Genomic DNA, 108,628 nt, shown 5'->3' with positions numbered 1-108,628 from the left:
TGTTCGGTCAAACTATCCATTGTTGTACTACACCACACAAGGAAAGATTTAAAAAGAAGACAAACAAGGCAAGCGATAAAAAATGGATCCAACGCTCTATATGGTTGTTAGGTGAAACGTACTACACAATACAAAGAAAGACATAAAGAGAATACAAAGAAGGCAAGATATAAAATGAAATGAGCCAACTGCTCTATATGGTTGTTTGGTAAAACTATCCATTCGTGTACCACATCATACAAGAATAAATTTAAAGAAAAGCCAAACAAGGCAAGAGATAAAAGGAATGGAGCAAACCGGTCTATATGGCTATTGGGTCAAATTACATGTTGGTGTACTACACCATGCAAGGAAAGACTTAAAGAGAATACAAACAAGGCAAGAGTTGAAAGGAAAGGACCCAATCGATATAAATGGTTGTTGGGTCAAATTAGCCATTGGTGTACTACACCGTTCTCAGTTGTTGCTCGGGGCCGTGTTCCTATCTTAGAGGTGTTGACTGAGCTCTGGGCTGAGGAGACTCGTTTGCGTGGTGCTGGTCTGCTTGGGGTCCCCTCTATCATTGTTACTCGAGGTCCTAATGCACCAGTGCCAACTCCCTTCGGGGCTCCCCCTCTCTTACCCACACCACCTGGTCGTGGAGGTCGTCCTTTCCGTGGCCGGGGGCACCCTCGTTCTGGTCAGTTGTGTGGATATTGCCACATGCACGCACTACAAACAACTCGCAAGTCCATAATGATTTTAGTTCGTCAGCGAATGTGCCAAAACCATCACGGAGACCTCATATTGACGGTTTGGAAGGCCGTGGCGAACCTCGCGTCATAGATGGCTAGGCTGACAGTTAGATTTGGCTGTCACGGATCCATGACAGATTTGTGCTGGCCCAAAGCCCGGCCGACCCAAGTCGTTGTGACGCAAATAACCGTCATGCGCCGGTTCCCCTCATCGGCGACCACCATGTCAGGTGTGTCAGGCCAATGGTTACCATCTCGACACAATGATTTACTTGTTAGACCAATCATTAAGCTATCAGTTCGGTCGACTCTAATTAAGCTTTGTCGTCTAGCCTGACACTAGCATCGCCGTGGCATGGGTATCGTGGCGCATTACGAAGCCAACACGTGTCGGTTTGATGATGACATGCTTACCAATTGAAGCATGCCACGTGGACAAATGGAATAAGGACACGTTATCCAATAGCATCTCAATTTGTGGACAAATGGTAATAGGGCAAGAGGACCAATAGCATTTGAACACGTGTCAATTTATAGAATGACATATTTTATTTCCAATGGCACGTGGACATCCCCACGATGATTTTGATATATTATACGCTTTTTTCTGACATCGTATGCAAAAATTAATGCGGTTTTACCATTTTTCAAATTTTTTTTGCAAAAAAAGTCAAAATTCTAATTTCTTAATTTCACCGAATAGTAGGTTGCATAACATATAAGAATCTGAAAACATTTTATTTTTTGAATTTTCTATCATTTTCATTTGTATTTTACAAAGCAAAAAAAGGCGATCCACTAGGGGGGAGCAGGAAAACCTTTCGTACCAGTTCGTGACACGAACCGGTACTAAAGGTCTACCCTTTAGATTTTCCGGCTGACGCTAACCCTTTAGTACCGGTTCGTCACACGAACCGGTACTAAAGGTCCTTACGAACCGGTACTAAAGGCCTGGGCAGTGCAACCAGTAATAATGCACCCTTTAGTACCGGTTCGTAAGGAAACCGGTAATAAAGGCCTGGACGGAAGCCCCTTTTTCTGTGATTGCACTTTCCACCAGGTGGGCGAATAAGAAATAGCCACGTGTTCGAAGCCCGCAACGCGAGGCCCAGTTAAAAATATGGCACGGCCCTTTATGAGATGAAACATTTATATCTTCACGACCGGATTATATTCGACCTAGTTTGCGAGTTTAGTATATGACACGGCTCGCCCACGATCCATCATAGAAAGGATATTAGCCTGCAATGATAAATTAGAGATCCAGGAATAAGCATCGTACATTCGTACATGACATAAAACGGCTCAAGGGGCTTGCTTGCAGAAACCGAAGCCACGAAAGTAACATGAATAATTACAGACATATAATATGTACATTAAACTAGAATTATTACACGCATACACATATCACAGTTAAACGAGTACAGTTGTAGGAACATTAGTTTAATGTTGTCGGAGGGGATAACCCCTAGTAGGTTAGGATTGGGTGTAATTAGCCGGCATAAGATTATTATGCCGGATAACCGGGCTACGCTGGACTACGTCATGACGATAAGCTAAGTGTAGACCAAGGTAAGGGTCAACCGGCTTAAAGCTAAGGCACGAATCCGTACCTAGAGACATACACGATTGTTGCACTCCAGTCCATTCGTTTGTGTTTGATTGCTGCTAGCTGCCATGTGTTTTGTAACCGGTCCTCCCGCGGCATATGTTTGGCATGGAGGAGAGATGGACACAGATGTGGGCCACAAGGGGTCATCGGCGGCGGTGGACACCACCAAAGTCAACAGTGGCGCCGATCCCGCTGGGGCTGGAGGCGGCGATCGACATGATCATCGCGAGGTACAACCCTGAGACGTTGATGGCGTGTATTTCACACGTTCGTTGGGCAACCCCAAGAGGAAGGTATGATGCGCACAGCAGCAAGTTTTCCCTCAGAAAGAAACCAAGGTTTATCGAACCAGGAGGAGCCAAGAAGCACGTTGAAGGTTGATGGCGGCGGGATGTAGTGCGGCGCAACACCGGAGATTCCGGCGCCAACGTGGAACCTGCACAACACAACCAAAGTACTTTGCCCCAACGAAACGGTGAGGTTGTCAATCTCACCGGCTTGCTTGTAACAAAGGATTAACCGTATTGTGTGGAAGATGATTGTTTGCGAGAGAAAACGGTAAAACAAGTATTGCGGCAGATTTGTATTTCGGTATTAAAAGAATGGACCGGGGTCCACGGTTCACTAGAGGTGTCTCTCCCATAAGATAAAAGCATGTTGGGTGAACAAATTACGGTCGGGCAATTGACAAATAGAGAGGGCATAACAATGCACATACATGTCATGATAAGTATAGTGAGATTTAATTGGGCATTACGACAAAGTACATAGACCGCCATCCAACTGCATCTATGCCTAAAAAGTCCACCTTCGAGGTTATCGTCCGAACCCCTTCCGGTATTAAGTTGCAAAGCAACGAGACAATTGCATTAAGTATGGTGCGTAATGTAATCAACAACTACATCCTCGGACATAGCATCAATGTTTTATCCCTAGTGGCAACGGCACAACACAACCTTAGAACTTTACATCATCTGTCCCGGTGTCAATGCGGGCATGAACCCACTATCGAGCATAAATACTCCCTCTTGGAGTTAAGAGCAAAAACTTGGCCGAGCCTCTACTAATAACGGAGAGCATGCAAGATCATAAACAACACATATGTAATAACTTGATAATTAACATAACATGGTATTCTCTATCCATCGGATCCCGACAAACACAACATAGAGTATTACGGATAGATGATCTTGATCATGTTAGGCAGCTCACAAGATCCAACAATGAAGCACAATGAGGAGAAGACAACCATCTAGCTACTGCTATGGACCCATAGTCCGGGGGTGAACTACTCACTCATCACTCCGGAGGCGACCATGGCGGTGTAGAGTCCTCCGGGAGATGAATCCCCTCTCCGGCGGGGTGCCGGAGGAGATCTCCGAGAATCCCCGAGATGGGATTGGCGGCGGCGGCGTCTCGGAAGGTTTTCCGTATCGTGGTTTTTCGCATCGGGGGTTTCGCGACGGAGGCTTTAAGTAGGCGGAAGGGCGAGTCGGAGGGCCGACGAGGGGCCCACACCACAGGGCGGCGCGGGCCCCCCTTGGCCGCGCCGCCTTGTGGTGTCGGCCACCTCGTGGCCCCACTTCGTATGCTCTTCGGTCTTCGGAAGGTTCGTGGCAAAATAGGCCCATGGGTCTTCGATTTCGTCCAATTCGAGAATATTTCGTTACTAGGATTTACGAAACCAAAAACAGCGAGAAAACGACAGCGGCACTTCGGCATCTTGTTAATAGGTTAGTTCCGGAAAATGCACGAATATGACATAAAGTGTGCATAAAACATGTAGGTATCATCAATAATATGGCATAGAACATAAGAAATTATCGATACGTCGGAGACGTATCAAGCATCCCCAAGCTTAGTTACGCTCGTCCCGAGCGAGGTAAAACGATAACAAAGATAATTTACTGAAGTGACATGCCATCATAACCTTGATCATACTATTTGTAAACATATGTAGTGAATGCAGCGATCAAAACAATGGTAATGACATGAGTAAACAAGTGAATCATAAAGCAAAGACTTTTCATGAATAGTACTTCAAGACAAGCATCAATAAGTCTTGCATAAGAGTTAACTCATAAAGCAATAAATCAAAGTAAAGGTATTGAAGCAACACAAAGGAAGATTAAGTTTCAGCGGTTGCTTTCAACTTGTAACATGTATATCTCATGGATAATTGTCAACATAGAGTAATATAACAAGTACAATATGCAAGTATGTAGGAATCAATGCACAGTTCACACAAGTGTTTGCTTCTTGAGGTGGAGAGAGATAGGTGAGCTGACTCAACATAAAAGTAAAAAGAATGGTCCTTCAAAGAGGAAAGCATCGATTGCTATATTTGTGCTAGAGCTTTTATTTTGAAAACATGAAACAATTTTGTCAACGGTAGTAATAAAGCATATGAGTTATGTAAAGTTATATCTTACAAGTTGCAAGCCTCATGCATAGTATACTAATAGTGCCCGCACCTTGTCCTAATTAGCTTGGACTACCGGATCTTTGCAATGCACATGTTTTAACCAAGTGTCACAATGGGGTACCTCCATGCCGCTCTGTACAAAGGTCTAAGGAGAAAGCTCGCATTTTGGATTTCTCGCTTTTGATTATTCTCAACTTAGACATCCATACCGGGACAACATGGACAACAGATAATGGACTCCTCTTTAATGCATAAGCATGTGGCAACAATTATTATTCTCATATGAGATTGAGGATATATGTCCAAAGCTGAAACTTCCACCATGAATCATGGCTTTAGTTAGCGGCCCAATGTTCTTCTCTAACAATATGCATGCTCCAACCATTAAGGTGGTAGATCTCTCTTACTTCGGACAAGACGGACATGCATAGCAACTCACATGATATTCAACAAAGAATAGTTGATGGCGTCCCCGAAGCATGGTTATCGCACAACAAGCAACTTAATAAGAGATAAAGTGCATAAGTACATATTCAATACCACAATAGTTTTTAAGCTATTTGTCCCATGAGCTATATATTGCAAAGGTGAATGATGGAATTTTAAAGGTAGCACTCAAGCAATTTACTTTGGAATGGCGGATAAATACCATGTAGTAGGTAGGTATGGTGGACACAAATGGCATAGTGGTTGGCTCAAGTATTTTGGATGCATGAGAAGTATTCCCTCTCGATACAAGGTTTAGGCTAGCAAGGTTATTTGAAACAAACACAAGGATGAACGGTGCAGCAAAACTCACATAAAAGACATATTGTAAACATTATAAGACTCTACACCGTCTTCCTTGTTGTTCAAAACTCAATACTAGATGTTATCTAGACTCTAGAGAAACCAAATATGCAAACCAAATTAGCAAGCTCTAAGTGTTTCTTCATTAATGGGTGCAAAGTATATGATGCAAGAGCTTAAACATGAGCACAACAATTGCCAAGTATCAAATTATCCAAGACATTTTAGAGTTACTACATGTAGCATTTTCCAATTCCAACCATATAACAATTTAACGAAGAAGAAACTTCGCCATGAATACTATGAGTAGAGCCTAAGGACATACTTGTCCATATGCTACAGCGGAGCGTGTCTCTCTCCCATAAAGTGAATGCTAGGATCCATTTTATTCAAACAAAACAAAAAACAAAAACAAACCGACGCTCCAAGCAAAGTGCATAAGATGTGACGGAATAAAAATATAGTTTCGGGGGAGGAACACGATAATGTTGTCGATGAAGAAGGGGATGCCTTGGGCATCCCCAAGCTTAGACGCTTGAGTCTTCTTAGAATATGCAGGGGTGAACCACGGGGCATCCCCAAGCTTAGAGCTTTCACTCTCCTTGATCATATTGCATCATACTCCTCTCTTGATCCTTGAAAACTTCCTCCACACCAAACTCGAAACAACTCATTAGAGGGTTAGTGCATAATAAAAATTCACATGTTCAGAGGTGACACAATCATTCTTAACACTTCTGGACATTGCATAAAGCTACTTGGACATTAATGGATCAAAGAAATTCATCCAACATAGCAAAAGAGGCAATGCGAAATAAAAGGCAGAATCTGTCAAAACAGAACGGTCCGTAAAGATGGATTTTATTAGGCCACCAGACTTGCTCAAATGAAAATGCTCAAATTGAATGAAAGTTGCGTACATATCTGAGGATCATGCACGTAAATTGGCTTAATTTTCTGAGCTACCTACGGGGAGGTAGACCCAGATTCGTGACAGCAAAGAAATCTGGAACTGCGCAGTAATCCAAATCTAGTACTTACTTTACTATCAAAGACTTTACTTGGCACAACAATTCAACAAAACTAAGATAAGGAGAGGTTGCTACAGTAGTAAACAACTTCCAAGACTCAAATATAAAACAAAAATACTGTAGTAAAAACATGGGTTGTCTCCCATAAGCGCTTTTCTTTAACGCCTTTCAGCTAGGCGCGGAAAGTGTAAATCAAGTAACATCGAGAGATGAAGCATCAACATCATAATTTGTTCTAATAATAGAATCATAAGGTAACTTCATTCTCTTTCTAGGGAAGTGTTCCATACCTTTCTTGAGAGGAAATTGATATTTAATATTACCTTCCTTCATATCAATAGTAGCACCAACGGTTCGAAGAAAAGGTCTTCCCAATATAATGGGGCAAGATGCATTGCATTCAATATCCAAGACAACAAAATCAACGGGGACAAGGTTATTGTTAACCATAATATGAACATTATCAACTTTCCCCAAAGGTTTCTTTTTAGCATTATCGGCGAGATTAACATCCAAATAACAATTTTTCAATGGTGGCAAGTCAAGCATATCATAGACTTTCTTAGGCATAACGAAATACTTGCACCAAGATCACATAAAGCATTACAATCAAAATCTTTGACTCTCATTTTAATGATGGGCTCCCAACCATCCTCTAGCTTTCTAGGAATAGAAGTTTCAAGTTTTAGTTTCTCTTCTCTAGCTTTTATGAGAGCATTTGTAATATGTTTTGTGAAAGCCAAGTTTATAGCGCTAGCATTGGGACTCTTAGCAAGTTTTTGTAAGAACTTTATAACTTCAGAGATGTGGCAATCATCAAAATCTAAATCATTACAATCTAAAGCAATGGGATTATCATCCCCAAGGTTGGAAAAAATTTCAGCGGTTTTATCACGAGCGGTTTCGAGCGGTTTTAGCGGTTTCGGGTAATTTTGCGCGCTTTGCACTAGGAGTAGAAGCATTGCCAACACCAATTATTTTACCATTGATAGTAGGAGGTGCAGCAACATGTGAATCATTAGCATTGCTAGTGGTGGTAATAGTCCAAACTTTAGCTACATTTTCCTCTTTAGCTAGTTTTTCATTTTCTTCTCTATCCCACCTAGCACGCAGTTCAGCCATTAATCTTATATTCTCATTAATTCTAACTTGGATGGCATTTGCTGTAGTAACAATTTTATTTTCAATATCCCTATTAGGCATAACTTTCGATTTCAAAAGATCAACATCGGAGGCAAGACTATCAACTCTAGAAGCAAGAATATCAATTTTATTGAGCTTTTCCTCAACAGATTTGTTAAAGGCAGTTTGTGTACTAATAAATTCTTTAAGCATAGCTTCAAGTCCAGGGGGTGTATTCCTATTATTGTTGTAAGAATTCCCATAAGAATTAGCATAACCGTTACCATTATTATAAGGATATGGCCTATAGTTATTACTAGAATTGTTAGATAAGCATTGTTGTTGAAATTATTATTTTTAATGAAGTTTACATCAACATGTTCTTCTTGGGCAACCAATGAAGCTAATGGAACATTATTAGGATCAACATTAGTCCTATCATTCGCAAGCATAGACATAATAGCATCAACCTTATCATTCAAGGAAGAGGATTCTTCAACGGAATTTACCTTCTTACCTTGTGGAGCTCTTTCCGTGTGCCATTCAGAGTAATTAACCATCATATTATCAAGAAGCTTTGTTGCTTCACCAAGAGTGATGGACATAAAGGTACCTCCAGCAGCTGAATCCAATAAATTCCGCGAAGAAAAATTTAGTCTGCATAGAAGGTTTGGATGATCATCCAAGTAGTCGAGTCCATGGGTTGGGCAATTTTTAACCAGAGATTTCATTCTTTCCCAAGCTTGAGCAACATGTTCATTATCCAATTGTTTAAAATTCATTATGCTACTCCTCAAAGATATAATTTTAGCGGGGGGATAATATCTACCAATAAAAGCATCCTTGCATTTAGTCCAGGAATCAATACTATTCTTAGGCGAGAGATAGCAACCAATCTTTAGCTCTTCCTCTTAATGAGAAAGGAAACAATTTTAATTTTATAATGTCACCATCTACATCTTTATATTTTTGCATTTCACATAGTTCAACAAAATTATTGAGATGGGCAGCGGCATCATCGGAACTAACACCGAGAAAATTGCTCTCGCATAACAAGATTAAGTAAAGCGAGGTTTAATTTCAAAGAATTCTGCTGTAGTAGCGAGGTGGAGCAATAGGTGTGCATAGGAAATCATTATTATTTGTGCTAGTGAAGTCACACAACTTAGTATTTTCAGGGGTGGCCATTTTAGCAGTAGTAAATAAAGCAAACTAGATAAAGTAAATGCAAGTAAACTAATTTTTTTGTGTTTTTGATATAGCAAACAAGACGGTAAATAAAGTAAAGCTAGCAACTAATTTTTTTGTGTTTTGATATAATGCAGCAAACAAAGTAGTAAATAAAATAAAGCAAGACAAAAACAAAGTAAAGAGATTGAGAAGTGGAGACTCCCCTTGCGGCGTGTCTTGATCTCCCCGACAACGGCGCCGGAAAATATGCTTGATGGCGTGTATTTCACACGTTCGTTGGGCAACCCCAAGAGGAAGGTATGATGCGCACAGCGGCAAGTTTTCCCTCGGAAAGAAACCAAGGTTTATCGAACCAGGAGGAGCCAAGAAGCACGTTGAAGGTTGATGGCGGCGGGATGTAGTGCGGCGCAACACCGAGGATTCGGCGCCAACGTGGAACCTGCACAACACAACCAAAGTACTTTGCCCCAACGAAACGAGTGAGGTTGTCAATCTCACCGGCTTGCTGTAACAAAGGATTAACCGTATTGTGTGGAAGATGATTGTTTGCGAGAGAAAACAGTAAAACAAGTATTGCGGCAGATTTGTATTTCGGTATTAAAGAATGGACCGGGGTCCACGAGTTCACTAGAGGTGTCTCTCCCATAAGATAAAAGCATGTTGGGTGAACAAATTACGGTCGGGCAATTGACAAATAGAGAGGGCATAACAATGCACATACATGTCATGATAAGTATAGTGAGATTTAATTGGGCATTACGACAAAGTACATAGACCGCCATCCAAGCGCATCTATGCCTAAAAAGTCCACCTTCGGGTTATCGTCCGAACCCCTTCCGGTATTAAGTTGCAAAGCAACGGACAATTGCATTAAGTATGGTGCGTAATGTAATCAACAACTACATCCTCGGACATAGCATCAATGTTTTATCCCTAGTGGCAACGGCACAACACAACCTTAGAACTTTACGTCATCTGTCCCGGTGTCAATGCGGGCATGAACCCACTATCGAGCATAAATACTCCCTCTTGGAGTTAAGAGCAAAAACTTGGCCGAGCCTCTACTAATAACGGAGAGCATGCAAGATCATAAACAACACATATGTAATAACTTGATAATTAACATAACATGGTATTCTCTATCCATCGGATCCCGACAAACACAACATAGAGTATTACGGATAGATGATCTTGATCATGTTAGGCAGCTCACAAGATCCAACAATGAAGCACAATGAGGAGAAGACAACCATCTAGCTACTGCTATGGACCCATAGTCCGGGGGTGAACTACTCACTCATCACTCCGGAGGCGACCATGGCGGTGTAGAGTCCTCCGGGAGATGAATCCCCTCTCCCGGCGGGGTGCGGGAGGAGATCTCCAGAATCCCCCGAGATGGGATTGGCGGCGGCGGCGTCTCGGTAAGGTTTTCCGTATCGTGGTTTTTCGCATCGGGGGTTTCGCGACGGAGGCTTTAAGTAGGCGGAAGGGCGAGTCGGAGGGCCGACGAGGGGCCCACACCATAGGGCGGCGCGGGCCCCCCTTGGCCGCGCCGCCTTGTGGTGTCGGCCACCTCGTGGCCCCACTTCGTATGCTCTTCGGTCTTCGGAAGGTTCGTGGCAAAATAGGACCCTGGGTCTTTGATTTCGTCCAATTCCGAGAATATTTCGTTACTAGGATTTACGAAACCAAAAACAGCGAGAAAACGACAGCGGCACTTCGGCATCTTGTTAATAGGTTAGTTCCAGAAAATGCACGAATATGACATAAAGTGTGCATAAAACATGTAGGTATCATCAATAATATGGCATAGAACATAAGAAATTATCGATACGTCGGAGACGTATCAGACGTGCGGCGAGTTTGGCGGCCGAGTCATTACTAGGTTAGCCGATGTCAAAAATCACGGTCCACGAAGGCGTCTGCGGGCACTTTTTTTATGGCAAAGGTGAAGTCAAAGTACTTTGAGCCAGAAATCCAAATTTCGTTCCGGAATTAAAGTTTTGGTTGTTCCATTATTATGTCCAGGAATTGGCCGAAACCGGTGAATCTCGGCCATGCAATTTTGGTTGTTCCTTTGTTTTTCGGAATATAAAATGATGGTTTGATTGATTATTTAGCTCATCGATTGTATTTTTGGAACGAGTTTGCTCGGAAACTAAAGCCAAGACGCATGTACGTGAAGAAGAGAGAGATAAGAAGAAGATCCAGCTCCTCCCTTAGTTTGCTCGTGGGGTGGAGACGTAAGTGTGCGACGAGCCGACGACCAAGCTGGTGCGGGATTGATTTCCCGTAATACTAGTAGTTAGTAACATCCTCCTTGGTGAATAAACTCATTGGGACCTGATGTTGTAATATTCACCAGCAGTAGCTAATTAAGTTGAAGAGAGAACTTTTCCCCAAGATGATTTTGATATATTATTTTTTTTCCGATGTCGTATGCAAAAATTAATGCGGTTTTACCGTTTCTCAAACTTTTTTTGCAAAAAAAGTCAAAATTCGAATTTCTTAATTTCACCGAATAGTAGGTTGCATAACATATAAGAATGTGAAAACATTTTATTTTTTGAATTTTCTATCATTTTCATTTGTATTTTACAAAGCAAAAAAGGCGATCCATAGGGGGGAGGGGTCGAGGTGCGTGGGGAGCAGGTAAACCTTTAGTACAGGGTCATGTCACGAACCGGTACTAAAGGTTTTCCGGCTGAACCTAACCCTTTAATACCGGTTCGTGACACGAACCGGTACTAAATGTCCTTACGAACCGGTACTAAAGGCCTGGGCAGTGCAACCGGTACTAATGCACCCTTTAGTACCGGTTCGTAAGGAAACCGGTACTAAAGGCCTGGACGGAAGCCCTTTTTTGTACTAGTGATTGCACTTTCCACCAGGTGGGTGAATAAGAAATAGCCACGTGTTGGAAGCCCGCAACGCGAGGCCTGCTTATAGCTGGGCCGGATTTCTAGTTCGGCCAAGTTAAAAATAGGCCCGTTCGAAGCCCGCAACACGAGGCCTGTTATAGCTGGGCTGGATTTCTAGTTCGGCCCAGTTAAAAATATGGCATGACCCTTTATGAGATGAAACATTTATATCTTCACGACTGGATTATATTCGGCCTAGTTTGCCAGTTTAGTATATGACACGGCGTGCCCACGACCCATCATAGAAAGGATATTAGCCTGCTATGATAAATTAGAGATCCAGGAATAAGCATCGTACATTCGTACATGACATAAAATGGCTCAAGAGGCTTTCTTGCAGAAACCGAAGCCACGAAAGTAACATGAGTAATTACATGCATATAATATGTACATTAAACTAGAATTATTACACGCATACACATATCACAGTTAAACGAGTATAGTTACAGGAACATTAGTTTAATATTGTCGGAGGGGATAACCCCTAGTAGGTTAAGATTGGGTGTAATTAGCCGGCATAAGATTAATATGCCGGATAACCGGGATACGCTGGAATACGGCATGACGATAAGCTAAGTGTAGACCAAGGTAAGGGTCAACCGGCTTAAAGCTAAGGCACGAATCTGTACCTAGAGACATACACGATTGTTGCACTCCGGTCATTCCCTCCATCTACTACAACTATTATTGTACCTCTTGTTAATCTTGCCACCGCTGGCATCGGGACATCCAACCCATCACTAGCCACGATCGAGTTCCGTCATCGCCGTTGTTGCGTACTAGTTGGTAGCCGGATCAAATCCATCCGTTTGTGTTTGATTGCTGCTAGCTGCCATGTGTTTTGTAACCGGTCCTCCTGCGGCATATGTTTGGCATGGAGGAGAGATGGACGCGGATGTGGGCCACAAAGTGTCATAGTCGGCGGTGGACACCACCAAAGTCAACAGTGGCGCCGATCCCGCTAGGGCTGGAGGCGGCGATCGACATGATCATCGCGAGGTACAACCCCGAGACGTGCGGCGAGTTTGGCGGCCGAGTCATTACTAGGTTCGCCGATGTCAAAAATCACGGTCCACAAAGGCGTCAGCGGGCACTTTTTTTACGCCGAAGGTGAAGTCAAAGTACTTTGATCCGGAAATCCAAATTTTGTTCCGGAATTAAAGTTTTGGTTGTTCCATTATTATGTCCAAGAATTGACCGAAACCGGTGAATCTCGGCCATGCAATTTTGGTTGTTCCTTTGCTTTTCGGAATATAAATTTTGACCGAAATGTGTGAATATGTCGGGCATTCATTTGAAGCCCGGTAAAACCATATGTAGCACTAATTGCTTCGTCTCTAGTGGTGCCGAAATGATGGTTTGATTGATTATTTAGCTCATCAATTGTATTTTTGGAACGAGTTCGCTCAGAAACTAAAGCGAAGACGCGTGTACGTGAAGAAGAGAGAGATAAGAAGAAGATTCAGCTCCTCCCTTAATTTTCTCGTGGCATGGAGACGTAAGTGTGCGACGAGCCGACAATCAAGCTGGCGCGGGATTGATTTCCCGTAATACTAGTAGTAGTTAGTAACGTGCTCCTTGGTGAATAAACTCGTTGGGACCTGATGTTGTAATATTCACCAGCAGTAGCTAATTAAGTTGAAGAGAGAACAATAGAAGGATCGATCGATCTTGCGTATGTGCACGTGCATGTAGATGGAGGACGACTGTCGCGACTCAGGAAAACAATCGAGCGGTGAAACAAAGTGGTTGACCTGCTGCTGGAACGCGGGGCTGATTGATCGATTGATTAGGTGTGGTTCGATTAGGTGTCCTTCTTTCGACGCCGTACCATTCCTTCATGTCTGCGGAACAGCGCACCCAGGCGGAAGACACGAGGATCGAGTATACCTGGACCGAGTTACGTTCATGTGCACGCTGCGGAAGCCGCTGCTGATCCACGAGTTCGGCAAGTCGCACGCAGAGACTCTGGGTTCACCAGTGCGCAGCGGGACGCCCAGTTCGGCATGGTGTACGCCAAGATCTACCAGTCGACGCGGACGGGCGGGCTGGCCGTGGGCGGGCCTCTTTTGGCAGCTCATGGCTGACGGCATGGAATCCTACGGGAACGGCTACGACGTCATCTTCACCGAGGCGCCACCGTCCACCACCCTCATCGTCACGTCGCAGAGCTGGAAGCTCAAGCTGCTTGGCAAGGCATTGGCCCGAGTAGAGGGCAGCAATGGCGGCAACTAGCCAATTCGTTAAAGTGATCAACAGCACGCCATCACAGAGTAAGAATGTGCGTGTGTGTTTTACATGTGCGAGTTAAGCTCTTCTCGAGAGGATTCGGAATCACGAGATAGCTATCATGTGGCAAAGTTTATGACGAAAGTCTGCTTGCATTGCAGCAGTGCCTTGGACATATGATAATGTACAGGTTTATTATCTTGGACCACACTGGCATTATTAGTAGCACGCAAATATGCACATTCATGTTTTTTTGCCGATCGGACATCAGACCGGCAGGAAGAGCTCATGAACAACACTTATGCTGTCTCGGCGAACCCAATCTTCATATTTCCATAGTCAAAGACCGTGTGATAGGCTTCCATGAATATATCACCCAAGATCCTGCGACACCAATTTCTCATTGTTAGAACCGAGGACAGCAAGTTCATGGAGCGTTTGCTTTCAGTTTTGAAGATGCAAACATCTTTCTCTTTTTTCTTTTCTTTTTAACGCCTAATAATTTCTAAAACTCTGAAACTAAGAAACATTATATTTTTTCTGGAGAAGTGGTATCACAAACAACTTTTATATTGATTCCAAGAAAGCTGTGAGATCATAACACGTGTATAACTTTACCAGAGATGGCCACCGGAAGGAGGAGCGTCCATAGCTGAGAATCCACTCATGCACCGGGTATCATCACCCTCACCAATCTTCACTTTGTACTGGACAACAGAAACACAAGTCAAACCAAATCAGCACTAACCGATAATAAAGCTTGTGTGGCTCTTCAATTTTATATGCACGTAAGATTTTATAATTGATAACTGATATAGTAAGGACCGAATCTTCAAAAAATCTGCGGGAACAACATATGGAATCTTAGTACAAAAATGATACTTGCTAAAACTGATAGATAATCTGGACGCGCATAAAATACGAGAGGTAATAACCCGGGACAAGAAGCAATACTTGTTCGGGTTTGAGCACAAACTGTTTGGTCCCGATGGAGAAGGCGATGTCAGGCATGAATTTAAGTTCTCCACAATCCACGAATGATTCTCCCGCAGGGATAGGAATATGGTCACACATCTGCAAAGTTGAATAAGTTAGATTTTTTTTCGGGTTCAACTGTGTTACAGTGTGATTCTTCCATTGGTATTACAAGGTAGGAAACATGCCTCGTTAATGGTATGCAATATAGAATCCTCAGTCTGATTATCTGCAATATGCTTCACCGCCCATTGAACAATCCATTCACAAGCTTTGCACACAATAAAACCATTTGATGTCCTAACTTCATCTTCTAAACTTTGAATACCGGCGTTGTCGTCACTATGTACATTGGAAGGAACGTAACAATGTCAACCATCGGGACATAAGGAAAACAATGTGAATGGTCAAAAGGAGACCAAACCTACTTCTGTATGCACTTCCACTCTTCATCTATTGAATTCTAAATTCCTTCAGTGCCGGCTAGGGAAAATTATTCCAAGCAAATCAAAGAATTTCGGTACGTTGAGAAATATGACAATTAACACTACTGCATAGATGATCCTTTTTTGTTGGTACTACAAAATATGGCAATTAACACTACTACATAAATTATCCTCGGGGTATCAATACATATATTTAACTACACGCCTTGGAAATGACTACAAAAGATTGTTGTCATGGCTCTGCCGATGTATGTTGTATACGTCGCCCTGTATGCGGTTGTAAATAAGAGACATAACAAATGAAGGTATTTTCAAAGTGTTGTAAACAGAATGCGCGAGCAATATTCTGACATATAAATCATATGTATTAATGAGTTCATATCATCTGTATTTATGAATACATATTATATACACTATAATTGCCCACACACTAATTATCCTCTTACTTGCACAATATCAATGTTTCATGTTTTAATGCATATTTCACAGCATATATGTTGTGCAGAACATCCATAACTACAAAAGGTACAAGGGAGACTCAACTCTTACCTTACACCATGAGGTCCAACAAATAAACATAAACGAAGTATGTCACATATCCTTCTTAGCAATATCTGCATCATAGTCCCGGAAAAGAAGATTTTATAAGCCTTATGCATCACTGATCAAGCTAGAAAGCAACTTTTGGAAATGAGCAAACCCGCTTTAGCAGCAAATCCAGGATCTGCCGCCCAAACTTTGAAACAACGTTCTTGCACGCTTTGCTCACTCTCCTAGGTATACCAATTCTCCAATTTATTTCAGTAATTATCGCCTGTATATATTTCAGTACTGATTCAGCAAACACATAGAGACTAAAGGAAAAGAATGGAAAATGAACCCACTGGAGATGACTCTATGAGCTGTCGACAAAGATGTTATACCTAATATGCTTCAAAACGTGTCATGCTGGCCTATTAGGTTTTATTTTGATGATCTTCACATTATGTAATATTACTAGTTCTGCTTCTAAGGAGATGGTAATTGCAAAAATTATATATTTAAAGTTTTTTATTGAGCTTTTCCTTCTACTGTAACTACCATAATTCAATCAAAAGAAACATCTACAATGGATCTAACCATACATTTTATCTTCACAATGGACATTTCCTCCACTAAAACGTAAAATTCAAGGCAAAAGCATATGGGTTATGGCCTAAATAGCGAAGGAATGTCTCGTTTAGGTTACTAGAAATGTTGATTGTGAGGTTTTATCGATAAATCAAGGTTAGATGCATTAACTAAAGCCTCTTTCCTTACTTATGGGAATAAACATGAATAGATCTCAAACACATACCGTGGGGCCAGTAAGAAATGAAGTTCCCGAGTCTACTATTGCTGCACAACCAGATTTACATAATCCTAATAGAAATAGGGGTATAAGAGAATGATTAAAAACATTTTGTATTTATATACGAGCATATACTGTGTACGATTTATCATGACAAAATGACATGTTAGTACCTGTGGAGTTTCCTCCAATCAAGACGTCACCCATGTCAAACTGAAGCAAGTGGGGCAAAATATATGAGCACAAACTAGTTATTCCATCTTGAATTTCAAGATTACTCAACTAAACGAAATGGTTTCACCTTCCAGTATCCCTTCTTAGTAACAGAGACATATGTATGTCTTCCCTTGTAATGATTAGGATCAACTCCTCCAAAAACTATTTCTCCTCCCTTCACTTGACCAGCATGTCGATTGAACCAGAGTGAGAAAACGGGGCTACCAACCAGACCTTGGCTAACCATGTTATACCTATAATTTCGCTTGTGATGTCAGGAATAAGAAATCTTGTTATATGATACACATTTGGTGATACGATATGCCAGTAAATTAGAAGAACCCACAGTGCACCATTTAGATATTAATATAATACATAAAACAATACACATAAATTAAAATAGTCATGTCTAGTGTTGATAGTGTTAATAAATAGGAAAAACAGACAAATTCAGTCAGGCAACATTTCTCACCAAATAGGTTCGGCACCCCCGAATGACATTTCTTTAAACCCAAGACCAACAATGCCATCAAATTTTCCAAGCATGAAAGTAATACTTGGTTCCAACGAAGCTTCAATAAAATTCTAATAGGGCAGCAATAATAAAATTAGTATAATCTGAAATAGGATGCACATCACATTGCATAATATAAATGTGTCCTTCTGGTGCAGCGCGTAAACCTGATATTTCACAACTAGACCACCAACTTGCACATTGTCTTGGCTAATATAACCAGCAATTGCACCAGTTTTGTAGTGAATTGATACCCTTTTTCCTGCCAAGATTGGAAATGAAATATTATATTCATGGAAAACATCATTTTCCTGGTTACTAGAGTTTAATCTAAACCATCTGATTAATGCCTAGGAGAAGAAAATACGTGGACAATGTGTTAGGATATCATCATCTCATAGTGCATACATGACCAGTAGGAAAATAGGCTATCGAGGACGTTAGAGATGAGGACTCCTTCACCGGCGATGGCAGATTCGAGCAGCAGGCATGTAGACAGGTTGTAGGTCGTAGGCATAAGCGGACCCAAGAAAATTTTGAAGTCTGGCCAAAATAGGATTAGTGTGCTAATTTTGTATCAAATATATATAAAGTAGTGGAAAAATAAGCATGCCGGCTGGCCGGAAGCCCGGGCGGCTGCCGGGCAAGAGGGATGCTAGGTCCACCCTTTGTTGTAGGAGCAGGGCATGAGGAGGGAGGTGGTCCGGGGTTAGTGGTGCGGTGCGTTAGGCTTGTGGGGTCTTCGGTGGTCGGGACTAGGTGGCGTTGCGCACTGTGGTGTCATGGTGATGTGTGGGACGAGGGAGAGAGATGAGCCAAGGGGAGAGAGAAGAGATATGTGGACGAGAGGGGAGGAGTTTTTGCGGCGGGCCGGAGGTAGAAGGAAAAAAATATCAGGGGGTCATAGGGCACCGAAGTGGGCTTACTCGCAAGGTAAAGGTCACACTTCGGTGGGCTTCAAGGCAGCAAGTAATAGCAGCGTGCAAAATTTCCCAAGCCCAGGTGATAACAGAGTGACACGCATCCCGTTGCAACGAGCGCGTGGTGTATTTGCAGCGTGTGATACTGTCTCACACGACCACCGGCAGTTGAGAACATATCCACATTTGGTGGCGTGCTATTTGGCTAGTATGCCACCAATAACCTGTTTATTAGCGGTGTACCACTATATAAGACGTCAGCAATATTTCGGCCCAAAGATCCGCGACAGTATACCTTAGTGGTGCATCAGCTCGTTAGTACTTTCGCCATCTATAAATAGATTTCTGAGGTTTGTGTAAATCTAGATGTATCTAGACACTAAATAACATCTAGATACATCTAAATTTTGATAAATTTTAATATCTATTTATAGAGTAATGCAGTACTTTCTTCCCTATAAGCTATTTACTACATGTGCATGGACAATATGTTAGATTAACAAACCTTTCTTCGTGTACTAGATTGCAGTTCATAGATGATAAGTTTTTCTAAAGTATTCTACCTGGGGCAGAGAGAGAGAACTCACTGAACAACAGTGGTAGGGAAGGAACAGAGTGCCCGGTGAACTTGCGAAGTGTGCAACATTGCATCATCTTGGGTCAATTTATAAACTTTGCCGGTGGACATTGCAAAGCTACATGATCATTCCACCGTTGGATCATCCAATGCCCTTTTGTGAGCCGTCAGATTAGGATGGGGTGATCATGTCACGCGGTGGATTTTGTTGGGTTCACCGCGGGATCACAAAGTTGTTGCAAGCTAGTGTCTCCGGTGGTCATGTACGATTGCCTGAAGAGGCAAAACTAGATTGCTTGTCGGTGGTGAATAACTAGTGTGCAACACGGCTTGTTAATCGCGAAGCATGAGAAGAATTGGAAGATGACACCATTATAACAAGCCAGTTTTTTGTGCTCATGCATGGTTACAAAAGAGGAAACATCCAGCTGTTGGCGGAAACGCTGATCTCTATCTTATCTCGGTTGCATATTAAATATGAGGTAAAAAAAGCCCCATGTGAAACACATACAAGGAAAGACTTAGAGAGAATACAAACAAGGCAAGAGATAAAAGAAAAGGAGACAGCCGCTCTATATGGTTGTTAGAACAAACTATCCATTGTTGTACTACACCACAGAAGGAAAGATTTAAAAAGAAGACAAACAAGGCAAGCGATAAAAAGTGGATCCAATGTTGTATATGGTTGTTAGGTGAAACGTACTACACAATACAAATAAAGACATAAAGAGAATACAAAGAAGGAAAGAGATAAAATGAAATGAGCCAACTCCTCTATATGGTTGTTTTGTAAAACTAGCCATTCGTGTACCACATCAGACAAGGATAAATTAAAAGAAAAGACAAACAAGGCAAGAGATAAAAGGAATGGATCAAACCGGTCTATATGGCTATTGAGTCAAATTACCTGTTGGTGTACTACACCATGCAAGGAAAGACCTAAAGAGAATACAAACAAGGCAAGAGATGAAAGGAAAGGAACTAATCGATATAAATGGTTGTTGGATCAAATTAGCCATTGGTGTACTACACCGTTCTCAGCTGTTTGCTCGGGGCCGTGTTTCTATCTTAGAGGTGTTGACTGAGCTCTGGGCTGAGGAGACTCGTTTGCGTGGTGCTGGTCTGCTTGGGGCCCCCTCTGTCCTTGCTACTCGATGTCCTACTGCACCAGTGCCAACTCCCTTCGGGGCTCCTCCGCTCTTGCCCACGCCACCTGGTCATGGAGGTCGGCCTTTCCGTGGCCGGGGGCACCCTCGTTCTGGTCAGGTGTGTGGATATTGCCACATGCACACACTAAAAACAACTCGCAAGTCCATAATGATTTTAGTTCGTCAGCGAATGTGCCAAAACCATCACAGAGACCTCATACTGACGGTTTGGAAGGCCGTGGCGAACCTCGCGTCACAGATGGTTGGGCTGACAGTTAGATTTGGCTGTCACGGATCCATGACAGATTTGTGCTGGCCCGAGCCCGCCCGACCCAAGTCGTTGTGACGCAAATAACCGTCATGCGCCGGTTCCCCTCATCGGCGACCACCGTGTCAGGTGTGTCAGGCCAATGGTTACCATCTCGACACAATGATTTACTTGTTAGACCAATCATTAAGCTGTCAGTTTGGTCGACTCTAATTAAGCTTTGCCGTCTAGCATGACATTAGCATCGTCGTGGCATGGGTAACGTGGCGCATTACGAAGCCAACACGTGTCGGTCTGATGACGACATGCTTACCAATTGAACCATGCCACGTGGACAAATGGAATAAGGACACGTTATCCAATAGCATCTCAATTTGTGGACAAATGGTAATAGGGCAAGAGTACCAATAGCATTTCGACACGTGTCAATTTATAGAATGACATATTTTATTTCCAATGGCACGTGGACATCCCCGTGACTGACACGTGTTAGTACTGATATTGCGCTTTCCACTAGGTGGGCAAATAAGAAATATCCACGTGTTCGAAGCCCGCAACACAAGGCCTGCTTGTAGCTGGGCCAGATTTCTAGTTTGGGCCAGTTAAAAATTGGCCCATTCGAAGCCCGCAACACGAGGCCTGCTTATAGCTGGGCTGGATTTCTAGTTCGGCCCAGTTAAAAATATGACACGGCCCTTTATGAGATGAAACATTTATATGTTCACGACTGGATTATATTCGGCCCAGTTTACCTGTTTAGTATATGACACGGCGTGCCCACGACCCATCATATAAAGGATATCAGCTTGCTGTGATAAATTAGAGATCCAGGAATAAGCATCGTACATTTATACATGACATAAAACGGCTCAAGGGACTTGTTTGCAGAAACCGAAGCCACGAAAGTAACATGAAGAATTACAAGCATATAATATGTACATTAAACTAGAATTATTACATGCATACATAGATCAGAGTTAAACGAGTACAATTACAGGAACATTAGTTTATGTTGTCGGGGGGATTACCCCTAGTAGGTTAAGATTGGGTGTAATTAGCCGGCATAATATTATTATGCCGGATAACCGGGCTACGCTGGAATACGGCATGACAATAAGCTAAGTGTAGACCAAGGTAAGGGTCAACCGGCTTAAAGCTAAGGCCAAAACTAAGATAACCGAATTAACCTGGTTGAAAGAGCAAGATCTCTCCATTGTGTTTTGTGTGTTTGGTAACAACACTCGAATGAATTTCACCGTGTGCATAGTTCCTTTGAAAGATTTGCATGTGAACGATGCCCTCGCTGAACACCTCAGGATCAGAAGACTCAATAGTAGTTGATAGATTTTCGCGAGGCGACATGGTTGGGGAGAAAAGAGAAGAAAGCACTTCCAGCAGGCCCAGTAGTACCGGTACCAAAAGCGGTTGTACCGCTATAGCTATTGGTACCGGTCACAAGTACCGCTGCTGCCATCGCACGAGGGAAAAGATTGAAGTAGGCCTACCGGTACCTTGACCAGTAGTACCACTCCAAGCGGTACTTCCGACCAGGTACCGGTTTGGTACCGGTCATGCCAAACGCGCAGAACTTCCGCCTTGGTACCACAATGGTACCGGGCAGGAGTCCGGGGCTCCTAGAGACCCTGCCGGTACCTGCAGCGGTAGTACAGGTTGAGCCCCACGTGTCAGCACTGCAGGCTGTTCCCAGACCCAGAGCGGTAGTACCGGTCATGCGGGAACTAGGTGTAACGGTTGGATTCGGAGGCCCCTATAAAAGGGGGCCTTCTTCCCCAGCTTGACCCAAGTCTTCTCTCTCTCTCCTCCATTGTTGTTGAGCTCAAAACCTTGAGGATCTCCCTCCCCATCCAACCAATCATGCCTAAACTTTGAGGATTGGTGGAGGAGACTGACATAGGCATCCCCAATGGGCCTGCCGAAGATAGGACCCGGGGTTTATTGAAAGCTCATGACTCGAAGAATAAGAAGATCCGGAAGCCCAAGTTGCTATTAAGGAAAGCTAGAGTTGTCTTAGGAAATAGTGCTTGTAATCTTGTGGGACGGGTTAGAAACCCTCTCGGACTCTGTAACTTGTGTATTATGAATCCCTCGACTCCACCTCCTATATAAGGGGGAGTCGAGGGACAAAGATAGCATCGGTTCATTATTTCACGCAACCCTAGTTTCCACATCGTCGAGCACTTTTCGGCTGAAACCTTCGAGATCTACTTGCCCTCTACTTCCGACTAAAACCCTAGTCTACAATCTGTAGGCATTGATAAGTTAATCCCTTGTCAATTGGCGCCGTCTGTGGGGATTAGAGGTGTCAAGGAGCTGATCTCGATGGCACGTTCAAGATCGTCGACTTGATCAACTCGAAGCAACGCAATGGACAGAGGTAAACAGATCGAAACTTGTCTAGTTGATTTTGTTCCTCACCCGCCCTCCCGTTTGGATGCATATGCGTATCTAGAGGAGCCCATGGAGATGACGTTTGGAAAGTTCCACCTCCGCGTCGAGAAAGAAGGAGCGTATCGTCTCGAAATTCCGATCTCGTCGGGATTATCAGCGGTCGATCCCGATTTTTCAAGTTCAGCATCATCAATCGACTCAGGTGATGAGAAAACTTCATCGCCATGCTTCATCAGCTCAAGGGCAAGTGAAAAACTCGCCAAGATCTTTAGCGACATGTCTTTCGAGTCATCTGCGGACTCCTATATAAGCGATGACTCGAATGACATCGACAGCTTCAACTTCATCGACAGATCCATCACTGTTGGAAAAGGTCTTCACCAGTCTCTATGATGGTGTCACCAAACCCGACAAAGTTCAGAATCCAAAATATCATCAAATCTACGCAATTGGAGAACCAAGCCGGCCAGAACCTGCGACGTCAGAGGCTTTCGACGATGCGGGAAATCCGTACGTCGATCCCGCAGATCTCGCGCGAGGTTTGGGAACAAAATATTTCGGACCAGGAACACGAGAGATGGTGCGATTTCCGCAGGTGGTATGGGATCGAGTCGCAAGAGCTATCGATGGTACAGAACCAATGACTATTACGGCAACACCCGAGGAGTCACAAGCGTATCAATATAGGCTTGCACGTATCAGGAGGGAGCTCGAGAAATAGAAAATCGAGTTGGACAGGAGGCAGGAAGCAGCCTCCGCATCGAGCAGGCGAAGTGCAGAGCTAAGCCGACATTCAGGAACTTCGGGAGATAGTCATAGGGAAGCTTGAAGGAGGGCGAGATCTCGCCTGCAAAATATACCTGAAGCAGAGAGAGAAAATTTAGTTCAAAACCTCGACATGTCTTTTATGTCAATCGACACGAGGGGGAATATTATTCCCAAAACACCGGAAGCTGGGTATATGGCGACGCAAGCCTTTATCCTCGCATCCAAGCCACCTCCCGGAGATCCAAGAGAAGCATTGTACAATATGGCCATGGCAGGAGTTGGAGCCATGGGGACGGCGTTCGTAACTCCGCCTCCCGAAGGATCAGCAAGGCAAAATAGTCCACAACCTGCTGCAGCAGCACCAGGTCCTGAGAAAACAAGTGGAGCACGAGACACAGCAGCACAAGCACGGGTGGACAGAGCACGACAAAATAGAAGGGAACATCAGCGCTCCCTAGAGATAGATGACGAGGATATGTGTGGACTGCCGTGCTTTACAAGGAGAGTCCGGAAAACTCGAGTTCCTTCAGGGTTTAAACTACCCGATGACTTCAAAAAATTCGACGGCCTGCAAGATCCAGAGGATTGGCTAGTTGATTATCTCAAAACGGTGAAGCTGATAGGAGGAACCAGAGCAACAGCCATGCAGAGCATCCAAGTACATCTGAGTGGAGCCGCAAGGTCTTGGATAAAGAAGCTTCCCCCAGGTTCCATCGACAGCTGGGACAGTTTTGAGGATGTGTTCGTCAAAAATTTCCGATCCACCTGTAAAAAACCTGAATCGCTAGAAGAGTTGAGATCATGTCGACAAAAGCATGATGAGTCAATGAGGAAATACATCCAGAGGTGGAACATTATCAAAAACTCGGCAGAGAACATATCTGACGAGAGGGCAATAGATGCGTTCGTAGCAGGAATTCGACGAGGATATTTCGTTGAAGACTTGGGGAGAACTAACCCAAGGACAGTGTCAGCATTGATGGAGATAGCAAACAGATGGGCAGATGGAGAAGATGCTGTTCACAATAAGCGACACAGGTCGCCAGAGGAGGACCGTAGTCGAAATTTCCAAAATAGACGACGTTTCTCACGACAGTTCTCGAATTACGATGCTCCTGGTCAAATATCGGCTGGGTTTAGGGCCAGTGCTGGAGGAAACAATGGAGATGGATATCAAAGGAGTAACGAGCAGCGAGGCGACAATAGAGATGATTCTCGAAATAACAGGCAAAATAGTGGGCCAAGGTTCCAGAGACCTTTCGTGTCCCCCGAGGACATGATGAATGGGCCGTGTCAGATGCACTTTTATCTCGGCAACAATGGAAAGAGACAGTCAGGACATTTGCAGAAGGACTGTCGAAATTTTCAAGCAATGTTAAGGTTCGCGGGGCAAACTAATGCTCAAGCAGCAAATAGAAATCCTCAAGGGCCCAGGAGTGAGATCCACTTACCACCTCCTCCCGCAATTACAGACGAAAATCGACACCAGCTCAGAATAGCGGCAGCACCACAACCACCTCCATACATTGACCCCAATTCCAACGGTGCGGTCTCGATGATTTAGAAGGGTAGGCTGTCCAATAGAGCTCAGAAAGTAATCTCGCGACAAGTATTTATGGCAGAAAAGATGCCTCCGCCAACGATTGAGTACCTAAATTGGTCAGGGCAGGACATTGGCTTCACAATTGCGGATCACCCGCAGCAAGTTCCTCGACCAGGGCAGTCAGCACTTATCTTACCAGCAGTAATTGGAGGATTCGATGTATCTCGAGTATTCATAGATGGAGGCAGTAGTCTAAATCTTATGTACGCAGATACACTAAGGAAGATGAACATATCTCTCGCAAATCTGAAACCAACCGACACACGTTTTCATGGTATCATGCCAGAGAAGCCGAGCTATCCGTTGGGGAAGATCAATCTCGATGTTCAGTTTGGGACCCGAGAAAATTACAGGATAGAAAGGCTGGAGTTTGAAGTCGTGGATTTCCCATCGCAATATCATGCCTTGTTAGGACGAACAGCATATGCCAGGTTTATGGCGGTACCGCATTACACGTACCTGTTGTGGAGGATGCCTGGACCTAAAGGATTGATACGTCTCCGACGTATCGATAATTTCTTATGTTCCATGCCACATTATTGATGATATCTACATGTTTTATACACATTATATGTCGTATTTATGCATTTTTCGGCACTAACCTATTAACGAGATGCCGAAGAGCCGATTCGTTGTTTTCGCTGTTTTTGGTTTCGGAAATCCTACAAAGGAAATATTCTCGGAATTGGACGAAATCAACGCCCGGGGTCCTATTTTTGCACGAAACTTCCGGAAGACCGAGGGGAAAGGAAGTGGGGCCACGAGGCGCCGCCACAACAGGGCGGCGCGGCCTGGACCCCGGCCGCGCGGCCCCGGTGTGTGGGGCCCTCGTGTGGCCCCCGCGTTGCCGTTCCGCCTACTTAAAGCTTTCGTCGCGAAACCCCCGATACCGAGAGCCACGATACGGAAAACCTTGCGAGACGCCGCCGCCGGCAATCCCATCTCGGGGGATTCTGGAGATCGCCTCCGGCACCCTGCCGGAGAGGGGAATCATCTCCTGGAGGACTCTTCACCGCCATGGTCGCCTCCGGAGTGATGAGTGAGTAGTTCACCCCTGGACTATGTGTCCATAGCAGTAGCTAGATGGTTGTCTTCTCCTCATGTGCTTCATTGTCGGATCTTGTGAGCTGCCTAACATGATCAAGATCATCTATCTGTAATTCTATATGTTGTGTTTGTCGGGATCCGATGGATAGAGAATACTATGTTATGTTGATTATCAATCTATTACCTATGTGTTGTTTATGATCTTGCATGCTCTCCGTTATTAGTAGAGGCTCTGGCCAAGTTTTTGCTCTTAACTCCAAGAGAGAGTATTTATGCTCGATAGTGGGTTCATGCCTCCATTAAATCTGGGACAGTGACAGAAAGTTCTAAGGTTGTGGATGTGCTGTTGCCACTGATGCGTGTAGTTGACACGTCCGTTGGGAACCCCAAGAGGAAGGTGTGATGCGCACAGCGGCAAGTTTCCTCGCTAAGAAACCAAGGTTTAATCGAACCGAGAGGAGTCAAGAAGCACGTTGAAGGTTGATGGCGGCGGGATGTAGTGCGGCGCAACACCGGAGATTCCGGCGCCAACGTGGAACCCGCACAACACAACCAAAGTACTTTGCCCCAACGAAACAGAGTGAGGTTGTCAATCTCACCGGCTTGCCGTAACAAAGGATTAACCGTATTGTGTGGAAGTTGATTGTTTGCAGAGAAAACAAGTAAAACAAGTATTGCAGCAGATTTGTATTTCAGTATTAAAAGAATGGACCGGGGTCCACAGCTCACTAGAGGTGTCTCTCCCATAAGATAAAAGCATGTTGGGTGAACAAATTACAGTCGGGCAATTGACAAATAGAGAGGGCATAACAATGCACATACATGACATGATAAGTATAGTGAGATTTAATTGGGCATTACGACAAAGTACATAGACCGCCATCCAACCGCATCTATGCCTAAAAAGTCCACCTTCAAGGTTATCATCCGAACCCCCTCCAGTATTAAGTTGCAAAGCAACGGACAATTGCATTAAGTATGGTGCGTAATGTAATCAACAACTACATCCTCGGACATAGCGCCAATGTTTTATCCCTAGTGGCAACAAGCACAACACAACCTTAGAACTTTCTCGTCACCGTCCTGGTGTCAATGCGGCATGAACCCACTATCGAGCATAAATACTCCCTCTTTGAGTTAAAAGTAAAAACTTGGCCAGAGCCTCTACTAGAAACGGAGAGCATGCAAGATCATAAACAACACATGTATAATAACTTGATAATTAACATGACATGGTATTCTCTATCCATCGGATCCCGACAAACACAACATATAGAATTACAGATAGATGATCTTGATCATGTTAGGCAGCTCACAAGATCCAACAATGAAGCACAATGAGGAGAACACAACCATCTAGCTACTGCTATGGACCCATAGTCCAGGGGTGAACTACTCACTCATCACTCCGGAGGCGACCATGGCGGTGTAGAGTCCTCCGGGAGATGAATCCCCTCTCCGGCAGGGTGCCGGAGGAGATCTCCGTAATCCCCCGAGATGGGATCGGCGGCGGCGGCGTCTCGCAAGGTTTTCCGTATCGTGGTTTTTCGCATCGGGGGTTTCGCGACGGAGGCTTTAAGTAGGCGGAAGGGCAGAGTCGGGGGCCGGACGAGGGGCCACACCATAGGGCGGCGCGGGCCCCCTGGGCCGCGCCGCCTTGTGGTGTCGCCACCTCGTGGCCCCACTTCGTGTGTTCTTCGGTCTTCCGGAAGCTCCGTGGAAAAATAGGCCCCCGGGTCTTCGTTTCGTCCAATTCCGAGAATATTTCGTTACTAGGATTTCGAAACCAAAATCAGCGAGAAAACGAGAACCGGCACTTCGGCATCTTGTTAATAGGTTAGTTCCGGAAAATGCACGAATATGACATAAAGTGTGCATAAAACATGTAGGTATCATCAATAATATGGCATAGAACATAAGAAATTATCGATACGTCGGAGACGTATCAAGCATCCCCAAGCTTAGTTCTGCTCGTCCCGAGCAGGTAAAACGATAACAAAGATAATTTCTGAAGTGATATGCCATCATAACCTTGATCATACTATTTGTAAACATATGTAGTGGATGCAGCGATCAAAACAATAATAATGACATGAGTAAACAAGTGAATCATAAAGCAAAGACTTTTCATGAATAGTACTTCAAGACAAGTATTAATAAGTCTTGCATAAGAGTAATCTCATAAAGCAATAAATCAAAGTAAAGGTGTTGAAGCAACACAAAGGAAGATTAAGTTTCAGCGGTTGCTTTCAACTTGTAACATGTATATCTCATGGATAATTGTCAACATAGAGTAATATAACAAGTACAATATGCAAGTATGTAGGAATCAATGCACAGTTCACACAAGTGTTTGCTTCTTGAGGTGGAGAGAGATAGGTGAACCGACTCAACATAAAAGTAAAAAGAATGGTCCTTCAAAGAGGAAAGCATCGATTGCTATATTTGTGCTAGAGCTTTTATTTTGAAAACATGAAACAATTTTGTCAACGGTAGTAATAAAGCATATGAGTTATGTACATTATATCTTACAAGTTGCAAGTCTCATGCATAGTATACTAATAGTGCCCGCACCTTGTCCTAATTAGCTTGGACTACCGGATCTTTGCAATGCACATGTTTTGACCAAGTGTCACAATGGGGTACCTCCATGCCGCCTGTACAAAGGTCTAAGGAGAAAGCTCGCATTTTGGATTTCTCGCTTGTGATTATTCTCAACTTAGACATCCATACCGGGACACCATGGACAACAGATAATGGACTCCTCTTTAATGCATAAGCATGTGGCAACAATTATTATTCTCATATGAGATTGAGGATATATGTCCAAACTGAAACTTCCACCATGAATCATGGCTTTAGTTAGCGGCCCAAAGTTCTTCTCTAACAATATGCATGCTCCAACCATGAAGGTGGTAGATCTCTCTTGCTTCGGACAAGACGGACATGCATAGCAACTCACATGATATCCAACAAAGAATAGTTGATGGCGTCCCCGTAAACATGGTTATCGCTCAACAAGCAACTTAATAAGAGATAAAGTGCATAAGTACATATTCAATACCACAATAGTTTTTAAGCTATTTGTCCCATGAGCTATATATTGCAAAGGTGAATGATGGAATTTTAAAGGTAGCACTCAAGCAATTTACTTTGGAATGGCGGATAAATACCATGTAGTAGGTAGGTATGGTGGACACAAATGGCATAGTGGTTGGCTCAAGTATTTTGGATGCATGAGAAGTATTCCCTCTCGATACAAGGTTTAGGCTAGCAAGGTTATTTGAAACAAACACAAGGATGAACGGTACAGCAAAACTCACATAAAAGACATATGGTAAACATTATAAGACTCCATACCGTCCTCCTTGTTGTTCAAAACTCAATACTAGATGTTATCTAGACTCTAGAGAAACCAAATATGCAAACCAAATTAGCAAGCTCTAAGTATTTCTTTATTAATGGGTGCAAAGTATATGATGCAAGAGCTTAAACATGAGCACAACAATTGCCAAGTATCAAATTATCCAAGACATTTTAGAGTTACTACATGTATCATTTTCCAATTCCAACCATATAACAATTTAACGAAGATGAAACTTCGCCATGAATACTATGAGTAGAGACTAAGGACATATTTGTCCATATGCAACAGCGGAGCGTGTCTCTCTCCCATAAAGTGAATGCTAGGATCCATTTTATTCAAACAAAACAAAAAACAAAAACAAACCGACGCTCCAAGCAAAGTACATAAGATGTGATGGAATAAAAATATAGTTTCAGGGGAGGAACCTGATAATGTTGTCGATGAAGAAGGGGATGCCTTGGGCATCCCCAAGCTTAGACACTTGAGTCTTCTTAATATATGCAGGGGTGAACCACCGGGGCATCCCCAAGCTTAGAGCTTTCACTCTCCTTGATCATATTGCATCATACTCCTCTCTTGATCCTTGAAAACTTCCTCCACACCAAACTCGAAACAACTCATTAGAGGGTTAGTGCATAATAAAAATTCACATGTTCAGAGGTGACACAATCATTCTTAACACTTCTGGACATTGCATAAAGCTACTGGACATTAGTGGATCAAAGAAATTCATCGAACATAGCAAAAGAGGCAATGCGAAATAAAAGACAGAATCTGTCAAAACAGAACAGTCCGTAAAGATGGATTTTATTAGGCCACCAGACTTGCTCAAACGAAAATGCTCAAATTGAATGAAAGTTGCATACATATCTGAGGATCATGCTCGTAAATTGGCGTAATTTTATGAGCTACCTACAGGGAGATAGACCCAGATTCGTGACAGCAAAGAAATCTGGAACTGCGCAGTAATCCAAATCTAGTACTTACTTTTCTATCAAAGACTTTACTTGGCACAACAAAACTTAAAACTAAGATAAGGAGAGGTTGCTACAGTAGTAAACAACTTCCAAGACACAAATATAAAACAAAAATACTGTAGTAAAAACATGGGTTGTCTCCCATAAGCGCTTTTCTTTAACGCCTTTCAGCCTAGGCGCGTAAAGTGTATCTCAAGTAACATCGAAAGATGAAGCATCAATATCATAACTTTTTCTAATAATAGAATCATAAGGTAACTTCATTCTCTTTCTAGGGAAGTGTTCCATACCTTTCTTGAGAGGAAATTGATATTTAATATTACCTTCCTTCATATCAATAGTAGCACCAACGGTTCGAAGAAAAGGTCTTCCCAATATAATGGGGCAAGATGCATTGCATTCAATATCCAAGACAACAAAATCAACGGGGACAAGGTTATTGTTAACCATAATATGAACATTATCAACTTTCCCCAAAGGTTTCTTTTTAGCATTATCAGCGAGATTAACATCCAAATAACAATTTTTCAATGGTGGCAAGTCAAGCATATCATAGACTTTTTTAGGCATAACAGAAATACTTGCACCAAGATCACATAAGGCATTACAATCAAAATCTTTGACTCTCATTTTAATGATGGGCTCCCAACCATCCTCTAGCTTTCTAGAAATAGAAGTTTCAAGTTTTAGTTTCTCTTCTCTAGCTTTTATGAGAGCATTTGTAATATGTTTTGTGAAAACCAAATTTATAGCGCTAGCATTGGGACTCTTAGCAAGTTTTTGCAAGAACTTTATAACTTCAGAGATATGGCAATCATCAAAATCTAAATCATTACAATCTAAAGCAATGGGATTATCATCCCCAAGGTTGGAAAAAATTTCAGCAGCTTTATCACAAGCAGCTTCAAGTAGCTTTAGCAGCTTCGTGTAATTTTGCGCGCTTTGCACTAGGAGTAGAAGCATTGCTAACACCAATTCTTTTACCATTGATAGTAGGAGGTGCAGCAACATATGAATCATTAGCATTGCTAGTGGTGGTAATAGTCCAAACTTTAGCTACATTTTCCTTTTTAGCTAGTTTTTCATTTTCTTCTCTATCCCACCTAGCACGCAGTTCAGCCATTAATCTTATATTCTCATTAATTCTAACTTGGATAGCATTTGCTGTAGTGACAATTTTATTTTCAATATCATCAGGTTTAGCAGCCATTTTATTAATTAAAGAAGATTGTGACGCGTACATGTATGAGATTCGGTCTTCAGCATTTGCAAGTTTAGTTTGCAACCCGTAAATCTCCATATTCAGATTTTCAAGTTGATTTCCTATTTTCTTCAACAAGGTAGATTGCTCATTCATAGTTTTAGTAAACAATTTATTTTGCTCATACTGTGATTGCATAAAGCTCTTGGTGGACCTTTCAATTTCTAACATCTTTTCCTCATTAGGTGAAACATATCTACCATAAGAATTACCATTAGCAGGATGTGGTCTAGAATTTTGAGCAACCAATGAAGCTAACGGAACATTATTAGGATCAACATTAGTCCTACCATTAACAAGCATAGACATAATAGCATCAATCTTATCACTCAAGGAAGAGGATTCTTCAATAGAATTTACCTTCTTACCTTGTGGAGCTCTTTCCGTGTGCCATTCAGAGTAATTAACCATCATATTATCAAGAAGCTTTGTTGCTTCACCAAGAGTGATGGACATAAAGGTACCTCCAGCAGCTGAATCCAATAAATTCCGCGAAGAAAAATTTAGTCCTCGCATAGAAGGTTTGGATGATCATCCAAGTAGTCATCCATGGGTTGGGCAATTTTTAACCAGAGATTTCATTCTTTCCCAAGCTTGAGCAACATGTTCATTATCTAATTGTTTAAAATTCATTATGCTACTCCTCAAAGATATAATTTTAGCAGGGGGATAATATCTACCAATAAAAGCATCCTTGCATTTAGTCCATGAATCAATACTATTCTTAGGCAGAGATAGCAACCAATCTTTAGCTCTTCCTCTTAATGAGAAAGGAAACAATTTTAATTTTATAATGTCACCATCTACATCTTTATATTTTTGAATTTCACATAGTTCAACAAAATTATTGAGATGAGCAGCAAGCATCATCGTAACTAACACCGTAAAATTGCTCTCTCATGACAAGATTAAGTAAAGCAGGTTTAATTTCAAAAAATTCTGCCGTAGTAGCAGGTGGAGCAATAGGTGTGCATAAGAAATCATTATTATTTGTGCTAGTGAAGTCACACAACTTAGTATTTTCAGGGTTGGCCATTTTAGCAGTAGTAAATAAAGCAAACTAGATAAAGTAAATGCAAGTAAACTAATTTTTTTGTGTTTTTGATATGGCAAACAAGACAACAAATAAAGTAAAGCTAGCAACTAATTTTTTTTGTGTTTTGATATAATGCAGCAAACAAAGTAGTAAATAAAATAAAGCAAGACAAAAACAAAGTAAAGAGATTGAGAAGTGGAGACTCCCCTTGCAGCGTGTCTTGATCTCCCCGAGCAACGGCGCCGTAAATTTGCTTGATGCGTGTAGTTGACACGTCCGTTGGGAACCCCAAGAGGAAGGTGTGATGCGCACAGCGGCAAGTTTCCCTCGGCTAGAAACCAAGGTTTAATCGAACCAAGAGGAGTCAAGAAGCACGTTGAAGGTTGATGGCGGCGGGATGTAGTGCGGCGCAACACCGGAGATTTCGGCGCCAACGTGGAACCCGCACAACACAACCAAAGTACTTTGCCCCAACGAAACAGATGAGGTTGTCAATCTCACCGGCTTGCCGTAACAAAGGATTAACCGTATTGTGTGGAAGATGATTGTTTGCAGAGAAAACAAGTAAAACAAGTATTGCAAGCAGATTTGTATTTCAAGTATTAAAAGAATGGACCGGGGTCCACAGCTCACTAGAGGTGTCTCTCCCATAAGATAAAAGCATGTTGGGTGAACAAATTACAGTCGGGCAATTGACAAATAGAGAGGGCATAACAATGCACATACATGACATGATAAGTATAGTGAGATTTAATTGGGCATTACGACAAAGTACATAGACCGCCATCCAACCGCATCTATGCCTAAAAAGTCCACCTTCAGAGTTATCATCCGAACCCCCTCCAGTATTAAGTTGCAAAGCAACATGACAATTGCATTAAGTATGGTGCGTAATGTAATCAACAACTACATCCTCTGACATAGCGCCAATGTTTTATCCCTAGTGGCAACAAGACAACACAACCTTAGAACTTTCTCGTCACCGTCCTGGTGTCAATGCAGGCATGAACCCACTATCGAGTATAAATACTCCCTCTTGGAGTTAAAAGTAAAAACTTGGCCAGAGCCTCTACTAGAAACGGAGAGCATGCAAGATCATAAACAACACATGTATAATAACTTTATAATTAACATGACATGGTATTCTGTATCCATCGGATCCCGACAAACACAACATATAGAATTACAGATAGATGATCTTGATCATGTTAGGCAGCTCACAAGATCCAACAATGAAGCACAATGAGGAGAAGACAACCATCTAGCTACTGCTATGGACCCATAGTCCAGGGGTGAACTACTCACTCATCACTCCGGAGGCGACCATGGCGGTGTAGAGTCCTCCGGGAGATGAATCCCCTCTCCGGCAGGGTGCCGGAGGAGATCTCCGGAATCCCCCGAGATGGGATCGGCGGCGGCGGCGTCTCGCAAGGTTTTCCGTATCGTGGTTTTTCGCATCGGGGGTTTCGCGACGGAGGCTTTAAGTAGGCGGAAGGGCGAGTCGGGGGCCGGACGAGGGGGCCACACCATAGGGCGGTGCGGGCCCCCCCGGGCCGCGCCGCCTTGTGGTGTCGCCACCTCGTGGCCCCACTTCGTGTGTTCTTCGGTCTTCCGGAAGCTCCGTGGAAAAATAGGCCCCCGGGTCTTCGTTTCGTCCAATTCCGAGAATATTTCGTTACTAGGATTTCTGAAACCAAAAACAGCAGAAAACGAGAACCGGCACTTCGGCATCTTGTTAATAGGTTAGTTCCAGAAAATGCACGAATATGACATAAAGTGTGCATAAAACATGTAGGTATCATCAATAATATGGCATAGAACATAAGAAATTATCGATACGTCGGAGACGTATCAGCCACTAGGGATAAAACATTGATGCTATGTCCGAGGATGTAGTTGTTGATTACATTACGCACCATACTTAATGCAATTGTCTATTGTTTTGCAACTTAATACTGGAAGGGGTTCGGATGATAACCTCGAAGGTGGACTTTTTAGGCATAGATGCATGCTAGATAGCGGTCTATGTACTTTGTCGTAATGCCCAATTAAATCTCACAATACTCATCATATCATGTATGTGCATGGTCATGCCCTCTCTATTTGTCAATTGCCCGACTGTAATTTGTTCACCCAACATGCTATTAATCTTATGGGAGAGACACCTCTAGTGAACTGTGGACCCCGGTCCATTCTTTACATCTGAAATACAAATCTGCTGCTATTGTTCTTTACTGTTCTTTGCAAACAATCATCATCCACACTATACATCTAATCCTTTGTTACAGCAAGCCGGTGAGATTGACAAACTCACTGTTTCGTTGGGGCAAAGTACTTTGGTTGTGTTGTGCAGGTTCCACGTTGGCGCCGAAATCCCTGTTGTTGCGCCGCACTACATCTCGCCGCCATCAACCTTCAACGTGCTTCTTGGCTCCTCCTGTTCGATAGACCTTGGTTTCTTTCTGAGGGAAAACTTGCCGCTGTGCGCATCACACCTTCCTCTTGGGGTTCCCAACGGACGGGTGCTGTACGCGTATCAAGCATATTTTCTGGCGCCGTTGCCGGGGAACTGAAGAAAGGATACACCACAAAGATTTCTAACTCCCACGTCAACTACACGCCAGCAGCATATTTTCTGGCGCCGTTGCCGGGGAGATCAAGACACGCTGCAAGGGGAGTCTCCACAATCCAATCTCTTTACTTTGTTTTTGTCTTGCTTTATTTTATTTACTTTCTTGTTTGCTGCATTATATCAAAATACAAAAAAATTAGTTGCTAGCTTTACTTTATTTACTGTCTTGCACTCTATATCAAAAACACAAAAAAATTAGTTACTTGCATTTATTTTATCTAGTTTGCTTTATTTACTACTGCTAAAATGGCTACCCCTGAAAATACTAAGTTGTGTGACTTCACAACCACAAATAATAATGATTTCTTATGCACACCTATTGCTCCACCTGCTACTACAGCAGAATTCTTTGAAATTAAACCTCGCTTTACTCGAATCTTGTTATGCGAGAGCAATTTTCTCGGTGTTAGTTCCGATGATGCTGCTGCCCATCTCAATAATTTTGTTGAATTGTGTGAAATGCAAAAGTATAAAGATGTAGATGGTGACATTACAAAATTAAAATTGTTTCCTTTCTCTTTAAGAGGAAGAGCTAAAGATTGGTTGCTATCTCTGCCTAAGAATAGTATTGATTCATGGACTAAATGCAAGGATGCTTTTATTGGTAGATATTATCCCCCTGCTAAAATTATATCTTTGAGGAGTATCATAATCAATTTTAAACAATTGGATAATGAGCATGTTGCACAAGCTTGGGAAATAATGAAATCTTTGGTAAAAAATTGCCCAACCCATGGACTGACTACTTGGATGATCATCCAAACCTTTTATGCAGATCGAACTTTTCTTCGCGGAACCTATTGGATTCAGTCGCTGGAGGTACCTTTATGTCCATCACTCTTGGTGAGGCAACAAAGCTCCTTGATAATATGATGATTAATTACTCCGAATGGCACACGGAAAGAGCTCCACAAGGTAAGAAGGTAAATTCGTCGAAGAAACCTCTTCCTTGAGTGATAAGATTGATGCTATTATGTCTATGCTTGTGAATGATAGGACTAATGTTGATCCTAATAATGTTCCGTTAGCTTCATTGGTTGCCCAAGAAGAACATGTTGATGTAAACTTCATTAAAAATAATAATTTCAACAACAATGCTTATCGGAACAATTCTAGTAATAACTATAGGCCATATCCTTATAATAATGGGAACGGTTATGGTAATTCTTATGGGAATTCTTACAACAATAATAAGAACACACCCCCCTGGACTTGAAGCTATGCTTAAAGAATTTATTAGTACACAAACTGTTTTTAACAAATCTGTTGAGGAAAAGCTCAATAAAATTGATATTCTCGCTTCTAAGGTTGATAGTCTTGCCTCTGATGTTGATCTTTTGAAATCAAAAGTTATGCCTAATAAGGATATTGAAAATAAAATTGTTACTACAGCAAATGCCATCCAAGTTAGAATTAATGAGAATATAAGATTGATGGCCGAATTGCGTGCTAGGTGGGAAAGAGAAGAAAATGAAAAACTAGCTAAAGAAAACAATGTAGCTAAAGTTTGGACTATTACCACCACTAGCAATGTTAATGATTCACATGTTGCTGCACCTCCTACTATCAATGGTAAAATAATTTGTGTTGGCAATGTTTCCACTTCTAGTGCAAAGCCTGCACAATTGCCTGAAACTGCTAAAACTGCTGAAACTGCCTGTGATAAAACTGCTGAATTTTTTTCCAACATTGGGGATGATGATCCCATTGCTTTAGATTATAATGGTTTGGATTTTGATGATTTCCACATCTCTGAAGTTATAAAGTTCTTACAAAAACTTGCTAAGAGTCCTAATGCTAGTGCTATAAACTTGGCTTTCACAAAACATATTACAAATGCTCTCATAAAAGCTAGAGAAGAGAAACTAGAACGTGAAGCTTCTATTCCTAGAAAGCTAGAGGATGGTTGGGAGCCCATCATTAAGATGAAGGTCAATGACTTTGATTGTAATGCTTTATGTGATCTTGGTGCAAGTATTTCCGTTATGCCTAAGAAGATTTATAATATGCTTGACTTGCCACCATTGAAAAATTGTTATTTGGATGTTAATCTTGTTGATAATGCTATAAAGAAACCTTTGGGGAGAGTTGATAATGTTCGCATTACCGTTAACAATAACCTTGTCGCCGTTGATTTTGTTGTCTTGGATATTGAATGCAATGCATCTTGCCCCATGATATTGGGAAGACCTTTTCTTCGAACTGTTGGAGCTATCATTGATATGAAGGAAGGTAATATTAAATATCAATTTCCTCTCAAGAAAGGTATGGAACACTTCCCTAGAAAGAGAATGAAGTTACCTTTTAATTCTATTATTAGAACAAGTTATGATGTTGATACTTCGTCTCTTGATAATACTTGATATACACTTTCGCGCCTAGCCGAAAGGCGTTAAAGAAAAGCGCTTATGGGAGACAACCCATGTTTTTACTACAGTACTTTTATTTTATATTTGAGTCTTGGAAGTTGTTTACTACTGTAGCAACCTCTCCTTATCTTAGTTTTGTGCATTGTTGTGCCAAGTAAAGTCGTTGATAGTAAGGTTCATACTAGATTTGGATTATCGCAGTAGACATGCATTTCTTTGCCGTCACGAATTTCGACCTGCATCTCTCGTAGGTAGCTCGAAAAATATGCCAATTTACGTGCGTGATCCTCAGATATGTACGCAACTTTCATTCAATTTGGGAATTTTCATTTGAGCAAGTCTGGTGCCTCAATAAAATCCATCTTTACGGACTGTTCTGTTTTGACAGATTCTGCTTTTTATTTCGCATTGCCTCTTTTGCTATGGTGGATGAATTTATTTGTTCCATTAATGTCCAGTAGCTTTATGCAATGTACATAAGTATTAAGAATGATTATGTCACCTCTGAACATGTTAATTTTTATTGTGCACTAACCCTCTAATGAGTTGTTTCGAGTTTGGTGTGGAGGAAGTTTTCAAGGATCAAGAGAGGAGGATGATACAATATGATCAAGGAGAGTGAAAGCTCTAAGCTTGGGGATGCCCGGTGGTTCACCCCTGCATATTCTAAGAAGACTCAAGCGTCTAAGCTTGGGGATGCCCAAGGCATCCCGTTCTTCATCGACAACATTATCAGGTTCCTCCCCTGAAACTATATTTTTATTCCATCACATCTTATGTGCTTTGCTTGGAGCGTCGGTTTGTTTTTGTTTTTGTTTTTGTTTGAATAAAATGGATCCTAGAATTCATTGTGTGGGAGAGAGACACGCTCCGCTGTTGCATATGGACAAATATGTCCTTAGGGTTTACTCATAGTATTCATGGCGAAGGTTGAATCTTCTTCGTTAAATTGTTATATGGTTGGAATTGGGAAATGCTACATGTAGTAATTCTAAAATGTCTTGAATAATTTGATACTTGGCAATTGTTGTGCTCATGTTTAAGCTCTTGCATCATATACTTTGCACCTATTAATGAAGAAATACATAGAGCTTGCTAAATTTGGTTTGCATATTTGGTCTCTCTAAAGTCTAGATAATTTCTAGTATTGAGTTTTGAACAACAAGGAAGACGGTGTAGAGTCCTATAATGTTTACAATATGTCTTTTATGTAAGTTTTGCTGCACCGGTTCATCCTTGTGTTTGTTTCAAATAACTTTGCTAGCCTAAACCTTGTATCGAGAGGGAATACTTCTCATGCATCCAAAATCCTTGAGCCAACCACTATGCCATTTGTGTCCACCATACCTACCTACTACATGGTATTTCTCCGCCATTCCAAAGTAAGTTTCTTGAGTGTGATACGTCTCCGACGTATCGATAATTTCTTATGTTCCATGTCACATTATTGATGATATCTACATGTTTTATGCACATTATATGCCATATTTATGCGTTTTCCTGAACTAACCTATTGACGAGATGCCGAAGGGCCGCTCTCGTTTTCTCGCTGTTTTTGGTTCCGTAAATCCTAGTAAGGAAATATTCTCGAATCGGATGAAATCAAGACCCAGCATCCTATTTTGCCCGGAAGCATCCAGAACACCCGAGAACCGCCAGAGAGGGGGCACAGGCCCACGGGACCATAGGCCGGCGCGGCCTGGGTGTGGCCCGTGCCACCCTATGGTGTCGCCGCCTCTTCGACCCTCTGACGCCGCCTCTTCGCCTATAAAAAGGTCCCAGACCTAAAACACGATACGGAAAAGCCACGGTACGAGAAACCTTCCAGAGCCGCCGCCATCGCGAAGCCAAGATCTGGGGGACAGGAGTCTCTGTTCCGGCACCCTGCCGGAACGGGGAAGTGCCCCCGGAAGGCTCCTCCATCGACACCACCGCCATCGTCATCAACGCTGCTGTCTCCCATGAGGAGGGAGTAGTTCTCCATAGAGGCTCGGTGCTGTACCGGTAGCTATGTGGTTCATCTCTCTCCTATGTGCTTCAATACAATAATCTCATGAGCTGCCTTACATGATTGAGATTCATATGATGATGCTTGTAATCTAGATGTCGTTATGCTAGTCAAGTGAATTTTACTTATGTGATCTCCGGAGACTCCTTGTCCCACGTGTGTAAAGGTGACGAGTGTGTGCACCGTGTGGGTCTCTTAGGCTATATTTCACAGAATACTTATTCACTATTATGAATGGCGTAGTGAAGTGCTTAATTATATCTCTTTATGATTGCAATGTGTTTTGTATCACAATTTATCTATGTGCTACTCTAGTGATGTTATTAAAGTAGTTTATTCCTCCTGCACGGTGTAATGGTGACAAGTGTGTGCATCCGTGTTAGTACTTGGCGTATGCTATGATCATGATCTCTTGTAGATTGTGAAGTTAACTATTGCTATGATAGTATTGATGTGATCTATTCCTCCTACATAGTGTGAAGGTGACAAGTGTGCATGCCGTGTTAGTACTTGGTTTAGTCATGTTGATCTTTCATGCACTCTAAGGTTATTTAAATATGAACATTGAATTGTGGAGCTTGTTAACTCCGGCATTGAGGGTTCGTGTAATCCTACGCAATGTGTTCATCATCCAACAAGAGAGTGTAGAGTATGCATTTATCTATTCTCGTTATGTGATCAAAGTTGAGAGTGTCCACTAGTGAAAGTCTAATCCCTAGGCCTTATTCCTAAATATCGCTATCGCCGCTTGTTTACTCGTTTTATCGCGTTACTATCGCTACCATATTACCACCATCAACTACACGCCAGCAAGCTATTTTCTGGCGCCGTTACTACTGCTCATATATATTCATACCACCTGTATTTCACTATCTCTTCGCCGAACTAGTGCACCCATTAGGTGTGTTGGGGACACAAGAGACTTCTTTCTTTGTGGTTGCAGGGTTGCATGAGAGGGATATCTTTGACCTCTTCCTCCCTGAGTTCGATAAACCTTGGGTGATCCACTTAAGGGAAACTTGCCGCTGTTCTACAAACCTCTCGCTCTTGGAGGCCCAACACCGTCTACAAGAATAGAAGCTCCCGTAGACATCAAGCTATTTTCCGGCGCCGTTGCCGGGGAGGAAAGGTAAAAGGTACTCACACTCCGGATCTCGGCTACTAAGCTATTTTCGCCGTTGTAAGTACTCGAAGCTATTTCCTTTAGATCCTGCAATTGCATCTTTTTGTTTCTTGTTTTACACTAGTTAGGCATAATGGACAACAATGAGCTTCTTACTTTATTTCCTGATTTAAGACATGGATGGGTTGATCCGAAAATTAAAAAACCCATGGAACATATTAGCATGAATACTTTGAATACCATTGTTGCTAACGATATGGAAAATTGTAAGCTTGGGGAAGCTGGTTTTGATGAGCATGATATTTTTAGTCCCCCAAGCATTGAGGAGAAAATTTACTTTGATGATACTTTGCCTCCTATTTATGATGATATTGGTCTTTTAGTACCACCTGTTATGGAGGATAAATTTGATTATGATTACAATATACCTCCTATATTTTATGATGAGAATAATAATGATAGCTACTTTGTTGAATTTGCTCCCACTATTACTAATAAAATTGATTATGCTTATGTTGGGAGTAGTAATAATTTTATGCATGAGACTCATGATAAGAATGCTTTATGTGATAGTTATATTGTTGAGTTTGCTCATGATGCTACTGAAAGTTATTATGAGAGAGGAAAATATGGTTGTAGAAATTTTCATGTTACTAAAATGCCTCTCTATGTGCTGAAATTTTTGAAGCTACACTTGTTTTATCTTCCTATGCTTGTTACTTTGCTCTTCATGAACTTGTTTATTTACAAGATTCCTATGCATAGGAAGCATGTTAGACTTAAATGTGTTTTGAATTTGCCTCTTGATGCTCTCTTTTGCTTCAACTACTATTTCTTGCGAGTGCATCATTAAAACTGCTGAGCCCATCTTAACGGCTATAAAGAAAGAACTTCTTGGGAGATAACCCATGTGTTATTTTGCTACAGTACTTTGTTTTATATTTGTGTCTTGGAAGTTGTTTACTACTGTAGCAACCTCTCGTTATCTTAGTTTTGTGTTTTGTTGTGCCAAGTAAAGTCTTTGATAGTAAAGTGAATACTAGATTTGGATTACTGCGCAGTTACAGATTTCTTTGCTGTCAAGAATTTCGACCTGCCTCCCTGTAGGTAGCTCAGAAAATTAAGCCAATTTACGTGCGTGATCCTCCGATATGTACGCAACTTTCATTCAATTTGGGCATTTTCATTTGAGCAAGTCTGGTGCCTCAATAAAATCCATCTTTACGGACTGTTCTGTTTTGACAGATTCTACCTTTTATTTCGCATTGCCTCTTTTGCTATGTTGGATGAATTTCTTTGATCCAATAATGTCCAGTAGCTTTATGCAATGTCAGAAGTGTTAAGAATGATTGTGTCACCTCTGAACATGTTAATTTTTATTGTCCACTAACCCTCTAATGAGTTGTTTCGAGTTTGGTGTGGAGGAAGTTTTCAAGGGTCAAGAGAGGAGTATGATACAATATGATCAAGGAGAGTGAAAGCTCTAAGCTTGGGGATGCCCCGTGGTTCACCCCTGCATATTCTAAGAAGACTCAAGCGTCTAAGCTTGGGGATGCCCAAGGCATCCCCTTCTTCATCGACAACATTATCAAGTTCCTCCCCCGAAACTATATTTTTATTCCGTCACATCTTATGCAATTTGCTTGGAGCGTCGGTTTGTTTTTGTTTTTGTTTTGTTTGAATAAAATGGATCCTAGCATTCACTTTGTGGGAGAGAGACACGCTCCGCTGTAGCATATGGACAAGTACGTATGTCCTTAGGCTCTACTCATAGTATTCATGGCGAAGTTTCTTCTTCGTTAAATTGTTATATGGTTGGAATTGGAAAATACTACATGTAGTAACTCTAAAATGTCTTGGATAATTTGATACTTGGCAATTGTTGTGCTCATGTTTAAGCTCTTGCATCATATACTTTTCACCCATTAATGAAGAAACACTTAGAGCTTGCTAATTTGGTTTGCATATTTGGTTTCTCTAGAGTCTAGATAATATCTAGTATTGAGTTTTGAACAACAAGGAAGACGGTGTAGAGTCTTATAATGTTTACAATATGTCTTTTATGTGAGTTTTGCTGCACCGTTCATCCTTGTGTTTGTTTCAAATAACCTTGCTAGCCTAAACCTTGTATCGAGAGGGAATACATCTCATGCATCCAAAATACTTGAGCCAACCACTATGCCATTTGTGTCCACCATACCTACCTACTACATGGTATTTATCCGCCATTCCAAAGTAAATTGCTTGAGTGCTACCTCTAAAATTCCATCATTCACGTTTGCAATATATAGCTCATGGGACAAATAGCTTAAAAACTATTGTGGTATTGAATATGTACTTATGCACTTTATCTCTTATTAAGTTGCTTGTTGTGCGATAACCATGTTTTCCGGGGACGCCATCAACTATTCTTTGTTGAATATCATGTGAGTTGCTATGCATGTCCGTCTTGTCTGAAGTAAGAGAGATCTACCACCTTTATGGTTGGAGCATACATATTGTTAGAGAAGAGCATTGGGCCGCTAACTAAAGCCATGATTCATAATGGAAGTTTCAGTTTTGGACATATATCCTCAATCTCATATGAGAATAAAAATTGTTGCTACATGCTTATGCATTAAAGAGGAGTCCATTATCTGTTGTCCATGTTGTCCCGGTATGGATGTCTAAGTTGAGAATAATCAAAAGCGAGAAATCCAAAATGCGAGCTTTCTCCTTAGACCTTTGTACAGTGCGGCATGGAGGTACCCCATTGGGACACTTGGTTAAAACATGTGTATTGCGATGATCCGGTAGTCCAAGCTAATTAGGACAAGGTGCGGGCACTATTATTATACTATGCATGAGGCTTGCAACTTGTAAGATATAATTTACATAACTCATATGCTTTATTACTACCGTTGACAAAATTGTTTCATGTTTTCAAAATAAAAGCTCTAGCACAAATATAGCAATCGATGCTTTCCTCTTTGAAGGACCATTCTTTTATTTTTATGTTGAGTCAGCTCACCTATCTCTCTCCACCTCAAGAAGCAAACACTTGTGTGAACTGTGCATTGATTCCTACATACTTGCATATTGCACTTGTTATATTACTCTATGTTGACAATTATCTATGAGATATACATGTTACAAGTTGAAAGCAACCGCTGAAACTTAATCTTCCTTTGTGTTGCTTCAATACCTTTACTTTGATTTATTGCTTTATGAGTTAACTCTTATGCAAGACTTATTGATGCTTGTCTTGAAGTACTATTCATGAAAAGTCTTTGCTTTATGATTCACTTGTTTACTCATGTCATTACCATTGTTTTGATCGCTGCATTCATTACATATATTTACAATATGATCAAGTTTATGATGGCATGTCACTCCAGAAATTATCTTTGTTTATCGTTTTACCTGCTCGGGACGAGCAGAACTAAGCTTGGGGATGCTGATACGTCTCCGACGTATCGATAATTTCTTATGTTCCATGTCACATTATTGATGATATCTACATGTTTTATGCACATTATATGTCATATTTATGCGTTTTCCTGAACTAACCTATTGACGAGATGCCGAAGGGCCAGCTCTCGTTTTCTCGCTGTTTTTGGTTCCGTAAATCCTAGTAAGGAAATATTCTCTGAATCGGACGAAATCAAGACCCAGCATCCTATTTTGCCCGGAAGCATCCAGAACACCCGAGAACCGCCAGAGAGGGGGCACAGGCCCACGGGACCATAGGCCGGTGCGGCCTGGGTGTGGCCCGCGCCACCCTATGGTTTCGCCGCCTCTTCGACCCTCTGACGCCGCCTCTTCGCCTATAAAAAGGTCCCAGACCTAAAACACGATACGGAAAAGCCACGGTACGAGAAACCTTCCAGAGCCGCCGCCATCGCGAAGCCAAGATCCGGGGACAGGAGTCTCCGTTCCGGCACCCCGCCGGAACGGGAAGTGCCCCCGGAAGGCTCCTCCATCGACACCACCGCCATCTTCATCAACGCTGCTGTCTCCCATGAGGAGGGAGTAGTTCTCCATAGAGGCTCGGGGCTGTACCGGTAGCTATGTGGTTCATCTCTCTCCTATGTGCTTCAATACAATAATCTCATGAGCTGCCTTACATGATTGAGATTCATATGATGATGCTTGTAATCTAGATGTCGTTATGCTAGTCAAGTGAATTTTACTTATGTGATCTCCGGAGACTCCTTGTCCCACGTGTGTAAAGGTGACAAGTGTGTGCACCGTGTGGGTCTCTTAGGCTATATTTCACGTAATACTTATTCACCGTTATGAATGGCGTAGTGAAGTGCTTAATTATATCTCTTTATGATTGCAATGTGTTTTGTATCACAATTTATCTATGTGCTACTCTAGTGATGTTATTAAAGTAGTTTATTCCTCCCGCACGGTGTAATGGTGACAAGTGTGTGCATCCGTGTTAGTACTTGGCGTATGCTATGATCATGATCTCTTGTAGATTGTGAAGTTAACTATTGCTATGATAGTATTGATGTGATCTATTCCTCCTACATAGTGTGAAGGTGACAGAGTGCGCATGCCGTGTTAGTACTTGGTTTAGTCATGTTGATCTTTCATGCACTCTAAGGTTATTTAAATATGAACATTGAATTGTGGAGCTTGTTAACTCCGGCATTGAGGGTTCGTGTAATCCTACGCAATGTGTTCATCATCCAACAAGAGAGTGTAGAGTATGCATTTATCTATTCTCGTTATGTGATCAAAGTTGAGAGTGTCCACTAGTGAAAGTCTAATCCCTAGGCCTTGTTCCTAAATATCGCTATCGCTGCTTGTTTACTCGTTTCTATCGCGTTACTATCGCTACCATATTACCACCATCAACTACACGCCGAGCAAGCTATTTTCCGGCGCCGTTACTACTCGCTCATATATATTCATACCACCTCGTATTTCACTATCTCTTCGCCGAACTAGTGCACCTATTAGGTGTGTTGGGAACACAAGAGACTTCTTTCTTTGTGGTTGCAGGGTTGCATGAGAGGGATATCTTTGACCTCTTCCTCCCTGAGTTCGATAAACCTTGGGTGATCCACTTAAGGGAAACTTGCTGCTGTTCTACAAAACTCTGCTCTTGGAGGCCCAACACTGTCTACAAGAATAGAAGCTCCCGTAGACATCAGAGTGCTACCTTTAAAATTTCCATTCTTTACCTTTGCAATATATAGCTCATGGGACAAATAGCTTAAAAACTATCGTGGTATTGAATATGTACTTATGCACTTTATCTCTTATTAAGTTGCTTGTTGTGCGGTAACCATGTTTTCTGGGGACGCCATCAACTACTCTTTGTTGAATATCATGTGAGTTGCTATGCATGTCCGTCTTGTCTGAAGTAAGGGAGATTTACCACTTTATTGGTTAGAGCATGCATATTGTTAGAGAAGAACATGGTGGAAGTTTCAGTTTTGGACATATATCCTCAATCTCATATGAGAACATTAATTGTTGCTACATGCTTATGCATTAAAGAGGAGTCCATTATCTATTGTCTATGTTGTCCCGGTATGGATGTCTAAGTTGAGAATAATCAAAAGCGAGAAATCCAAATGCGAGCTTTCTCCTTAGACCTTTGTACAGAGCGGCATAGAGGTACCCCTTTGTGACACTTGGTTAAAACATGTGTATTGCGATGATCCCGGTAATCCGAGCTAATTAGGACAAGGTGCGGGCGCTATTAGTATACTATGCATGAGGCTTGCAACTTGTAAGATATAATTTACAGGATACATATGCTTTATTACTACCGTTGACAAAATTGTTTCATGTTTTCAAAATAAAAGCTCTAGCACAAATATAGCAATCGATGCTTTCCTCTTTGAAGGACCTTTCTTTTACTTTTATTGTTGAGTCAGTTCACCTATCTCTCTCCACCTCAAGAAGCAAACACTTGTGTGAACTGTGCATTGATTCATACATACTTGCATATTGCACTTGTTATATTACTTTACATTGACAATATCCATGAGATATACATGTTATAAGTTGAAAGCAACCGCTGAAACTTAATCTTCCTTTGTGTTGCTTCAATACCTTTACTTTAATTTATTGCTTTATGAGTTAACTCTTATGCAAGACTTATTGATGCTTGTCTTGAAGTACTATTCATGAAAAGTCTTTGCTTTATGATTCAGTTGTTTACTCATGTCATTACCATTGTTTTGATCGCTGCATTCATTACATATGCTTACAATAGTATGATCAAGGTTATGATGGCATGTCACTCCAGAAATTATCTTTGTTATCGTTTACCTGCTCGGGACTAGCAGGAACTAAGCTTGGGGATGCTGATACGTCTCCGACGTATCGATAATTTCTTATGTTCCATGCCACATTATTGATGATATCTACATGTTTTATACACATTATATGTCGTATTTATGCATTTTCCAGCACTAACCTATTAACGAGATGCCGAAGAGCCGCTTGCTCGTTTTCTGCTGTTTTTGGTTTCAGAAATCCTACAAAGGAAATATTCTCGGAATTGGACGAAATCAACGCCCAGGGTCCTATTTTTGCACGAAGCTTCCAGAAGACCGAGGGGGAATGGAAGTGGGGCCACGAGGCGCCGCCACAACAGGGCGGCGCGGCCTGGACCCTGGCCGCGCGGCCCTGGTGTGTGGGGCCCTCAAGTGGCCCCTCGCGTTGCCCTTCCGCCTACTTAAAGCCTTCGTCGCGAAACCCCCAGTACCGAGAGCCACGATACGGAAAACCTTACTGAGACGCCGCCGCCGCCAATCCCATCTCGGGGGATTCTGGAGATCGCCTCCGGCACCCCGCCGGAGAGGGGAATCATCTCCCGGAGGACTCTTCACCGCCATGGTCGCCTCCGGAGTGATGAGTGAGTAGTTCACCCCCGGACTATGGGTCCATAGCAGTAGCTAGATGGTTGTCTTCTCCTCATGTGCTTCATTGTCGGATCTTGTGAGCTGCCTAACATGATCAAGATCATCTATCCGTAATTCTATATGTTGTGTTTGTCGGGATCCGATGGATAGAGAATACTATGTTATGTTGATTATCAATCTATTACCTATGTGTTGTTTATGATCTTGCATGCTCTCCGTTATTAGTAGAGGCTCTGGCCAAGTTTTTTCTCTTAACTCCAAGAGGGAGTATTTATGCTCGATAGTGGGTTCATGCCTCCATTAAATCTGGGACAGTGACAGAAAGTTCTAAGGTTGTGGATGTGATGTTGCCACTAGGGATAAAACATTGATGCTATGTCCGAGGATGTAGTTATTGATTACATTACGCACCATACTTAATGCAATTGTCCGTTGTTTTGCAACTTAATACCGGAAGGGGTTCGGATGATAACCTCGAAGGTGGACTTTTTAGGCATAGATGCATGCTGGATAGCGGTCTATGTACTTTGTCGTAATGCCCAATTAAATCTCACAATACTCATCATATCATGTATGTGCATGGTCATGCCCTCTCTATTTGTCAATTGCCCGACCGTAATTTGTTCACCCAACATGCTATTTATCTTATGGGAGAGACACCTCTAGTGAACTGTGGACCCCGGTCCATTCTTTACATCTGAAATACAAATCTGCTGCTATTGTTCTTTACTGTTCTTTGCAAACAATCATCATCCACACTATACATCTAATCCTTTGTTACAGCAAGCCGGTGAGATTGGGCAAAGTACTTTGGTTGTGTTGTGCAGGTTCCACGTTGGCGCCGAAATCCCTGGTGTTGCGCCGCACTACATCTCGCCGCCATCAACCTTCAACGTGCTTCTTGGCTCCTCCTGGTTCGATAAACCTTGGTTTCTTTCTGAGGGAAAACTTGCCGCTGTGCGCATCACACCTTCCTCTTGGGGTTCCCAACGGACGCGTGTTGTACGCGTATCAAGGACCAATTACAGTCAAAGGAAGTTTTGCATTTGCCGATAAATGCGACAAGGATTTTCATCGACTATCAGAAACTTTCGGGATGCAAGCAGAATATATGGCGTCAAGGCTAACAACTGATTATGATGTGTTGCCAGATGTAGGAATGCCTCTCAGGGAGCCAACCTTCAACACTACGAAAGATTCCAAGGAGGTACAGATTCACCCGACAGATCCAAAAAAGACGACATCCATCGCGACAGACATGGACCTCGCATAGGAAAGCGCGCTCGTCGAGTTCCTCCGTGAGAACTGGAAAATCTTCGCATGGTGTCCAGCTGACATGCCAGGAGTACCCAGGGAACTTGCCGAGCACCACTTGAACTTGGATCCATTAGCGAGACCAATCAAACAACCTTTGCGGCGTTTTTCAGAACCAAACCGCAAAGCCATGCTGTCAGAGATAGATCGACTCAGAGAAGCTGGTTTTATCAAAGAGCTACATACAGAGGCCACGTGGGTAGCTAACCCAGTTTTGGTCCCAAAGAAAAACACGAAGTCCTTCGCATGTGTGTCGACTTTACGTGTCTCAATAAACACTATCCAAAGGATCACTTTCCCCTCCCAAGGATCGATCAAATAATCGACTCCACGGCAGGATGTGAACGTCTTTCCTTCCTGGACGCATATTCTGGTTATAACCAGATCAGGTTGAAAGAAGAGGATGAGGTCAAGACAGCGTTTATAACACCTTATGGCGTGTTTTGCTACAGAACAATGTCTTTTGGTCTCAAAAACGCGGGAGCAACATATCAGCGGATGATGCAGAAATGCTTAGCAACACAGATTGGAAAAAACGTACAAGTGTACATTGATGATGTCGTCATAACATCAAAAAAGGGGACAACATTGATCGAGGACTTAAAGGAAACTTTTGACAACCTTCACAAGTTCTGTCTCAAGCTGGACCCGACGAAGTGTTCTTTCGGCGTCCCTGCAGGAGAACTTCTCGGGTTCCTAGTTTCAGCGAGAGGAATCGAGGCCAATCCAGAAAAAATACAAGCTATTGTAACAATGAGGAAGCCGACAAAGTTAAAGGAAATACAGCAGCTTACTGGGCGAGTCGCAGCTTTAAGCAGATTCGTCGCCAGGCTGGGAGAAAAAGCGTTGCCTTTCTACGCTTTGATCAAGCAAGTAGAAAAGTTCCAGTGGAACGAAGAGGCAGATAGAGCTTTCGAGGATCTCAAACGCACAATTTTGACACCATGATACGTCTCCAACGTATCGATAATTTCTTGTGTTCCATGCCACATTATTGATGTTATCTACATGTTTTATGCACACTTTATGTCATATTCGTGCATTTTCTGGAACTAACCTATTAACAAGATGCCGAAGTGCCGCTTGTCGTTTTCTCGCTGTTTTTGGTTTCAGTAAATCCTAGTAAAGAAATATTCTCGGAATTGGACGAAATAAAAGCCCGGAGGCCTATTTTCTCACGAAGCTTCCGGAAGACCGAAGACGAGACGAAGAGGGGCCACGGGGGAGCCAAACCCTAGGCGGCGCGGCCCCCCCTTGGCCGCGCGGCCCCGTGGTGTGGGCCCCCGTGCCGCCTCTTGACTTGCCCTTCCGCCTACAAATAGCCTCCGTGACGAAACCCCCGGCACCGAGAGCCACGATACGGAAAACATTACCGAGACGCCGTCGCCGCCGATCCCATCTCGGGGATCCCGGAGATCGCCTCCGGCACCCTCGCCGGAGAGGGGAATCATCTCCCGGAGGACTCTACACCGCCATGGTCGCCTCCGGAGTGATGAGTGAGTAGTCTACCCCTGGACTATGGGTCCATAGCAGTAGCTAGATGGTTGTCTTCTCCCCATTGTGCTATCATTGTCGAATCTTGTGAGCTGCCTAACATGATCAAGATCATCTATCTGTAATTCTATATGTTGCGTTTGTTGGGATCCGATGAATAGAGAATACTTGTTATGTTGATTATCAAAGTTATGCTTATGTGTTGTTTATGATCTTGCATGCTCTCCGTTATTAGTAGATGCTCCGGCCAAGTAGATGCTTTTAACTCCAAGAGGGAGTACTTATGCTCGATAGTGGGTTCATGCCCGCATTGACACCGGGACAGATGATGTAAAGTTCTAAGGTTGTGTTGTGTTGTTGCCACTAGGGATAAAACATTGATGCTATGTCTAAGGATATAGTTGTTGATTACATTACGCACCATACTTAATGAAATTGTCTCGTTGCTTTGCAACTTAATACCGGAGGGGGTTCGGATGATAACCTGAAGGTGGACTTTTTAGGCATAGATGCAGTTGGATGGCGGTCTATGTACTTTGTCGTAATGCCCAATTAAATCTCACTATACTCATCATGATATGTATGTGCATGGTCATGCTCTCTTTATTTTTCAATTGCCCAACTGTAATTTGTTCACCCAACATGCTGTTCGTCTTATGGGAGAGACACCTCTAGTGAACTGTGGACCCCGGTCCAATTCTCTTTACTGAAATACAATCTACTCGCAATACTTGTTTCTACCGTTTTCTCTGCAAACAATCATCTTCCACACAATACGGTTAATCCTTTGTTACAAGCAAGCCGGTGAGATTGACAACCTCACTGTTTCGTTGGGGCAAAGTAGCTTGGTTGTGTTGTGCAGGTTCCACGTTGGCGCCGGAATCTCCGGTGTTGCGCCGCACTACATCCCGCCGCCATCAACCTTCAACGTGCTTCTTGGCTCCTCCTGGTTCGATAAACCTTGGTTTCTTTCTGAGGGAAAACTTGCCGCTGTGCGCATCATACCTTCCTCTTGGGGTTGCCCAACGAACGTGTGAAATACACGCCATCAAGCTCTTTTTCTGGCGCCGTTGCCGGGGAGATCAAGACACGCCGCAAGGGGAGTCTCCACTTCTCAATCTCTTTACTTTGTTTTTGTCTTGCTTTATTTTATTTACTACTTTGTTTGCTGCACTAAATCAAAATACAAAAAAATTAGTTGCTAGTTTTACTTTATTTACTGTCTTGCACTTTATATCAAAAACACAAAAAAATTAGTTACTAGCATTTACTTTACTTATTTCATCATGTTTCCTTTTAATTTTACCACAAAGAACATACCGGTAGGACGTGGGTCTATAGTTGGGAGAAATAATATAGAAGAATTCTTCAACCATGTTAGTACTATTGATGATTTTGAGGATAGACACTTGGTAGACCTTGCGCCTACTTATGAAATTGCTGCCGCGCATTTAGTTCGCTTGTTGGAAACCAAATTTGTTAATATCAATCCTATAATCCAACATATGTTTTTCACACTTGGTGATATGGAAGAAGGGGAAAAGAAAGATTTTGTTTTAGAAACCCTTCTTAGAGAATTTGGTGGTCTAGCAAGAGAAGCTAGAAAGGTCTTTGCTAAATTTAATATGCTTGGTTCTCCTACTAATTTTGCTAGTCTCCTTGAAAAGATGGATATGGATAGAATAAGATATACTAATAATATTGATGATGGTGAGGAGATCAAAGCACCAATACCATGCAAGCTCCTAGCTATGAATGATGCACTAGAAAATAATTATGCTTGGCTTGTTCCTGAAAATTTGTTTGATGAGAGTAGCACACCTAAGACTAATGAAAAGGGAGATGCTAAAACTTATGTATCTAATATAATATGCCTAGTTGAGAAAACTCCACACCTCGCTGAGAATGCACCACCCTTCGATAATACTTGATACACACTTTCTGCGCCTAGCCGAAAGGCGTTAAAGAAAAGCGCTTATGGGAGACAACCCATGTTTTTACCTACAGTACTTTGTTTTTATTTTGTGTCTTGGAAGTTGTTTACTACTGTAGCAACCTCTCCTTATCTTAGTTTTGAGTTTTGTTGTGCCAAGTTAAGCCGTTGATAGAAAAGTAAGTACTAGATTTGGATTACTGCGCAGTTCCAGATTTCTTTTCTGTCACGAATCTGAGCCCACTGCCCTGCAGGAAGCTCAGAAAATTATGCCAATTTACGTGCATGATCCTCAGATATGTACGCAACTTTCATTAAATTTGAGCATTTTCATTTGAGCAAGTCTGGTGCCATTTTAAAATTCGTCAATACGAACTGTTCTGTTTTGACAGATTCTGCCTTTTATTTCGCATTGCCTCTTTCGCTATGTTGGATGAATTTCTTTGATCCACTAATGTCCAGTAGCATTATGCAATGTCCAGAAGTGTTAAGAATGATTGTGTCACCTCTGAATATGTCAATTTATATTGTGCACTAACCCTCTAATGAGTTGTTTCGAGTTTGGTGTGGAGGAAGTTTTCAAGGATCGAGAGAGGAGTATGATGCAACATGATCAAGGAGAGTGAAAGCTCTAAGCTTGGGGATGCACCCGGTGGTTCACCCCTGCATATATCAAGAAGACTCAAGCGTCTAAGCTTGGGGATGCCCAAGGCATCCCCTTCTTCATCAACAAATTATCAGGTTCCTCCCCCGAAACTACATTTTTATTCGGCCACATCTTATGTGCTTTTTCTTGGAGCGTCGGTTTGTTTTTGTTTTTGTTTTGTTTGAATAAAATGGATCCTAGCATTCACTTTATGGGAGAGATACACACTCCGCTGTAGCATATGGACAAATATGTCCTTGGTTTCTACTCATAGTATTCATGGCGAAGTTTCTCCTTCGTTAAATTGTTATATGGTTGGAATTGGAAAATGATACATGTAGTAATTGCTATAAATGTTTTGGGTAATGTGATACTTGGCAATTGTTGTGCTCATGTTTAAGCTCTTGCATCATATACTTTGCACCCATTAATGAAGAAATACATAGAGCATGCTAAAATTTGGTTTGCATATTTGGTTTCTCTAAGGTCTAGATAATTTCTAGTTTTGAGTTTGAACAACAAGGAAGACGGTGTAGAGTCTTATAATGCTTTCAATATGTCTTTTATGTGAGTTTTGCTGCACCGGTTCATCCTTGTGTTTGTTTCAAATAAGCCTTGCTAGCCTAAACCTTGTATCGAGAGGGAATACTTCTCATGCATCCAAAATACTTGAGCCAACCACTATGCCATTTGTGTCCACCATACCTACCTATACTACATGGTATTTTCCCGCCATTCCAAAGTAAATTGCTTGAGTGCTACCTTTAAAATTCCATCATTCACCTTTGCAATATATAGCTCATGGGACAAATAGCTTAAAAACTATTGTGGTATTGAATATGTAATTATGCACTTTATCTCTTATTAAGTTGCTTGTTGTGCGATAACCATGTTTACTGGGGAACGCCATCAACTCTTTGTTGAATTTCATGTAAGTTGCTATGCATGTTCGTCTTGTCCGAAGTAAGCGCGATCTACACTGAGTTCAATGGTTTGAGCATGCATATTGTGAGAGAAGAACATTGGGCCGCTAACTAAAGCCATGATTCATGGTGGAAGTTTCAGTTTTGGACAAATATCCTCAAATCTCTAATGAGAAAAGAATTAATTGTTGTCAAATGCTTAAAGCATTAAAAGAGGAGTCCATTATCTCGTTGTCTATGTTGTCCCGGTATGGATGTCTAAGTTGAGAATAATCAAAAGCGAGAAATCCAAATGCGAGCTTTCTCCTTAGACCTTTGTACAGGCGGCATAGAGGTACCCCTTTGTGAAACTTGGTTAAAGCATATGTATTGCGGTGATAATCCAGGTAGTCCAAGCTAATTAGGACAAGGTGCGAGCACTATTAGTACACTATGCATGAGGCTTGCAACTTATAAGATATAATTTACATGATGCATATGCTTTATTACTACCGTTGACAAAATTGTTTCATGTTTTCAAAATCAAAGCTCTAGCACAAATATAGCAATCGATGCTTTTCCTCTATGAGGACCATTCTTTTACTTTCAATGTTGAGTCAGTTCACCTATTTCTCTCCACCTCAAGAAGCAAACACTTGTGTGAACTCGTGCATTGATTCTTACATACTTGCTTATTGCACTTATTATATTACTCTATGTTGACAATATCCATGAGATATACATGTTACAAGTTGAAAGCAACCGCTGAAACTTAATCTTCTTTTGTGTTGCTTCAATACCTTTACTTTGAATTATTGCTTTATGAGTTAACTCTTATGCAAGACTTATTGATGCTTGTCTTGAAGTACTATTCATGAAAAGTCTTTACTTTATGATTCACTTGTTTACTCATGTCATACACATTGTTTTGATCGCCGCATTCACTACATATGCTTTACAAATAGTACGATCAAGTTTATGATGGCATGTCACTCCAGAAATTATCTTTGTTATCGTTTTACCTCGCTCGGGACGAGCGTAACTAAGCTTGGGGATGCTGATACGTCTCCAACGTATCGATAATTTCTTGTGTTCCATGCCACATTATTGATGTTATCTACATGTTTTATGCACACTTTATGTCATATTCGTGCATTTTCTCGGAACTAACCTATTAACAAGATGCCGAAGTGCCGCTGTCGTTTTCGCTCGTTTTTGGTTTCAGAAATCCTAGTAAAGAAATATTCTCGAATTGGACGAAATAAAAGCCCGGAGGCCTATTTTCTCACGAAGCTTCCGAAGACCGAAGACGAGACGAAGAGGGGCCACGGGGAGCCAAACCCTAGGCGGCGCGGCCCCCCTTGGCCGCGCGGCCCCGTGGTGTGGGCCCCCGTGCCGCCTCTTGACTTGCCCTTCCGCCTACAAATAGCCTCCGTGACGAAACCCCCGCACCGAGAGCCACGATACGGAAAACATTACCGAGACGCCGTCGCCGCCGATCCCATCTCGGGGATCCCGGAGATCGCTCTCCGGCACCCCGCCGGAGAGGGGAATCATCTCCCGGAGGACTCTACACCGCCATGGTCGCCTCCGGAGTGATGAGTGAGTAGTCGACCCCCGGACTATGGGTCCATAGCAGTAGCTAGATGGTTGTCTTCTCCCCATTGTGCTATCATTGTCGGATCTTGTGAGCTGCCTAACATGATCAAGATCATCTATCTGTAATTCTATATGTTGCGTTTGTTGGGATCCGATGAATAGAGAATACTTGTTATGTTGATTATCAAAGTTATGCTTATGTGTTGTTTATGATCTTGCATGCTCTCCGTTATTAGTAGATGCTCGGCCAAGTAGATGCTTTTAACTCCAAGAGGGAGTACTTATGCTCGATAGTGGGTTCATGCCTCGCATTGACACCTGGGACAATGGATGTAAAGTTCTAAGGTTGTGTTGTGCTGTTGCCACTAGGGATAAAACATTGATGCTATGTCTAAGGATGTAGTTGTTGATTACATTACGCACCATACTTAATGCAATTGTCTCGTTGCTTTGCAACTTAATACCGGAGGGGGTTCGGATGATAACCCGAAGGTGGACTTTTTAGGCATAGATGCAGTTGGATGGCGGTCTATGTACTTTGTCGTAATGCCCAATTAAATCTCACTATACTCATCATGATATGTATGTGCATGGTCATGCTCTCTTTATTTGTCAATTGCCCAACTCGTAATTTGTTCACCCAACATGCTGTTCGTCTTATGGGAGAGACACCTCTAGTGAACTGTGGACCCCGGTCCAATTCTCTTTATCGAAATACAATCTACCGCAATACTTGTTTCTACCGTTTTCTCCGCAAACAATCATCTTCCACACAATACGGTTAATCCTTTGTTACAAAGCAAGCCGGTGAGATTGACAACCTCACCGTTTCGTTGGGGCAAAGTCGCTTGGTTGTGTTGTGCAGGTTCCACGTTGGCGCCGGAATCTCCGGTGTTGCGCCGCACTACATCCCGCCGCCATCAACCTTCAACGTGCTTCTTGGCTCCTCCTGGTTCGATAAACCTTGGTTTCTTTCTGAGGGAAAACTTGCTGCTGTGCGCATCATACCTTCCTCTTGGGGTTGCCCAACGAACGTGTGAAATACACGCCATCACACCACCAATCTTGGTGGCGCCTAAAGAGAAGGAACCCCTCCTGTTATATATTGCAGCCACACCTCAGGTGGTCAGCACGACACTTGTTGTCGAAAGAGAAGAAGAAGGAAAACTCCATGGAGTGCAGAGGCCGGTATATTTCATCAGTGAAGTTTTATCGCCTTCAAAACAGCGGTACCCGCAGTACCAGAAGCTAGCATATGGAGTGTTTACAACCGCAAGAAAATTGCGGCACTATTTTTTGGCGCATCCGATAATAGTGGTGAACGAGGCGCCTTTATCCAACATACTAAACAATCCAGAAGCTACGGGGCGTGTCTCCCTTTGGGGAATACAAATGTCTCCTCGGGACATCACGTACCAAAAAAGAAAAGCAATAAAGTCGCAAATTCTACAAGACTTCATCGCAGAGTGGATGGAGTTACAAAATACGGGACCCCCGGATTTATCGAGAACCTGGACTATGAACTTTGATGGGTCCAAGAGGTTAGAGGGAGCTGGAGCAGGCGTGATATTGATATCACCTGAAGGCGACAAATTAAAGTACGTCTTACGGATGACGTTTCCAAACGCGTCTAACAATGAGGCAGAATATGAAGCTCTTATACACAGGATGAAGATGGCGAAGTCTTGTGGTGCAACTCGACTAAAAATATTTGGCAATTCACAATTGGTGGCTCAGCAAGTCATGAACCAATGTGATGCAGTCAATGATTGTATGGTAGCATACAAAGAACGAGCTAGATAAGCTATTTGATGGATGCGAAGTAAATCACATCAGCAGGCTGAGCAATGATGAAGCCGATATTCTTGCAAACATCGGGTCGCAGTGCCTCGCAATTCCACCAGGCGTGTTTTGGGAAGAGATAGCCGAGAGATCTACAAAGCCGAAGAAAGTACAGAAGAAGCAGAAGGATGAGAAACCCTCGGGGGCTCCTAAAGAGACACTAGAAGAAGAAGAGGAACAGGAACTAGTGATGATGGTGCAGGTTCCATGGATGCAAGCGTACATATCATACATCCTAAGGAAAGAAATACCCGACGACCCAGTGGAAGCAAGGCGAGTTATTAGACGATCCAAAGATTTTACGGTGGTTAAAGGGGAGCTGTACAAGCGAAGTATTTCGGTTGTGTTACAAAGGTGCGTCACACCCGAAGAAGGAAGGATGATTCTGAAGGATGTACACGAAGGAATATGTGGTCATCATGCAAGCAGTCGAGCTATCGCAGCCAAGGTTTTCTGAGCAGGATTTTATTGGTTGACAGCAATCGAGGATGCGAAGGAGATAGTGCGAACTTGTGACGCGTGCCAGAGATTTGCCGCAAAACCTCATTGTCCGGCAGCAGAGTTGATGCCAATACCATTGTCTTGGCCCTTTGCTCAGTGGGGCCTTGATATGGTGGGAAAATTACATAAAGCATCGCCAGGAGGATACGATTATATGCTCGTCGCTGTCGACAAATTCACCAAATGGATAGAAGAAAAGCCGATAAATTCACCAGACGCAGCATCGGTAATCAAGTTCATAAAAGCATCGTTTTTCGGTTTGGAGTACCTCATAGCATCGTCACGGACAATGGCAATAATTTTACATCCAAGGAATTCAAGGCATACTGTGCAGAAGTAGGCATCAAATTGCACTTCGCGTCAGTTGGGCACCCACAGACCAACGGTCAAGTCGAGAAAGCCAATGGTATCATCTGCAATGGCATCAAGAAGCGCTTGTTAGGACCATTGGAAAAAGCTCGACATACTTGGCCAGAAGAGTTGCCGAGTGTATTATGGAGTATTCGAACAACACCAAATACAGCGACACAGGAAACTCCGTTTTTTCTGGTCCATGGAGCCGAGGCAGTACTGCCGATAGAAATAGAGCATGATTCTCCCAGAGTCACGGAGTACGATGAAGAGACTTCCAGAAAAGCATTAGAAGACGATGTAGATGCGCTTGACAAAGCTCGAGACGAAGTATTATCACAGGTCACTAAGTACCAGCAAGACTTGAAAAACTACCACAGTCGACGTTTGCGACCAAGATCCTTTCAGGTTGGAGACTTAGTTCTACGACTCAATCAAAAAGGTACTGAAAAACTCGAGTCGCCGTGGCTTGGCCCTTACATCGTCACAGAAGTAATCGAAGGAGGAGCATACAGGATAAAGGACAAGAAGACAGGGGTCCCTGAGCAAAATCCCTGGAACGTGGCGCAGCTAAGGCGTTTTTACGCCTAGAGTCGAAATATATCCTCCTTGTAAAAATACAATGTACTGAAACGCCCGCAAGTTTTCAGACGCACTCTTTTCCTTTCAGGGCACCGAGTGGGGCTGAAAGGTTTTTAATGAGGCGGGCTCACGGTGCTGCAATATAGTAAAAGATATTGGTGATATACATCTTTCTTCATCGACAGGCTCGGGGGCTCATAACCCGTGGCAACAAAATATATATACTCTCGCAAAATAGTAAATTCATCGAGACGCAAAATAGCTTGAGCTCCGGCCAAAGGCTCGGGGGCTTTACAATATAGATTATACATTACAATATAGACAAACTTCATTATCAAGAAAATTCGACACAAAAAATATATGAATTCCCGCAATATAGTACAACTCAGTTACTACCTAATATATCATCTATGGTTACACCTGTGTTGTTTGCAGCACCAGTCGTATGCTCAGCATAGCTACCTTTTACAAAGAATTCTGAGTCCATCCGAAGAAGTTCATCCATCATTTCTTCGGCTACAGGAGTTACAGTGTCGTTGATTTTATCGATGTTCCTCTTTCGCTTCGACTGCTTGGCCAGACACTTGGTGACAATCTTCGTCAGATCTAATTTCGGGTAGCAGATCTGAATCATAATCATGGCGAATCTTGCCCCAGCAGATAGTTGAGCCCGCACAAAATTATGGATACGAGGGGCATCCCGGAACTTCTCCATCAGAGCAGGAAGAGTGTCTAGTATTTTGTTCCGAGGAAACATGGTACTATAAAATAGAGACAAGGTTCTCATACAGAAATCGAGGAACTCACGAACTTGACAAGCGCGGTCATGGAATCTGACAATTTGTCGGGTGCGTTCTGGAGTAGCCCAGAAAAGAGAACCATGGTCAAGTGAAAGATTAGCAAGGAGATTTGTCCTTGTGTCTACCCGTTGGTCCTCGGCAGCAGTGTCTAGAAAAGAACCTATTTCATGACAGCACAAGAATTTCAATAGTGGAAACAGGGAAAAAACAGAGGAAGTTTTGGTTGGCAAAACATACCTGTCATATCCAAACTAGCTTCAGTCATCAACTCGAGCATAAAATTCTCTCGGGTGGTAGCCTGTGTAGCTTCAGCAATAGCTGATTCTTTGGCAACTATGGCCTCTTGAGCCTGTCGTAGCGCAACTTTTTCCTTCTCCGATGATTTTCGAGATTGCTCCATTATTATAAGTGCCTGCTTCTTCATAGATTGAAGCTGTTGACGAAGTTCTCCCAAGTCTTGTGTAGAATCTCTACTCGAGGAATCTTCGACAAATTCATCATCGACAAGTACTTTCTTCGAGTAGGATGAAGTGGGAAAAGCGTCGGCAGGACGAGGAGTTGAAGTGTAGTTGTCAAATACCAACTGGAAATAAAAGTTTCGACATCAATCATCAAGAAAAATAGATTTCATTGACGTTCAAAGTATTTACATGGCTATTACAAAAGGATGGTTCCTAATGAACCAATGGGACGATTGTCGCCAAAGCTACTATGGCGACAGATTCAAAAGAAGAAAGCAGCACAAAAGAAAAGACAAGGTGGTCTACTTGACCTCCGGCTTCGATGAGCTGGGAGCAGGAGTTGGCTTGCATCCTAGGTAGGCAAGGATTTTCTTCGCATTTGGCCTGGCAGCCTTAATCAACGATTGCCACCTCTTCGTCTCCATCTCCTTCACGTCGCCAACTCTAGTCCAGTCGACATCTTGTTGGCTGTCAGCGACCAAGGCAATAGTGCCTTCAACGCCAACTTTCAAACCTTCTTGACGAAGTTTGAGCCCAAGGTCTTCTTGAGACTTGAAGCATTTGGCGAGAGCAGCAAAAGTGTTGGGCTCTTCCTTCTTCGGGAAGAAGTAGGGAAAAAGCTGCGACAGACCTACTCTGGCATCGGTAAGGCCTTTGCGCGCCTCATCCCCATGGATCTCAAGGAGAGAAAGCGCGTCGAGAAGGCAATCACCTTCAGGATTATCTAGCTCATAGTCCTGCTGCGTCCTCCCTAAATGGATAACAAGAAGCGTGTCAAGAAAAAGCAAGCAAGGACAAAGATGAGGACCCGAAGAATTAGCAAGGATCTAAGTACTTACTAACAAAACGTCGACTCTGCGACTCCAGGCGAGTAAGGATTTCTTTCTCGCGAGCAGCCTGCTGAGCCATGTTGTCGCTCAATGAAGTTTCCGCGTCATGAAGTCTTTTTCGAAGATCTTCGACAGCGGCGGCATCTTCTTCAGCCTTTTTGGGAGCTTTTTCGCTTTGCTCTAACGTGGTAGTAACAGCGTCAGCGCGATTGTTAGCTTCAGCAAGGGACGCTGGCAAAATAAACAACAGTAAAATATCATGACAAAAGAAATGAAGGAGCGCGATCGACAGAAGAAGAAGAGAAAAAACAAAAAAAAAAGCACCTTCAAGCTTGGTGGCATAATCACGATACCCGATAAATTGGGTACCGAGGCGGATAAATTCCTTCATGGAAGGCTGACGAGAAAACTACAGAAAAAAGAAATCAACATAGGAAGCAAAAGCTCGACAGCACAGAGCAAAGATCAGGAAGGAGTCCAAAGCAATGCAATGGTCAAAGTATATAAAAAGAGAGAAAGAAGAGATAACTTACATCATCCATCAAAGGAGTCAGCAAGGAAGGCTCTTTGCCTGGCTCGACCCTAGCCCTTTTTGGAGAAGGAGCACGGGGGCTTGGAACTGGAGTTGGATGCTCGATGTTTTGCTGAGGAGGCGAGGTTTCCTCCACGTCAGGTTGATCATCCGAAACAACTAAAGTACGCGACGTACTCGTTCGAGCAGCCGCGTCAGTAGGTGGATCTTCATCCTCGTCACCACTATAATAAAACGTCGACAATATAAGAAAACAACACAGACAAAATATCGAGAGCAAACAAAAAAGAGTGGCAAGGACTTACGAGCTGACAAGGGCATCCAAGTAAGGATTGAAAGTTGTCCTTTCTTCAGTAGGAGCAACTTCTTCGGCAGGAGGTGTGCCGGCGTTGGAGGTGCCAGAATCGGCAACTTCGTCCCGTTTTCTCTTGTTCCTTGGAGAAACAGCGGAGGGAAGGGAGTGTGCCGATTCGGTAGCCTCAGAATCAACTTCTTTTTCAGAGGAAGCCGCAGATTTTTTAGAACCCGCGACTTCACTCTCAGGGCGAGAAGTACCCTGGTTGTCGTCAGTGACAACAGTCCGTTCTTCGACTTCTCCACCTTCAGGAAGAGGAGGAAGAGAAGCTAGAACTGAGTGGCTCTACAAAAACAATAAGTGTCGATAAAAAGTTATGCAATGGACGCCAGCAAGATAGTAGTCGACAAATATTAAAAACTCGAGAGGACAAGATTGTAGTCGAGGGAAAAAATACCTTGGGGAGGGGGTTGGTGCTACTATATGGCTTCACGCGGCAAGAGGATGGAATAGTATCCTTCTTGCTAAGCGATGAAATTTTTCGGATTAGCTTCTCCAAGTCCTTCACAGGAAGATCTTTGGAGAGTCATCAGCGCCTCTGTCGCCGATTTCTCTTCTTCGCTGGCTTCAGCGTCCCAGGATCGGCGACGAAGAATCTTGGCTCCTCCATCAAAAGGAGCAATGTTGTAATCCACCGAGTCGGAGCTTTCTTCATGTACATAGAGTGTGACTCCCCGGAACCGGTATCCTGAGGATTCCAGCGATCCCGCCGAAATCCGCATGATATCGATTCTGAGACGCCCTCCGACACGACGTGCGCGACAAATCACACACGTGATGCCAGAGGAATTAACACGAGCGTAAACATTACAACAGGATTACAATAGAGCCCACAAGATACATATATTACAACAACGACTCCAACGAGTCAAGATACAAATATACAATACAAAGATCCAAATCATACAGAAGATCGAACACGTCCGAGTACGAACAAGATACAAATTGGACTAGGAGTCCTGAAGATAACCAGTGGCGTCCATAACCCTGCCCAGGCCAAGCCGGAAGGGTAACCTTGCTAACGTCATCATCTCGTACCTGCCAAAGTCGGGCCATCGGTTGCCGACAAAAGGGAGGAAGCAAAAGAGAAAGAGGAAAGGCGAGAGTAAGTACCAAGGAACGAACTCCGGCACGTACTTAGCGAGACTAGAAATGGCTATGCTCGCCGAGCGAGTATATATATATATCGCCTGGGGCTATATGGTAGGTTTAGCGGCAGCAAAACTATAACCATTAGAGACACGCTACAACATCCGTCTAATCAGAGAAGATAAGAGAGCGCACAAGGTAACAGATAAATACTACACAAACATAACCCAACCAAATACACATATCCCCTTCAACAATTGCGAAGAGGCAATGTAAAAGGCACTCAACGGTGGACAAGTTTTATTAGGTAGCCGTTATAGTAATGCTATATTACTACGCAAGTTATTAGCAGATTATTAGCAACAAGATAACGGTGTAAGTTGTTCTATGATCAAGTCATACAGCTCCAAGTCGTCCATAACCGCGGACACGGCTTATCGATAAGATGTACACCCTGCAGGGTTGCCCAAATGTAACCATACGCATGCTCGACCCACTTACGACAGGTGGATGTCTCACAACAAGACCGTTCCCAGTTCAACAAGAAAGTCTAGGGGGCCACCCAACTAAGCTACCCGTAACGAAGTCCGGCCGTACTCCGAAGCGGACTCAGGGTTTGCGACGGCGGCTAGGCGTGCGAACCACACGCTTTTGCTAAACGTCCCGCGGGGTACAGTACAGAATATAAACACCCGAAGGCAACAGGAAGTAAACACCCGAAGGCAACAAGAAGTAAAGCATGGCATACATGGCATAGGCAAATAAAACCAAGGTTGTGGCCCCCTTTTCAACTGACTTGGGAAAAGGTAATGGGTGAGGGGGGGTCCCAATAATCGTCCCCACGCATGGGTAGAGCGCTCAATCTCGGAACAGATAACAAGAACTCGGGTCCTAGGGGACATTAGCGAGTCAAAGTTCCGATGCTTTCGCAAAGGGGCTCACAGATGCCTCTGCTTACAATTTTAGTTGTTAACAAATAAGTAAAGCATGTGTATCTCCAAGAACTGTTATAGCATGTGATAACCTCCCAACAACCCAACATATCCCGATAACAGATCGAGATAAACAACAGAACCTAAACACGCCTACGACTCGCAAGGCTCAAACATCAAGCAACGGCTATGGGTAAGGAATGATACATATAGGATTATTATGGTAAACAAGTGGAATAGGATACGTGACTCGATAAATAATCGCTACATAAGGATAGCAGTGCGAGGGAGAGAGTAAATAGGTGAAGAGGGAGGGCTCGCTCGTGAAAAGTCGCGAAGCACTTGTCGGAGAACTCGTCATATCTCACAACACCACTTCGCGATCCTATCCGAGAAGAAGCAAATGCTGGAACAAACAACGTATGCAAGTCTTACTACTACGGATAAAGAAGATCCAGCATGATCAAGATGGTATGCATGACATGGCAACAATGGTGCAATGCAACTTATCCATATTAATCGGAATCGGAGTCCCGGACAAACAAAATAGAGTTGGAGTTGCATTTCTACCGACAAATTTAAGGGTGAGTTAGCATAGCAAACATGGCAGGGGTGAGCTACTTCAATACTAAACGGAGCGGGGAAAACCAAATCGGTGTTCCGAAATACTCCGCATGTTATGTCAGGTGAATATGCACGAACTATCAACGAGCGACATGATGCGAGATGCAAACAGATGAATGGATGGCATATTAATGTTCAGCATATTTTTCTGATCAATTTTCATATATAACACTTTATATTTCGAATTACGGTTTACAAGATATGAATTTCACAAGATTTAAACATTTTCTCGCAAAATAAAGAAGAGAGGAAAGGCAGGGGGCGAATCGGGCCGAACTCGCGCAGGGACGGCGGCGGATAGAGGCCTCGCTGCGCGCGTGCGCGATGGGCTGAGGGCGAGAGGGAGATTGGGCCGACCATGGGGCGCCGGATCTGATCACCGAAGGGCAAAAAGGTTGGATTAAATTCTCCGAGTGGGGATTGGATCCAGGGACTCGAGGTGTAAGGGACCAATGGGTTTACCACTAAGCTGTTGATTGCTTTGTGATTACCGAGAAGGCGTGCGAAAAATAAAACAACCGGACGCGGAGCTCGGGCAGAAAACCATGGCTGGAGATCAAACCGGAGATCGATCCGGCGACTCGGGGCTAACCGAGGAGGGGGAGTTGGCGTCGGGGTGCGGCTCCACGCGGGGAAGATGATGGGGGCGGGGCGGAGTCCGGGGATCACCGGAGGGACGCCGCCGGCGAGGACCTGCGGGCAAAACGATGGCCACCACGGTGAGAGGCAGCGAACGGAAGCAAACGAGAGGGGAAAGGCGTCTAGGGGAGGCGCGAGCTCACCACGAAGACGTTGGTGTGGTCGGGGCCGTCGGAGCGGAACCACGGCGGCCGGAATCGTCGCCGGAAGACGACGGCCGAGCGGAGAATCCGCGAATTTGGCGGCGATTGAAGGACTCCCGGGTCGATTCCTTGCACGTAGATGAAGAGGACGACGAGGCGCATCCGTCGGTGGTCTCGCTCGGCGAGGGGAGGTCCGTAGCTCCGGCGCCATGGTGAGGTGGAGACGTTACTCGTGGAGTTTTTCTCCTTCGTTGTTCACGGAGAGAAGAGATAGGTGAGGAGAGAAGAAGGAAAAGGCGGCGGCAGGTGGGAGAGGAGGAAAGCTAGGGTTCGGCTCGGCTTGTGTGGGGATTAAAGGAGGTGAAGAAAGGATGGGGCACTGTGGTTGTGGTGGTGGAGGACCACAGGGTCACGTTGCTCTCGTGCTCGCTTCGGGAGATGACGACAAGAGAAAAACGAAGGGTTACGGGCCAAGGGGAAGAGAGATGGGCCGACTCGGGCCTGCGGTGGAAGGAAGAGAGATGGCTAGCAGAGGGGGGAAAGGAAGAAAAAGATAACTGGGCTAGAGAGAGAGTGGCCCAAAGAGAGAGGTTTGGGGTTTTATTAAAAGAAAAGGAAGAGGAGGTTTGATATAGAAACCATATGAAAATCATATGTGAGGGAAAACAAAATAATTTGGGTTTATAAAATAATTTTTTTTGATAAAAATATGGATGATATGATGCATGATGCATGATGATGCACAAAATAAAAAGAACAAACAAATCTATTAGGGGTACTACCCGGGGCCGTTACAATCGACACCACTAACAAGGGATCGCGCCCCGAGATCCCACGTCCAGGTACGGGGAAGAGAGGTGAACTATCGGATCTTCAGGCGACGTGTCGAACTCCTCGACACCACTAACAAGAATTGTTGCGCCATGCTGATCGGTCGACACCACTAACTAGAAGTCGTTGTTCCGCTGTTGATGATGCGCTTCCGTCGAGATCCTCCGAGATCGGACCTATTAGGATAAAGGCAAAGATCGTCCAACCCACGTCGGAACCTAAGACTCAGAAAAGCAGATAAGAGAGAATACTCTAAAACTCGCAAAGGTAAGAGGAGAAAGATTATAGGTAAGGAGAAAAATCAGAGCTAATCAGAACTATCCAACGAATTTTAGAAAATAGGTTTTGACAATCTAAACTCAACGACCGTTGGCAAGGCTATCCTACAGGCTGGACTAGTGGGGTACCGTCAACCTGAGCTCTGATACCAACTTGTGACGCCCCGGAACCGGTATCCTGAGGATTCCAGCGATCCCGCCGAAATCCGCATGATATCGATTCTGAGACGCCCTCCGACACGACGTGCGCGACAAATCACACACGTGCTGCCAGAGGAATTAACACGAGCGGTAACATTACAACAGGATTACAATAGAGCCCACAAGATACATATATTACAACAACGACTCCAACGAGTCAAGATACAAATATACAATACAAAGATCCAAATCATACAGAAGATAACAACTTGTGACGCCCCGGAACCGGTATCCTGAGGATTCCAGCGATCCCGCCGAAATACGCATGATATCGATTCTGAGACGCCCTCCGACACGACGTGCACGACAAATCACACACGTGATGCCAGAGGAATTAACACGAGCGGTAACATTACAACAGGATTACAATAGAGCCCACAAGATACATATATTACAACAACGACTCCAACGAGTCAAGATACAAATATACAATACAAAGATCCAAATCATACAGAAGATCGAACACGTCCGAGTACGGACAAGATACAAATTGGACTAGGAGTCCTGAAGATAACCGAGTGGCGTCCATAACCCTGCCTGGCCAAGCCGGAAGGGTAACCTTGCTAACGTCATCATCTCGTACCTGCCAAAGTCGGGCCATCGGTTGCCGACAAAAGGGAGGAAGCAAAAGAGAAAGAGGAAAGGCGAGAGTAAGTACCAAGGAACGAACTCCGGCACGTACTTAGCGAGACTAGAAATGGCTATGCTCGCCGAGCGAGTATATATATATATCGCTCGGGGCTATATGGTAGGTTTAGCGGCAGCAAAACTATAACCATTAGAGACACGCTACAACATCCGTCTAATCGGAGAAGATAAGAGAGCGCACAAGGTAACAGTATAAATACTACACAAACATAACCCGACCAAATACACATATCCCCTTCAACAATTGCGAAGAGGCAATGTAAAAGGCACTCAACGGTGGACAAGTTTTATTAGGTAGCCGTTATAGTAATGCTATATTACTACGCAAGTTATTAGCAGATTATTAGCAACAAGATAACGGTGTAAGTTGTTCTATGATCAAGTCATACAGCTCCAAGTCGTCCATAACCGCGGACACGGCTTATCGATAAGATGTACACCCTGCAGGGGTTGCCCAAATGTAACCATACGCATGCTCGACCCACTTACGACAGGTGGATGTCTCACAACAAGACCGTTCCCAGTTCAACAAGAAAGTCTAGGGGGGCACCCAACTAAGCTACCCGTATCGAAGTTCAGCCGCACTCCGAAGCGGACTCAGGGTTTGCGACGGCGGCTAGGCGTGCGAACCACACGCTTTCGCTAAACGTCCCGCGGGGTACGGTACAGAATATAAACACCCGAAGGCAACGGAAGTAAACACCCGAAGGCAACAAGAAGTAAAGCATGGCATACATGGCATAGGCAAATAAAACCAAGGTTGTGGCCCCCTTTTCAACTGACTTGAGAAAAGGTAATGGGTGAGGGGGTCCCAATAATCGTCCCCACGCATGGGTAGAGCGCTCAATCTCGGAACGGATAACAAGAACTCGGGTCCTAGGGGACATTAGCGAGTCAAAGTTCCGATGCTTTCGCAAAGGGGCTCACGAGATGCCTCTCGCTTACAATTTTAGTTGTTAACAAATAAGTAAAGCATGTGTATCTCCAAGAACTGTTATAGCATGTGATAACCTCCCAACAACCCAACATATCCCGATAACAGATCGAGATAAACAACAGAACCTAAACACGCCTACGACTCGCAAGGCTCAAACATCAAGCAACGGCTATGGGTAAGGAATGATACATATAGGATTATTATGGTAAACAAGTGGAATAGGATACGTGACTCGATAAAGAATCGCTACATAAGGATAGCAGTGCGAGGGAGAGAGTAAATAGGTGAAGAGGGAGGGCTCGCCTGTGAAAAGCTGCAGAAGCACTTGTCGGAGAACTCGTCATATCTCACAACACCACTTCGCGATCCTATCCGAGAAGAAGCAAATGCTGGAACAAACAACGTATGCAAGTCTTACTACTACGGATAAAGAAGATCCAGCATGATCAAGATGGTATGCATGACATGGCAACAATGGTGCAATGCAACTTATCCATATTAATCGGAATCGGAGTCCCGGACAAACAAAATAGAGTTGGAGTTGCATTTCTACCGACAAATTTAAGGGTGAGTTAGCATAGCAAACATGGCAGGGGTGAGCTACTTCAATATTAAACGGAGCGGGGAAAACCAAATCGGTGTTCCGAAATACTCCGCATGTTATGTGAGGTGAATATGCACGAACTATCAACGAGCGACATGATGCGAGATGCAAACAGATGAATGGATGGCATATTAATGTTCAGCATATTTTTCTGATCAATTTTCATATATAACACTTTGTATTTCGAATTACGGTTTACAAGATATGAATTTCACAAGATTTAAACATTTTCTGCAAAATAAAGAAGAGAGGAAAGGCAGGGGGCGAACTGGGCCGAACCTGCGCAGGGACGGCGGCGGATAGAGGCCTGCTGCGCGCGTGCGCGATGGGCTGGGGGCGAGAGGGAGATTGGGCCGACCATGGGGCGCCAGATCTGATCACTGAAGGGCAAAAAGGTTGGATTAAATTCTCCAGAGTGGGGATTGGATCCAGGGACGTGAGGTGTAAGGGACCAACGGGTTTACCACTAAGCTGTTGATTGCTTTGTGATTACTGAGAAGGCGTGCGACAAATAAAACAACCAGACGCGGAGCTCGGGCAGAAAACCATGGCTGGAGATCAAACCGGAGATCGATCCGGCGACTCAGGGCTAACCGAGGCGGGGGGAGTTGGCGTCGGGGGTGCGGCTCCACGCGGGGAAGATGATGGGGGCGGGGCGGAGTCCAGGGGATCACCGGAGGGACGCCGCCGGCGAGGACCTGCGGGCAAAACGATGGCCACCACGGTGAGAGGCAGCGAACGGAAGCAAACGAGAGGGGAAAGGCGTCTAGGGGAGGCGCGAGCTCACCACGAAGACGTTGGTGTGGTCGGGGCCGTCGGAGCGGAACCACGGCGGCCGGAATCGTCGCCGGAAGACGACGGCCGAAGCAGAGAATCCGCGAATTTGGCGGCGATTGAAGGACTCCCAGGTCGATTCCTTGCACGTAGATGAAGAGGACGACGAGGCGCATCCGTCGGTGGTCTCAGCTCGGCGAGGGGAGGTCTGTAGCTCCGGCGCCATGGTGAGGTGGAGACGTTACTGTGGAGTTTTTCTCCTTCGTTGTTCACAGAGAGAAGAGATAGGTGAGGAGAGAAGAAGGAAAAGGCGGCGGCAGGTGGGAGAGGAGGAAAGCTAGGGTTCGGCTCGGCTTGTGTGGGGATTAAAGGAGGTGAAGAAAGGATGGGGCACGGTGGTTGTGGTGGTGGAGGACCACAGGGTCACGTTGCTCTCGTGCTCGCTTCGGGAGATGACGGCAAGAGAAAAACGAAGGGGTACGGGCCAAGGGGAAGAGAGATGGGCCGACTCGGGCCTGCGGTGGAAGGAAGAGAGATGGCTGGCAGAGGGGGGAAACCGGGAAAGGAAGAAAAAGATAACTGGGATAGAGAGAGAGTGGCCCAAAGAGAGAGGTTTGGGGTTTTATTAAAAGAAAAGGAAGAGGAGGTTTGATATAGAAACCATATGAAAATCATATGTGAGGAAAAACAAAATAATTTGGGTTTATAAAATAATTTGTTTGATAAAAATATGGATGATATGATGCATGATGCATGATGATGCACAAAATAAAAAGAACAAACAAATCTATTAGGGGTACTACCCGGGGCAGTTACATAGAGCCACTTTTTGCGCCACCCCTGGACGGAGTCGGGGAATTGGACGTCGAAGTACTCGACATCAGGACGAACGCAAATGACAACGCCGCCTATGTTGTAGGCGACGTTGTGGGAGTCATTGCGGTGGCAGTAGAAGATGCGCTTCCACAGAGCCCAATTGGGATGGACTCCAAGGAAGCATTCACAGAGGGTGATGAAAATAGAGATGTGGAGGATGGAGTTGGGCGTCTGCTGATGCAGCTGTAGCCCGTAAACTAAGAGGAGACCACGGAGGAATTCATGGATAGGGGGAGAAAGACCGCGAATAAGGTGGTCGACGAAACTGACCCGATATTCGATTGGCGGTGATGGATAGCTTTCTTCCTTGGGGAAGCGCATCGCGTTCTCTTTCTTCGTGAACTCGAGCTTCTTCAGCAGGTTCATATCTTGATTGGAGATTTTGGATCTCTCCCACTCCAGATCTTCAGCGGCCATCTTCGACTCCGGAGTGCTGTGCCTAGTTAGACGCGCGCGCGGTGGCATCAACAATGGCGTAGGAGCAAGGCGCGAGTGTGGCTGAGCTTAGGAAGTGTTGGGCGCAATGGGGATTTTTGCAGAGGAGAGCAGAGATGCGGCGCAGGCGAAAGTATGAACGGAGGAAGAAGAAGACTTTATATAGAGAAGTGGCGAAGCGACGCACCGTTGGATGGAGTAATTTTGCGGTGGATGTTGTACACGTGGTAGAGGGGTAAAAGAGTATTTTGACTGTGAAGGAACGGAACAGGTTCCACAGTGCGTGCGCCAGGGAAAGCGGAGGACGTGTGTCCCCCACTTGCACGACGTGTCAAATTGACGAGGACTTTGGGCCCGCAAGTCAGAGAGAGAGTGTTACTCGCACCTTCCCGATACAATGGTCGTGGCTATCGTCAGCACTGACGTCACTTTATCGATGGAAGAATATTGGCTTTGGTAAATTGGAAAATTGGTGACAACGAGTGATGAATGATAATCTCGAGAGCCTTTGATCAAATACAAGTTTTTGCCCAAATGCTCGGGGGCTACTTTGGAAAAAAGAAAAAAAGTTCGAGTATGACAACATAGGAATGGCGAGAGCCTATGATCAAATGCAAACATTTGTTCATAGCCTCGGGGTCTACTCCCATCGGGAGCGCTGGTCGCGCACCCGATAGATATGAAAAAATCGAGAAAGAATGACAATATAGGGAAATGAGGCATTAAAGTGTTGAGCCTACAACCAAGCACTAGTCCTTGGCTGTAGCCTCGGGGGCTACTCCCATCGGGAACGCTGTTCGCGTGCCCGATGAAATCATAAAAGAAGAAAGAAAGAGAAGAAAAAAAGAAGTGAGTATATTTCGAGTTATACAAATAACTCCGCATATACTCCCATCGGGAAGGCAAGATAAGTCATCCATTGACTCAGTAAAATGTGCTATTCCAGCAGCCGAAAAAGCACTCGACAATATATTCTCAGAGCGCCAAAGTCGCGAATAATCTCTGAATGCCGCAAAACTTTGCGAAGGTAAGACCCCAGATCCGTTCTGAGCGGCGTGGCTCCGTCTCTGACGTCGGTTTGCTACCTTTTTCCGTATCAACAGATACGAAGAAAAATCCTAACGGACGCGTTAGGTACCCGATAAAATATGACTGGGAACTCGACGGAATGGTAAGACCTTAAGCGGCACCTGTCGAAGTTTACACCAGTATCCCGAGATCATGTCCAGGGACGTGATCTTGAAGTAGGTTTTTGCGGATTCCCACTAGAGTAGTTAACTAGTACCTGATCCGTCAGATGAACTAGCCCCAACTACCGTTATCCCTGTACAATATATAATTGCGTATCAAAAGATATGTGATAAATTCGACAGAATTATTGAATGATTAAAGTTGGAGATTTTCCTTGATTCTTCGATTCAAGCAAAATCTCGGGGGCTACTGACATAGGCATCCCCAATGGGCCTGCCGAAGATAGTACCCGGGGTTTATTGAAAGCCCATGACTCGAAGAATAAGAAGATCCGGAAGCCCAAGTTGCTATTAAGGAAAACTAGAGTTGTATTAGGAAATAGTGCTTGTAATCTTGTGGGACGGGTTAGAAACCCTCTCGTACTCTGTAACTTGTGTGTTATGAATCCCTCGACTCCACCTCCTATATAAGGGGGAGTCGAGGGACAAAGATAGCATCGGTTCATTATTTCACGCAACCCTAGTTTCCACATCGTCGAGCACTTTTCGGCTGAAACCTTCGAGATCTACTTGCCCTCTACTTCCGACTAAAACCCTAGTATACAATCTGTAGGCATTGATAAGTTAATCCCTTTTCAGAGACCCCGATCTATAGTTCCACCAACACCACCTAGTCCTTAGTGGATCTTGTTGTTAGGGTTCCTATTGTGGGATCTGTTGGAGATGAGCTCCTATGGAGGCTAGCTTGGAGTTGTGCTATCCCCATAGGTTATTGGGAGCCTCCGGTGTTGTGGAGCTCGCCTAACCTTGTGAAGGAACCGCCGCCTCGACTGGATTCTTAGTGGAGAAAGGAAAGATCCTTCATGGGGTTTTCTCGAGGAAGAAGGTGAGGTTGTGTGGCCGTTGGACCCTTGTGGTCCACACCTCCTCAACACAGGCGTACTCCATTTTGTGGGAAGAACTGCGGGGAAACACTTCGTGCCTCCTCTCCGCTACCCCGGTTGTCCCGCTCCCTCTCTCTTTACCCGTTTGTCGGCTCCTTTACTTGTTGCATCGCATAGCGTCACACTAGGTTCACCGTAGTTGCTAAAGTTTCCACCTTTACTTCCGCATCGCGCTTAAAACTGAAAAGACATAAAAATTGAGTAGCGACCATTCACCCCCTCTAGTCGCCCCACCGATCCGTTCAAGTGGTATCAGAGCAAGGTTTTGTTGCTCGGGCTTTACCGCCTAAGAAATGGCCAAACAAGAGGTGCTTGGGGATATGACCCTTCCTGGTGGGCAACCACGTCCTCCAACAAACACCTCTACCACAACGGGTACGTTGGATGACCTCAAGAAATTAGAGTCATCCATCTTAAGCCAAATGAAAGCAATGTTGGTGGAGTTGGTTGCTCATAAACCAAACCCCGCCATAGATCCTAAGGCAAGTGTCGAAGTTAATCAATTCCTTCTTGTTGACTTTGTCCCCTCAAAGGCCAAAGTGCCTCAAGAGGAGGAGCATGGGGAAATCAGCACTTCATCAAAAGGGAAGGAAGATCCACCGGTTGAGGAACGTTTAGGGGGTAATCATGCGGTGCCACCACCAAGTGATTACGCCATAAATGTTCCAATTGCTATGCCTCATATAGTGTCTCATGGTGCACCACCGCTACTTGAATCTAATAGTTTTGAAAATTGGCAATTCTTAATGTGTTCTCATGTGCGCAGCGCTTCCACCGAGCTATGGCGCATCATTGAGGAAGGTTACTCACCACGAGATCCAAGAAACTTGACAAGAAGGGATGTGGTCGATGACCAACTCAACGCCACCGCTATCCACATGATCCACATGGCCGTCACACCCAAGGACCACGCTCACATCCGTTACCTCAAGACCGCCAAAGAAGCATGGGACAAACTTGACAAGCTCTTCCTCGGAAATGAGAGCATCCAAAGCTCTCGTTTCGATGAAGTCAACAACATGGCCGACAACTTCTTAATGATTGAAGGAGAATCTCCCGAAGAGATGTACCATCACCTCACCGCTCTTGCCGTGCAAATGCAAGATCTTGGAGCGACTTTTGTGGATGACCATTGGATCAAGAGAAAATTCTACAACGATCTCCTCCCTTATGAGGAAGTCAAGTTGACGGCCATCCGCTCCATGACATCCAATGAGGTCCTTAGCAAAGTCATTGCTTTGTATATATCAAATAAGAATGCGGAGGATCTCGTTGCATGTGCTCACAATGTCTGCAAGCCCAACCTTGCGTTGAGGATCAAGGAGCATGAAGCAAGTGAAAGTGATGAGGATCCCATTGAGTGGGGTCCGGATGATCTCAATACCAACTACCATGAGTACATGGTGCTCTCCGCCAAGAACTTATGGGATGGGAACAATACTAGAAGCTCAAGGCCAAGAGGAAGCTCAAGATACTCACCTCACCTCGTGACTCTCGAAGAAGTTTTTTCAAGAGCCCAAGGGAAGGGTAAACGGGGAGGACTTGCTACAATTGCGGCGATAGAAGTCACTTCTTCGCGGAATGTCCCTTTGAGAAGAGGGAAGACAATGGTGGGAGGCTCGTCCGCAAGGACATGTCTAAAACCTTCTCCAAGGGATTCTCCAAGTTCTCCTCCAAGCCTAGTGACACCAAGGTCTCCTTCACCAAGAAGCCTAAAGAATTCATCATTCGTGAGGAGTATTCCTCCGATGAAGGTGGAGAACATGATGATAAGATCTCGAACAAGGAGGACGAGGGAGTGGCTGCCATCGCCATTTCCACTTCCTCCAACTCCCTCTTCGAATCTCCAAACGAGAACCTCGTCACCAACCACTCTCGTTGCCTTATGGAAAAGGTATCATCGGACGTAGCATCCCCTTCCAAACCTACATCTTCATCTAATGCTTTAACTATTGATGATGCTTATAGCCTTTCTATTAAGCGTGAGGTTGTGGCTTTGGATGCTTTTCTCAATAACATGCAAGGGGATACCAAGACACATGTTGAGGCTTTCATGGCTCAACTTGGTGCGGCTCAAGATCTTCTAGAGGAGAAGGAGAGGCTTGAGAGAGAGGCGGAATATGAGATTGTCTCTATCACTCAAGCTCATGAGGAGGAGCAAAATCTACGGATGTCTCTTGAAGCAAGTGTTATCAATCTTGAAAGTCTCTAACAATGCTATTATCTCCCAACTCACCAAGGATAGAGATAATTCTCTCGCCTTGGTGGGCATTCTCAAAAGGAGAAGCTTTCTCTTGATGTTGACCAAACCAAGTTACTTGAGGATTTGGAACACTCGCCAAGGACTACAAATCCTTGGAGAGTAAGTTTGCAATTATCTCTAAGTCAAGTGATCAACCTCAAGGGGAAGCTCACAAGGAGAAAGAAGTTGAAGTGCCTAACTCTTGTTGTCACGAGCTTGTAGATGAAGTTGCCTCCTTCAGAAGACATAATGCAATGCTCTTGGAGGTTAATTCCCTCCAAGAAGAAGCCTTGGATGAGTACTATCGGTTGAGCAAGGAGAAGATTCCATGTTTCAATCATGATGAAGAGATCACAACTCTAGAGAAGACCAAGGCCAAGCTCTTGGAGTTGAATGGCATGTAAAATGAGTCCTTGATGGAGTGCATCCGCATGAGCAAAGAGAAGGTTACTTGTTGTGATCATGAGGATGAGATTGTCACCTTGAAGAGGAGCAAGGCCAAGCTCATGGAGATCAATGCCATGCAAGAGGAAGCCTTGAAGGAGTACTTCCCCTTGAGCAAGGACCGAGCTTGTTGCAATCATGAAGTTGATATCGCCACATTGGAGAGGCACAAGCGCTTTCTCTTGAAGATGAAGTCTCTCCAAGAAGATTCATTGAAAGAGCATTTCTGGGTGAACAAGGAGAAGGAGGTCGAAGTGTTTGATATCACTCATCCTTTCCGGGAGCATGAAGATGAAGTCAATTGTTTGAAGGCCAAGATTGAGAGGCTCCAAATCCAAGCTACTTACTTGGAAGGAGTCCTACAAGCAAAAGATGGAGCCAAGGAGGGCTCTAGTAATGAAGGAGGTGTGGCTACCAAGCCAAAGAGAAAGAGAACAATAAGAACAAGAAGGGCATGGTATCGCCCGTGAGGAAGGTGACTCTTTCCTGAGGAGGGGTGGAGTCCCCGACCCCACCACAAGGGGCTACACCGGTGCTAACAACCCATCTCATGTTATTTTTGTTGATTACTATGGTCGTGTTCGTGCTTGTTTTGTTGGTCCTTATGAGGAGAATATTGATTGGACTATTTGGGTTCCCAAACCCCTGTTAATAACATGTTAGTACCCATTGAGATATGGGTACCTAAATCCAAGACTTTATTCCTTGTAGGACTATGCTTCCGGTGGTGCTAAATGGGTGGTTGATAGTGGAGCCACTAGTCGTATGACCAGAAGCAAGGACATTGTTGTCGACCTCGAGCCATCACATTCTACTGGATCTTGGCAAGGTGGTGGTAACACCCGACATCTCAATTGTGAATATCCTCCTTGCCGAGACCGTTGGTTACAATTTATTTTCCGTTCATCAAATTGTACGCATGGGTATTTGTACATTTTTTGATGAACATATGGTGCTCCTCTTGTGGAGAAAGACATTCCGTGTAGCCTTTGTCGGATTTAACTTTTCCCCACGATGATTTTGATATATTATACGCTTTTTTCCGACGTCATATGCGAAAATTAATGCAGTTTTAGCATTTTTCAAACTTTTTTTGCAAAAAAAAGTCAAAAATCGAATTTCTTAATTTCACCGAATAGTAGGTTGCATAACATATAAGAATCTGATAACATTTTATTTTTTGAATTTTCTATCATTTTCATTTGTATTTTACAAAGCAAAAAAAGGCGATCCACGGGGGGTGGGGGGTGGAGGTGCGTGGGGAGCAGGAAAACCTTTAGTACCGGTTCGTGACACGAACCGGTACTAAAGGTCTACCCTTTAGTACCGGTTCGTGTCACGAACCGGTACTAATGTTTTTCCGGCTGACGCTAACCCTTTAGTACCGGTTCGTGACACGAACAGGTACTAATGGTCCTTACGAACCGGTACTAAAGGCCTGGGTAGTGCAACCGGTACTAATGCACCCTTTAGTACCGGTTCGTAAGGAAACCGGTACTAAAGGCCTGGACGGAAGCCCCTTTTTCTACTAGTGATTGCACTTTCCACCAGGTGGGCGAATAAGAAATAGCCACGTGTTGGAAGCCCGCAACACGAGGCCTGCTTATAGCTGGGGCGGATTTCTAGTTCGGCCGAGTTAAAAATAGGACCGTTCGAAGCCCGCAACACGAGGCCTGCTTATAGCTGGGCTGGATTTCTAGTTCGGCCTAGTTAAAAATATGGCACGATCCTTGATGAGATGAAACATTTATATCTTCACGACTGGATTATATTCGGCCTAGTTTGCCAGTTTAGTATATGACACGGCGTGCCCACGACCCATCATAGAAAGGATACTAGCCTGCTACGATAAATTAGAGATCCAGAAATAAGCATCGTACATTCCTACATGACATAAAACTGCTCTAGGGGCTTGCTTGCAGAAACCGAAGCCACGAAAGTAACATGAATAATTACAGGCATATAATATGTACATTAAACTAGAATTATTACACGCATACACATATGAAAGTACAGTTACAGGAACATTAGTTTAATGTTGTCGGAGGGGATAACCCCTAGTAGGTTAAGATTGGGTGTAATTAGCCGGCATAAGATTAATATGCCAGATAACCGGGCTACGTTGGAATACGTCATGACGATAAGCTAAGTGTAGACCAAGGTAAGGGTCAAACGGCTTAAAGCTAAGGCACGAATCCGTACCTACAGACATACATGATTGTTGCACTCCGGTCATTCCCTCCATCTACTACAACTATTATTGTACCTCTTATTAATCTTGCCACCGCCGGCATCGGGACATCCAACCCATCACCGGCCACGATCGAGTTCCGTCATCGCCGTTTTTGCGTACTAGTTGGTAGCCAGATCAAATCCATTCGTTTGTGTTTGATTGCTGCTTGCTGCCATGTGTTTTGTAACCGGTCCTCCCGCGGCATATGTTTGGCATGGAGGAGAGATGGACGCGGATGTGGGCCACAAAGGGTCATCGGCGGCGGTGGACACCACCAAAGTCAACAGATGGCGCCGATCCCGCCGAGGGCTGGAGGCGGCGATCGACATGATCATCGCGAGGTACAACCCCGAGACGTGCGGCGAGTTTGGCGGCCGAGTCATTACTAGGTTCGCCGATGTCAAAAATCACGGTCCACGAAGGCGTCTGCGGGCACTTTTTTATGGCAAAGGTGAAGTCAAAGTACTTTGAGCCGGAAATCCAAATTTCTTTCCGGAATTAAAGTTTTGGTTGTTCCATTATTATGTCCAAGAATTGGCCGAAACCGGTGTATCTCGGCCATGCAGTTTTGGTTATTCCTTTGTTTTTGGGAATATAAATTTTGACCAATGTGTGAATATGTCGGGCATTCAGTTGAAGCCCGGTAAAACCATATGTAGCACTAATTGCTTCATCTCTAGTGGTACCGAAACGATGGTTTAATTGATTATTTAGCTCATCGATTGTATTTTTGGAACGAGTTTGCTCAGAAACTAAAGCGAAGACGCGTGTACGTGAAGAAGAGAGAGATAAGAAGAAGATTCAGCTCCTCCCTTAATTTGCTCGTGGCGTGGAGACGTAAGTGTGCGACGAGTCGACGACCAAGCTGGCGTGGGATTGATTTCCCGTAATACTAGTAGTTAGTAACGTGCACCTTGGTGAATAAACTCGTTGGGAACTGATGTTGTAATATTCACCAGCAGTAGCTAATTAAGTTGAAGAGAGAACACTAGAAGGATCGATCGATCTTGCGTATGTGCACGTGCATGTAGATGGAGGACGACTGTCGCGACTCAGGAAAACAATCGAGCGGTGAAACAAAATGGTAGACCTGCTACTGGAACGCGGGGCTGATTGATCGATCGATTAGGTGTGGTTCGATTAGATGATGCATGCTTAACATAACAGGGTCCTTCTTTCGACGCCAGGCCATTCCTTCGTGTCTGCGGAACAGCGCACCCAGGCGGAAGACACGAGGAGCGAGTATACCTGGACCGAGTTACGTTGATGTGCACGCTGCGAAAGCCGCTGCTGATCCACGAGTTCGGCAAGTCGCACGCAGAGACTCTGGGTTCACCAGTGCGCAGCAGGACGCCCAGTTCGGCGTGTACGCCAAGATCTACCATTCGACGCGGACGGGCGGGCTGGCCGTGGGCGGGGCTCTTTTGGCAGCTTATGGCCGACGGCATGGAATCCTACGGGAACGGCTACGATGTCATCTTCGCCGAGGCGCCGCCGTCCACCACCGTCATCGTCACGTCGCAGAGCTGGAAGCTCAAGCTGCTTGGCAAGGCATTGGCCCGAGTAGCGTGAAGCAATGGCGGCAACTAGCCAATTCGTTAAAGTGATCATCAGCACGCCATCACAGAGTAAGAATGTGCGCGTGTGTTTTACATGTGTGAGTTAAGCTCTCCTCGAGATGATTCTGAATCACGAGATAGCTATCATGTGGCAAAGTTTATGATGAAAGTCTGCTTGCATTGCAGCAGTGCCTTGGACATATGATAATGTACAGGTTTATTATTAGTAGCACGCAAATATGCACATTCATGTTTCTTTGCCGATCGGATATCAGACCGGCAGGAAGAGCTCATGAACAACACCTATGCTGTCTCGGCGAACCCAATCTTCATATTTCCATAGTCAAAGACCGTGTGATAGGCTTCCATGAATATATCACCCAAGATCCTGCGACACCAATTTCTCATTGTCAGAACCGAGGACAGCAAGTTCATGGAGTGTTTGATTTCAATTTTGAAGATGCAAACATCTTTCTCTTTTTTCTTTTCTTTTTAACGCCTAATAATTCCTAAAACTCTTAAACTAACAAACATTGTATTTTTTTCTGGAGAAGAGGTATCACAAACAACTTTTATTTTGATTCCAAGAAAGCTGTGAGATCATAACACGTGTATAACTTTACCAGAGATGGCCACCGGAAGGAGGAGCGTCCATAGCTGAGAATCCACTCATGCACCGGGTATCATCACCCTCACCAATCTTCACTATGTACTGGACAACAGAAATGACAAGTCAAACCAAATCAGCACTAACAGGTAATAAAGCTTGTGTGGCTCTTCAATTTTATATGCACGTAAGATTTTATAATTGATAACTGATATAGTAAGGACCGAATCTTCAAAAAATCCGCGGAAACAACATATGGAATCTTACTAAAAAAATGATACTTGCTAAAACTGATAGATAATCTGGACACGCATAAAATACGAGAGGTAATAACCAGGGACAAGAAGAAATACTTGTTCGGGTTTGAGCACAAACTGTTTGGTCCCGATGGAGAAGGCGACGTCAGGCATGAATTTAAGTTCTCCACAATCCACGAATGATTCTCCCGCAGGGATAGGAATATGGTCACACATCCGCAAAGTTGAATAAGTTAGATTTTGTTTCCGGTTCAAGCTGTGTTACAGTGTGATTCTTCCATTGGTATTACAAGGTAGGAAACATGCCTCGTTAATGGTATGCAATATAGAATCCTCAGTCTGATTATCTGCAACATGCTTCACCGCCCATTGAAGAATCCATTCACAAGCTTTGCACACAATAAAACCATTTGAGGTCCTAACTTCATCTTCTAAACTTTGAATACCGGTGTTGTCGTCACTATGTACATAGGAAGGAACGTAACAATGTCAACCATCGGGACATAAGGAAAACAATGTGAATGGTCAAAAGGAGACCAAACCTACTTCTGTATGCACTTTCACTCTTCATCTATTGAATTCTAAATTCCTTCACTGTCGGCTAGGGAAAATTATTCCAAGCAAATCAAAGAATTTCGGTACGTTGAGAAATATGGCAATTAACACTACTGCATAAATGATCTTTTTTTGTTGGTACTACGAAATATGGCAATTAACACTACTGCATAAATTATCCTCAGGGTATAAATACATATATTTAACTACACGCTTTGGAAATGACTACACAAGATTGTTGTCATGGCTCTGCCGCTGTATGTTGTATACGTCGCCCTATATGCGGTTGTAAGTAAGAGACATAACAAATGAAGGTATTTTCAAAGTGTTGTAAACAGAATGCGCGAGCAATATTCTGACATATAAATCATATGTATTAATGAATTCATATCATCTGTATTAATGAATACATATTATATACACTATAATTTCCCACACACTAATTATCCTCTTACTTGCACAATATCTATGTTTCATGTTTTAATGCATATTTCACAACATATATATTGTGCAGAACATCCATAACTACAAAAGGTACAAGCGAGACTCAACTCTTACCTTACACCATGAGGTCCAACAAAGAAACATAAACGAAGTATGTCACATATCCTTCTTGGCAATATCTGCATCATAGTCCCGGAAAAGAAGATTTTACAAGCCTTATGCATCACTGATCAAGCTAGAAAGCAACTTTTGGAAATGAGCAAACCCGCTTTAGCAGCAAATCCAGGATCTGCCGCCCAAACTTTGAAACAACGTTCTTGCACGCTTTGCTCACTCTCCTAGGTATACCAATTCTCCAATTTATTTGAATTATCGCTGTATATATTTCATCGATTCGCAAACACATAGAGACTAAAGGAAAAGAATGGAAAATGAACCCACCGGAGATGACTCTATGAGTTGTCGACAAAGATGTTATACCTAATATGCTTCAAAACCTGTCATGCTGGTCTATTAGGTTTTATTTTGATGATCTTCACATTATGTAATATTACTAGTTCTGCTTCTAAGGATATGGTAATTGCAAAAAAAAAAATATTTAAAGTTTTTTATTGAACTTTTCCTTCTACTGTAACTACCATAATTCAATCAAAAGAAACATCTACAATGGATCTAACCATTCATTTTATCTTCACAATGGACATTTCCTCCACTAAAAGGTAAAATTCAAGGAAAAAGCATATGGGTTATGGCCTAAATAGCGAAGGAATGTCTCGTTTAGGTTACTAGAAATGTTGATTGTGAGGTTTTATCGATAAATCAAGGTTAGATGCATTAACTAAAGCCCCTTTCCTTACTTATGGGAATAAACATGAATAGATCTCAAACACATACCGTGGGGCCAGTAAGAAATGAAGTTCCCGAGTCTACTATTGCTGCACAACCAGATTTACATAATCCTAATAGAAATAGGGGTATAAGAAAATGATTAACAACATTTTGTATTTATATACGAGCATATACTGTGTACGATTTATCATGACAAAATGACATGTTAGTACCTGTGGAGTTTCCTCCAATCAAGACGTCGCCCATGTCAAACTGAAGCAAGTGGGGCAAAATTTATGAGCACAAACTAGTTATTCCATCTTGAATTTCACGATTACTCAACTAAACGAAATGGTTTCACCTTCCAGTATCCCTTCTTAGTAACGGGGACATAAGTATGTCTTCCCTTGTAATGATTAGGATCAACTCCTCCAAAAACTATTTCTCCTCCCTTCACTTGAACAGCATGTCGATTGAACCAGAATGAGAAAACGGGGCTACCAACCAGACCTTGGCTAACCATGTTATACCTATAATTTCTCTTGTGATGTCAGGGATAAGAAATCTTGTTATATGATACACATTTGGTGATACGATATGCCAGTAAATTAGAAGAACCCACAGTGCACCATTTAGATATTAATATAATACATAAAACAATACACATAAATTAAAATAGTCATGTCTAGTGTTGATAGTGTTAATAAATAGGAAAAACAGACAAATTCAGTCAGGCAACATTTCTCACCAAACAGGTTCGGCACCCCCGAATGACATTTCTTTAAACCCAAGACCAACAATGCCATCAAATTTTCCAAGCATGAAAGTAATACTTGGTTCCAACGAAGCTTCAATAAAATTCTAATAGGGCAACATAATAAAATTAGTATAATCTGAAATAGGATGCACATCACATTGCATAATATAAATGTGTCCTTCTGGTGCAGCGCGTAAACCTGATTTTTCACAACTAGACCACCAACTTGCACATTGTCTTGGCTAATATAACCAGCAATTGCACCATTTTTGTAGTGAATTGATACCCTTTTTCCTGCCAAGATTGGAAATGAAATATTATATTCATGGAAAACATCATTTTCCTGGTTACTAGAGTTTAATCTAAACCATGTGATTAATGCCTAGGTGAAGAAAATACATGGACAATGTGTTAGGATATCATCATCTCATAGTGCATACATGACCAGTAGGAAAATAGGCTATCGAGGACGTTAGAGATGAGGACTCCTTCACCGGCGATGGCAGATTCGAGCAGCAGGCATGGAGACCGGTTGTAGGTCGTAGGCATAAGCGGACCCAGGAAAATTTTGTAGTCTGGCCAAAATAGGCTTAGTGTGCTAATTTTGTATCAAATAGATATAAAGTAGGGGAAAAATAAGCATGCCAGCTGGCTGCCCGACAAGAGGGATGCTAGGTCCACCCTTTGTTGTAGGAGCAGGGCATGAGGAGGGAGGTGGTCCGGGGTTAGTGGTGCGGTGCGTTAGTCTTGTGGGGTCTTCGGTGGTCGGGACTAGGTGGCGTTGCGCACTGTGGTGTCATGGTGATGTGTGGGACGAGGGAGAGAGATGAGCCAAGGCGAGAGAGAAGAGATATGTGGACGAGAGGGGAGGAGTGTTTGCGGCGGGCCGGAGGTAGAAGGAAAAAAATATCAGGGGGTCATCGGGCACCGAAGTGGGCTTACTCTCAAGGTAAAGGTCACGCTTCGGTGGGCTTCAAGGCAGCAAGTAATAGCAGCGTGCAAAATTGCCCAAGCCCAGGTGATAACAGAGTGACACGCATCCCCATGCAACGAGCGCGTGGTGTATTTGTAGCGTGTGATACTGTCTCACACGACCACCGGCAGTTGAGAACATGTCCACATTTGGTGGCGTGCTATTTGGCTAGTATGCCACCAATAACCTGTTTATTAGCGGTGTACCACTATATAAGACGTCAGCAATAATTCGGCCCAAAGATTCGCGACAGTATACCTTAGTGGTGCATCAACTCGTTAGTACTTTCGCCGTCTATAAATAGATTTCTGAGGTTTGTGTAAATCTAGATGTATCTAGACACTAAATAACATCTAGATACATCTAAATTTTGATAAATTTTAATATCTATTTATAGACTAATGCAGTATTTTCTTCCCTATAAGCTATTTACTACATGTGCATGGACAATATGTTAGATTAACAAACCTTTCTTCGTGTACGTGCTTGACCGGCTGGCTTTGTAACTCTTGTGCAAGTGGTATGCAGTCTGCAGCAAAAGTTCCCAAAACATACACCCCATATTAGTGCTATCATAAATAATAACCAAACTGTTAAAGACTTGACGAGATGAGGGCACATACCGAAGAGTAGCACTCGGAGGAGGGCACCCAGAGGTTGGAGCTGCCTGTGTCGAAGATGACGGTGAAGTTCTGTGGTGGCATTCCGATGCCGACCTCACCGTAGTACTGAGCGTTCTGGTAGTTCTTTAGTATTACGATATCTCTCTTTGGCAGTGGCTGGGGCTCCTCGTTATGGACGAGGCCGTGGTGCTGTGCGAGGAAGGTCTGAGCGTCCTCTCTAGCGACGAGGAGGTTCTGGCCGACCGGTAGCTTCTTCAGCGCGATGCGGACCAGGCCCTCCACGGGCGTGCCGAGGAGGAGCACGGCGGAAAGGATGAGTAGGTGTTGGAGCGTGACGTGGCCGGTTCCCATGGCTGCGCTATGAGCTGCAAATTTAGGAGAGAAATTCCCCATCGCAATTACAAGATTTTTTTTTTGAAAAATCAGATCACAGAGTACTAATAATAAGATGAAACATGATAAAATCGGCGAGCCATGGAAGTAGACCAAAATCAAAATAAAACATTGGCTCGATCTGATCACCATCAAATCGAAAACCGGTTGAAACTTATCAGTTGTTCAGAAAACACACAAACAAGAGATGTGCTAGATTGCAGTTCATAGATGATAAGTTTCTCTAAATTATTCTACCTGGAGAAGAGAAACAGAACTCACCGAACAACAGTGGTAGGGAAGGAGCAGAGTGCCCGGTGAACTTGCGAAGTGTGCAACATTGCATCATCTTGGGTCAATTTATAAACTTTGGCCGGTGGACATTGCAAAGCTACATGATCATTCCACCGTTGGATCATCCAATGCCCTTCTGTGAGCCGTCAGATTAGGATGGGGTGATCATGTCACGCGGTGGATTTTCTTGGGTTCACCGCGGGATCACAAAGTTGTTGCAAGCTAGTGTCTCCGGTGGTCATGTACGATTGCCTGAAGAGGCAAAAATAGATTGCTTGTCGGTGGTGAATAACTAGTGTGCAACACGGCCTGTTAATCGCGAAGCATGAGAAGAAATGGAAGATGACACCATTATAACAAGCCAGTTTTTTGTGCTCATGCATGGTTGCAAAATAGGAAACATCCAGCTGTTGGCGGAAACGCTGATCTCTATCTTATCTCGGTTGCATATCAAATATGAGGTAAAAAAAAGCCCCATGTGGAACACATACAAGGAAAGACTTACAGAGAATACAAACAAGGCAAGAGATAAAAGAAAAGGAGCCAGCCGCTGTAAGCTCCAGGAGTAGGAAAACCCAGAGCGCGCAGGTAAGAGGGGTTTATGTGCATGAGGTCACTACAAAGGACCGTGAGGTCGCCTCGCATTCCCAAGCATATGGATAGGCCAAGCAACAGCTCGACACGCCCATGCACACAACACCCACCTCAAAGGCTCACGGTAGGCTTTCCAGGCCTGAGTGCTTCACCTTCCTGTGCACTTCACACATACACACACTGTGCACAAGATACAAGGGTAGAATACAGCTTGAATATCACAACATGACTATGTACGACACAAAAAGATGGAAATAAGGTTCATATATATAGCAACGCTCTAATGCGCAAGATCCAAAAGACACTCAATAGGGAAACATATCCCATCAGTACATCATACATAAGATAGCCAAATAGTCTGGGTACAGACAAGATCCAAGTTGGACTAAGAGTCCTGAAGATAATCAAGCGGTGTTTCCATAACCAACAAGCCACAGGCTGCTGCCTTAGGAACGATCCTGCTACGCAACGAAGTCGTCGTCCGTGAACTCGACAAAGTAGCCTCCAGCGTACTGCTCATCATCTGTCATACCTGTTTGTCGAAAAGCGTGTTCCGGAAAAGAGGGAGAAAAACGAGGGTAAGTACCAAATGGCACGTACTTGCGAGACAAGACCAGCTATGCTCGCTGGTGGGCGGTGTAAACTTCGCCCGGCTTTATGTGGAGTTTAGCGGCAGCAAAGCACTATCCAATAGAGACACGCTACAACTTCCGTCTAATAGAGAAGGTGAGAGAGCGCATATTCTAGCAGTTCTATACTCTGCATTCAACAACCCAGCCAGTGCGATCCCCCTTAGCCAAGAGGTACTAACAAGGCACTCACACAGTTGACAATTTTATATCCATTCCATTATAATAGGGCTAACTTACTACGCAAATAATTAGCAAGTTATTAGCGACAACATTAGGTGTAAGTTGTTCTATGATCGAGTTAAACGACCCCAAGTCGTCCATAACCGCGGACACGGCTTATCGATAAGATTTACCCTGCGGGGGTGCACCAATGTTACCATACACGCATGCTCGAACCCGCATAGCAAGTGCGGAGTCTCACAACAAGACCGTTCCCAAATCAACAAGAATGCCTAGGGGGCCACCCGACTAAGCTACCGAAACGAAGTTCGGCCGTACTCCGATGCGGACTCGGGGTTTGCGTCGGCGGCTAGGCGTGCAAACCACACGCTTCGCTAAACGTCCCGCGGGAGTACGATGCAAGTAAACACCCGAAGGCAACAGTAATAAACACCCGAAGGCAACAGTAATAAACACCCGAAGGCAACAGTAGTAAAGCATGGCATACATGGCATACATGGCATACATGGCATACATGGCATAGGCAAATAAAACCAAGGTTGTGGCCCCCTTTTCAACAGACTTGAGAAATGGTAATGGGTGATGGGGGGTCCCGATAAAACCTCCCACGAGTGGTTAGCGCGCTCGATCTTAGAAACGAGATAACAAGAACTCGGGTCCTAGGGGACATTAGCAAGTCAAAGTTCCGATGCTTTCGCAAAGGGGCTCACAGATGCCTCTGCATGTTATAACCCTTAGCAATTTTAAGTTGTAGCAAAAGTTATCATCATCATTTTGAAAAGGTAGTACATGTGTCAACATCCCAACAAGATATCCCGAACAATTCGAGATATCAACAAAAACCCTAAACTCGCCTACGACTCGCAAAGCTGGCAAACAACAAACAAAAGGTAGGGCGAGGAGGTGTATCTCGGACATATAGGTAACAGGTGGATAGGACACGTGACACAACAGAATCGCAACATAAGGATAGCAATAGATCAAAAGAGCATGTAAAATGTAAAATAGGTGAAGGGGTGGGCTTGCACTGTCGGATCGGAGGTAGAAGCACCGACACGATCCTCCGGAGGGAACTCGTACTCCTGCTCGTGCTTGCTCATGCGTCGGCGTCTACTGACACACACAGTTGACAATTTTATATCCATTCCATTATAATAGGGCTAACTTACTACGCAAATAATTAGCAAGTTATTAGCGACAACATTAGGTCTAAGTTGTTCTATGATCGAGTTAAACAGCCCCAAGTCGTCCATAACCGCGGACACGGCTTATCGATAAGATTTACCCTGCAGGGGTGCACCAATGTTACCATACACGCATGCTCGAACCCGCATAGCAAGTGCGGAGTCTCACAACAAGACCGTTCCCAAATCAACAAGAATGCCTAGGGGGCCACCCGACTAAGCTACCCGAAACGAAGTTCGGCCGTACTCCGATGCGGACTCGGGGTTTGCGTCGGCGGCTAGGCGTGCAAACCACACGCTTCGCTAAACGTCCCGCGGGGTACAGTACAGAAGTAAACACCCGAAGGCAACAGTAATAAACACCCGAAGGCAACAGTAATAAACACCCGAAGGCAACAGTAGTAAAGCATGGCATACATGGCATACATGGCATAGGCAAATAAAACCAAGGTTGTGGCCCCCTTTTCAACAGACTTGAGAAATGGTAATGGGTGATGGGGGTCCCGATAAAACCTCCCACGAGTGGTTAGCGCGCTCGGTCTTAGAAACAGATAACAAGAACTCGGGTCCTAGGGGACATTAGCAAGTCAAAGTTCCGATGCTTTCGCAAAGGGGCTCACGAGATGCCTCCGCATGTTATAACCCTTAGCAATTTTAAGTTGTAGCAAAAGTTATCATCATCATTTTGAAAAGGTAGTACATGTGTCAACATCCCAACAAGATATCCCGAACAATTCGAGATATCAACAAAAACCCTAAACTCGCCCACGACTCGCAAAGCTGGCAAACAACAAACAAAAGGTAGGGCGAGGAGGTGTATCTCGGACATATAGGTAACAGGTGGATAGGACACGTGACACAACAGAATCGCAACATAAGGATAGCAATAGATCAAAAGAGCATGTAAAATGTAAAATAGGTGAAGGGGTGGGCTCGCCTGTCAGATCAGAGGTAGAAGCACCGACACGATCCTCCAGAGGGAACTCGTACTCCTGCTCGTACTGCTCTGCGTCGGCGTCTACTCGAGAAGAACCAAATAGTACATACAAGGAAAGTGTAGCACCAATCAATACAAGTAGATGCAATGCGCAATATGATGCACGATGACATGGCAAGATGATTTGTGCAAGGCAAAATTAAGTGGGGTGTTCATTATTCACATGAAATGATAAGCACCCTCACATATAGTTTTTGTTCATGTTGCATATTTAATTTGGACAATTCAGAGATGATGCCAATGATGCATGAGAATGCAAGATTTGAAATCCTCTCACTTTTCTGATGAAAATGGACATATCATTTGTTGAATTTGGAATTGTAGAATTAAAGATATGAATTATGCAACAATAATCAAGTTTAGTCCAGATTTGAAATTGACACAATTTTAGTTGTTCAAAAGTTGAAACAAATTACATGGTTGGAAAGAGCATGTTTTTCTGATCGAAATGGACATATGGTTTGTCCAATTTGGATTTGTAAAAGTGCAGTTTTAAATAATTTGAAAAGTGTCCAGATTTGGAAATTTTCAGAAAACAAACAAAAGAAATAAAATAAAAAAAAAGGTTTTGGTTAAACGCGCCCAAGGGGATTCGAACCCAGGCCGCGCAAGTAAGGAAGCAGGGTAGTAGCCAGTGTGCTGCTGCTCGAGCTTTATCTGCAGATAGAGCTTAAGTAAGGTAAGGTATATGCGCTGGATAACTGAAAAAGTGACAGTGCAGATCTGAAACGTGACAGCTGCAGGCGTTTCTTGCACGATTTTTAAAGTGAAGAGAACAAGAGATCTGGGCAGGTTTAGGATGGAATCTGAAGTAGTTCAGCAAGGTGGATGTACCAGGATTCGAATGAAGGTGGTTTGGGTGGTTTTGGTGCACCGTGGCGACGACGAGGCTCGCCGGAAGTCTGGCCGACGAAACGGCAACCCTGAAACTCTAAAACTGAAAACAGAAACTGTTTTTCTGGACCGATCTTTGATTGAAGATGGCGTCGCGAATTCTCGATGAAATCCAGTGAATCCAAAGCCAAAACTGTATCCCTCACTCTCAGCTATCGAACGGTGTGAAGAACGTGTGCTGGCGTGGCCTGTGCTGGCGGTGAGATGCGTCGAAAGATGGCACCGCGAAGCAGCAAAAACTGGAACTTTCTGTTTTTCGTTTTCGTTTTCTGGACTGAAGTTTGATTGAAGATGGCGTCGTCTGTGCTGCTCCGTTTGGGATGATTCAAAAACCAGTCGGTAGAGGATGTTGCCGTGCTTCTAATGATACCAGAATCTCATGCTGAGGTGACCTGTGCCGGCGAGTATCTACACCGAAAGTCGAGACCGTGAAACAGACATAAAAGGCCCGTTTTCTCTCGTTTTTAGAAATCGATCTCGCACAGATCCGCTAGCATGTCATGCAGAAGGGAGGAAGGTAGACGTGCTGCTCACCCTGGGCTCGCCGAAGAGGAAGGGCAGCAGAGGGGGTCGCCGGCGACGTAGAAGAAGAAGAGATGGCCGGCAGATGTTGGTGATGCGGAAGCAGACGTGCAGCCCTTGGCGTCTCCGGCTCGGTGACGAAGTCCAGAACGTAGAGGAGGAAGAGGGGAACCGATCCCTGCGCTCAGGTGAGGTCGTCGGAGGTCATGGCGACGGCGTAAAAACGTAGACAGTGGCGGTGCTCTCGGTAGGTTTTTCTCTCGGAGGGTTTTGGAGGGACAGAGCGAGTGGCGGCGCTCGATGGGGAAGAAGCTAGCTAGGGTTTGAGCAGTGAGTTGGTGCTGCGCTTATAAGGAAGAGGAGGAGGAACGTGGATGGAGGGAGAAGGTGGCGTGGCGTCCAGGCGTCGTTCTTTGCCCGATATGGCGAGGTCTCCCGACGTGGAAAGCGAAGGAGAAGGAAGAGCCGCATACCCCTTCGGTATTTTGGACCTGGGCCAGTAGGTGGGCTCGTGTGGTGAGAAAGAAAGGGAGAGGAGAGATGCTGGGCCTGTAGGTTAGTTGGGCTCCGGCTAGAGTGGGTTTAGGTTAGATTTTAGGTTTTTCTTTATTTTCTTTCTCTCTTCTCTTTTCAAAATCTGTTTTTATCTTGTTTTTCAAAACTCAAACTGTTTTGGAATTGAACAGCAGATGTTGTTTGAGAAAAAGGAAGAGGGGAAAGAGTATGAGGAGATTCCACCATATCACATATGATGGTAAGAGAAAAATTAAAAGAAGGGTTGCACATAGGGTTTGAAAAGAAGAGATGGTTTGAGGTGACACCAAATTATAGAAAAATTTGGCATGACCTATGTGTATAAGGTTAAAGATGGAGAGAGATGGAGTGTGCTTTTCTTGGAACATCACAAGAGTAAGGGGATGAACCAAGAAAAAGAAGGAGGGAGAACAACAAGCAAGGCAACATAAGACCAAAGCCAAAACCAAAAGCAAATGCAATTTAGTAAAACCAAAGTGGTGATATGCATGAATGCAACATGATGGCATGAACAAAATGCAAGAAAAGGTAAAAGGGATCTAGGTGTTACTCTTGGGATGTTACAGCCGCTCTATATGGTTGTTAGGTCAAACTATCCATTGTTGTACTACACCACAGAAGGAAAGATTTAAAAAGAAGACAAACAAGGCAAGCGATGAAAAATGGATCCAACGCTCTATATGGTTGTTAGGTGAAACGTACTACACAATACAAAGAAAGACATAAAGAGAATACAAAGAAGGCAAGAGATAAAATGAAATGAGCCAACTGCTCTATATGGTTGTTTCGTAAAACTAGCCATTCATGTACCACATCATACAAGGATAAATTTAAAGAAAAGACAAACAAGGCAAGAGATAAAAGGAATGGAGCAAACCGGTCTATATGGCTATTGGGTCAAATTACCTGTTGGTGTACTACACCATGCAAGGAAAGACTTAAAGAGAATACAAACAAGGCAAGAGATGAAAGGAAAGGAACTAATCGATATAAATGGTTGTTGGGTCAAATTAGCCATTGGTGTACTACACTGTTCTCAGCTGTTTTTCTCGGGGCCGTGTTACTATCTTAGAGGTGTTGACTGAGCTCTGGGCTGAGGAGACTCGTTTGCGTGGTGCTGGTCTGCTTGGGGTCCCCTCTGTCCTTGCTACTCGATGTCCTACTGCACCAGTGCCAACTCCCTTCGGGGCTCCTCCGCTCTTTCCCACGCCACCTGGTCATGGAGGTCAGACTTTCCGTGGTCGGGGGCACCCTCATTCATGTCAGGTGTGTGGATATTGCCACATGCACGCACTAAAAACAACTCGCAAGTCCATAATGATTTTAGCTCGTCAGCGAATGTGCCAAAACCATCACGGAGACCTCCTACTGACTGTTTGGAAGGCCGTGGCGAACCGCGCGTCACAGATGGCTGGGCTGACAGTTAGATTTGGCTGTCACGGATCCATGACAGATTTGTGCTGGCCCAGAGCCCGCCCGACCCAAGTCGTTGTGACGCAAATAACCGTCATGCGCCGGTTCCCCTCATCGGCGACCACCGTGTCAGGTGTGTCAGGCCAATGGTTACCATCTCGACACAATAATTTACTTGTTAGACCAATCATTAAGCTGTCAGTTTGGTCGACTCTAATTAAGCTTTGTCGTCTAGCATGACATTAGCATCGTCGTGGCATGGGTAACGTGGCGCATTACGAAGCCAACACGTGTCGGTCTGATGACGACATGCTTACCAATTGAAGCATGCCACGTGAACAAATGGAATAAGGACACGTTATCCAATAGCATCTCAATTTGTGGACAAATGGTAATAGGGCAAGAGTACCAATAGCATTTTGACACGTGTCAATTTATAGAATGACATATTTTATTTTCCAATGGCACGTGGACATCCCCGTGACTGACACGTGTTAGTACTGACATTGCGCTTTCCACTAGGTGGGCAAATAAGAAATATCCACGTGTTCGAAGCCCGCAACACGAGGCCTGCTTATAGCTGGGCCAGATTTCTAGTTCGGCCCAGTTAAAAATGGGCCCATTCAAAGCCCGCAACACGAGGCCTGCTTATAGCTGGGCTGGATTTCTAGTTCGGCCCAGTTAAAAATATGACACGGCCCTTTATGAGATTAAACATTTATATGTTCACGACTGGATTATATTCGGCCCAGTTTGCCAGTTTAGTATATGACACGGTGATACGTCTCCAATGTATCTATAATTTCTGACGTTCCATGCTTATATTATACCAATTGCTACATGTTTTATATACACTTTATATCATTTTTATGCATTTTCCGGCACTAACCTATTAACAAGATGCCGAAGCGCCAGTTCCTGTTTTCTGTTGTTTTTGGTTTCAGAAATTCTACATAGGAAATATTCTTGGAATTGGACCCCACGAAGACAGAAGTCAATATTTTGCCGAGATGTACCCAGAGAGCCAGAGAAGGGCCAGAGGGCGGCCAAGGGGCCCCCACACCATAGGGGGGCGCGGCCCCACCTCCTGCCGTGCCGCCATGTGCGGTGGGCCCCTCGGGACCCCTCCGAGGCCGCCCTTCCGCCTATATATTCTCCCAGAAGTAAAAACCCTAGGAGTCCCGTTCTTCCTCCACGAAAAGTTACGTAGCCGCCGCCATCGCGAAGCCAAGTTCGGGGGACAGAATCTCTGTTCCGGCATGCCGCCGGGACGGGGAATTGCCCCCGCAGTCATCTCCATCGACACCACCGCCATCTTCATCGCCGTTGCTGACTCCCATGATGAGGAGGGAGTATTTCTCCCCCGAGGCTGAGGGCTCTACCGGTAGCTATGTGGTTCATCTCTCTCTCCCATGGTGTGATCTTTATGTGATCATGAGCTTTGTAATCTAGTTGAATATGTAGATGTTACTCTTGTCTATTATGCACTCTAGAGGTTACTTTAATATGAACTCCGGATTCACTCTCCACGGTGTGATGGTGACGAGTGTGTGCATCGTGTGTGATTCCTTTATGACGTTGTGGAGCTTGTTTACTCCGGCTTGAGGTGTGCTTTTGCAGCCCTACACAATGAATGGTGTTTGTTATCCAACAAGAGAGTGTTTGAGAGTAGCATTTATTTATTCAATTATGTGATCATTGTTGAGAGTGTCCACTAGTGAAAGTATGATCCCTAGGCCTTGTTTCTAAGCATTGAAACATCCGTTCCCAACAAGTTCTGCTACATGTTCGCTTGCTGCCATCTTTATTTCAGATTGCAATTACTACTTATAATCATCCATATTACTTGTATTTCACTATCTCTTCGCCGAACTAGTGCACCTATACATCTGACAAGTGTATTAGGTGTGTTGGGGACACAAGAGACTTCTTGTATCTTAATTGCAGGGTTGCTTGAGAGGGATATCTTTGACCTCTACCTCCCTGAGTTCGATAAACCTTGGGTGATTCACTTAAGGGAAACTTGCTGCTGTTCTACAAACCTCTACTCTTGGAGGCCCAACACTTTCTACTGGAATAGAAGCGTGGGTAGACATCAAGCTATTTTCTGGCACCGTTGCCGGGGAGGTAAGGTAAAAGGTATTCACATCCTCCGACTACTAAGCTATTTCCTAGCATTGTTGCCGGTGTGTGAGTGCTCGAAGCTGTTTCCTTTAGATTATGCAATTATATCTTTTTGTTTCTTGTTTTTATTTCACTAGTTAGGCTTAATGGAAAACAACAAAAATATTAGAGATCTTTATAGTATTTATCTTGAGTTAGGACATGAGGTGTTTGAAGAGAAAATTAAAAAACCTATGGAACTTTATATGCATGCTAATGGAAATGTTATTAGTATGAATGCTTTGAACACCATTGTTGCTAACGCTATGGAAAATTCTAAGCTTGGGGAAGCTGGTTTTGATGAGCATGATATTTTTAGTCCCCCAAGCATGGAGGAGAAAATTTACTTTGATGATACTTTACCTCCTATATATGATGATTACAATTTGACTATCATATTTTCAGTCCACCTACTATTGAGGAGAAAATTAATTATGATTACAATATGCCTCCTATATATGATGATTATGGTGATGAGAATAATAATGATAGCTATTTTATTGAATTTTCTCCCACTACAATTAATAGTAATGACTATGCTTATGTGGAGAGTAATAATTTTATGCATGTCGCTCATGATAAGAATGTTTCATGTGATAGTTATATTGTTGAGTTTGTTCATGATGCTACTGAAAATCTTTATGAGAGAGGACAATATGGTTGTAGGGATTTTCATGTTACTAAAACACCTCTCTTTTTGCTGAAAATCTTGAAGTTGCGCTTGTCTTGTTTTCCTATGCTTATTGCATTATGCTTACATGACTTGTTTATTTACAAGATTACTTTTCATAGGAAGTGGGTTAGACTTAAAAGTGTTTCTTATTTGCTTTTGATGCTCTCTTTTGCTTCAACTCTTATTTCTTGCGTGAGCATTATTAAAATTACTGAGCCCATCTTAATGGCTATAAAAAAAGCACTTCTTGGGAGATAACCCATGTTTTTATTTTGCTACTGTTTTGTTGTGTCTTGGAAGTTGTAACTACTGTAGCAACCTCCCCTTATCATGTTTATTTCGTTTTTGTGCCAAGTAAAGTCTTTGATAAAAGGTTGATACTAGATTTGGATTTCTGCGCAGGAACAGATTTTTAGCTGTCACGAATTTGAGTTGTTCTCTCTGTAGAAAAAACAAAAAATCTTGAAAAAATTCATGAGTAATCCTCAGATATGTACGCAACTTTCAGTCAACTGGAGCTTTTCCATCTGAGCAGGTTAAGTGCCTCCAAAAAATTCGTCTTTACGGACTGTTCAGTTTTGACAGATTCTGCCTTTTATTTCGCATTGCCTCTTTTACTGTGTTTGAGTGGACTTCTTTGCTCCATTAAATTTCAGTAACCTTGGGTAATGTCCAGAAGTGTTGGGAATGATTGTGTCCTTTCTGAACATGTGAATTTTTTATTATGCACTAACCCTCTAATGAGATTGCTTTGAGTTTGGTGTGAAGGAAGTTTTCAAGGATCAAGAGAGGATGATGATATAATATGATCAAGAAGAGTGAAAAGTCTAAGCTTGGGGATGCCCCCGTGGTTCATCCCTGCATATTTCAAGAAGACTCAAGCGTCTAAGCTTGGGGATGCCCAAGGCATCCCCTTCTTCATCTACAATTTATCAGGTCATCTCTAGTGAAACTATATCTTAATTCCGTCACATCTTATGTGCTTTACTTGGAGCGTCTGTGTGCTTTTATTTTCGTTTTGTTATTTTCATTCTCTGAATAAATCGGATCCTAACATGCTTATGTGGGAGAGAGACACGCTCCGCTTTTTCATTTGAACACTGGTATTCTTCGTTTTACTTTTAATGTTCATGGCAAAAGCTGAAAGCCGCTGCGTTTATTGCTATTTGGTTGGAAACAGGAAATGCTTCATGTGGTAGTTGGTATATTGTCTTGAATAATTTGATACTTGGCAATTGTTTTGAGCTCTCAAGTAGATCATGTTTAAGCTCTTGCATCATGTAGTTTAAATCTATTAGTGGAGAACTACTGTAGAGCTTGTTGAAATTTGGTTTGCATGATTGGTCTCTCTAAGGTCTAGATATTTTCTGGTAAAAGTGTTTGAGCAACAAGGAAGACAGTGTAGAGTCTTATAATGCTTGCAATATGTTCTTATGTAAGTTTTGTTGTACCGGTTTATACTTGTGTTTGCTTCAAACAACCTTGCTAGCCAAAGCCTTGTGCCGAGAGGGAATGCTTCTCGTGCATCCAAAACCTTGAGCCAAAACCTATGCCATTTGTGTCCACCATAACTACCTACTATGTGGTATTTTTCTGCCATTCCAAGTAAATACTTCATGTGCTACCTTTGAACAATTCAAATCTTTATTACTCCTTATTTGTGTCAATGTTTTATAGCTCATGAGGAAGTATGTGGTGTTTTATCTTTCAATCTTGTTGGGCAGACTTTCACCAATGGACTAGTGGCACATCCGCTTATCCAATAATTTTGCAAAAAGAGCTGGCAACGGGGTGCCAAGCCCCAATTAATTAACTTTCATTAATAATTCTCTTCACATGTTTTGCCCTGATTTATCAATAAGCAACTTAATTTGCAAATAGACACTCCTCCATGGTATGTGAAATGTTGGAAGGCACCCGAGGATTCGGTTAGCCATGGCTTGTGAAAGCAAAAGGTTGGGAGGAGTGTCATCTATAAATAAAACTAAAATACATGTGTAAACAAAAGAGAAGAGGGATGATCTACCTTGCTCGGTAGAGATAACGTCCTTCATGGGAGCCGCTCTTTGAAAGTCTCGTTTGACAAGGGGGTTAGAGTGCCCACTACCATTCGTTGACAACAACCAACACCTCTCAAAACTTTATTTTTATGCTCTCTATATGATTTCAAAACTTGAAAAGCTCTAGCACATGATTTAATCCCTGCTTCCCTCTGCGAAGGGCCTTTCTTTTACTTTATGTTGAGTCAGTTTACCTACTTCTTTCTATCTTAGAAGCAAACACTTGTGTCAACTGTGTGCATTGATCCTTACATTCTTGCTTATTGCACTCATCATATTACTTTGTGTTGCCAATTATCCATGAGATATACATGTTGAAAGTTGAAAGCAATTGTTGAAACTTAAATCTTGCTTTGTGTTGTTTCAAATTTTTTTATTAAGAATCTATTACTTTATGAGTTAACTCTTGTGCAAGACTTTTTGATGCTTGTCTTGAAAGTACTATTCATGAAAAGTTTCTCCTATATGACTCAGTTGTTTAGTCATTATCTTTTTGTTAGTAAACTATAGACCATTGCTTTGAGTCACTTCATTCATCTCATATGCTTTACAATGGTATTGATCAAGATTATGTTGGTAGCATGTCACTTCAGAAATTATGCTTTTTATCGTTTACCTACTCGAGGGCGAGTAGGAACTAAGCTTGGGGATGCTTGATACGTCTCCAATGTATCTATAATTTCTGATGTTCCATGCCTATATTATACCAATTGCTACATGTTTTATATACAGTTTATATCATTTTTATGCATTTTCCGGCACTAACCTATTAACAAGATGCCGAAGCGCCAGTTCCTGTTTTCTGCTGTTTTTGGTTTCAGAAATTCTACACAGGAAATATTCTCGGAATTGGACCCCACGAAGACAGAAGTCAATATTTTGCCGAGACGGACCCAGAGAGCCAGAGAAGGGCCAGAGGGGGGCCAAGGGGCTCCCACACCATAGGGGGGCGCGGCCCCACCTCCTGCCGCGCCGCCATGTGGGGTGGGCCCCTCGAGACCCCTCTGAGGCCGCCCTTCCGCCTATATATTCTCCCAGAAGTAAAAACCCTAGGAGTCCCAGTCTTCCTCCATGAAAAGTTACGTAGCCGCCGCCATCGCGAAGCCAAGTTCGGGGGACATAATCTTTGTTCCGGCACGCCGCCGGGACGGGGAATTGCCCCCGGAGTCATCTCCATCGACACCACCGCCATCTTCATCGCCGTTGCTGACTTCCATGATGAGGAGGGAGTAGTTCTCCCCCGAGGCTGAGGGCTCTACCGGTAGCTATGTGGTTCATCTCTCTCTCCCATGGTGTGATCTTTATGTGATCATGAGCTTTGTAATCTAGTTGAATATGTAGATGTTACTCTTGTCTATTATGCACTATAGAGGTTACTTTAATATGAACTCCGGATTCACTCTCCACGGTGTGATGGTGACAGTGTGCGCATCGTGTGTGATTCCTTTATGACATTGTGGAGCTTGTTTACTCCGGCTTGAGGTGTGCTTTTGCAGCCCTACACAATGAATGGTGCTTGTTATCCAACAAGAGAGTGTTTGAGAGTACCATTTATTTATTCAATTATGTGATCATTGTTGAGAGTGTCCACTAGTGAAAGTATGATCCCTAGGCCTTGTTTCTAAGCATTGAAACATCCGTTTCCAACAAGTTCTGCTACATGTTTGCTTGCTGCCATCTTTATTTCAGATTGCAATTACTACTTATAATCATCCATATTACTTGTATTTCACTATCTCTTCGCCGAACTAGTGCACCTATACATCTGACAAGTGTATTAGGTGTGTTGGGGACACAAGAGACTTCTTGTATCTTAATTGCAGGGTTGCTTGAGAGGGATATCTTTGACCTCTACCACCCTGAGTTCGATAAACCTTGGGTGATTCACTTAAGGGAAATTTGATGCTGTTCTACAAACCTCTGCTCTTGGGGGCCCAACACTGTCTGCAGGAATAGAAGCGTGCGTAGACATCACACGACGTGCCCACGACCCATCATATAAAGGATATCAGCTTGCTGTGATAAATTAGAGATCCAGGAATAAGCATCGTACATTCGTACATGACATAAAACGGCTCAAGGGACTTGTTTGCAGAAACCGAAGCCACGAAAGTAACATGAATAATTACAAGCATATAATATGTACATTAAACTAGAATTATTACACGCATACATAGATCATAGTTAAACGAGTACAGTTACAGGAACATTAGTTTATGTTGTCGGGGGGATAACCCCTAGTAGGTTAAGATTGGGTGTAATTAGCCGACATAAGATTATTATGCCGGATAACCGGGCTACGCTGGAATACGGCATGAGGATAAGCTAAGTGTACACCAAGGTAAGGGTCAACCGGCTTAAAGCTAAGGCCAAAACTAAGATAACCGAAATAACCTGGTTGAAAGAGCAAGATCTCTCCATAGTGTTTTGTGTGTTTGATAACAACACTCGAGTGAATTTCACCGTGTGCATAGTTGCTTTGAAAGATTTGCAGGTGAGCGATGCCCTCGCTGAACACCTCAGGATCAGAAGACTCAAGAGTAGTTGATAGATTTTCGCAAGGCAACATGGTTGGGGAGGATAAGAGAAGAAAGCAATTCCAGCATGCCCGGTAGTACCGGTACCAAAAGCGGTTGTACCGCTATAGCTATTGGTACCGGTCACAAGTACCGCTGCTGCCATCGCACGAGGGAAAATCTTGAAGTAGGCCTACCGGTACCTTGACCAGTAGTACCGCTCCAAGAGGTACTTCCGACCAGGTACCGGTTTGGTACCGATCATGCCAAACGCGCAGAACTTCCGCCTTGGTACCACAATGGTACCGGGCAGGAGTCCGGGGCTCCTAGAGACCCTGCCGGTACCTGCAACGGTAGTACAGGTTGAGCCCCACGTGTCAGCACTGCAGGCTGTTTCCAGACCCAGAGCGGTAGTACCGGTCATGGGGGAACTAGGTGTAACGGTTGGATTCGGAGGCCCCTATAAAAGGGGGCCTTCTTCCCCAGCTTGACCCAAGTCTTCTCTCTCTCTCCTCCATTGTTGTTGAGCTCAAAACCTTGAGGATCTCCCTCCCCATCCAACCAATCATGCCCAAACTTTGAGGATTGGTGGAGGAGACCCCGATCTATAGTTCCACCAACACCACCTAGTCCTTAGTGGATCTTGTTGTTAGGGTTCCTATTGTGGGATCTGTTGGAGATGAGCTCCTATGGAGGCTAGCTTGGAGTTGTGCTATCCCCATAGGTTATTGGGAGCCTCCGGTGTTGTGGAGCTCGCCCAACCTTGTGAAGGAACCGCCGCCTCGATTGGATTCTTAGTGGAGAAAGGAAAGCTCCTTCATGGGGTTTTCTCGAGGAAGAAGGTGAGGTTGTGTGGCCGTTGGACCTTTGTGGTCCACACCTCCTCAACACAGGCGTACTCCATTTTGTGGGAGGAACTGCGGGGAAACACTTCGCGCCTCCTCTCCGCTACCCCGGTTGTCCCGCTCCCTCTCTCTTTACCCGTTTGTCGGCTCCTTTACTTGTTGCATTGCATAGCGTCACACTAGGTTCACCGTAGTTGCTAAAGTTGCCACCTTTACTTCCGCATCGCGCTTAAAACTGAAAAGACATAAAAATTGAGTAGCGACCATTCACCCCCTCTAGTCGCGCCACCGATCCGTTCAAGTGGTATCAGAGCAAGGTTTTGTTGCTCGGGCTTTACCGCCTAAGAAGTGGCCAAACAAGAGGTGCTTGGGGATATGACCCTTTGATACGTCCAAAACGTATCTACTTTCCCGAACACTTTTGCTATTGTTTTGCCTCTAATTTGTGTATTTTGGATGCAACTAACACGGACTAACGCTGTTTTCAGCAGAACTGTTCTGGTGTCTCGTTTTTGTGCAGAAATCCAACTTTCGGGAAAAACCTCGGGATTTTGACGAAAGGCCCTATTTTCCCGGAATGCGACGGAGCCGGAAGGACAATTCAAGTGGAGGCCCGAGGGCCCCACACCATAAGGCGGCGCGGCCTAGGGGGGGCCGCGCGGCCCTATGGTGTGGCCCCCTCGGCCGGCCTCCGACGCCCTCCTTCGGACTACTTATTCGCCTCGACCTAAAAACGCAGAGGGAGAAGTCGAAGTCGCCAGAAACCTTCCAGAACGCCGCCACATCGCGAAACTCTGTCTCGGGAGCCAGAAGTCTCCGTTCTGGCACTCCGCCGGGACGGGGAATTGGAGGAGATCATCACCGCCATCACCGCCAACGCCTCTCCATCAACCAGCCATGTTTCCCCCATCCATGTGTGAGTAATTCCCCCGCTGTAGGCCGAAGGGGATGGTAGGGATTGGATGAGATTGGTCATGTAATAGCATAAGATTGTTAGGGCATAGTGCCTAGTGTCCGTAGATGTTACTTTTATGATATTGTTGCAACTTGTTATGCTTAATGCTTGTCACTAGGGCCCGAGTGCCATGATCTCAGATCTGAACATGTTATTGATTCATGAAGATATTCGTTGTTTATGATCTTACTCGCAAGTTGTATACACATGTCGCTGTCCGGAACCAATGGCCCCGAAGTGACGAAATCGGGACAACCGGAGGGAATGGTAGCGACGTGAGGATCACATGTGTTCACGGAGTGTTAATGCTTTGCTCCGGTACTCTATTAAAAGGAGTACCTTAATATCCAGTAGTTTCCCTTGAGGCCCGGCTGCCACCGGCTGGTAGGACAAAAGATGTTGTGCAAGTTTCTCATTGCGAGCACGTACGACTATAATTGGAACACATACCTATTGATTGATTAGTACTTGGATACCGTTTTATTATTATCTGCAAATGCCCTGGTATGATTGTTACATGAGTTTCTCTCATCCATGCAACGCCCGTCATCCGTCCCCGTGCCTACAGTATTTTAATCCTGCTGTTTACTAAAATCACTACTGCTGTCTTTGTTACTCTGCTGCTGTTATTTTACTACCGCTACTCGCTATAAAACTGTTACTATCGATAAACTCTTGCGAGCAAGTCTGTTTCCAGGTGCAGCTGAATTGACAACTCCGTTGTTAAGGCTTTCAAGTATTCTTTGTCTCCCCTTGTGTCGAATCAATAAATTGGGCTTTACTTCCCTCGAAGACTGTTGCGATCCCCTATACTTGTGGGTCATCAAGACTATTTTCACGGCGCCGTTGCCGGGAGCATAGCTTTATTTGGAAGTTCACTTGGATTGATATTGTTCGCTGCAAATTCTCCATCATGGGTAAAACTCGCGATACTAAGGTCGCCATATTACCATCCACTACAAGAAAAGGTACAACTCGAGTACCTCTGCTGCTCTTGATTCACCATCCGTGATTGATAAACTTGTTTCACCGCCACATGCTTCAAATGCTGGTACTTCTGCTGAATCTGAAAACTCTCATAATATTGATAATATTTCTGCTGTGCTTGATGATAGTGGTTCATTGGGAACTTTTCTAGATGCTAGAATTGCTAGGTCTAGACAAATTGAAAATATTGAAACTCCTGATGTTACTACACCTGTTAGTTCACCTGAACTTGAATACTCTAGTGATGATCTTGATGAAGATTATGTGGAACTTGATGATGATTTTATTGAAAAATGCAATGCTACTACTGATGCAAGAAAAATTAAAAAGTTGCTTGCAGAACATACTGTTAGGTATAAACTGTCTCCTGATCCTAAATTTGCCACATCTCCTATAAACATTAAGGATAAAGATTATGATTTTTCTCTTGATCTATCTCATATAGCTATTGTTGAGAAAACACCCTTTTGTGGTACTGAAAAAGAAAGTGTGTTGAACACATGACTGAGTTATCTACTCTGAGTAGCTTGTTTTCTGATGATGTTAAGAAGCGTACTTACTTTGTTGCTAAAATATTTCCATTCTCATTAAAGGATGACGCTAAAACTTGGTATAATAGTTTGCCACCTAGTTCTATTAAAAGTCCAAAAGAGTTGCTTAATGTTTTCTTCCGGAAATACTTTCCTGCTAGTGCTCAACATGCTGCTTTGCAGAGAGTTTATAATTTTGATCGGGGAGATGGAGAGAAATTGCTCGAGGCTTGGGCGAGATTTTGCTCTCTTATTAGAGCTCTGCCCGACCATGATTTGGAAAAGCATGATTTACTTGATATATTTTATAGTGGACTAACCATTGAGTCTAGGGCATACCTGGATAGTTGTGCTGGTTGTGTTTTCGGGAAAAGAACTCCGGACGAAGCTGAAGAATTATTGGCTAAAATAGGACGGAATTATGATGATTGGACTACGCTCGAACCAACTCCAACGCCAATAGTGAAGAAGAGGGGTTTAATTAAATTGAATGATGAAGATATGAGGGAAGCCAAGAATTCTCTCAAGGAGAAAGGTATTAAATCTGAAGATGTGAAGAATCTACCTCCCGTAGAAGATATATGTGAGATAATTCCCCCTTCATCCATGATTGAGGTAAACTCCCTTCAACGCTTTACTAGAGAAGATATTCCGTATTCAAAACCTCCTCCGCAATGCTTAGATGAGTTTGATAATTATATTGTTAAGCAAGAAAATTTTAATATGAGAGTAGAGAATCATCTAATGGAAAATTCTCAAGCTATTAGTGAATTGCATGATATTGTGGAGAGAACCTCCAATGATGTTAAGATGCTTGTTAAACATTTTCATATGGTTCAAACTCAAATTGATCAACTCACTAAAGTGCAAAATGACTTGCTAGGAAATAATTCTAAAGAAAAACATGCTTATAAAGTAACAACTAGAGGTGGTGTCTCTACCCAGGATCCTCTATATCCTGAAGGGCATCCCAAAAGAGTTGAACAAGATTCTCAACAAATTGAAACTAGTGCTCCATCTAAGAAAAAGAAAAAGAAACATAAAAATGTTATAGAATCCTCTGAACCTGTTAATGATCCTAATAGTATTTCTATTTCTGATGCTGAAACTGAAAGTGGTAATGAACATGATAAAGATAATGATAAGAATGATACTCCTGATAAAGAAGAGGTTGAAGAAGAACCTGAAAAGCATGCTAAAAATAAAAAGTATACTAAAGAAGATTTTATTGCTGAGAAACATGGTAATGAAAGAGAACCTTGGGTTCAAAAGCAAATGCCTTTTCCTGCTAAGAAACTAAAATCAAAGGAAGAAGAACACTATAATAAATTTTGTGATTGGATGAAACCTTTATTCTTGCAAATCCCTTTGATCGATGCTATTAAATTGCGTCCTTATTCAAAGTATATGAAAGATATTGTTACTAACAAAAGGAAAATCCCCAATGAGGAAATTTCCACTATGCTTGCTAATTACTCTTTCAATGGCAAAGTTCCAAAGAAGTTGGGCGACCAGGTATACCTACTATTCCTTGTTCTATTAAGAATAATTATGTTAAAACTGCTCTATGTGACTTGGGAGCCGGTGTTAGTGTTATGCCTTTTTCTCTTTATGAGAGACTTTACTTAGATAAGTTGATACCTACTGATATATCTTTGCAAATGGCTGATAAATCTACTGCTATTCCTGTTGGTATATGTGAGGATGTTCCTGTTCAAGTTACTAATAACTGCTTGATATTAAGCGATTTTGTTGTGTTGGAAATGCTCGAAGATGATAATATGTCTATTATTCTTGGGAGACCTTTTCTTAACACCGCAGGGGCTGTTATTGATTGCAATAAAGGAAAGGTTACTTTCAATGTTGATGATAAGGAACACACCGTCTATTTCCCCAAGAGGATTGAGAAAGCGTGTGGAGTTAATACTATTTCTAATGTGAGAACTATCAAAGTGGGAACTATTGATTGTCCTATATATGAGCCTAAAGAAGAATATCAAACTCTTATGATTGGATCCATATCAATACAATTCAAGGTAACATGATTAATTTGAGGTTTATTTCTTCATATGCTATGTAAAATTTATTTGGTGGCAAGACTTGATCACCCTTGTTAACAAATACATTTTATATGCATAGAGGAGGCAAACAACATCTCTTTCTTCCTCCACTTGCTTTAGTTGTTGTAGCACTTTTAATTTGCAAAGTTCCTTAGTTGATTAGAGATTTCAAAAAATTTCCTGGCCAGTAATAATAAACTTAATACCCAGAAATGTGCATTTTTCAAAGTTTTCAAAAATTCGCGAAAATTATACCGTTGGTCCTATTTTTCGACGAGGCACCTGGGAGCACCAGAGGATGACCTGTGGGTCACCACAGGGTGCCACAACACAGGCCGGCGCGGCCAGCAAGGGGGGCGCGCCACCCTGTGGTGTGGGCCCCTCCTTGCCCCACTTCTTCATCTCTTCCTCCCAGCATCTTCTCTCTCCCAAAAAAACTCGAACCAACTTTCTCTCACTCGCATTTTTGCTCAAGAGCTCAGGATTTTTCGATCTCTTTGCTCAGCCCAGATTTCTGTCTGAAATTTGGCACATTTGCTCTCCGGTATGTGACTCCTTCGATTATCCAAATAGAATTTTGTTTGGTTGAGTATATCTTGAATATTTTGCTGCTGTAGGTAACATGTTTAGTGAGCTTGCATGTTTGTTCTAAGTGGTAGAAACTAGTTTTTATGCATGATTAGTACTCTAGCAAGTTCCTATGGTAGTTTCCCTCAATTATATGTCACCAAATCAAGTTTTATATTGTTTGTTGAAAATTTCAGAAAATGGAAGGAGGTAGGCACCAACTCAACCAACATGAGTTGGAGGTGCCACGGGTCATGATAGTTCATCGAGAAGAAGGAGTATATCCACTTACTATCCGTGTGCGGATTTCATGAGAAGTACAGGGATCTTGCAGGACGTTCAAAGTTTAATCTCTCGTGCAGGATTGGATGATTTTGTTGATGGGGAACCATGCCAATATGTGAAGCTGACTATGTCAGTAGTGCAAGATTTTAAATTCAATTGGTCACGATCTAACCCCATGGTTCAGTACAACATTTATAATAAAACTGTCAACTTGCCATTCAGTGATTTTTGTGCAGCAATCAAAGTGCCGCAATGGGGATCATCCGAGAAGATAAAGGGATCGCCGCAAGAGTTCTTGGACCTCTTCAAGATGATTTGTCATGGAAGAAGCTTCTCAGAGGATGATGGTAAAATTAGTAGTATTCATTTCCCAGCTATTCGTTACTTTGCTTATTTCATTACTAAGTGCGTTCTAGCGAGAAAGAATGGAGGTAAATTAACTATCCCTGATCTAGCCTTTCTAGCTGCTGCATTACAAGGTAATAGGACTTATAACTTGGGAGCTTTGATAGCCAACAGACTTGCCACTAACCGTGAGAAGGGAGGAATTTGTGGGGGTCTCATCGCCTCTCGCTTATTAGCTATGCATAATGTAGGACCTCACCGTCTTGATATTCAGCTCCCCATGGAGAAACTTGACATAGCTTCCATGATTAAGCATGAATTTCTTTCTAATTCGTCTAATTTAGGGAACCTGTCTTATAGAATAACATTTTACAAGAAATCTTGGACAAGGACTAAGAAAGTTGAAAAATTAGTAGGATTGCCTGCACCTTCTCTGTTTAACCTTGATTCCGGGGAGGATTGGTCAGTCACGGAAAGTGCGGTTAATGCATACATCGAGGGAGGAAGCCATCGTGCACGAGACAACACGGATGAGGTCGAGGAACACCTCGACTCGTCGTCGGATGCAGCAAGCTCTTCGCATCAACACATTGGGCATGAGGAGCCTCCACGTTTTTCTTCTGCATCGGTACCTTATTACGACTACTCCATGTATGATCCACCGGGGTGGAACCCAGACCCTCGATGGGGTTGAACTCCACTTAGGAAAAAAGCCTAAGCATGGGGGGAGGTATACCGGCATCACTCATTATTTGCATATTATGATTGCTGGATACTTGTATATACTTGTTTAGTTTGTTTGAGTGGTTTTCTAATGAGAGGAAGATGATATTTGGGGAAGTGCTGCCTGAAAACAGATTCTGGGCTGTTACCGTAAAAATTCGTGCGCACAGCTAGAAAAGTATTTTGCGAACCCAATTTTTGTGCATGTTCCCCAGGTTGTTATCTAACTTTCATTAGTTGAACACTTTTCGAGCTGAGCAACGTAAGATTTTTGTAAAAATCGATTTCTGTACTGCTGTCAAGTTTTGGCAGATTTCTGCCATCTCGCTTTTCTGTGTTTCTTTTAGTTTGCTATTTCTTGTTTCCACTTCGTTTCTTTACCAAAACACAAAAAGACCAAAAATATTTCTGTTGTTTCTCTTCACCATTTGTTTATCTTGGTTTCTTGCATTTGTTTCGCTTTATTTGCTATTGCTAGTTTGCTATAAGAAAACCCAAAAAGATTTTGCTTTGTTTGCTTGTTTCCTTTTGTTCTTATTCTCAAATTCGAAAACACCAAAAATATTTGCTGTTATTCTTTGGTTTGTAAAGTTCATTATGAGTTCAATGGTCTTCGGTGGCTGGAGCGTGGTTTTCATTTTATATTAACCAAGCTACACAAGTGAAAAGGCAATAATGACGATCTACGACAATCTGATTGTGGTGAGAGGCTGGTATGAACTCTATTTGTTTTCATTTTTGTACATATACTCATCCATGTGAGCATGCTTAGTTGGTTCATGTGAGGTATATGTTATTTAAGAAAGTCTAGTAGTTCATGATCTCTCATGATTAGCCCCAATTTATTAATATGAGTAGCATGTCATGGATGTTTGCTTGCATTGTTTTATTCATAGATAGGTATGATATTGTGGTATCCTCCTCTGAATAATTTATTTATATTGACTTGGCACATGCTCACGCATGCATATGACTGAACAAGAGTCAATTAAGCCTCAATGATTTACATTGCTTCAGAGTTCTTGTATCACTTTTATGCCTCAGTTAATTTATTTTGCCGCAAGCATGATTATGACGATTCATTGCTCTCTTGATTTGTCGCTCCCTAGTCTTTTGCTAGCCTTCACTTGTACTAAGCGGGAAAGCTGCTCGTGCCTCCAAACACATGAAAACCAAGTTATTCCAGAGTGTCCACCATAAATACCTATGCATGGAATTTCAAACCATTCCAAAGTAAATTCTCATGCGCTACCTTTAAAATCTTCAAAATGCTTCTTAATTTGTGTTAATGTTTCATAGCTCATGAGGAAGTATGTGGTGTTTAGCTTTCAACCTTGTCATTTACTTTTGACGGACTCTCATATGGACTAGTGGCACATCCGCTTATCCAATAATTTTGCAAAAAGAGCTAGCAATGGGATTCCCGAGTCCCGAATTAATTAACTTAAATAGACACTCCTCCATGGTTTGTGATTGTTGGACGGCACCCGAAGGATTCGGTTAGCCACGGCTTGTGTAAGCAAAGGTTGGGGGAGTGTCATCATCATAATAAAACTAAACTAAAAAGGCACTCC

General features: G+C 43.4%; 2 protein-coding genes across 2 annotated transcripts; both read right to left on the bottom strand.

The window, feature by feature from the left end:
• Positions 1–14,353: 14,353 nt before the first annotated feature.
• On the bottom strand, positions 14,354–60,284 carry LOC124690020 (aspartic proteinase oryzasin-1-like). The gene is made up of 12 exons (XM_047223464.1): positions 60,122–60,284; positions 17,703–17,797; positions 17,494–17,606; positions 17,107–17,275; positions 16,979–17,018; positions 16,812–16,876; positions 16,176–16,289; positions 16,025–16,089; positions 15,218–15,371; positions 15,009–15,128; positions 14,673–14,761; positions 14,354–14,438 (listed from the first exon to the last, which is right to left on the bottom strand). The coding sequence occupies exons 1-12, from the start codon at positions 60,282–60,284 to the stop codon at positions 14,354–14,356; spliced, it is 1,272 nt and encodes a 423-aa protein (XP_047079420.1).
• Positions 60,285–79,988: 19,704 nt separating this feature from the next.
• Positions 79,989–85,080, bottom strand: LOC124690019 (aspartic proteinase oryzasin-1-like). The gene is made up of 13 exons (XM_047223463.1): positions 84,730–85,080; positions 84,575–84,635; positions 83,333–83,427; positions 83,125–83,237; positions 82,738–82,906; positions 82,610–82,649; positions 82,439–82,507; positions 81,814–81,923; positions 81,663–81,727; positions 80,857–81,009; positions 80,646–80,766; positions 80,309–80,397; positions 79,989–80,073 (listed from the first exon to the last, which is right to left on the bottom strand). The coding sequence occupies exons 1-13, from the start codon at positions 85,078–85,080 to the stop codon at positions 79,989–79,991; spliced, it is 1,521 nt and encodes a 506-aa protein (XP_047079419.1).
• Between the last annotated feature and the right edge of the window lie 23,548 nt (positions 85,081–108,628).

The sequence above is a fragment of the Lolium rigidum genome, chromosome 2, assembly GCF_022539505.1.
Source record: "Lolium rigidum isolate FL_2022 chromosome 2, APGP_CSIRO_Lrig_0.1, whole genome shotgun sequence".
In the NCBI taxonomy this organism is placed as follows: Eukaryota; Viridiplantae; Streptophyta; class Magnoliopsida; order Poales; family Poaceae; genus Lolium; species Lolium rigidum.
This window is presented reverse-complemented; position numbering and strand designations above follow the sequence as displayed.

Excerpts from the sequence above, each read along its gene's own strand:
- LOC124690019 (XM_047223463.1), bottom strand. The coding sequence starts at position 85,080 with ATGGGAACCGGCCACGTCACGCTCCAACACCTACTCATCCTTTCCGCC. Across the intron at positions 84,636-84,729 it reads CCTCCGAGTGCTACTCTTCG|ACTGCATACCACTTGCACAA; the intron begins GTATGTGCCCTC and ends CTTTTGCTGCAG. Across the intron at positions 81,010-81,662 it reads GTTGGACCTCATGGTGTAAG|TGACGACAACACCGGTATTC; the intron begins GTAAGAGTTGAG and ends CTATGTACATAG.
- LOC124690020 (XM_047223464.1), bottom strand. The coding sequence starts at position 60,284 with ATGGAGCAATCTCGAAAATCATCGGAGAAGGAAAAAGTTGCGCTACGA. Across the intron at positions 17,798-60,121 it reads AGCTAGTTTGGATATGACAG|GAAAAAGGGTATCAATTCAC; the intron begins GTATGTTTTGCC and ends CAATCTTGGCAG. Across the intron at positions 16,090-16,175 it reads TGGATTTGCTGCTAAAGCGG|ATATTGCTAAGAAGGATATG; the intron begins GTTTGCTCATTT and ends ACTATGATGCAG.